General features: G+C 40.5%; 1 protein-coding gene across 6 annotated transcripts; it reads left to right on the top strand.

Annotated features, from left to right (window-relative positions):
• The first annotated feature begins 48,740 nt into the window (after positions 1 to 48,740).
• Positions 48,741 to 128,100, top strand: PPP4R1 (protein phosphatase 4 regulatory subunit 1). Of its 6 annotated transcripts, none has more exons than XM_023647460.2 (21): positions 48,754 to 48,932; positions 49,088 to 49,132; positions 49,662 to 49,715; positions 83,177 to 83,261; positions 84,190 to 84,296; positions 91,489 to 91,631; positions 92,134 to 92,280; positions 95,606 to 95,713; positions 95,852 to 95,917; positions 96,573 to 96,731; positions 100,669 to 100,796; positions 107,386 to 107,909; positions 113,675 to 113,847; positions 115,157 to 115,252; positions 116,833 to 117,018; positions 118,698 to 118,859; positions 121,999 to 122,099; positions 124,826 to 124,946; positions 125,044 to 125,178; positions 125,891 to 126,032; positions 126,935 to 128,100. In XM_023647460.2, exons 1-21 carry the CDS (start codon positions 48,926 to 48,928, stop codon positions 127,096 to 127,098), a joined length of 2,853 nt encoding a protein of 950 aa, XP_023503228.1. In that variant the 5' UTR covers positions 48,754 to 48,925; the 3' UTR covers positions 127,099 to 128,100. The 6 variants fall into 6 exon arrangements, with proteins under 6 accessions (XP_023503230.1, XP_023503228.1, XP_023503229.1 ...); XM_023647459.2 differs by having other exon boundaries at positions 48,792 to 48,932; positions 83,126 to 83,261; XM_023647462.2 differs by lacking the exon at positions 49,662 to 49,715 and having other exon boundaries at positions 48,741 to 48,932.
• Positions 128,101 to 144,179: the final 16,079 nt, after the last annotated feature.

Here is a 144,179-nt window from a genome sequence, read left to right as displayed (position 1 = left end):
TCTGTGCCAATATTCCTCTAGTATTTTTATGTGGGATGCCACCACAGTATGGCTTGATGAGTGGTATGTAGGTGCACGCCAGAGATCTGAACCAGTGAACCTGGGCTTCCGAAGTGGAGTGTGCGAACTTAACCACTATGTCACCAGGAGTGTGTGAACTTAACCACTATGTCACCAGGCTAGGCCCCCTGTAATTTTCTTTTTTTGTGTTGTCCCTGTCTGGTTTGGTATCAGGGTCATGTTGGCTTTGTGGAATGAGTTAGGAAGCTTTCCCTCCTCTTCAATTTTTTGGAAGAGTTTGAGAAGGATAGGGATTAAGTCTTCTTTGAATGTTTGGTAGAATTCACCAGGGGAGCCATCTGGTCCTGGATTTTTATTTTTTGGGGAGGTTTTTGATTACTCTTTTGATCTCCTTACTGGTGATTGGTCAATTCAAATTCTCTGTTTCTTCTTGATTCAGTTTTGGAAGGTCGTATGATTCTAAGAATTTATCCATTTCTTCTAGGTTATCCAATTTGTTGCCGTATAGCCTTTCATTGTATTCTCTTATAATCTTTTGTATTTCTGACTAATGAACTTAGTTTTAGTGAAGGATCTGAAGCAATTGCCATCTTGACTGTGCCACTCCTCCTCCTTTCATTTGCAATGCTTCCATTATATTTTAAACGGAGGGTGTGTTCTTCCCAAATTCTGCAGCTGGAGGAAGTTTGCTGATGAACCACTATGAACCACGGCTTGGAAAGGATTTCCAATGCTATCAACAATTTCCTCCCCAGGCGTGGGCATTTCAAGTGTTTTTATCCAGCACCTCCCTCGCTGCTCCCCTTCAGCCCAGCCCAGCACGTTACCATGTTTATGAAAAAGTCTGATCCCAACACTGACCCTCATTTACTTTCCAAGAAACTGACTCATACATTAATGAGCTGGTAACTTTGCCCCCAAATACCAAATGGAACTTTATATTCAATACAGATGTCCATGTTTATTGCCAATTTGCCAAGAAAACGTTCACAATTACAGTTCTTAATAAACCAAATATTGTCAACGAGTCGGGAAAAAAAGAGTATTGAGTTAAGGTCAGAATTTCGTTGTCCAGTAAGCACACTTTTTGTGTGTACTGCCAAGTAACGATAATGTGCCTTTTAATGCATGGTCAGCATCCGTGTTTTGCAGGCGTGAGGCTTATGTCAAAAGACCCCAGTGTATTTTGTGCCAACCAAGAAGTTTTTATTCAAATCTGTCTGCAGAAACTTAGCCAATGGATATGTTTTCACTTGAGTGTTTTTTCCTCATAAGTGTTCATGAGAAACCTATTTATAACTTTTCCCAAACTAGAATTCTGAACAGGTCTGAATGGAATTCACATGTTCAAAGCTTAGGTTCTGTCTAAACAACTTCTGTAACCAAGTGAGGAGCCATAACATTCAGAGAGCTTGGTTTTCCACAAAGCCCTCTTGATGGACCGTGCACACCTGTGTAACCCACAGACCACATCCTTAGCCCTTCTGAGCTGGGGAAAGCGGAACGCGGGATGTTCAGTGCATTTGTACACGTCACGCAGGACTCAAGCAACTCAAGTTCTCCAGCATTAAAACCCACAAGGTACAGAGTTTGGAGGCATTAGGAGAGGGTAAGAAAGCCCCACTGGGGACTTCTATTCTCACTAATGCATCCCTTTGTGTCACACTAGATAGTCCAGTCTCCTGTCCCAAACTTTCCTTAATAGAAACTCATCGGGTAAGTACTTTTCTCCTGAGCACCACTCTTTCCTTCCCCAATGCCATTTGTCTTAATTCCCTTTCTTCTCCACAAATTCCTGCCTCCTCCATTTCTTTCTAGCACCGTATTCCCCCTTCCTCCCCAGACGTTAGCAGATCCCAAATCTTCTCTGACATCTTAGAAATTTTCCCAGTCCCCTCCTTGAGTTGTAAATCAAAGCTTTTCTCATCTCTCTCTTTATCTGCTGCCCAGTAGAGGGGCGGTACAAACACAGGAGCCTGAGATCAGATGCGGGGTAAGCGGGGAGGAAGAGGTTTAGGGTGATTCTCTACTTCCCAGACGTAGTTCGGCTTTTTGCTTTTCTTTGGTTGTTTCCAAGTACATATATATGTGTTTTTTTTTTGAGGGGATTAGTCCTGAGGTAACATCTGCTGCCAATCCTCCTCTTTTTGCTGAGGAAGATTGGCCCCGAGCTGACATCCGTGCCCATCTTCCTCTACTTTATATGTGGGACGCCTACCACAGCATGGCTTGCCAAGCGGTGCCATGTCTGCACCCGGGATCCCAACCGGTGAACCTGGGCTGCCGAAGCGGAACGTGCACACTTAATCGCTACGCCACTGGGCTGGCCCCCCAGGTATATATTTTTTAAATTACACATAGCTCACCCTGCAAGAGTTAATCACTTTATCATTGCTCTCTTAGGGTTTTCATATGGACTCAAAGCTCCATCCCAATCCCTGCTGGCATGTGTAAGTTTACTATGAAAATAAGAGTATTGGTTTCACTCTGACCTTAAATTACATGGCAAAGCCTCTTCCATCAGTTCTGCTTTAGCAGGAGCCACACCAAAGGACCCTTTCCTAATTCCTGAGTAATCCAACTGCATATTTTTTATGTCATCTATGTATTTCCACTAATAGAAATGTTTTCACTTCTTCCCACCTCATCGTTTGCTCCCCTCTCTAACTGCCGTTTAAGTGTGTGGAGGGAAGAAGTTGGGGCAGCTGACTCAGAGGCGCACAGATGCCTTTGGGTAGCCACTGTACGCAATCTGAGGAGTGGGTAAAAGCCACACTCATGGATGACCCAAGAGCCCTTAGTTGAGACACTATAACAACATCCCGGAAAAGTCTCAACATGATTTTGGCAATCCTGTTGCAGTGTAAAGTACCACACAGGGTATTTGGAAAGGCATGACTCAGGCCACCGTTACACCAGCGCCTTCAGCATTCTTCTCCAAGACCCAAAGAGAACTACCCTACTCACCCTTGGGTCATGCAATTACTTAATGACACATCTGAAATACTGTGTCTTACATATCCATTGTTGGAGAACCTTAGAGACCTGATCACCCTACGTATTTGCCTGAGGGGCAAGCTTGGCATGAGGGCCTGAAACCAGAGCCTGATTTCCCCAGGAGTCTGCCCAGGCCCTGGCAATATGTTGCCAAAAGGCAAGTCAGAGCAGCGAGGTGATTCAGCAGTTCCTCGCCCTGGGTGGAGGTCCATTTACGCTTCTGTAAAAGTCTACTCCACCAAAATATCGCCAGGGCCGTCAATAGCATCGTGTGGTGGAGACTGCTAGTAGTCAATCAGTCTTTCTTCCATATTAATAAAGTTTAGATTGAGCATATGGCTGCCCAGCTGGAGACTACATTTCCCAGATACCCATGAGGCCAGGTGTGGCCAAGTGGCTAAGTTATTAAGAGACTAAGCAACGAGCAACTTCCTCTTCGTTGCTTGAAAGGAAATTGCTTATCCTGAACTTCTGCTTTTTGTCCTTCTCTTAAGTTGGAAAACCAAAGTACTCAGCTTTGACCAGGCATTTGACCAGGTGATGTTGTGCAGAGGTCTTAGAACCGTTTATGCCATGAACCCCTTCAAGAGTCTGGTAACACCTGTGGATCCCTTCTCAGAAAAATGTTTTTAAGTACACAAAACAAAATACACCCCAAACCCCCACTAGAGTGGCTAAAGTTGAAAAGACTGGTAACCCCTAATATTTGTGAGAACGTAGAGCAGCAGAACATTTATGCGTTGCTTGCTAGTTCGAGTATAATCTCACTCAACCACTCGGAAAAATAGTCTGGCAGTGTCTGCTAAAGCCAAATCTGTGTTTACCCCATGCTCCAGCAACCCATCCACAGGTTTATACCCAAGAGAAATGAGTGCACAGGCACAGAAAAAATATATGCAAGAATGCTCTCAGTGGCTTTATTTATAACAGTCAAAACCAGGAAACAACTCATATGTTCATCAGCAGGAGAATAGACAAATCAATTGTTTCTATTCATAAAATGAAATACTACACCATAATAAAGGGAATGGATTGCTAGTACACGCAAAAATTTGGATGAATTTCACAGACATTATCTTGAGTGGACGAAGTAACACAGAATTGCGTGCACATTAACTAGGCATATTGTGGTGATCATTTTACAACATGTACAAATACGGAATCATTATGTTGTACACCTGAAACTAATGTAATATTATATGTCAATTATATCTCAATAAAAAAATATTCTGAGGTCAGGAGAAGAGATAAATAAGCAGGGCACAGTGGATTTTTAGGGCAGTGAAAATACTCTGTATGATATTATAATGATAGATACATGTCATTGTACATTTGTCCAAATCCATAGAAGGTACAACACCCAGTGTGAACTTTAACGTAAACTATGGACTTAAGATGATTATGATGTATCAATGTGGCCTCATCCTCAGTAAAAATTGTACCATTCTGGAAAGTGATGTTTATAAGGGGAGGCTAGGCATGTGTGGGAACATAGGGCATATGGGAAATCTGTACCTCCCTCTTAATTTTGTTGTAAACCTAAAACTGCTCTAAAAAAAATCTTAAAACAAAGTATACACACTATATTATTCCATTTATATAAATGTCAAGAACAGATAACACTAATTAATGGTAACAGAAATCCGAATAATAGTTACCTTTCAAAAGAGGCACCTCAAAAGAACTGGGAAGGACCACAAGGAAACTTTTGGGGTGAAGAAAAAGTTCTATATTTTGATACCATTAAAATGTATAATTTCAGCTAGACATATGCTTAAGATTTGTGTGTATTTTATTCACCTTACTGTGAATATATTCTAACTCAGTGAAAAAGTAGAATACATAAGTAAATAGAAAATAAAGTTCTCAAAATTATAAAGAAATTATATTGGAATACATTGTTAAAATATTGTAAATGTTTAAAAAACTAATTTGTGATATAGTAATCTATATGCTTCTCTAGTGATGCATTAAATAATAAGTAGCAGCAAGTCTAATAACTACCATAATTGCAAAGTAATGATGAATATAAATGATATTTCAAGGCAACTGAAATTGATATAAAGATCTATTATCTGTATTGGTGACAAATTCATAAGTACTGCTAATAGTACTAGGATGGTTGCCTACATTCATACTTGAAGGAAATGCTAAATATAAAATGGAGGCGTGATTTTTTTCCGTCCAAATTTATGGAGCCTCTGCACTCCGTCCATGGACTCTTTGAAGGTGTGAGAGCCCCAGGCTGACAAGCCCTGAGGGATGTGGAGCACCAGCATGGAGACGCCTGGGTCACAGAACGACCACGTGGAGCAGAGCCTCCCCACGGGGCCGTTAAGTGAGAGTGAAATAAACCTCTATTTTTGAAGAGCCGTCCTATTTTGAGGCTCTTTGTTATAGCAGCTTAGGCTTTATCCTAACTAATGCAGACCACTATTAGGTGAATTCATAAACTTATGACCCTCTTTCACCAAATCCAAGTGGGAAGCTACTTCTCAGACCTGAGTATTTGGAAACCAGCTGCCTCTTCTCCCTCTAGGGAAATTGTTTACGATTACCCTCTCCTATAAGATACATTTGCCAGGTGAGACTCCCAGTGTCCTGTGGCCTTCCTCCCCTTTTCATGCTTTCCCCCATCTCAATCCCCAGGCAGGGATGCAGATGGAAGACCATGTTAAAGAGCTCTGGCTTAAAATGACAGTACCACTTCTGTATGTCTAAAATTATTTCCAAATAAAAAGATAAAATGTACATAATGTTGAAAAGTTATAACCCCATATACTACCCTGTATGCCTGGATCAGGTGGCTCAGACATAGAGCCCCACTATGAGATGCTGTATGCAGATCCTGGGCTCTGGTCTCCACATGGCCATCCTCGGCAATGGTGATCATCACTGGCCAAAGGAGGACTGCCCTCTAAGAGCTCCGGGTGAAAACTCTAGATCTCTATATATATGGCGACCAAAACTCCTGCTCAGCTTCTCCCATCCACCAGTGTCCCTTCCAAAAAGCCTGATTGGTAAGCAAAAAGGACATTTTCTCCCTGAGAAGATTTAGAATTAAGTCTGGAAATGTTTAAGGAAAATCAAACCTGTAGAGTATTTATTAATAAATGTATTTTTGTGTTATGGAATTTGCTAATTTGAATTGTATATACTTGCCAAGTTTTTAATAACTGGGTTATTGCTACAGTCAGAGAAATTAGCATAGTGATTGAAATTTAAAATGTATAACTATTTGATTTGTGACTACTTAGTTGAAACCTCAGTATGTTTTTATAATATTACAGAATATAAGTTTAATTTTTCAAGTTTTATTAGCTATTTGAGAACTTGAGAATGTTGTTTCATTAAAGTTTGAGGTACTTAAAGAAATGAAGTATAATTATACAAAGAGTTTGAAATGTGTAAGGGAATTGAAGTTGTAAAAGCACCTCAGAAAGTGACGGCTCAAATGTTTCAAGTTAGTAAATAGAGTAAGACACATGTATTGAATGTAAATGTTTAAGAAAGAACTAGTTTTTTATGAGTTTTAATTAATTGCAATTCATTTTTAACATGAAAGTAAACCCCTGAAGGATCAGCAAAAACTCTTATCTAACCAAGACCAAACCAAGACACCATTCCTGGTGACTACCTGCCCAGAAACTCCTGTTTGTGAGCTTGCCACGTGGGGCTGGTTCCCAAAGTCTCCCGAGAAGCTAGTTTACAATACGGATTGCTTGGCCTCCACTCCAACTGAATCAGGAACTGGGGTGCAGTCTGGGGCCTGCAGAGTTCCTCTGCAGGCACCAGGGTGCACTGAAGTCTGTTTAACATTAATTTCATTCATCACCATGCTTTCAGTGAGGAACGTAAAATGTTTTACATACCTACCCAATTCATGCTGATATCTGACCGTGTGGTAATCACGCCTCCAGGCACGGGGGACGCACAGCCGTCTCCATGGTAACAGCTCCCTCCTCCGTCTCCATGGTGAGGTTTATAAGGACCCTCAAATTCACTTTCTTTTAAATTCTAAATTATTTTGCGGTTAATCAGACACAAATAAAGGCTTATGTTTTTAAAAATAACTCTGTAGTCCTATTTCAGGAATACTATAAAAAAGGAAAGGCAAAAAAGGAAATAGGAAGAAATGTAACAGTAATAAATCAGTCCCCCTCATGAAAGCTCATTTTAGGTGGCAATGAATTAGAACGTCAAGGTCAAACGATATAAAACTGAATTAAACATATTTTTAAATCTGACACCTATTTGTCAGAATCTATTTTGTATTATTTAATACACAAAACGATTCATTGTTTAACTAGACATCACTTCTATGCATTAAAAACGTATAAATCATCTCAATATCCTTTATGTAGGCAACATATTTCTCCTCATATAACACTCAGCTTACTCGGATGTCTGTCTGATCATGGAAGAGCCAACTGACAAGGTGCTGTTGAACCCACTGCCAGGCCCTGAGAGGGAGAAGGCCCCACAATTAAACACGTGATTTAAAAAGACAAATTGTAACGCAAATTATCCCTTCAGAAACGTCACAAGGTAAGTGTACCATTTTCCCCCTTTTGTTAAGATTTGGGTTAATTTACAACTGGAATTGTTAAATAAGGAAGCACCCTGCACACTCCAAGCTCAGGGCCCAAGACAGCCATAGACATATATGTATTGACTGGGAGGATCTACTCGCTAGAAAGACCGAAATGAACAGATTGTAAGTGGTCCATTGAGCTGTTACCATAGTTTCCAGGGGATGATGAAATAGCCGTGAGCAGCACGACTCACTTCACTCTCGAAATCTGATGGACGCTTACTGCCTCTGACCCGGTCTAAATCCGTCTGCGCTCAGGGTGCTTGTCCGAGTGCCTGCCTTCTTCCTGGGCTCTCCGTCAGGAGGGCCTTCTGCACACTCAAACGTGTCTAACCAGAGTACTTCCCAATTTGTTTCCCTCTATGGATTGTTTGACAGAACTTGGATGGATGAAAGTTTAATGCTGTGAATGCTCGATGGGAGAGTGGGCTCTGTGAAGTCAACGTCCACAGGATTATTCATCTTTCCATTCTCTCCAGTCCCTGCCGCACTGACTCTCAGAGCAGGTACACATTACGTTATTTGTTGACTGAGAATGAATGAGTGAATGACTTCAAGGGTATGAAGTACTTGGACAGTCTGTGTGTCATTGTTTCCTTGGGCCAGCAGGCTGGGACTACCAGTGCTGGGGTGCAGCTGGCCTCATGAGTCCCCCACCTCGGACGGGGATCTGGGGGAGGATATGCCCCTCCTTGGCCCCACTGCCACAACTGGGAGAACTCTTAGGAGGATGTACCGCCTCCCTGGGCTTCACGTGAGCACATGAAAGTAGCTTATTTTGAATACAGGATGAACCATGATCATCACTGTGTTACTTTTCTTCTGTTTATTTTACCATATCTTATCTCCCTTTTACTTTTGGAACAAAGGACTTTCCTTCTTCTGTTATCATGGAGCTCTAGTCTTCTAACATATAAGTGACATTGACCTTCTGGTTGAAAACAAGAATCCTTCCAAAAGAATTACAGATGTTACCAGTGGTGATTTGGGAAGAAAACAGAGCAGGTTCTGTGGGCCCCTCAAAGATCTGTTTCTGGTCCCGCTCTCTGATGCCACCTCTATGTCTTTTTAAAGTCACCTAGCACCCTGAGGCCTCACTTTCTTCATCTCTAAAATAAGCTGAAAAAAAATAGATGATCTCTAGGTTCCCTTCCAGCTTCAGAATTCTCTCTCCGCCTGTGCGTCTCCTGCACGCATCACAGTGCCAGTCGTGTTGGACACTGAGGTCATGTCCCTGGGACACATGCCCTCACGCGGCACAGCTGGTGCTGTAGGGCTGCACGGAGAACAAGTCCAGGGTTGTGCTGGGCCAACAGCAAAAAATGATAAGTGTATGTCATTTATTCTGTTATCCAAAAGGCAGCATCACAAGGATCGGGAGTTCACGTGAAATCACCAAGTGCCCTTCCTGGAAATCTAGAGCCCACGGAAAAGCTGAGGCGGAGACTGGTGGTGTTGGGAGCATGAGTTGTTCAATCACCAGTTTGTTTAGACAGATTTAACTGAACCATATCTTGGTCATCTGTATATTTTTTATTAAACCAACTATTTCATTCTTGGGGTAACTTTTTCTCTAAATCTCCTTAAAATGACATTCCATCTCTAATATAGTATGTGGTAGGCAACATAATGCTGCCTCCACCCCTCCAAAGATGTCCACATCCTCGTCCCTGGCAGCTGGGTATGTGTTAGGTTTCATGGCTGGGGGGAATTGAGGCTACAGACGGAATTAAGATGGCTAATCAGCTGGCCTTAAGGAGAGTATTCTCAGTTATCCAGATGGGGCCATTGTAATCACAAGAGTCCTCTAAAGTGGAAGAAGGAGGCAGAAGGGATCAGAATCAGAGAGATACTTGACGATGCTACACTGCTGGCTTTGAAGATAGAGGCAGGGCCCATGGGTCATGAGGCAGGTGGCCTCTAAAAGCTGGAAAAGGCCAGGGCACAGGTCTTCCCCTAGAGCCTCCAGATAACCAAGCCCTGCTGATGCCTGGATTCTAACTAAGACAGACCCATTGCAGACTTTTGACCTCCGGAGGAGAAGTGTATGTTGTCTTTAAGCTACTAGTTTTGTGGTAATTTGTACCAGCAGCAATAGGAAACCAGTAGACCGTATGTAATCTACTTCTTCCGAGAGTGACTAGAATGATTTCATTAAGATGGCTGAAACTGATAAAGTTAAAGCAAAAGAAATAGTAAATTAAAAATTCCAGATAAAACTACAGAGAAATGAAATGCACGTTATTCGTTTAAGTTGAAAAATGCAATTGTTCCATCTTTCACTGTCACAATGAGCTGCGAGCACCAGTCGATCACAGAGACAGGGCGAGGTGTCCAAACTGAGAGGAAGGTGGGAAAATAAGCACCACATAGGAAACTCGGTTGAACCTGGGAGATGCTCAAACACCAGGTTCCAAATTCAAAGGAGAACTCAGAAGGTTGGAAACACGTGCCTACTGGAGATCTCAGCAAGGCAGTTGGCCACGCAGGTGTCAGGACCCAGATCATACAGGAGTCCTGAAGCTCAGGGCAGGGCCAGAAGCTAGGAAGAAGATAATGACAGCAGACAGGGAAGCCTTTAAAATAAGGGATAGTCTATTTCAGCCAAGATGCCTCTTCCACACTCCCTGATGGATCAAGAGACATTCCGTGGGCACAGAGGTAGGACTGGGTGAGATGTGTTAGGAGAATGCTAGTGAGGTTAGCCTTGCTGCCGGGGAGTGCGGGGCCACAGCAAAGGACACATTTGGACATTTGCCCAATGATAGAATAAGTGATTTTATTTATCTGGTCATTTTTTAAACTTTTTACTGTGAAAAATTTCAGACCTATACGAAAGAAGAGAGACGGCCAATTTTATCTGTACCCTCAACTCTTGTCCCCTGGGAAGCAAGTCCCAGACATCATATCAGTTCATCTGTAACTATTCCAGTATTTGTCTCTAAGAGGTAAGGACTCTATCTGACCAGTTTTTAATAAAAATACCCACGCTAAATTGTTTCAGCTCTTCTGCCCAATCTGCTTCTCTGGTTGCTGCTTTCCCAGCCATCTGACTTACCTTCATCCTTTGGAAACGCTATAATTGGCCAGCACCTAGGAAGTCTGTGAGCCATCTTGGACAGCCAAAGTCACATCGACACTAATTCCCATGTGCTCGGGGTTTTACGATTTACAAAGGGCTTGCCCATGTGTACATCCATTGTGCCCAGAATGCTTTACACTCCGGCCAACACTGGCAACATTTCTTGCAGGTCCCTCTTCATGGCAGGTGTAGAGACAAATGACCTAGAGTTATAGACAGGAAAGTGGGTTTTTGCAAAGCTCTTTGAAGTGGGTAGCATCACAATTTCCAGATGACTCGTTCCTCCACATTGTTGCGTACCTGTGGCGAGTCGGGGATTGGGCTGGGTATTTTAGAATGCTGTTTCATTGAAATCGTCCTCTGAAGTTGGCACTGTTACAAATGATAGTGACAATTTTGCACTTTGTACAGATGAGAAACCTCAGGATCAAAAAGGTGGAGTCATTTTTCCGGGATCAACTTTGGAACATTCTGGAATGCCAGCCCAGGTCTGTCTGGCTCCTACGCCTGTGCCTCATCTCACTCCAGCCTTTCTTCCTCGCCTTCGCCCTTCCCTGCACCCCAGGGCAGCAAGAGGTGGCTCCTGGAACTCTAGTCTCTCACCCCCTAGTACGAAACACTGCACCATATTTTAGTGAAGAACAGAGAATAAACAGATTCCTGATCTCCAGGGATTTCAAATCTCCGAGTTTGATTTTCCAGAGAGTTAATGAAGCTTAAACTTCAGGGTCTCTCACTCGCTGAGTCTCTTGCAAGGCTCTGGAAGCACCCTACCAATATATTCACACAGACTTATGTTTTGGCAAAATTGACAAATTAAGTGATTTCTGAATTCTTTTTCTTAAATAGAGCCACCAAAGTTATGTAAGCTCCAGGCTCCACAACCTGGATCCACCCTTGCAAATCTCCCCCATCACAGAAGTCTTCACCATCCTTGGGTGTTGGCTTGAGACCTGAAGGAGCTACAGCCAGGGAGGAAAGCTGACGGGTGGAGGGTGGGGGGCAGCAGGGAGTTGTGTGCGTAGCTTGAAACATTTGAACAGCCTGAATTTTCCCATAGGAACCCTGACATAATATGTGTGCATGGTTGAAAGAGTATATTTATGATATTCCTCAGGTACATTGTGGGTGTATGAGCTCTTGTGAACAGATCAGGGAGACCAAAGACCAGATAGAATATTGTTTCTATGCAAAATATGTTCCAAATGCCAACGGTCAACTTGAAAAGAAATTGTCCGTGCACCACTGATGGAAGTGATTTTAATCTACTCCTCAAGTACAGACCTGCCCATTCTTCGAGGTTCCGTCTAAGTATCTACTTTATGAGTCTTCCTCGGTTGGCTCCAAGCTGAGTTATCCCTTCATGTTCTGAAATTCTAGCACATTTATCTTTACCCCTCTTATGGCACTTATCACTTTCTTCCTTGATTTGTAGTTATTCGTGTACATGATTTAACTTGTCTACTTTACTACAAGTCCAAGGGGAAGGCCCCTTTCTTATTTGTCTTGAAATCCTCTTAGCACCTAAATATAAGAGCCCCTAAATACTCATTGGTTGAATGAATAAATGAATTGGTGATTGAGTGAATGAAATTTGTCAGGGGTCCATCTCTTTTCTGAACTTCTAAATCATGTGTTTACATTTTTCCTTTAATAGTTAATTACATACATAGTCACTATGATGGCTCTTGTTTTGTTCCCTTTTTTCCCCCAAAGAAAGTTAAGCTTCTTGAAGAAGGAATCATGACCTCTACTTTTTGTATACTCCATAGTAATGGACATTGGGGCTTGCACAGAGTGGAAGCTTAGTAAATGTTGGTTGGCTGATGATAATCTTCAGGCATAAGTATTCTAGATTATGTAAGACCTCACAGTAAACAGGCCTCAGTGTATCAGTTATTCATTCACTCTCGGGAAAAATGAGCTACCAGAGATTTAATACTGATCAGCATAACTGACAGTATCCCCATTCTATTTAAATATCTTTACTACCGGGCCTGGAGTCAGGTTGCCCTGGAAACCCTTGAACTGCTGAGAATAAAAGAGTAACTCCTTTAACTTTCAAAATGAAATCAAAAGTGAAAAGATTAAATAAAATCTAACATCAAAAAACTAAAAAACAAAAGAGCGCTTATGTTGGTCTATGTCATTATCTTAGATTGGAAAATTTTCTTACAGGGAATCGCTGTTTTTCCTACAGGGAATGGGTACCCTAATTTTTATCCCCACGGGCGCGCTGGGGAGTTGGCAGAATTAATTTCTTTTTCATAACTCATTAACAATCTTAAACAACCCAGGGAGTTCTGGTCCTTGCCTGAGGACCGTCCCGCTACAGTTTGAACAAGGACAGGTGTGTTTCAGGGGTAGTTATAACGCCAAGATAAGGGCACCACAGGACTCATAACCACAGGGCTGAATCACTTTGTCTTTATGCCATTACCAGAACATTCGTTTGCTTTAAGTGGTCTGAAATGAAGTGGCACTTGTTAAAGAAGAGAAATTCCATAAATTTTTAAGAACGTGACAAGAGCTAGATAAACAACGCCCCAGTTCAGATCACATTATCCAGTGTTCCAAAGGTTACAGTTAGTGACCTATGAGAGGCTCTCTGTGCAGTCAAATCAGAACAGGAAACCCAGAATGGGGGCTGCAGAGCGTGTGAGCGCACAGCTTGGCCGTATCAGAGCAGGGCTGTGCGTGGACCCCATCACGACAGGCTCACACACTTGGGTCAGTACTACCATTTCGTTACCTCAGATACTAGATGAGGAAAGCCAGGCCCAGAAAACTTGAGCGGCTAACCCTAGGTCTTGTTTAGTGCTATAAATGTTAGAGAGGCGAAAAAGGGAGGATGGTGGAAGAGAGGATTAGCGTTCCACCTAAACTAGTCCATCCGAGGTCTCCTGCCTTTTCCATTACCCCAGTCATGCTCCTAGCCAAGGTTAAAGCCTTCATAATCAGGTGGATTTGGGTGAGAACCTTACTTCTAGCTCTTGCTAATTCTGCAACCTTGGGTAAGCTACCTGATCTGTCTAAGGTTCAATTTTGTATCATTGGAGATAGTACTTCCCCCCAGGATTGTCGTGAGCACAAATACAATGGCGAAGAGTCTGCGTTACGATAGACGCTCAGCAAGTGATATTCCTGTCCCTCCACATCCATATTCCAAAACAGGACTGCACATTCTACAGCAGCCAGCTTTGTGGGGTTTTTTTTCCCCCCGCATCTTTAGCCTGGAAAGAGCTTTGGTTCCAGGGTATCAAAAAGTGGTGGACAGCCCAGAATCACTTCTTTCTTTGCATTTGCACAAGTTGCTATTTGTAGGAGCCAGGAGAGGACTGAAAAAAAGCTGCAGTGACTTCCCCTTTACTCCCAGCAGCCCCTTCAGGTTCTCCGGCCCGCTTACGGCTCTTTGCCAGTTCTGAGTTGCTTCAAGTTTGACTTTCTGATAAGACACGGGGGAGCAACAACGTTGCTCCTTCATATTATTTGCCCTAGCCTTTGAGATTGCACAGGACAGCAATACATGACACAGCCTAATGGACTTTGGTACCGCTCCTAACAGACTGGAATTTCCTGGAGCACACTAGTGCCAAGCAATTATGTTCTCCTGGCTGGAATGGAGTAAATAAGACACAAGAGATATCCAGCAACTTAATTGTCCTTGGTGCCCAAGCTCAGTAGACTTTTGCAGTCTTCAGTTATTGATGCAATTGGAGCAGCAAAAAACTGATACAATTGTGCAAAGAACCGTTATCAACCAGGGTTTAAAAGAGACAAAGATGCATAAGCAAGTGCAATAGGTCAAAGGAAAAATTTAATACCTAGGACAAATCAAGAAAGATCACTGTGAATGCCAAATAGTATCAGACATTTTAAAGTGGCAAGAGTCAATACTCTTTTATGTATAGTATAAACGGCTTGTTTTTGGTGTCCCAAGTTACAGCACGTTGGTGCCAGGCTATCATCTGTGCTAGTGCCTAGGTTTCATTTTACAGAAATTGAGATGGTGGTATCTTGCCTAATTTTTTTTATCCGTCATTTGCGAGAATCGCATAAGAAGAACTTCCATTTTTGAACATTCTAAAAGATGGGCATCTTGAAATTACCTAGGTAACCACCAGCAAGTACGGTTCTCACATTCTTGGGCCTGAATTCTGGAAGCAGAGGTTGGGGGCTGGTCTGTGAGAAACAATGGTCATTTGTGAAAGAGAGCGCTGATTGCTCAGTGTTCTCGGGACAGGAGGCAAAACCATGTTGACCAATAATGTTTCAAACCCTATTTAGCGACATGAATTCTTAGGAAACACAGAGTAGGTTTTTAAGAGACTCCATATCCGTCAGAACAGAGCCACACCAAAAATTTAGTATAAAAGCAAATGTGAGAAGAGAACCCCAAAGGGCAAGAGATTTCCCCAAATGCCTGTGGCTTTGTGTAAGTTTGTCTCTATAACAAGGCAGCCTGTTGTTCCACCCTAAAATTGTTTTAAATTTTTAAAGAAAATCTTGTTGACTTACAATGGATACATAATTCTGTGAGCGGTTTATGAGACTACTAAAACACATCATCTCCTGAAACAGCCGAATATCAGTTTAGAGGAAAAACTATTGTACTTCTGCCTGACAGATAGTGCTTGTCACGCTGATTGTAGGCACTTTTGCTTTAAAGACATGCCCTTGAGCACGCAGTATGTCCTGGGTTCTTTATCTTGACAAAAGGGCAGCAACACATACATGATCTTAACACTACAACACAAGTGTACTTTCTTGGAAGAGTCTCACCTTAGAAGAGGGAGGGAGAGGGTTTCAGTCTCTTCCTAGAAAATGTTTTAATTGATTTAATCTGGTTTCAAATATAAACACAAGAAAACTCCTTGGCCTATAATAGCAGAATTTTGCCTGATTCATAAAAATTCCCATCTACATAATCATTTTATTTTTTAAATCTTCCATATACAAATTTAAAATCCCTTAGGATAAACAAAGGAAATTAATACTTGGAGAGTGTCTAAAATATGCCAGGCATTTTGCTGGGAACCTTAACCCATTGTTCCACGTAACTTTCACTGCAGCTCTCCCCGCCTGGGGTTGGAAGCTGCCCCAGAGACTGCGTTGTACTGCTTTTGGCTGTAGCAAAGATCAGGCACTCCTTTCTACTTGTCGATTTCCAATGTCTCTGTTACCGAAAAATAGAATGAGGGCATGGAAAGTCTTCTCTTGGAGAATATGACTTTCTCATTGTTAAACTATTTGTATCTTGAGTGATTTTACTACTGATATAATATTATAAAATTTTGTCCAAGAAAGGAAACCAAATAGGAGTTTTTCTAGTCAATATACAAGCTTTTGTGTATCATCTTGAGGTTATCACTTGCAGGATGGGTGTTGTGAGGTACATACATTCCTAAAAGACCTTAACATACAGTTGGGGAACATTAAACTATTCCTATAGGTTTTTGGCTTAATTATTTTTAAAATTACATTTCCCAGCGTAGTATTTGCTCAAATAATAATAGTCTATCAGAATCCAGCACTGCAGCTGTGAATGTATATATATATATGCCGTGGTCATGTGTTCTGTTAAATATATGGTTTTGACTTTGGAAGTCCATATATTTGACTTCCAAATACACAGAAGGACTGATGAAAGGAAAATCTAACAGGTTTGTGAAAATGATTACCAGATCCCTGAAGTCCTCTGCTCATTCTCTGTCCCTTAGATCATTTTTATATAAGCGTGTAAACATATGGGTGAGCACCCTAGCAACCACAAAGACCATGTCAGCACAAAGTCACCCAGCGGCATTCCTCAGCCGTCACGCCCCCAGCATCAGGAGCTCGGAACACCGCTCTTCCCTTTCATAAATGTGGAAATAATTAGGTTGTTCCTAATGTAAACCTAACTATATGTATGAGGGGGAAAGAGAGAAAAATACTAAAAATAAGCTCTATGGCTTTCATGGGATTTGATTCCTCTATAGTTATAAAGGCAGAATTGATTACGGATATTTCTGAATTGTCAAAATTGGAAAAAATCACCACTAAGGAAAAGAAACCTGAGACATCTACTAATTGATGAGTTGATTGATAGATTGAGTTGATCCCCGCAGAAGTCCTAAAATGACAGTTTTAACATATCATCCTTAGTGAGGTATTTACATTTTAATTGAGAATGCTGGAAAGTTAAAATTCCGTTAGGATTGGAAGGAATACACCCCAGATGGTGGCACTTCAGGCATTTTATGCCCTGAGATGACAATCAGGGAGATATTTTGGGAAAGGCACCCTGTACAGTTGCCCGCTAGTAAACCCTAGAGCTGGTTCCACTGAGAATTCTTACTAGAAACAGTTACGCTATTTGAATGTCTGGCATGTCATTCCACCCATAGGAAAGATTCCATGCAGAACATATTTGGACGAGAGCCTCACATTGTACTTCACAATCACTGCTTCAATAAACCTGGTCTCCAAATGTCCAGGCAAGAAGGAAGACGTTTCAGATTAAGCTGAAGTGGAATTTCTGTGCCTGTGGATGGATGCTAAATGTGATTATGGAATATATGCATGTGATATCCTGATCACACTTCACTCATGGCACTTGTGATACCTGCTCAGTTCCACCGTCAGGGATTCGTTCGTTAGTATTTCCTGAGTGCCCAACCTCTGCCGGGCACTGCCCTAGTTACCAAGGCCGCAGCGGAAAAGGGACAGAAAGACCCTGTTCTCATGGGTCTTACATTCTTATTCTTATGGAAAATAAAGAATTTTCTATATTCTGTTTGAGGGTAAATTTTAGATAGGAAGTTATAGGAAAGATACTAATTAAATTTAGGTGTATTTTCCTTTTCAAACCCCTAAATATTTCTTGCTGGTTGGAAAGCTATGACATTGAGTAACTCAGAATGACACCAATAGCAGGTTGCTTTTGTGAACTGCACAGAATTCTACAGAGCAAAACGCTAGATAGTTCATCAATCAATTATTTATAAACATTGTGATGGTTAATTTTATGTGTCAACTTGGCTAGGCCACAGTACCCAGATGTTTGGTCAAATATTATTCTAGATGTTGCTCTAAACGTATTTTTTATATGAGATTAACATTTTTTTTTAAAGATTGGCTCCTGAGCTAACAACTGTTGCCAATCTTTTTTTTTGTTCCTGCTTTTTCTCCCTAAATCCCCCCAGTATGTTGTCAGTTCTTCTAGTTGTGGCATGTGGGACGCCACCTCAGCATGGCCCAATGAGCGGTGCCATGTCCATGCCCAGGATCGGAACCAGTGAAACCTCAGGCTGCTGAAGTGGAGCGTACAAACTTAACCACTCGGCCACAGGGCTGGCCCCTGAGATTAACATTTAAATCAATAGACTGAGTAAAGCAGATTACCCTTCAAATGGGGTGGGCCTCATCCAATCAGTTGAAGGCCTGAACACAACAAAGACTGAGGTCCCCTGGAGAGGAGGGAATTCTGCCAGCACTCTGCCTTCAAACTCAAACTGCAGCATCATCTCTTCCCTGGGCATCCAGCCTGCCAGCCTTGCAGATTTTGGATTTGCCAGCCTCCACAATGGCCAATTCCTTAAAATAGATCTCTGTCTCTGCTTCTCTCTCTCCGTCTCCCTGTCCCTCTCTGTCTGTCTCTCTCTTTCTGTGTGTGTGTGTATTTATTTATTTATTATTTGTATGTAAATATGTGTACGTATGTAGTTATCCATCCTATTGGTTCTGTTTCTCTGGAGAACCTTGATGCATAAAAGCACCTACATCACTTTGAGAGATGATGGACCTTCTTGCAAGCCAGAGTTTATTTCAAGACTTTCAAAAGCCATGTGCATAAACAAGAAGAAGCAAAACTTGTGACCTTTGCTCATTTATGAAGCATTTTCACATACATAGTATTAAATTCTTATGCAATCTTGAATTTACTGTTATCATCAATTTACAAATGAGGAGTCAGAGGCTCAGAGAATTTAAATGACTTGTGTAGGTACAGCTAATCAATGAGAAAGCCAGAAAATTGTTTAAACATAAAATTGAAATCTATCATATTTTTTAAATTCATCGTGTTTTTAACCTTTTGTTCTGAAAAATTTCAAGCATCAGAAAAGTACAGAGAAGAATATAATGCGATCTACTCATTACCTCAATTTAACAATTAATATTCAACACATTTGCTTCATCTTTTTCTGGAAAATTTTCTGTTATAGACATGTCATTTCATCTTTAAATACTTAGAATGTGCCTCTGAGAAAAAAGGACATTTTCTTACATAACTATAGTAGTGCTGTCACACCAAAGCTAACTAGTAGTCACTCCCCTCTCATCAGCCGACACCAGCCTGTGTTCAACTGTGCCCAGTTGCACCAAATTACCTTTGACAGCTGGTTTATTCAAACCAATCTCCAATTGACCTTACACCTTACATTTGGTTGTTTAAAAAAACTAAAATTTTCTTTTAATCTAGAACAGTGCGCCTCTTCCCCTGCTTTTAATCTTGACATTGACTTATTGAAGTGGTCTGCTGGCCTGTTTAATCTCCCGCTTTCTAGAATTCTCTGTTTTTGTGAGATGCTGTTTAACTTGCTCCTCTATCCCCCGTATTTTCAGTCAACTGGAAGTTAGATGTCAAAACTTGATGACGTTCAGGTTAACCATGTTCTCGCTCTGCTCCATCACCCTGGAGTCTCTGCAGAGAAATCTTACCTGTAATAATTAGCCATTTAGCTTTGTCAGTGCCTTTTTGTTTTGGGAAGTTGAGAAGCCGGGAAATACATTGTTAACGAAGACTTTGGGCATGCTGTGGCAGGCTGTAGTGCTTATGATTCTCATCCAAAGGGCTCTCTGCCTCTTGCTGCATCATCTAAAAGGCCGAATAACCTACTGACTATTTGAAGACAACTCGTATCCTATCACTTTCTGTAATAAAGGAATAAGGCTCCACTTATGAGAATGAAAAAGAAAGTGCTACTAATCTGCCAGCAAAAGGAACTTTGGTCCTTTTTCCAAACCCTCATGGTGGTCTGCACGGCTGCAGGCTGGAGCTTTGGACTGGCCCCTTCAGTGACCAACAGCTGCTTGAGTTAAAGAAACATCTGTGGCTACTCTAGCACGGAGCGCCGGGAGGGTATGGCTCTGTGTTCTGGCTTGATTATAACTAGTCTCCAATCTGCTGAGTTAACTACTATTACAAAAGAATTTATGAAAAAGATGTGATTTCTGGGACTTAAGGATTTAGACTTTCACATCTTTCTCCTTAACTGTACCTCTACAGATATTTTCTTTTCTATGGAAATAAATTGTACTTTTACTTCTAAACTTGGAGTCAGCATGAGATGCAAGATTTCATTCCATGCTGAATTCAAGAGGCATTTTTTTGTTTCAAATATCAGGGTGGGGAGGCAGTGGTGGAATATGCCACAGGAGAGAAAATTATTAGGTACTTCTTGCAATCAATTGCAAATTCCTCTTGATAACGATTGCTTAAAAGCATTAGATTTGAGAGACTTGATTCCAAGATGGCGCCGTGAGTAGTCCTCTTTGTCTCTCGCCCTTCGAGTCTACAATTATTTGGACACTTATCGCTTGACAAAGGATATCCAGACAGCATCTCAGGACGTCTGAGACACCCACGCGACTATACATCGGAAGGCGGACGGACTTTCCTCCGGGAGGATGTGGAAATAGGTGAAAACTCTCCGACCCCGACGGGCAGCCTAGTACCCGCAAGCGGCTTTCTTCCAACGGACGCCCCCAGAGGATCCACACACATCTAGGGCAGGAGCGAGAACACAACAGAGGAGCGACGGTGGAAACAGGTGACCAGAACCCTACTTAAACCCCCTGCAATTACTCCTAAACGCAGAGGGAAACTTTGGAGTTGCACACCTGAGCCCGCGGGGAGAGTCTCTCCCCGCCATTGGCGGGGAGACCCAGCCTGGTGCTCGGGGCGCCCGGAGGGTCCCAGAGAGACGCCCGCCCCGGGGGACTAGGGATTGCCGGAGATCTCGGAGAGGACCGGGGCGGGGGAACTTTCAAAGGCGGGTCCGGCGACCCGGTGGGGAAGCGCCGGAGCTCCGCCAGGCAGCAGACAAAACTCTCTGTCTGCCGGTAGCAGAGGGGCCACGCTGAGCACTCAGGGCTCCCGGCAGAGGCCCGGAGAGAAGCCCAGAGGGCGGGGCGACCCCCAGCTGCCGTTGCCCGCCCCGGGGGACTAGGGATTGCCGGAGATCTCGGAGAGGACCGGGGCGGGGGAACTTTCAAAGGCGGGTCCGGCGACCCGGAGGGGAAGCGCCGGAGCTCCGCCAGGCAGCAGACAAAACTCTCTGTCTGCCGGTAGCAGAGGGGCCACGCTGAGCATTCAGAGCTCCCGGCAGAGGCCCGGAGAGAAGCCCAGAGGACGGGGCGACCCCCAGCTGCCGTTGCCCACCCGGTGAGGCTAGGGATTGCCGGAGATCTCGGAGAGGACTGGGGCTGGAGAGAGTTCCAGAGACCCAGCTTAGTAGCCTAGGGGGAAACCCTACAGGCTCACAGAAGCCTTAGGGAAAGCCTCTGCACAGCACCAGTAGAAGGCACCCAGCCGCCAGCCACAAGGCTGGAAGACCCCAGGGCAAAAGCAGCATAGCTAGGTGTACTAACCACAGACTGTAGAAGATGCCAATAGCTCTCCTGCGACCCATAGAGGACAAGTGAGATTTGGTGGGTGCCGACAGCAACGGAGCGACAAATATAAGTGATCCCACCCCTGGCCGCTGGAAAAGCCCATAACACCGTTGCAGACCCCAAGGAGAGAGCGCATCTAGGTGGGCAACAACAGTAGGCCCCTGCAGCCTGAAGCCCCCCGTGACGGCCCCCACGGCAGAGGAGGGAATCCAAAGGGCCACTGTGGCTACGAAGAGGGGCCCAGGCCCAGTTAGCAACTACGGACAGGGTTCCTGGTTGGTGAAGTATAAACAGCTGCTCCCCCCACCGCAGCAGCTGAAACAAGTGAAAGGAGCAACTAAACTCTATCTCCATGCGGAGGCACAAATCAACATCATCAAGCAATATGAAAAAATACATTAAATCTCCAGAACAGAAAGAAAGTAACAAATACACAGAAAACAATCCCAAAGAAAATGAGATATATAACCTAAATGATGATGACTTCAAAACAGCCATCATTAAAATACTCACTGAGTTAAGAGAGAATTCTGACCGACAACTCAACGAGTTCAGGAGCTATGTCACAAAAGAGTTTGATACGATAAAGAAGAACCAAACAGAAATATTGGAAATGAAGAACACAATAGAGGAGATTAAGAAAAATCTAGATGCTCTGAACAGTAGGGCCGATAATATGGAGGAAAGAATTAGCAATTTGGAAGATGGCAATATAGAATTGTTGCAGGCAGAGGAGGAGAGAGAAGCAAGACTTAAAAGAAATGAAGAAACTCTCCGAGAATTATCAGACACAATTAGGAGATGCAACGTAAGGATTATAGGTATACCAGAGGGAGAAGAGAAGGAGAAAGGGGCAGAAAACCTATTCAAAGAAATAATGGCTGAGAACTTCCCAAATCTGGTGAGGGAGATGGATCTTCAGGTGACAGAAGCCAATAGATCTCCAAACTTTATCAATGCAAGAAGACCAACTCCACGGCATATAGTAGTGAAGCTAGCAAAAGTCAACGACAAGGAGAAAATATTAAGGACAGCCAGGCAAAAGAAACTAACCTACAAAGGAACCCCCATCAGGCTATCAGCAGATTTCTCAGCAGAAACTTTACAGGCTAGAAGAGAGTGGAATGATACATTCAAAAATCTGAAGGACAAAAACCTACAGCCGAGAATTCTCTACCCAGCGAAAATATCCTTCAAATACGATGGAGAAATAAAAACTTTCCCAGATAAACAAAAATTAAGGGAGTTCATTGCCACAAAACCTCCTCTTCAGGAAATCCTCAGGAAAACCCTCATTCCTGAAAAATCCAAAAAAGGAAAGGGGCTACAAAACCAAGAGCAGAGGAGATAAGTAGAAGGACAACAACAGAGAGTAGCAGCTCTACATCAGAACAGATTAAACCATGGGACGAGAAACAAAGGAAACTGAAGAAAACCGGAAAACAAGACACAAAATGGTAGTGGTAGGCCCCCACGTCTCAATAATCACTCTAAATGTAAATGGATTGAACTCCCCAATCAAAAGACACAGAGTGGCAGGATGGATCAAAGAACAAGATCCAACAATATGCTGCCTCCAGGAAACACACCTCAGCCCCAAAGACAAACACAGACTCAGAGTGAAGGGATGGAGAACAATACTCCAAGCTAATAATGAACAAAAGAAAGCAGGTGTCGCTATACTAATATCAGACAAAGTAGATTTCAAAGCAAAACAGATAAAGAAAGACAAAGAGGGACAGTATATAATGATAAAAGGGACTCTCCACCAAGAAGACATAACACTTATAAATATATATGCACCCAACACAGGAGCACCAAAATTTGTAAAGCAACTCTTAATAGAACTAAAAGAAGACATCAACAACAATACAATAATAGTAGGGGACCTCAACACACCATTAACACCAATGGACAGAACATCCAGACAGAAAATCAACAAGGAAATAATAGAATTAAATGAAAAATTAGACCAGATGGACTTAATAGATATATATAGAACACTTCATCCAAAAACAGCAGGTTACACATTCTTCTCAAGTGCACATGGAACATTCTCAAGGATTGACCATATTTTGGGAACCAAAGCAAACATCAATAAATACAAGAGAGTTGAAATAATATCAAGCATCTTTTCTGATCATAACGCTATTAAACTAGAAATCAACTACAAGAAAAAAGCAGAGAAAGGTGCAAAAATGTGGAGACTAAACAACACGCTTCTCAACAAACAATGGATCATTGAAGAAATTAAAGAAGAAATCAAATATTATCTGGAGACAAATGAAAATGAGAACACGACATACCAAATCATTTGGGATGCAGCAAAAGCAGTCCTAAGAGGGAAATTCATCGCAATACAGGCTCACCTCACTAAACAAGAAAAAGCTCACGTAAGCAACCTCAAACGACACCTAACAGAACTCGAAAAAGAAGAACAAACAAGGCCCAGAGTCAGTAGAAGGAGGGAAATAATAAAAATAAGAGCAGAAATAAACGATATTGAAACAAAAAAGACAATAGAAAGGATCAATGAAACAAAGAGTTGGTTCTTCGAAAGAATTAACAAAATTGACAAACCCCTAGCCAGACTCACCAAGAAAAGAAGAGAGAAATCGCAAATTAATAAAATCAGGAATGACAGAGGAGAAATCACAACAGATACCAATGAAATACAAGAGATCATAAGAGAATACTATGAAAAACTATATGCCAACAAATTGAACAACCTGGAAGAAATGGACAAATTCCTAGACTCCTACAATCTCCCCAAACTGAATCAGGAAGAAATGGAGAATCTGAATAGACCAATCACAAGTAAGGAAATAGAAACGGTAATCAAAAACCTCCCCAAAAATAAGAGTCCAGGACCAGACGGCTTCTCTGGAGAATTCTACCAAACATTCAAAGAAGACTTAATACCTATTCTCCTCAAACTGTTCCAGAAAATTGAGAAAGATGGAGAACTCCCTAACACATTCTATGAAGCCAACATCACTCTGATCCCCAAACCTGACAAGGACAACACAAAGAAGGAGAACTACAGGCCGATATCACTGATGAACATAGATGCAAAAATCCTCAACAAAATTTTGGCTAACCGATTACAGCAATACATCAAAAAGATTATACACCATGATCAAGTGGGATTTATACCAGGGACACAGGGATGGTTCAACATCCGCAAGTCAATCAACGTGATACACTACATCAACAAAATGAAAACCAAAAACCACATGATCATCTCAATAGATGCAGAGAAAGCATTCGACAAGATCCAACACCCATTTATGATAAAAACCCTCAGTAAAATGGGTATAGAAGGAAAGTACCTCAACATAATAAAGGCCATATATGATAGACCCACAGCCAACATCATACTCAATGGACAAAAGCTGAAAGCCATCCCTCTGAGGACAGGAACAAGACAAGGGTGCCCACTTTCACCACTCCTATTCAACATAGTTCTGGAGGTGCTGGCCAGAGCAATTCGGCAGGAAAAAGAAATAAAAGGAATCCAAATAGGTAACGAAGAAGTAAAACTCTCGTTGTTTGCAGACGACATGATCTTATACATAGAAAACCCCAAAGAATCCACAGAAAAACTATTAGAAATAATCAACAACTACAGCAAAGTAGCAGGGTATAAAATTAACGTGCATAAATCAGTAGCATTTCTATACACTAACAATAAACTAACAGAAAAAGAACTCAAGAACTCTATCCCATTCACAATCGCAACGAAAAGAATAAAATACCTTGGGATAAACTTAACCAAGGAAGTGAAGGATCTATACAATGAAAACTACAAGACTTTCTTGAAAGAAATAGGCGATGACATAAAGAGATGGAAAAACATTCCTTGCACATGGATTGGAAGAATAAACATAGTTAAAATGTCCATACTACCTAAAGCAATATACAGGTTCAATGCTATCCCAATCAGAATCCCAAGAACATTCTTCACAGAAATTGAACAAACAATCCTAAAATTCATATGGGGCAACAAAAGACCGCGAATTGCTAAAGCAATCCTGAGCAAGAAAAACAAAGCCGGCGGAATCACAATCCCCGATTTCAAAACATACTACAAAGCTACAGTGATCAAAACAGCATGGTACTGGTACAAAAACAGGTCCACAGATCAATGGAACAGAATTGAAAGCCCAGAGATAAAACCACACATCTATGGACAGCTAATCTTCGACAAAGGAGCAGAGGGCCTACAATGGAGAAAAGAAAGTCTCTTCAACAAATGGTGCTGGGAAAACTGGACAGCCACATGCAAAAGATTGAAAATTGACCATTCTTTTTCACCACACACCAAAATAAACTCAAAATGGATCAAAGACCTAAAGATTAGGCCTGAGACAATAAGTCTTTTGGAAGAGAATATAGGCAGTACACTCTTTGACATCAGTTTCAAAAGAATCTTTTCGGACACTGTAACTCCTCATTTGAGGGAAACAATAGAAAGAATAAACAAATGGGACTTCATCAGACTAAAGAGCTTCTTCAAGGCAAGGGAAAACAGGATTGAAACAAAAAAACAGCTCACTAATTGGGAAAAAATATTTACAAGCCACTTATCCGACAAAGGGTTAATCTCCATAATATACAAAGAACTCACACTGCTTAACAACAAAAAAACAAACAACCCGATCAAAAAATGGGCAGAGGACATGAACAGACATTTCTCAAAAGAAGATATGAATATGGCCAATAGACACATGAAAAGATGTTCATCATCGCTAATCATCAGGGAAATGCAAATCAAAACTACACTAAGATATCACCTTACCCCCGTTAGATTGGCAAAAACATCCAAAACCAAGAACGACAAATGTTGGAGAGGGTGTGGAGAAAGAGGAACCCTCATACACTGTTGGTGGGAATGCAAACTGGTACAGCCACTATGGAAAACAGTATGGAGATTTCTCAAAAAGTTAAAAATAGAAATACCCTATGACCCAGCCATCCCATTACTGGGTATCTATCCTAAGAACCTGATATCAGATATCTCAAGAGTCCGTTGCACCCCTATGTTCATCGCAGCATTATTTACAATAGCCAAGACGTGGAACCAGCCTACATGCCCAGAAACTGATGATTGGATAAAGAAGATGTGGTATATATACACAATGGAATACTACTCAGCCATAAAAAAAGACGAAATTGGCCCATTCACAACAATGTGGATGGACCTCGAGGGCATTATGTTAAGCGAAATAAGTCAGTCAGAGAAAGACGAACTCTATATGACTCCACTCATAGGTGGAAATTAGCATATTGATAAGGAGATCTGATCGGTGGTTACCAGGGAAAAGGGGGGGTGGGGGGAGGGTACGGAGGGGGAAGTGGTGTACCCACAACATGACTAACAAAAATGTACAACTGAAATCTCACAAGGTTGTAATCTATCATAACATTAAAAAAAAAAAAAAAAAAGCATTAGATTTGAGGGTGTTTGGTTCAATTCAATAAAGTTGAGCTCCTACTGAGTGCAAGGTCTTTTGTTAGGGGCTTTGTGAAGACTGCAAAGAGGGCTTTAATTTTGTAGTAATGCCAAGCTGATTCATTGCAAAAAGCAAGGGTGAAGATGAAATAAGCTAACGTGTGTAGGAGCCCAGCACTGCATGCAGCGTGCTCCAGGTGTGGGAAGTTCTGCAAAATGGCGTCACGTGTTTGCTGCCTTAGCGCTGAGGAAGCAGTTTCCAGGCCCTGTCACAACTTTGCGTTTCCTCCGGCTCTCAAAACACCTGATGTTTCGAAGGTCACACTAATGGAGGCTGCAATCACTGGACCCCGCATAGCATAAGCTAAGAGCCCCAGCAGTGGGTCTCGTGGGGTGGCTCATCATCAGTAGAAGAGAGAGAAGAGGACCCTAGATCCACAAAGTCCCTGGAGTTCCCGGCACGTGGTCCCAACGACAGGGAGGTGAGTTAGCCTGGTCCCTAGTTTACAAAAGAAACATTTTAAGACCCTTTTGTAAGCTCTGCGCCTGGCAGATAATGAGCCCATAGTAATTGTTTTCTAAATTAATGAATAAGTGAGTTAAGGTCACACAGAGATAAGGTTAGGTCCCAACTACTCTTTTAACCCCACACATCACATGCTCTGTGTTTGTTATATGTGGGCAGATCAGTAGGTTGCGTCTTTTATTTAAACAGCAAACAGACCAGTCCCATTCCTGAGCTGTAGGACTCCAAGGACAGGCTTTTTTTGGGGGTGTGAGGGCCGGGGGAGAAGATTAGCCCTGAGCTAACTGCTGCCAATCCTCCTCTTTTTTTGCTGAGGAAGACTGGCCCTGAGCTAACATCCGTGCCCATCTTCCTCTACATTATATGTGGGACACCTACCACAGCATGGCGTGCCAAGTGGTGCCACGTCCGCACCCGTGATCGGAACTGGCGAACCCCGGGCCACCAAAGCAGAACGTGCACACTTAACCACTGCGCCACTAGGTTGGCCCCTCAAGGACAGGCTTTTAATCAAAGACAAGACAAGCACCTTGGCACTTCCCAGGGACTTTTCTCCCCACTGACTTAAGAACAGACCCCACAAGTGATTTGATTCCGTTCAGATAGTGTGTGTCACACACTTGAACCTTACCAGAAAAGATCAGTATTGTTGTTCTTTAAGTTTGTAAAAACAGAGATTTCTTTATCCTCCCCTGCAAGGAAGGAGAGAGGATCAGAAAAGCCATATCCTACATGTCACCTCGGCATTCCCAAAGCTACAGATGCTTTTTAGACTTGTAATTCAGTGTCTCTTAATTGCTGTCTTCTTTATCTACTTTGCATTCTGAATGTAATGCCGTAAAAGCTGCTACTTAGGGAAGGAGAAGGGAGTGGCCACGTTGCCCTGATCAGACCCGCAGCCTCTCTCCAGCCTTGACTTGTGGGCTGCTTAGCATGGTCTTAAGAGATTCTGAACAGGGACCTCTTGGTTTATTGCTCCTTTTTCTTTCAATCCAAAGGCGTCTTCTGTAGAAACAATCGTATATTTTTATACATGAAATTCTGAAAATCTCCCTCAAAGTGCCACCCCTTCTATTTTGTAAACTTTTTTTAAATTGAGCTCATAATAGTTTACAGCATTGTGAAGTTTTAGTTGTACATTATTATTTGTCAGTTACCATATAAGTGTGCCCCTTCACCCTTTGCGCCCAGCCCCCAACCCCCTTCTCCTAGTAGCCACTGAAATATCCTTTGTGTGTTTGTTTGTCTTCCACCTATGAGTGGAATCATATGGTGTTTATCTTTCTCTGTCTGACTTATTCCACTTAACATCGTACCCTCAAGGTCCATCCATGTTGTTGCCAATGGAAGATTTTGTCTTTTTTATGGCTGAGTAGTATTCCGTTGTAGGTATATACACCACATCTTCTTTATCCAGTCATCAGTCAGTGGGCAGTTGGGTTGCTTCCACATCTTAGCTATTGTGAATAATGCTGCAATGAACATGGGGGTGCATAAGTCTCTTTGAATTGTTGATTTCAAGTTCTTTGGCTAAATACCCAGTAGTGGGATAGCTGGGTCATATGGTGTTTCTGTTTTTAATTTTTTGAGAAATCTCCGTACTGTTTTCCGTAGTGGCTAAACCCATTTGCATTCCCACCAGCAGTGCATGAGGGCTCCCTTTTCTCCACAACCTCTCCAACATTTGCTATTTTTTGTTTTGGTGATTATACCCGTTCTAACGGGTATAAGGTGATGTCTCAGTGTAATTTTGATTTGCGTTTCCCTGATGATTAGTGATGTTGAACATCTTTTCATGTGCTTATTGGCCATCTGTATATCTTCTTTGGAAAAATGTCTGTTCGTATCCCCTGCTCATTTTTTTGATAGGTTGTTTATTTTTGTGTTGTTGAGTCGTGTCACTTCTTTATATAGAATGGAGATTAACCTCTTGTTGGATATATGATTTGCAGCTATTTTTTCCCAGTTGGTGGGTTGTCTTTTTTTTGTTTTGATCCTGGTTTCCTTTGCCTTGTAGAAGCTCTTTATTCTGATGAAGTCCCACATGTTTATTTTTTCTTTTGTTTCACTTGTCCGAGTAGACATTATATTCGAAAAGATCCTTTTAAGAGTGTACTGCCTATATTTTCTTCTAGAAGTTTTATGGTTTCAGGTCTTACCTTCAAGTCTTTGATCCATTTTGAGTTTATTTTTATTTATTTACTTTTCTTATTTTTTATTGCGGTAACATTTGTTTATAACATTATGTAAATTTCAGGTGTACATCGTTATATATTTCCATTCTTGTGTCAATTACATCATGTTCACCACCCAAAGACTAATTACCATCCATTACCACACACATGTGCCTAACCATCCCTCTTGCCTGGCTCCCTCTGCACTTCCCTTCTGGTAACCACTAATCCAATCTCTGTGGCTATGTGTTTGTTTGTTGTTTTTATCTTCTACTTATGAGTGAGATCATATGGTATTTGACTTTCTCCGTCTGACTTATTTCACTTAGCATAATACCCTCAAGGTCCATCCGTGTTGTCACAAATGGCCAGATTTCTTGGTTTCTTGTGGCTGAGTGGTATTCCATTTTGTATCTATACCACATCTTCTTTATCCATTCCTCCCTTTATGGGCACCTAGGTTGCTTCCAAGTCTTGGCTATTGTGAATAATGCTGCAGTGAACATAGGGGTATATGTATATTTATGCATTCATGTTATCATGTTCTTTGGATAAATACCCAGCAGTGGAATAGCTGGATTGTATGGCCATTCTAGTCTTAATTTTTTTGAGGAATCTCCATACTGTTTTCCACAGTGGCTGCACTGGTTTGCACTCCCACCAGCAGTGTATGAGAGTTCCCTTCTCACCACATCCTCTCCAACACTTGTTTCCTGTCTTGTTAATTATAGCCATTCTGATGGGCGTGAGGTGATATCTCATTGTAGTTTTGATTTGCGTTTCCCTGATAGTTAATGATGTTGAACATCCTTTCATGTGCCTGTTGGCCATCTGTGTATATCCTTTGGAGAAATATCTATTCAGATCTTTTGCCCATTTTTCAATTGGGCTGTTAGTTTTGTTGTTGTTGAGATGTATGAGTTCTTTGTATGCTTTGGATGTTAAGCCCTTATCAGAAACATGGTTTGCAAATATCTTCTCCCAATTGTTAGGTTGTCTTTTCATTTTGTTGATGGTTTCCTTTGCTGTGTGGAAGCTTTTTAGTTTGATGCAGTCCCATTGTTTATTTTTTCTATTGTTTCCTTTGACAGGTCAGACATGGTACTTGAAAATATGCTGCTAAGACCGATGTTGAAGAGCGTACTGCCTGTTTTCTCCTAGAAGTTTAATGGTTCCAGGTCCTACATTCAAGTCTTTAATCCTTTTTGAGTTTATTTCTGGATATGGTGAAAGATAGTGGTCTACTTTCATTCTTTTGCATGTGGCTGTCCAGTTTTCCCAACACCGTTTATTGAAGAGACTTTGCTTTCTCCATCGTATGTTCTTAGCACCTCTGTCGAAGATTAGCTGTCTGTGTGGACAGTCTGTGTGGATTAGATGTGTGGTTTTATTTCTGGGCTTTCAATTCTGTTCCATTTATCTGTGTGCCTATTTTTGTACCAGTACCATGCTGTTTTGATCACTATGGCTTTGTAATACATTTTGAAGTCAGGGAGTGTGATGCCTCCAGCTTTGTTGTTTTTTCTCAGGATTGCTTTAGCAATTCAGGGTCTTTTGTTGCCCCGTATAAATTCTAAGATTCTCTGTTCTATTTCTGTGAAGAATGTCATTGGGATTCTGATTGGGATTGCGTTGAAGCTGTAGATTGCTTGTGTAGTATGGACGTTTTAACTCTGTTTGTTCTTTCAATCCATGTGCATAGAATACCTTTCCTTTCTTTACGTCATTATTGATTTCTTTCTATGTCTTATAGCGTTCATTGTATAGGTCTTTCACCTCCTCGGTTAAATTCATTACTAGATATTTTATTCTTTCTGTTATGATTGTAAATGGGATTGTATAAACTTTTTCACTGCAGTGTAATATGTGTTCTATTTAGGAAGAGAAAATATGAAAATTTGAAAAGAAGCAACTGTTATTAATGCAAATCTGTGAGGTTGGTACATGCTTCTACCACGAGCTTTGTGTATGTCAACTGTCCTCAGAGTGTGGCCTCTACGCCAGCAGGATCAGCATAGGCCAAGTGCACATTCTCAGACCCCACCCCAGAACTGCTGAATCGGAAGCTTTGGAGTGGGGCCCAGCTACCTGTGCTTTGAAAAGCCCTCCAGGAGATTCTGAAGCAAGCTACAGTTCGAGAACCGCCAATAGAAGATGATGCAACTCGCTCAGCAGGCAGCTAAACTCCCTAACTCAGAGGGTTGATTGAATTCATAGTAAACTAAAGCATGTCAGTTATATAATTTTCTCATTATGATACTTGTTGAAATACATTATGTCCTTAAATAAATATCATCTCTTTAGTCAACAAATACAATTTAAATAAGTCTGCTACAGAAATAGTTCACACGTTCTTGTGCTTATCTTCTGGACAAGGGCAGACAGGATAGAATAGTTAGTGGCAGAGTGGCCAGCAGATGCAGGGCTGGACACGGAAACGCAAGGCCATGAGCGGTGACGATTCGGGCCTGTTCACTAAGTGGCCAGACCTGCAGACAATCGCCAGGTGTGCTGTTTCAATAAACGTTTCACAATAGGCTGAGATGCTGAGCAGTGGTCGTAAATGAATCGAAATGTGTTTCTAGGGAATCTGTTCGTCCAGCTAAACCAGGTTTCCCTAGAGGCAAGTTTATAGCCAGGCAAAGAACTTCGACCTCAGCGAATTCCACTGTTTCTTTAAGTTAGCTTACACAGAAATGTTTATGTAAATGAAAAGTGGAAAAAATCATGCTAAAACAATATATGTACAAATGGATCCGTGTACATTAAACACAGATTGAAAGTAAGTTAGAAATGATGACGATTATTTCAATTTCAAAATTATGAGGTTCTTTTTTTCTTCAACGTTGCCTGTGTACCTACTTTAAAATAAATTATCTACTTTATAACTTCTGACGAGTCAGAAGGACTGGCTGCCAACTGCCACCAACCACTCACACGGCCTAATCTCTGTTTCTCCCGTTCAAAGCTTCAGGCCATCATTGGCAAATTGAAGCTCGTGCCAGCCCTTTGATTTCACAGGACTTTTGTTTTTAAAGATTGAGCCTGAGCTAACATCTGTTGCCAATCTTCCTCTTTTTTTCTTCTCCCCAAAGCCCCCCAGTACATAGATGTATATTCTAGTTGTAGCTCCTTCTAGTTCTGCTATGTGGGACGCCACCTCAGCATGGCCTGATGAGCAGTGCTAGGTCTGTGCCCAGGATCTGAACCAGTGAAAGCTTGGGCTGCTGAAGTGGAGCGCTTGAACTTAACCACTCGGCCACGGGGCCTGCACCCCTCACAAGACTGTTTTGATTAACTACTGAGATAACTTACAAAGGGACTTTATAAACCATAAAATGAAAAAAAAGATTATTTTATTGGGTATCTGGCAGTTCTGGACCCAGGCAGTCATAGTTATCAAATGTCCTTTGTAGGTGGTGCCCAGTGGTAGCTAATGAGGACACAGGACAGCAACCAAACCGTGGTCTTACTGACCAGGTTGCAAGCCCGTGTCCTGGGTGGTGCTGTGAAGCCAGTACTGGGGAGGCGGCAGGAACAGAAGCAAACGAATATGAAACCAACCTTTATTGAGCGCTTACCTTGTGTCGGGTGCTACATAACTCTTTGCATAAACCAAGTTGTCTGATTATCACAGCAGCCCTGATATCAGTATCATTCCCACCGTGCAGATGAGGGAAATAAAGCCCATGAATGAGTCTTTAAATAAGTGGGAGGTGTGACGGAAAATGGCATCTGTATCCTTCCCGGCTGCCCAGTTCTGCTTTAGGTCAGCCGAGTGTGCCCAGACAGCACACTGCACATCTGACAAGACGAGATGTGCACCTGGCGACTGTCATGGGGGCCTGGAGGCCTTTTTTGTTCTCGTCCTCCTTGCTCATCTGAACTTGGCTTGGAGTCCTCAGTCACCCCCGTCGCCCCTGTTCAAAACGTCAGGTGACTGTGACTCCAAAAAACTGCCTAACTTTTTGATACAGCTACAGCTCTCTTGACATCGAAGCTTGTAATTTGGGGAAACCCAGAAGGTTGGTATCTTGAGAGTCGTCTTTGTTGGGAGAGGCAGAGAGAGGCAACACTGTCCTTATGCCACCAGGCAACGCCCTCCTGGAGAAGTTACCAATTCCAGCTGTGCTTTAGGCCCTGGATAGTACGGCCAACAAGACCTTAGGCTAGTTACATGTGGTTTCTCAGCTTCAGCTTCCTCGTCTGTAAGACGGGGGCTACCACAGGCCGTGCCTCACTGACTGCTCCTTGCTGTACAGTTGTTTTGAATTTCAGGAGAACCTCATGAGAAGGCTGCCGGTTGAAGCACACGGAAGGCACTCAGTAAATGGCTTTCTGAAGGGATGAATGACACTTACACAGTAGGCCTGCTTCTCGGACATTTGCCTCCACCTGAGGCCAAGACTTCCTGAGAATAAATTGAGATAAAGATGAGGGTTTATTTGTCCGTCAGCATCTGGTGCTATTTGACAGGAAGAATGATGCTAAACCCTGCATAAGGATGAGTGGCGTCCTGGGCATGCTGGTCTGGATTGGTGTTTGGTGTTTCAGAGGCTGAGTCCAGAGGCCTGCAGAGACCCAAGATACAGCATCCTTGAGAGGTGCCTTACAAAGTCATGGAGACCAGCCAAAGCATCATCCATCCAGAGGTAAGTCAGGAAGGAAGACTCTAGGTACAAGCTGAGGGACAAAGACCAGGGAGGCCAGATGGCAGAAAAGCTTCAAGCAGAGCATGGGAGCCTGGGCCTTTTCCATGCCCTGCTTTCACGTGGTGGGATCCTAAAGCCTCCAGCCTATTACTGCTCCCTAAACGAGCTAAATGCACGTAACACTTATGTGCTAACGGATGTTAGGTGCTCTACATGCTTCTTTTCTTTTGGTGTGGAAGATTGTCCCTGAGCTAACATCTGTGCCAATCTTCCTCTATTTTGTATGTGGGTTGCCACCACAGCATGGCTTGACAAGCAGTGTGTAGGTCCACACCCAGGATCTGAACCTGCAAACTCTGGGCTGCTGAAGTGGAGTATTTGAACTTAACTACTATGCCACCAGGCCCCTCTACATGCTTTTTCAGTTGGATCAACTATCAGCAGCTCTATCCATCACTAAGATGGACTGCATCTGAATATAGGACTAGAGCTAATAAAAAAGACTTTTCCAACATGCCCTAACCATGTTGATGAGACCCCTTTCACCCATAATACCCTAGCTGTGTTCCAAGGATTGATCGCAGCATCTTCCATGTTTCTAGGGGAAGAAAAAGTCATACAGTGAAGTAGGACACAGACATACACCCTAGACGTGATGAGACTTGTTACCATCTCCCATCTAGTTCCCCATTTAACTCCTTCTTAGCCTTGATTCAGTCAAGGCCCTTTTGGCCTTGGTATTTGTATGTGGCCCAGTTTTTCACCTTGGGGTCCCCCTTGAAGGCTCTGGTGTAGACCCCCCAAGACCTCCCAGTCTTGGATCACCTAAAGTAGTGTATTTGTCCCAGCTTGAATCCGAACCCTGGGCCTAGTCCACTGGCTAGTGCTGGGCCATAGGGAGCATTAAGATCTCTCAAAGAAACTCCTCGTTCCACTGTATCCTACTGGTGCATGAGGAAAATGCTTTGCCTCAGTCTATGTTCCTTTCTCCTTTTACTTCCTTAGAAGTACCCCATCCTCACCCTGCCCACTGTAGTCAAATAAACATATAGACTACATATACATTTTAAAAATATAAAATAATTTTTTTATTGTGGCAAAATATACATAACATAAAATTTACAATTTTTATATATACAGCTCAGTGACATGAAGTACATTGTTGTGCAACCATCACCACCATCCATCTCCAGAACTTTTTCATCTTCCCAAACTGAAACTCTGTACCAATTAAACACTAACTCCCCATTCCTGCATCCCCCCCAGCCCCTGGCACCCACCATTCTACTTTCTGTCTCTATGAATTTGACTACTCCAGGAACCGCTTAGAAGTGGAATCACACAGTATTTGTCCTTTTGTGACTGGTTTATTTCACTTAGCATAATGTCCTCAACCTTCAACCATGCTGTAGCATGTGCCAGAATTTCTTTCCTTTTTAACGCCAAATAGTATTTCATGTATGTATAGACCACATTTTGTTTATCCATTCATCCATCAGTGGACACTTGGGTTGATTCTACCTTTTTGCTACTGTAAATAATGCTGCTATGAATGTGGTTGTGTAAATATCTGTTTGAGTCCCTGCTTTCAGTTTTTTTGGGTATATATCCAGAAGTGGAATTGCTGGATTATATTGTAATTCTAGGTTTAATTTTTTTGAGGAACCACCATACTGTTTTCCACAGCAACTGTACCATTTTTTTTTCTCACCAGCAATGCACAAGTGTTCCAATTTCTCCACATCCTTGCACATGCTTGTTATTTTCTTTCTTTTTTAAATAATGGCCATCCTAATGGGCATAAAGTGGTATCTCACTGTGGTTTTGATTTGCATTTCCCTAATTATTACTGATATTGAGCATCTTTTCATGTACTTATTGGCCATCTGTATGTCTTCTTTGGAGAAATGTCTATTCAAGTCCTTTGCCCATTAAGTATAAAAGACAATTTTTACTGTCATTCAAGGGAATTCATTTGTTATAGTTCTATAATTTATACAAAATGTATTTTCATCTTACTACAGCTTAGTGTCCCTTATCAACCCACATTGATTTGGGAGATGTTGAGGAAAAATATGAAGAAACTGTAGATAAGTCATGTGACATGCATGTAAATAGGCATATACATACCATATTTATTCATTATGTACATATGAGCTGTGCACTAAATACATATAATGGCCAAACACCAAATGACCAAATCTTAAAAACAATGTTCAGCCAAAGCTTGGAAAGCTCCAAATTCATTCAAAGCTAAAGCAGAAGCTGAATATCACCATCACAGATTAAGCCTCTGGAGTACAGAAATAAATGTCGTGTTATCAAAAATTTAGTTAAGATTATAAGTTTACCCCTAAATATTTTATTTAGTAACCAATATTTTAAAGTTTGACATTACAGTATAGAAACAAAATTTGTTGAGATTGTTATCTGTGAAATCACTTTTATAGTCACTCTACCACACATTCACAAGACTAAATTGTCACTAGCACATTGAACGATGGCACTAATCTTTTGTGCATAACAGAATATAATTCAGGAAAATGGTTTTCAGTACCATATTTTCTCGAAGGAATAGTGCACCTAGGAAAATCTCAAAAATACCTTATATTTTCAATTAACAAAAAGTGATTATTTTTTATTTTATTTTATTTTAATGTTTATGTTTAATGTTTAATGCTTTTTATTTTAATGTTTACTTTCTATGGGCTCAAATCCACATGGAATTGTTTTCTTGTAAGTGTTCTTGTAGCATCTATTTTTGAGTTTATTAGAAGGAACAAAATGTATTTGGGATGCCTAGTTTTCCCCTAATATTTCTTTTTTCCTACTGTTTATACACTTTAATATATCTATTTGGATTAAAGATGGTTCATTATGGATTTATTGTATGTTGTTTGGATTTTTTCCTCATGAAATTGAGATGGCAAAATTGACATTATGATTTTAATGTCACTGTCATGAGATGTAAAGAATTTTCAAACACGACTTTTTCTTTTTAAAGATTCTTATCCTAAAGTGAATGTGTAAAGACTTAAAACCAAATGCAATTCTTACAGATCATTTTGTTTAGTGATGGAATTGCGAGTACAACAAACAATTCTGAAAAGATTGGAATCATGATATAATCACTATTCTATTATCTTATGTTAATAGTTAAATTTTTATGAAAGTTTATTAGCCCCAAAAGCATATACTGTTCTTTCTAAAATTAACTATCTAAAACACTCCTTTGAAAATAACAAGCCATCCCTGATGGCCCAGCGGTTAAAGTTTGGCATGCCTGCTTTGGTGGCCCTGGCCTGGTTCCCTGGGGTGGAACCACACCACTCGTCTGTCAGTAGCCATGCTGTGGTGGCAGCTCACGTAGAAGAATCAGAACTTACAACTATACACAATTATGTACTGAGGGCTTTAAGGGAGGGAAAAAAGGAAGAAAAAAAAGGAGGAAGACTGGCAGTAGGTGTTAGCTTAGCGGGGAATCTTCTCCTGTGAACAAATAAATAAACAAATAAACGGCTTTCACAATATTCATTAATGTTGCAGCATTTATTCTGGCAATTATAAATTTACATAGAACTTTAATTGACAGAATTTCATTGTAGGAAGCACATAACGAGATTTTTCTCCAAGTTGTATTTAGAATGCTTAATTATATTTGAAAGACTACCTTCAGATAATAATGACAAATCCATGCCACAGCTATTCCTATTATTGACATCGTCACACTGTTGGATGCAATGGGAGCCTGTGCACACACACTGTCACTGAGCAACACAGTCTCAGGATGCTAGAAATGACGTTGAAGTGAGAGCATCAGGCTTCTGGAGGCTAAAAAGCAGATTTGGGCTGAGCACTAAGGCTGAAGTCAAATGTCATTACATCCCTAATATATGTATTATTTATTTCTAAAATGGCAGAAAGCTAGAAATGAGAGCTCTGTGAGCGTGGTGAGCCCAGTCCACCCAAATGCCATTAAATTGGGGGACTGCCATTTCCATTGACTGGAGAACAGTGACAGCTAAAAATAGAAAGCAATTGGAGGCAAAGTTAATTGGAATTCAGCTAGATCTACTAAGATGACTCCTTACATCAGTAATTTTGCGTGCTCAGAACAGATGATAATTCAATGAGTTCTCTGTTGAGTTTACTTATTGAGTCCTTAGGATGTGCCAGCTACTGTCTCAGCACTTTACTTGTATCAACTCCTTCAATCTTTCACAGCAGTGAGAAAGGCACTTTTATTTTATTATTTCCACTTCACAAATATAGGAACCCAATCCGAAAGAGGTGAAGCAATTGCTCAAAATCCACAGACACGGAGTGGCAAAGCCAGGATCCAGAGCGCAGGCCCTGCAGACTCGACCACACTGCCTGGGCGTGTGTGAGTCTTGGAGATGGAGGGGTTGTCTCATGACGGGCATCAAGGATTTCCTTTTTTCTCAGGTTTCAGGCTTGGAGACTTTCGCCAGTGCTTGCCACCCTGGTGGCCTGGAGGTGCAGGGAGAGATGAGAACCCTAAACTTGCAGCCAAGGGAAGGAGGATTGAAGACTCAAAGAGGAGGGAAGGAACGAAGGGTAAGAGAGAAATGGTAGAAGGGCGCATGCTGATTCCTCACATTTGCCTAGGGAGATGCTAGGTTTACCTTGCTCATAGGAGAACACTTTGTTTCAAAACATAAAATAATTTATTATTAAATAAAGTAAGTCAGGTAAAATTTTCCTTTCCTCTTCCTCCCTTTTCTTGTTCTTCTTCCTCCTCCCCCTCCCTCCTCATTTCTCCCTAAAGATAATATAGAGAAAAATTCAGAGTATTGGAAATTTTTAAGTGCTAGTGCTGGGTTAGATTTTGTCGCCCGGGTTTTTCCAGAAAAGGCAAATTCCTTTTTTTCTCTTAATTTTTCTTAATTGTGGAAAAAAAGTCACAGTATTAAATTTACCATCTTAACCTTTTTTATTTTTGTTTTTCAGGAAAGTTAGGCCTGAGCTAACTGCTGCCAATCCTCCTCTTTTTGCTGAGGAAGACTGGCCCTGAGCTAACATCCGTGCCCATCTTCCTCCACTTTATATGTGGGACGCCTACCACAGCATGGCTTGACAAGCGGTGCCATGTCCGCACCTGGGATCCGAACCAGTGAACCCCAGGCCGCTGAAGCAGAACGTGCACACTTAACCGCTGCACCACCAGGCCGGCCCCATCTTAACCATTTTTAAGTGTACAGCTCTATAGTGTTAAGTATATTCACACTGTTTACATGCTTAATAAACTTTTATAAAGTAAAAGTAAAACATACATACAGAAAAAAAATGCCCAAATCATAAGATACAGCATGAAAAATTATCACAGAGGGTTCACATGTTCGCAGCCTCCACTCAGGTTAAGAAGTAGAATGGTACCAACACCCAGAAGCCCTGCTGGAGTCCTCATCTGAGCACCATCCACCATCCCCAGAGGGAACCTCTACACTGACTTCTAACACCAAAGATTCCTTCTGCCTGTTTTTAAATTTTGTACAGGTGGAATCACACAGAATGTATTCTTCAGTGTCTGGCTTCTTCCAGTTAATGTCATGTCTATGAGAGTCATTCATTGAATAGTGTATCTCAGTAGTTCATTCATTTTCTTTGCTACATTGTTTTCCATAATATGAATATACTAGAATTCTATTTTTCCATTCTAAATGTTGATGGACACTTGGATTTTTTCTAGCTTGGGTTTTTTACAAATAATGTCAATATTTATGTGACTTTTGGAGTTGGATTGCGGGCTCATGCGTTCTGCTGTGTTTGGCTTTGGTAAATACTGCCGCTTATTTTCTAAAGTAGTTGTACCAATTTACATTCCCAAGAGCATTGTATGAAAGTTGTGTTGCTTTATGCGGTAGGCAGAATAATGCCTCCCCCCCAAAGACATTCATATCCTAATTCCCAGAACCTATGAATATGTTACTTTACACAGCAAAAGGGACTTTGCAGCTATGATTAAATTAAGGATCTTGACATAAAGAGATAGTCCTGGATTACAGAAGTGGGCCTATGGGGCCGGCCGGGTGGCCCAATGGTTAAGTTCGCACGCTCTGCTTTTATGGCCCAGGGTCTCACCAGTTCGAATTCTGGGTGTGGACATGGCACCACTCATCAAGCCATGCTGAGGCGGCATCCCACATGCCACAACTAGAAGGACCCACAACTAAAAATACACAACTATGTACTGGGGGGCTTTGGGAGAAAAAGGAAAAATAAAATCTTTAAAAAAAAAAAAAAAAAAAGCAGTGGGCCCAGTGTCATCACATGAGTCCTTAAATGTAGAAGAGAGAGAAAGAAGGGAGTTAGAGGGAGATGTGACTGTGGAGGGATGGTCATAGAGATGCAACATGGCTACTGTGAAGATGAAGGAAGAAGGACAAGAGTAGAGGAACATGGCAATCGCTAGAAGCTAGAAAAGGCAAGGAAACGCATTCTCTTCTCCCCAGAAAGGAACACAGCCCTGCTGAAACCTTGATATTAGCCCCTTGAGACCTGTGATGAACTTCAGACCCACAGAACTGTAAGATAATAAATTTGAGTTGCTTTAAGCCACTAATTTGTAATAATTGTTACAGCATCAATAGAAAATAATAGACTCTACATCCTCCACAACACTTGGTATTGTCTTTTAAATGTTTTGCTATTCCAGTGGGTGTGTTATGGTACCTCACCATGGTTTTAATTTATATTTCCCTGATGAGAAATGAGATTGAGCACCTTTTCATGTGTTTATTAGCCATGTGGATATGCTTTTTTATGAACTGTGTTCATTTATATTGCCCATTTTTATATGGTTTGTCCTTCTCTTATTGATTTGTAGGTCTTTGCATATTTTGAATAGAAACCCTTTTCAGTTATGTGTGTTGCAATTCTCTTCCACTTTATGGCTTGTGTTTTGGCTCTCTCAATAGTGTGTTTGAATAGCAGAACTTCTGATACAGTCCACTTTATCTTTTTCCCTCATATGTGGTGTTAGTGTGTCTGTAGTGAAAGCATTTCCTACCCCAAGGCCAAGATATTTTCCTGTTATCTTTTGAAGCTTTATTGTTTTATATTTTACATTTGTATTTCAACCCCTCTGGAGTTGATTTTTGTATATAGAGTGAGGTAGGGATCCAGTTTCATTTTTTTCCACATATGGCATTCCAGCTGACCCAGCTTGGGCTTTCTCTCGCAGCTCAACAGTCCTACTTTTGTCTTTCTCTTCCTGTCATATGTCTCCACTGCTCTCGTAAATCAGGCATCTGTATATGTGTGGGTCTGTTTCTGAACTCTTCATTTTATCAGTCTATTTGTTTATATTCACTCCAACACTACACTGTCTTAGTTATTGTAGCTTTGATATAAGTCTGGATATCCAATGGAGTAAGTTCCTCTCATTTTGTTGTTGTCTTTAAAATTATTGGCTATTCTTACCTTGGCCCTTTGCATTTCCACACAGACATTTAGAACATTTAGAATCAGATTGTTGATATCCACACATGCTAAAAAACTGCTCAGATTTTCGTTGGGAATTAATTGAATGTATAAATCAATTTAGAAGACAAGTGACATCATGACATTGAATTTTCTAATCCATGCTCTTCATGTAGCCTTACATTTTACTTAAGAATTTAACAAATTAATTTATCTCAATAATTTTTCTACTTTTCTATAAAGGCTCTGCACACCTTTCATTACATTCATTCCTAGGATTTGAATTTAAAGGCTATTGTAAATAGCATTACATTTTATTATTTATTTATTGAAAGATTGGCACCTGAGCTAACATCTGTTGCCAATCTTTTTCTTCTTCTTCTTCTTCTTCTCCCCAAAGCCCCCCAGTACATAGTTGTATATTCTAGTTGTAGGTCCTTCTGGCTCTGCTGTGTGGGACGCCGCCTCAGCATGGCCTGACAAGTGGTGCTTTGTCTGTGCCCAGGATCCCAACTGGTGAAACCCCTGCCCACCAAAGCAGAGCGTGTGAGCTTAACCACTTGGCCATGGGGCTGGCCCCGGCATTAAATTTTAAAATTCTACGTATAATTATTGAGTGCTGATCTACTGATGTAGAATTGACCTTGTATCCAGTGATTTTGCTAAATTTACCTCTTAATTTTAATAGTTTATTTGTAGATTCTTGTATTTTCCACATATACAATCACATCATATGTGAATGAGAGCTTTGGAAGAGGCACATTTTATGTAGGAGGATGTGGAAAAATTGGAATGCTCATACATTACCAGTTGGAATATAAAATGGTGTGGCTGTTTCGCGCAAAAGTTGGCAATTCCTCAAAATATTAAAGATAGAGTTACCATATGGTCCAGCAATTCCACTCCTAGGTACATACCCCAGAGAATTGAAAGCATACATCTACACAAAAATTTGTATATGAATGTTTACAGCAACACTATTCATAATAACTAAAAATTTGAAACACCCCAAAAGTCCAACTGATGAGTGGGTAAATAAAATGTTGCGTAAATATACAATGAAGTACTTTTTATCAATTAACAGGAATGAAATACATGCTACAACATAGATGAAACTTGAAAACATTATGCTAAGTGAAAGAAGCCAGACAAAAAAGACCACATGTTGTATGAATCAATTTATATTTAATGTCCAGAACAGGCAAATCCATACAGAGAGAAAATAGATTAGTGGTTTCCTCGGGCTAGGGGTGTGTGTGGGCATGTTTCTTTGGAGGGTGATGAAAATTTTCTCAAATTAGATGTGGTGATGGCGGCACAACTCTGAATATTCTAAAAACCAGTGATTTATATCTCAGTAAAGATGTTTAAAAATTTTTATGTAGGACTTTGAAAGTTTAAAGAAGGAGTTAAAGACACACTAATGTTCTTTGGCATAATCTCTGAATTGGGGGATTTGGGGCAATTTTAATTTTTCTGTATACTTTTTTGGGTTTTTACAAAAACATGTATTTTTATAATAGGAAAAATCAAAAAGAATCAGTGTTACCAAGATGTAGAATCTCCTCCCCCTACCAACAGCAGCAACAACAACAAAACACAGAAAAAACAAGAACATGGTTTGAGGGAGAAATGAGTTGGCACCTGAGATCAAGATTATCTTATCTTGGGGCTGGCCCCGTGGCCGAGTGGCTAAGGTCACGTGCTCCGCTGCCGGTGGCCCAGTGTTTTGTTGGTTCGAATCCTGGGTGCGGACATGGCACTGCTCATCAAACCACGCTGAGGCAGCGTCCCACATGCCACAACTAGAAGGACCCACAACGAGGAATATACAACTATGTACCGGGGGGCTTTGGGGAGAAAAAGGAAAAAAATAAAATCTTTAAAAAATAAAAATAAAAAAAATAAATAAAAGAAAAAGATTGTCTTAACTCTGGATGACTTGGCTTAAAACAGAGGAGTTAAATGATGGTAAACAGTTGCTAAGGAAGTGGAGGGCATTGGTGGGAAGAAAATACTAAGGCACGTGCTTGGGATTTTCACAGAATTCACACGAGCAAAATATTACACAAGAAAAACAATTTTTGCATCCATGGCCAGAATAAACTGAAAGCTATTAAACTCAAAGCTAGTTAGAAAGTAGCTAATATGGTTTTGAAGTGGTTAATACCTTGATCAGGATGTTAAGTGAGAAAAAAGTGAAAAGGTGACTCAAAATGTTTCAATGGGAAAATCAGCAGGAAATAGAGAGAGAAGCCTAATTAGAATTAAAGATGATACCAAGATTGTACATATAAAAGGACAGAGGCTTTCTTGATGCCAGATAAATTGACCATGGGACAATTTTGTTGGAAAAGCCATGAATGTGATGATATACAAAGGCTATTACCATTATTTAGAATCAGGATTCCAACGTTTAAATTCCAACTCCACTATTTCTTGCTGTCTTTTTGTCAAAATACTTAACCTCTTCGAGCTTTGGGTTCCTTTATTTTTAAAATGGAAATATCAATACTTACTTCACAGCATTGTTTTAAGGTTTGAATCAGAAAGTACACAAAAACATTTAGCATAATGCCTGGGACATATATCCGAAAAATGTTTCAAAAGATACCATACTACCATTGGGGGAAACTGGGTGAAGAGTACACTGGACCTCCCTGTACATGTTTTGCAACTTCCTGTACAATTTTTCCAACTTCCTGTGAATCTGTAATTATTTAAAAAAAGTTAAAAAATGTATTAGCTATCTAGCGTATGAATTATATTGTGTCATTGTGCTAATATTTTTCTTCCTAAATGAAGGAATCGAGGACCAGGAATACAAGCAATTTTGTTATGAGTTACACAGAGGTGAAATTAGACTGAAAGCAATTACTCTTGAATCATAGAACCATAGGCCAGTGGCAGTGTGAAAGGACCTTGGAATCAAGACACAGTCTAATGGTTTAATCACTAGGTTATCTGGGTTTGAATATGTGATTTGCTTATGGCTTTTTCCTGGTTCAACTTGACTCATCCATTCAGATTCAGAATAATAAACGTTTCCTCAGTACAAACTCTGCCAGACGTTGGGGTAGGCTATTCCACCTTGCTTTAAATGTGATTGTAACTAATGCTTTCTGCTTTTTAAGAGAAAGGCATAAAGAAAATTAACATTGCCATTTTAATCCATTTAACGCTCACTATGTTCACATTGTAGTTTTTCTAATGAAGTTAAAATGCACAGAACAAATTGTATAGGATGTGGTGGAATAACTTGGCTGGAATAAGTACAAAATTTCTCAGTGGAGAATCCTTTTGGCTCCACTAATCTGGAGCACTGTGAAAAGCACTGGTGGATAAGAAACAGAGGGTTTATTTTCCTTTATGCCCGGTGTACAGTGGTGGTTCTCACACCATGCACTGTTCCGTTCTGAACAAGCCTATGCTAAGAAACTTGCAGCCGCGGCCAGCTGTGGAACAGAGCTCATGTTCTGTTGCACCCTATGGGCAGCCTTCAACTCTTTTCAGTGGAGAAAAACCAGCCTGAATAGGGATAACTCTGGAAGGGGCTCAGTTTGTAGCTATTTTTCCCTCCATTCTTTCATTCATTCTCTGTTTTCTTTTTTTCCTAGGATGGTGTGAGTAAATGTATCCTTAGCTGATGTGAATAAAAAGAGATCCAGTGTCTTTGAAAAACAAAACTAAACTAGAAAGACCTAGGAAAGTCTAAGATTTCACATTCTGGAATGTCATCTTGACATGGAGCTTTAAAAGGGGCTAGAAGAAGTATAGAAAGGAGAGAAGAAAAATTTTAACAAATATTTACCTTTATACAACTTACCAAAATATGTATAGCAGCCTTTAGGTAAGAAATTGGCAAGTAATTAAAAAAAATAAAAGAGTAAAATATTTCTTTTTTCTTTTAATGATTGGCACCTGAGCTAACAACTGTTGCCAATCTTTTTTTTTCCCTGCTTTTTCTCCCCAAATCCTCCCAGTATACAGTTGTATATATATATTTTTTAGTTGTGGGTCCTTCTAGTTGTGGCATGTGGCACACCACCTCAACATGGCCTGATGAGCAGTGCCATGTCCGGCCAGGATCCGAACCGGCAAAACCCCAGGCCGGCGAAGCCAAGCGCACGAACTCAACCACTTGGCCACGGGGCCGGCCCCATATTTGTTCTTTTTACTTGAGAATGGCAGTCTGTGAGGGACATCTCATCAACCTGGCTCAAAAAAACACAGAGGTGAGTGAAAACAAAAGTTAAAAATTTGTTTAAAAAGCATTTTTATCATATTTCTACATTTTCAGATTGATTCATTTTTCATTATTCAAAACACTAACTAACAGATCTGCCTTTTATATACTTTCAGCTTCAGGAATGATCATTCTGAAGAAAAAAGTAAATGGTTCAATTACTCATACAAAACTTAATAAATGTGATAGCATCAGGCAATGCCAGGTCAGTTTTTTGTTTATTAGCAATATTTTCCCCTTGATATTTATCACGTACATTTGTGTTTGAAGAGCCAAATCCATCAGTTTCCACAGCTCCTTGGCTACTAATAAAAATTTTCACTATCATTTGGAAGACAACTTACTCTGAAAAATTCAGGTCTTAGTAGCCACATAATTGGATAATACTTTTTTTTTTTGAGGAAGATTAGCCCTGAGCTAACATCTGCTGCCAATCGTCCTTTTTTTCGATGAGGAAGACTGGTCCTGAGCTAACATCCGTGCCCACCTTCCTCTACTTTACATGTGGGACGCCTACCACAGCATGTCTTGTCAAGCAGTGCCATGTCTGCACCCGGGATCTGAACGGCCGAATCCTGGGCCACTGAAGCAGAATGTGCACTTAACTGCTGCGCCACTGGGCCAGCCCTGGATAATACTTTTTAAAAGACTGACTTATAACACTCTATTTTACAGATTTCAGTGGCAGAGCAGGTTGAGAATTCAGACTTTGTGTTGTGTTCTGACCACTAGACAATACACAGCTTCTAGCATCCAGAGGGTACATCATAAGTGAAACCAGGGTAAGGATACATAGGATAATGATTGCTATTCTTTGTTGAAATATCATTTTTTATAAGGAGGGAACAGAGTTCATTTTATAGAGTCAATACTGGTTTAAAAACCATTTACCATATCTTTGAGAAAGGAGAGAGAGAAAATCAAATGTCAAAAAACAGGTACTCGAGCTGAACCATGAATAAAGCAAGATATCCTCACTGAAATGTCTAAACACCGTACTGCCTAGAGGGACCTGCTGTAACGTGTAATGCAGGTAAGATAACCAAAGGCACAGCTCTTGAACTATACGGACAAAACTACACAGACCCTCCTCCTTTGCTGCCTTCCCAGAGAAGAGGGAGATAAAACCCACTGAGGCCTAGCTACCAAAGGCAGAGTGAGCCATTCCACATCCCAGGCTAGCATTTGGTACATAAGCTCTACTTTATCACGAGCACTGAGAATTCTAAGTCTGACTTACTGGGTAAATCAACCAGATAGCTTTCTTTGTCTTTCTATGTCCAGTGGCTGAGGCATGGTTGGCACGCTGTAGCTTTTGCGTTGTTGCAAGATCATCATTTAGTGTCAAGAGGCAAATCCTCTTCACTCTTCCTTCCTCCCACAATTGCTGAAGGGTAGGCATCAACAAGACGAGTATCTCAGACAAGCAAAACTGTGGGGAGTGAGTCAGTTGGGACTGGTTTCTGTTCACAGTTTGCGAATTTCTGATTCCGTGTATGTCTAGAGCTAGCGTCAGCTGAATTCACCTAAGGGCATTCTGCTAAGGGAAGGAGGGAAATACCACATGACAGTTTGACCCATAGTTTTAGTTATTCAATATTTGAGAAAATTAGACACCCCCCGGCGTTATAGATTCCATTCCAATTATTATTACTCTAAGAAATGTAATATGTACACATCATACAATACGCGTTCCATCTCATGATATCTGAGAGGGCAGTTTTTGGAACGGCTATGTAGAACCTATATTATTACACAAAATTATGAATTTTAGAGGATCCAGTTTCTTAGACTATTCTTCAAAGGCATTACACGCCAGTATAGTGTCCTTGGTTATGACTACAACCAGAAAGGACAAGCTAATTACCAATTTCGAATTCCCTCTCCCAGCCAAGAGACCAGACCGCCAGGGCGGCACGCCCCGACGAGCCCTGGTGTGTTCTCCACCTCAGCAGATCACCCCTGCGGAGGCCTCGGGTGCGGCTGGAGGTGAAGGGGAGTCACCCAGACAGGACGGCGTGAGCCGGGGTCGGAACACCGGGCCGGGGCCCCGCTCTGCACTTGGAAGCTGGTGCTGATCACCTACCACCTGTAAAAAATGGGAATAAGAAAGCGATACAGAGGTCAGTTGAGCACCTCAAATGCTACCAAGATTATTTAAACACCAAAAACTAATCACAGACACCCTTCGTCAAGTACCTCCTAGAGATCAAGTACTGTGCAGGGTTCCTTCATTCCCCACTAACCTCAACAATCCTGAAAGGCAGGTACCGTCCTTCACCTGACGAACGGGTCCCCCGCCCAGGTGCACGGCAGCATCGAGACCGCGGCCAGGCCGGCCCACGCCCGCGCGGGAGCGCTCGGCGTCCGCTCAGCTCGGCACTGGCAGGCCTTGGAGGCAACGACCCGAGCCTGAGGCCGGAACGGGCCGCGTGTGAAAGCGGGCCGAACGCAGGGCTGCGGCTCGACGACCGCGCCGCCGCCCGGGCTTTGTCACCAGCCGCTTCGCGAGGGCCCGGCGCGCGGGGAGGCGGCGCTTCCTCCCCGGAGGGTGGGCCCCCGGGCCGCCGCCGCCTCGGACCGCCGCCGCCGTACGTGCAGCCTGGGGAGGGGGCGCGGGGCGAGGCCGGTGACCCAATAAAGCGGCGGGCCGCGAGCCCCGCCCGCCCGGCGCCGGGCACACGCCGAGGGGCCCGGCGGGCTGCAGCCAGCGCGCCCCCGTCCGCGGCGCTCGGCGTGAGGGCCCTCCGGCCGAGGCTGTGAGCGCGCGCCGCCGGGCCGGGCCGGGCCGGGAGCGCGGGAGCGAGGCTGAGGAGCAGGCGCCCGCCGCCCCCGAGCCGCGCGGAGCGGCCGGCGAGGCGGGGCGAGGCCGGGGCCCGCGGCGCCCGCCCGCCCCCGGCGTCCGGGAGCGGCTCCCGCGCGGCCAGGCCTGGGCCCTCGGCCCGCCCCGCGCGCGCCCCCGCGGCCCGGCCTCCTCCCCGCCGCCCCTCCCGCGCGCGTCCACCGGCTCCCCGGCTCGCGCCGCTCCATGTAGCCCCGGATCCCCGGCGGCCGCGGAGGAGGGGGCGACCACAAGATGGCGGGTACGTGCCCCTGCTCTCCGGCGGCGGCCGCCGCCCCGAGGGGCGGCCCGGCCGAGGCCAGCGCGGGGTCCCGGCGCGGGGAGGGAGGGCGGGCGGCGGGGCGGGGCGCGGCTCCGGGGCGCTGACCCGGCCTTTCTTCTCTCCCCTCGGCGCAGACCTCTCGCTGCTCCAGGAGGATCTGCAGGAGGACGCGGACGGATGTGAGTGCTCCCGCCGCGCCGTCGCCGTCACCGGCGGCCCCGGGAGCGACCGGGGAGGAGGGCGGGCGGCGGCGGCCTGAGGCCCAGCCGGGGGCCGGGCTGGCGAGGCGTGGCCGGGGGCCGGCCGGGGGCGATTTTGAGGGGAAATCGCGCTTCCTGGAGGGAACGGCGTGGCCAGGTCCCGCTGCGGGAGAGGCGCCCTGCGTAATGCCGGGCTCGGGCTCTGCCCCTCGCCCGCCGCCCGCATCCCGCGGCATCTCTGTGGGCTCGGGAGCTGCCCGGCGCCCTTGTGAGGAAGGAACTGGTGGGCAGAAATTTGAAATGGGGATTTGGGGTGTGTTTTTCCCTTCGAGCGCCTTCCGCGGACCGCCCGCCCTCCCCCGAGGAAGGAAGAGGCCCTGAGGAGGGCAGGTGTGCTTCTGAGGGTTGCTCCCCGGCGGCCGGCTGCGGGGCCCGGTCCCTGCGAGCCCGCGGGCCGGCCGCCCCGTTTCTGGCCGTGTGGACGTGACTGCCTGTGATTTCACTGTAGCTCTTAGCAGCCTCTACCTGTCCCCAGTCCAGCTGATTTGTGGATTACAGGAAGGTAAGAAGGTGTGGCTTTGGCGGGAGTTAACTAGATTTAGAGAGCGTAATTCTTGAATGCAGATGTTCATAAACCACCCAGACTTCCGTAGATATTAAGATTTCAGCTTTTCTTGGAGATATTGACATTTTAAAAGTTGATTTTTTTGTTTTAAAAAAACCAAACTTTGACATTGTTTCCAGAATATTTTCAGAAAGGAATTGTTCTTTTCGTATGTGCTTTTCTGAGCATCAGAGGATAATTTGGAAATGGTCTGAGTTGAAATGATACCCATGGTAGACTTTGTGGTGTGTTTAGGAGAAGGCCTGCCTGATGCTGAGGTTCGCTGTGGCCAGTGCCTGTGTAAGTAATTCAGAGATGGCTACAGTTTGAAATCGCTCTTTTGAAAACTGTGTCCTTAATCCTTAGCATTGTCTGATGTGGTTTCCCTTGCCCAAATTAAGCTTAATTTTTAAATTTCTGGGTGTTTTGAGTGAAGTAAGGAGAATTGTATTATTTAGAAGGATTCTCTAAAAAGGGTAGTAATTTTTAAAGTGAATGAACCATATACAAATTTATCTTTTTTAAATCCTGATTTTTTTTTTTTAAAGTAAAAAGCTCTCATTTGGGGATCAGTACTCGTGGTGAAGGATAAGTTTTACATTTCGTTTGATGTTTTACTTTAGGCCACTTACTTGCCTACTAGTAAGTTTAAAAAGTTGGTTAAGGCACCTATTGATTTCTTGAAAAGTTAGGCTTGGAGAGGTGGCTCTGATGGTTATCTTGAGACGGGGCTTCTCGTTCTTGTATTTAGGGTCAAGTCTCTGGGAAAAGAAGATACATTCATTCAGCAGGTGTTTAGGAATGTCCAGAACAAGATCTTCTGCATTTTTCTTTATTTCACTTTATTTATCTTATTTCACTTTATTTGTTTGTACTCTTAGGGATGAGCCATAATGTCAGTTCCGTCGTTGACCTTTAAGGAGCTTAGTCTAGAGGGGAGGGCATACCTGCGAAGAGCTCAACAGTGATTCCTTCAGGAGCCTAAAGACTTCTGCTCAGTACTCATGGTATAGCTGTGGGAAGACTGGTCACAGTCTGTGCCCTCTAGTGGTTTACAAGCAGTTTTAGTGTAAGTGTAATAATGATGGTATCAGAGGCAGTATAGCACAGTAATTAATAGACAAGACTCTAGAGCCAGACTGCTTTATTCCAGTCTTGGCATTGTCACTTTGGACAGACTCCTGCAACTCACTTAACCGTTTTGTGGCTAAGTTTTGTCATTTGTAAATAGGCGTGATAAGTATTACCTACCTTGTAGAATTTAGAGCCTTGCATGAATTAAGGCATATAAAGCACTTAGGACCTGGTAAAAGGTGACTGTTATGTGTTGGTTATTGTTGTTAAGAGTAAAGAGTAAGGGAAGGTTAAAGAACAGAGAAGGAAATACTGATGTTGAACATTACCCTACAGAATTAATTCAGTTACAGATGCTGCTAATGCTTGTAATTTTTTAAAGGTTCTTTTAGTTCCCACTGTGTTTTAATTTGGAATAAAGTTTTAGACATTTGAAGGCACAAATAGTTTATTTGCATATTTATAATTTGGTTGAAGATTTTATTAGAATAATTGCTTATTGTTCTCAGTTGTTAAAGTTTTTACAGGCGATATCTTTACCCAGAATATTCAGGAACAAGGAATCTTTGAACATATGGCCAGTCAAAGGACCACTTGTAGTCTCCTGTGAAGGGAGAAAGAATTGAGAGGAAAATGGCCATAGTGCCTAGGTCGAGGGCAAGATGGTTGGTAAGGGAGTGAAAAAGCTTGTCACATCCTGGAGAAGCTGGAGAAGGTAGAGGACCAGAGATGTTAGAGAGATGGAGTTTGGGCTGCTCTTACAACTAGACCACATCTTCTGAGCCCAGTTTTCTGCCTCAGGCAGCACTGGTGTGGAGACGAGCCTCTGGAGTAGTAGTGCACCAGGTCCTGCCACTTCAGCCAAGCTGGGTCTCAGGTGGCCCTTAGATTGGAAGGAACTATTTTCTGGTGAAACCCTAGAAGCTTGGTTGCTTTCCTAAATGGAGAGCCTAGACTGAGACAGAGAGTAAATACTATTGTGCAGGTAATTTGTAGCTGTGGAGACTAGGAGAGGACCTGATGGGGTCTAGATCTTGCAAGGGGGACACTGCCAGACCTTAATAAGCTGTCAGGTCTTTTGATTTGTTTTGTTTTCAGCCCCAAAGTCTCTGTGTAGTGAGTAGAATAGTGGGTAGAATCGGCAAAAGGGTTGGAGAAAAAGAAACAAAATCCTATATGTGAAAAATGGTGCCTATCAAAAGGTCAGAAAGGTAAGTAAATAAAGTCATTACTATTAGGTATTGTTAAAATTAAGTTTAAGAAAATAATGCAGTGAAAAACTATAAGTTTATTTTAGTTTAAAAGTGATACTTTCAATACTGTGTCATGAACATACTTTGAATTTCAAAGTGAAAGCAAGGCAGTGAGTCACTTAGAATTAGATATCTCAGCAGAGTGACTTCAGAGTTAGGTAAACCCTTTCTGTTCCTTGAATAGTGGGAGGCAATGCAGAATTACAGACAGACTTTCAGAGAAAGATATATTAAATTTCTATTGTCCGTGTCCCAAAGATACAATTTTGATTGACATCTAAGTTGCTAGATTTTTAAAATACAGTAAGAGTTGATGAGTTAATGCTTTTAAAAATAATTTAACTGAAGGAGTTTGATTAAAATTTAAGTTTTTATCAAAGTAATTCATTGAAGAATATTATTTCAGAAGAATGATTACGTAACAGTTAATAGTTTACAGTAGCTTTCATACACAGATTATTCTTCATAACAGTCCTGTGATGTGTAGGCTGTGGTAATCTGATATCAATAAGGCAACTGATGCACAAAGGGACTAAATTATTTTCTCAGGAAACAGAACTCCTAGGTAGCAGCCAGAATTTTGAGCAAGGCCCTGTGATTCTAAATACTGTATTTTAAACATTGTCTTTTCTTAAATTGCCCAGTTTACAACATGGAGCAGCCCAAGGTTGTTGAATAGGCAGTTAGTTTGAACCCATGCTTAAAGTAGTCTTGAAGATTAATCTAACATGCTGCATATGGTGTAATTTAACCCAGAGAGAGAGAGAATTAGAACGAAGCTTGGGTGTGATCCGGCTGCTTGAGTCTGTATGGGAACTTTTCCTTTGGCTGTAACTGGCATGGCTTGGAAGAGCTTTTGGAGCTTTGTTATGGAATGTGCCATACCCCAGAATTTTTCATATTTGTTGAAGTTTTGGAATCCTTTTACTCTATATTGTTTTTCAGGTTTGAGAGCAGTATTGAAATAGAGTGAATTAACAATGGATCCAGAACTAATTGGGTGTAACTGCCTTGACTAGAGACTCAGGGCCCTCCAACTACTCTTGAAAACTAGTTTTGATAAGCTTCTTAAAGTCCTTGCCACCTGGGGAGGTGAGAAGTAAAAAAATGGGGGCTGTGTCCAGTGGCAGCCAGGCAATCAGTCAGAAACCCTAGCTAGGGGCCGGCCTGGTGGCGCAGTGGTTAAGTTCGCACATTCTGCTTCTCGGCGGCCCGGGGTTCGCCGGTTTGGATCTCAGGTGCAGACATGGCACCGCTTGGCAAGCCATGCTGTGGTAGGTGTCCCACGTATAAAGCAGAGAAAGATGGGCATGGATGTTAGTTCAGGGCCAGTCTTCCTCAGCAAAAAGTGGAGGACTGGCAGTAGTTAGCTCAGGGCTAATCTTCCTCAAAAAAAAAAAAGAAAAAGAAAAAGAAAACAAACCCTAGCTAGGGGCCAGCCCTGTGGCCAAGTGATTAAGTTTGCACGCTCTGCTTTGGCGGCCCAGGGTTTCATCGGTTCAGATCCTGGGCGTAGACATGGCACGGCTCATCAGGCCATGCTGAGGTGGTGTCCCACATGCCACAACTAGAAGGACCCACAACTAAAATATGCAACTATGTACCCAGGGGATTTGGGGAGAAAAAGAAAAACAAGAAAAGATTGGCAACAGTTGTTAGCCGAGGTGCCAATCTTTAAAAAAAAGAAAGAAAGAAAGAAAGAAACCCTAGCAAGGTGCCCTTGGAAGTCATGACATTTAGAAGTGTTGTTAAATAGGGATTTGGAAAAGAATGAGTCATGAGACTTGGTAGCGTGTTTTGATTGCTACCCACAAGAATGGACAGGAGAAATCTTTGTTTAGAGATAATATAATTTATATCCTAGAAAAGAGTGCTTAAAAGTGGTTTTCATGGTATCCGCATGTGTACGGAATGAGTCAATGATGCTTTGGGTAACAATTCCCTGTACAGAATTTTTTTAAAAAAGACAGACAAAGGGAGAAAACCCTTTGTAAATATGCATATCAGCTGCCTGGGCTTGTAGGTGCACGGCCAAAAAAAACCCCACCTAAATGCTGCATAGGTTTTTGTTTATTCTTCCTTCCTGTGAAAGATAAATAGCCCTTGCTAGGTAAAGTGTGCTAGTCTCCCAACTTGTTCAATCACTAGTTTATTATTTCTGGTCCTTTTGCCTCAGTTCTTCCTCTCATCACAACACAATTTATGTTTGTTTATTAATCTATTCTTGCTTGACTCCTACGTTTGCCTTGTATTTTGGATTTTTCTCTCCTGATGGCAAAGAATTTTTGCCATCGGCTGCATGATAGTGTGGGCAGTCTCTCAACTTATTAGGGCAGTCTCTCAACAGTTAGGGTGTTGTTTTGTTTTTAACTTGCATCTGATAATAATCCTAATTTAATGTTTTGGGAAGAAGAGTGGGTGGCACACCCATGGAATTTTGGCTGAGGAGGTTAAAGGGCTGATGTTCTAATTTCTTGGAGGATAGTTTTGCACAGACCTTTCAGCTGGCAGATCACTTGTTTCCCCCTCTCCCCATCTGTCCCCCTGACTCTCCTAACTTTTGAGTCAAGTCTTCTTAGCTAGCTCCTTATCTCTCTAGACTTAGGAGCAGACTTTTGTGGCCTAGTTGGTATCAGTTTGATATTTGAGCATTTATCATGCTATAATTCTGAAATATATCTAGTATAGTTCTGTCTAGAAGAAAGAGCACTGGGCTTTGTAGACCTGTAGACCTGCATTTAAATTCTGGCCCTTGGGGCCGGCTCTGTGGCTGAGTGGTTAAAGTTCCAGGACCTCTGCTTTGGCAGCCTGGGTTTGCAGGTTCAGATCCTGGGTACAGACCTACTCCACTCATCAGCCATGCTTTGGAGGCATCCCACATACAAAGTAGAGGAAGATTGGCAATGAATGTTGTTAGCTCAGGGCAAATCTTCCTCACACACACACACACACAAAATTCTGGCTCTTGCCATTTATTCACTGTATAATTTTGAGCAAGGTAACTTTTCTCAGTTGTTTTCTATCTTTAAAATGTTGGTGGCCTTTGGGTTGTTTCTGGTTTTTGACTTATAAATAAAGCTGCTGTGAGCATTCACGTACAAGTCTTTGTGTGGACACAAACATTCTTTCCCTTGGGTATATACCTAAGAGTAGAATGGCTGTTTAACTTTTTAAGAAACTGCCAAACTGTTTTCCAAAGAGGTTGTGCTGTTTTACACTCCCACCAGCAGAAAGAGTTCCAGATGCTCCTCACCCTTGTCAACACTCAGTGTTGGCAGTCTTTATTTTAGCCATTCTATTAAGTGTGTAGTGGTTTTTCTTTGTAGTTTGAATCTGCATGTCTTTAATGACTGATAATGCTCATCTTTTCATGTGTTTATGTACCATCTATATATCTTCTTTGGTGAAGTGTCTGTTCAAATCTTTTGCCTATTTTTTTTTATTGGTTTGTTAGTTTTCTTAATAAGTTTTGAGAGTTCTTTATATATTTCAGATAAATGTCATTTCTCAGATATGTGATTTGCAAATACTGTTTTCTAGCCTGTGACTTGTCTTTTCCTTGTCTTAACAATGTATTTAAAGAGCAAGAGTTGTGAAATTTGTTGTTCAACTTCTTATTTTTTCACAGATGCCCTTTATCAGGTTGAGGAAGTTCCCTGAGTTTACCGAGAGCTTTTTTGAAATTAGGAGTGGATCTTGGATTTTGCCAAATGCTTTTTCTCCATCTGTGTTTTTTTCTTCTTTAGTTTTTTAATATGGTGAACAACACTGATTTTTTTCAAGTAAATACTGTTAATTTTTTTAATGGGAGATTTCACACATAGACAAACACAAACATAGACAAAGCAAATGAGACATTGCACACCCACCGCTTAGCTTTAGCTTTCATTTATCCCCCTCTGAAGTCTGAACATTTTTGGGGGGAGGGAGAAGGCAGCCAGAGTGCTTTAAAGCCGTCCCAGTTGTGTTTAACCATATTTAACTATAAATATTTCACAAGGCTTATACTTGAAGAGTGGTATTTTAATCTCTGAACAGGACATCTAGGGTAATGGTAAGGTATGGTAATTTATGAAAATTTAAATTCTTTAGACATTTGCCTTGCTGGTTCTACTGTAATAAAACATGTCCGTATAGTCACTAAATTCACTTTCATCCTAATCACATTGATCACCACGTCAAGAGAAGCAACATCTTATTTTTATGACATGAAGCACTTTTCACCCTCTCTGGTCAGCCTCAGTGATAACAAAAGAATATTGGTAAACAAAAGTTGAATTTTATTTTTTACATTGGTTTGCTATATCATCTAGAAGATCACATAAACTGTTAAAATCTGAGTTGTGCTATACCTCCAGTGAGCCAGTGATCCCAGAATTACAGAAATCAAGAGCTAGAGGACAGACTATATATTCATCCTTTTCATTTTAAGCATGAGAAAGTTTAGGCCCAAGGTCCCATAAATAAAGGTGGCAGGGGTGGCGGAGGCGAGAATACAATTCAGACTTTGTGGGTTTTAATATTCTTTTCCTAGATATCATCTACGTAGCTCTTTAACTCACTACAAAAGGGAGATGGGAGAAATTTCTGGATTTTGTTTATTTTTTAAATTACCATTTATTGTCAAACTGTGTGTTGGGCATTGTGCTATAATCTTACTTATAGTATTCTGCTATGAGGTATGTAGTCCCACAAATTTACAAAAGTGGTACCTGATGAGACTTATCTAATGGTTAAGTAATTTACTCAGTCACCTAACTTAAAGATGTTAGGTTAAATTTAGACCTGTCGGACATAGTCTTTATTTATTACTTTATTATTTTATTATTGCACTCTGACTGCCTTCTGATTTTGGCTTCCCTTATCACTTACGTAGTTTATTTAACCTCCTAAAGGTTCTGGAGGACATAAATAGCATTCCCTTAGTATTTGGAGGGTAAAATAATTTCCGTCCTGGGTAGCTCCTGTCTGTCATGGGAATGTCAGAAGCAAAATATACCCTTTTTCTTTGTGTTTTAAACCACTCATGTATGAGGGAGCCAGTCACTGGAGTAAAAGTGGATACGAACGTCAGTGTGATCTGATGTGTCTGATCCTGTCACTAGTTAATTACCTAAAGTGGTCATTCCAAAATCTTACCGCAAGTCAGATTTGATGTAAATCATTTTTACATTTAAATCTATCAAGTAGTTTTTGGTAGAAATAACTTCAAGACTTCAGATAACTCGAAGACGTCATTTATTGAGGGTTGGTGGTAATTTGGACCTGGATTAGCTCAAATTTTGTTTGGATTACCTGTGGAAAAAAGAGTTACTAACCAAAGTAATTGGGTTAATAAGACTGTAAGGAAGATGTTTACTCACTGAAAGGAACAGACAACACATCTATAATGTATGAAATATCCACACTGGCAAGTGCTTTGATATGCTGCATACCTCTGACTGTCAAGTGATGTTTAGAAAGGATGATCTCGGTAACTAATTTGAAAATAGATAAATACATCGCTGCTGCTTTTATTTACACGTATACTTTAGGGAACTGTTTTTTGAAATAGTCACAGAGTGAACTTTAGCAAATTATTCTTGCTTAAATTCAATTGTGAGATTAAACATGCTGAAGGACATTTATACACCTACAAGTAAAGATCATTTCTAAGGATTTAGTAAACTTTTTAAAATTTTAATTAAAATTTTTATTGAGATAGTTAATCCACATTCACTGGTAAGAAATAATACAGAGATCCTGTGTACCTTTACCAGTTTCCCTCAATAGTAACATCTTCCATACTATAGTATACTGTAACTACTAGGATATTGGCAGTGGCACGATCTGCTGATCTTTTTTTTTTCTTTTTTGTGAGGAGGACAACCAGAGTTTTATTTGGAAACTTTGAAATGGCAATAGGTATTCCTTTGGGACAAATACCAAAAACGTTACCTGCAAAAGTTATAAAATCCTTTTCACTTTTTTTTATTTTCATAATAGTTTATGACATTGTGAAATTTCAGTTGTACATTATTATTTGTCAGTCACCATATGTATGTGCCCCATTACCCCTAATGCCCAACCCCTAAATCCCTTCTCCTCTGGTAACCACTAATCTGTTCTCTTTGTCCGTGTGTTTGTTTATCTTACACAGATGAGTGAAGTCATGGTGTTTGTCTTTCTCTGTTGGACTTATTTCGCTTAATGTCATACCCTCAGGGTCCATCCATGTTGTTGCAAATGGGGCAATTTTGTCTTTTGTAATGGCTGAGTAGTAGTCCATTGTATGTGTGTGTGTGTATATATATATATATATATATATATATATACATACACACACACACACCACATCTTTTTTATCTAATCTTCAGTCAGTGGGCACTTGGGTTGCTTCCATGTCTTAGCTATTGTGAATAAAACTGCAATCAACATAGGGGTGCATGAGTTTCTTTGAATTGTTGACTTCAAGTCCTTTGGATAAATACCCAGTACTGGGATAGCTGGGATAGCTAGAAAAAAAAATTTCTACTTTTGATGTTTTGAGAAATCTCCATAATGTTTTCCAAAGTGGCTGCACCACTTTGCATTCCCACCAGCAGTGTATGAGGGTTCCCTTTTCTCCACATCCCCTCCAACATTTGTTATTTTTTGTCTTGGTGATTGTAGTCATTCAAACGGGTGTAAGATGATATCTCAGTGGAGTTTTGACTTGCATTTCCTTGATGATTAGTGATGTTGAACATCTTTTCATATGCCTGTTTGCCATCCGTATATCTTGTTTGGAAAACTGTTCAAATCCTCTTCCCATTTTTTGATCGGTTGTTTGTTTGTTAGTGAGTTGTATGAGTTCTTTATATTTTGGAGGTTAACTCCTTGTTAGATAGATGATTTGCAACTATTTTCTCCCAGTTGGTGGATTGCCTTTTTGTTTTGCTCCTCGTTTCCTTTGCCTGGCAGAAGCTCTTTAGTCTGATGAAGTCCCATTTGTTTATTCTTTTCTTTTGATTCTTTTGCCCAAGTAGATATGGTATTTGAAAAGATCCTTCTGAGGCTGATGTCAGAGTGTATTGCCTATATTTTCTTTTAGGAGTTTTATGGTTTCACGTCTTACCTTCAAGTCCTTAATCCATTTTTAGTTAATTTTTGTGTATGATGAAAGATAATCATACTTTCATTCTTTGCATGTGGCTGTCCAGTTTTCCCCACACCATTTATTGAAGAGACTTTGCTTTCTCCATTGTATGTTCTTAGCAACTTTGTTGAAGATTAGCTGTCCATAGATGTGTGGTTTTATTTCTGGGCTTTCACTTCTGTTCCATTGATCTGTGTGTCTGTTTTCGTACCAGTACAATGTTGTTTTGATTACTGTAGCTTTGTAGTATATTTTGAAGTCAGGGATTGCTTTGTTCTTTTTTCTCAGGATTGGTTTAGCGATTCAGGGTCTTTGTTGCCCCACATGAATTATGGGATCCTTTGTTCTAATTCTGTGAAGAATGTCATTGGGATTCTGAGTGGCATTGCATTGAATTTGGAGATTGTTTTAGGTGGTATGGACATTTTAACTATGTTTATTCTTTCAATCGATGTGTATGGAATCTTTCCATTTCTTTATGTCATCATCAGTTTCTTTCAGTAATGTCTTATGTTTTTCATTGTATAGAACTTTCACTTTCTTGGCTAAATTTATTCCTAGATATTTTATTCTTTTTGTTGTGATGGTAAATGGGATTGTATTCTTCAGTTATCTTTCTGTTAGTTCATTATTAGGGTATAGAAATGCTACTGATTTTTCTAAGTTGATTTTGTATCCTGCAACTTTGTTGTAGTTGTTGATTATTTCTAATAATTTCCCAGTGGCTTCTTTAGGATTTTCTGTATGTAAAATCATGTTGTCTGCAAACAGCAAGAGTTTCACTTCTTTGTTGCCAATTTGGATACCTTGTATTTCTTTTTCTTGCGTAATTGCTTTGGACAAAACCTCTAGTACTATGTTGAATAAGAGCGGTAAGAGTAGGTGCTCTTGTCTTGTTCCTGTTCTCAGAGGGATGGCTTTCAGTTTTTCCCCATTGAGTATGATGTTGGCTGTGAGTTTGTCATATAGGGCCTTTATTATGTTGAGGTACTTTCCTTGTATACCCATTTTATTGAGAGTTTTTATCATAAGTGGATGTTGGCTCTTGTCAAATGCTTTCTCACTGTTTATTGAGATGATCATGTGGTTTTTAGTCCTCATTTGGTTAATGTGGTGTATCACATTGATTTGTAGATGTTGAACCATTCTGTGTCCCTGGTATAAATCCCACTTCATTGTGTGTGTATGATCCTTTTGATATATTGCTGTATTCAGTTTGCCAGTATTTTGTTGAGGATTTTTGCATGTATGTTCTGCAGCGATATTGGCCTGTAATTTTCCTTCTTTGTGTTGTTTTTGTTTTTGGGATCAGGGTGATGTTGGCCTCATAAAATGTGTTAGGAAATGTTCCATCTTTTTCAATTTTTTTGGAATAGTTTGAGAAGGATAGATGCTAAATCTTCTTTATTTGTTTGGTAGAATTCTCCAGAGAAGCCATCTGGTCCTGGACTTTTATTTTTTGGGAGGTTTTCAATTATTGTTTCAATCTCTTTATTTGTCATTGGCCTATTCAGATTCTCTATTTCTCCTTGGATTCATTTTTTGGAGGTTGTGTGAGTCTAAAAATTTATTCGTTTCTTCTAGATTGTCCAATTTGTTTGGAGTATATTTTTTCATAGTATTCTCTTATCATTCTTTGTATTTCTGTGGTATCTGTTGTAATTTTTCCTGTTTTGTTTCTAATTTTATTTATTTGAGCCGTCTCTCTTTTTTTTCTTAGTGAGTCTGGCTAAGGGCTTGTCAATTTTGTTTATCTTTTCGGAGTACTAGCTCTTAGTTTTATTGATCTTTTCTACTTTTTTTAAATTTCAATTTCATGTTTCTGCTCTAGTTTTTATTATTTTCCTCCTTCTTCTGACTTTTGGCTTTGTTCTTCTTTTTCTGTTTCTGTTAGGTGTGGTTTAAGATTGCTTATTTGAAGTTTTTCTTATTTGTTAAGGTGGGCCTGTATTGCTATGAATTTTCCTCTTAGGACCACTTTTGCTGCATCTCATATGAGTTGGTATGGTGTATTTTCATTTTCATCTGTCTCCATATATTTTTTTATTTCTCCTTTAACTTCTTCAGTGGTTCATTGGTTGTTCAGTAGTGTGTTGTTTAGTCTCCACATATTTATCACTTTCCCATCATATTTCTTGTTGATTTTGAGTTTCATAGCATTATGGTTGGAAAAAATGCTTGCTATGATTTCAGTCTTCTTAAATTTGTTGAGGTTTGCCTTTTTTCCAGCATAGGGTCTATTTTTGAGAACGTTCCATGTGCACTTGAGGAGAATATCTTCTGCTGTTTTTGGATGGAGTGTTGTATATATATCTGTTAAGTTCATCTGGTCTAGTTTTTTAATTAATTCCACTATTTCCTTGTTGATTTTCTGTCTGGGTGATCTATCCGTTGATGTAAGTGGGCTGTTAAGGTCCCCTACTATTATTGTGTTGATGTTAATATATCTTTTAGGTCTGTTAATAGTTGCTTTATGTACTTTGGTGCTCCTGTGTTAGGTGCATATATAAGTGTTATGTCCTCTTGCTGTAGTTTCCCTTTTATCATTATATGTTGCTCCTCTTTGTCACTCATTGCCTTTTTCATCTTGAAGTCTTCTTTGTCAGATATAAGAATCACAACACCTGCTTTCTTTTGTTTGCCATTAGCCTGTAGTATCATCTTTCACTGCCTCACTCTAAGCCTGTGTTTGTCTTTAGAGCTGAGATGTGTTTCCTGGAGGTAGGATATTGTTGGGTCTTGCTTTTTAATCCATCCAGCCACTCTGTGTCTTTTGATTGGAGAATTTAATCCATTTACATTTAGAGTGATTATTGATATATGAACACTTAATGCTGCCATTTTATTACTTGTTTTCCGGTTGTTCTGTATTTCCGTTGTTTCTTGTCCTGTGTATTTCAGACTGCCAGTCAAGTTTGGTGGTTCTCTATGATGGTTTTCTCTTTACTTATCATTTGTGTCCCTGTTCTGATTTTATTAGTGGTTACTGTGATACTTGTATAAAAGATCTTGTAGATGAGATAGTCCATTTTCTGATACTCTCTTATTTTCTTAGTCTAAGCAGGTTCCATTCCTTTCCTCTTCTCCAACTAAGTTATTGTTGTCACAACCTATTCCATTTTGTGTTGTGAGTTTGCGTTAAAATGAAGTGGTTATATTTGTTTTATATGTTATATTTATCTTGTATATTATATTTGATTATATATGTTTGTTATCCTTAATGTTTCAATTAAGTGTTTGCTAACCTGTTCTGATAGAGAGTTGCATTTTTCTGATTTTGTCTGCATGTTTATCTCCTTGTTTAAGATTTTGTTAACCATTTCCTATTTTTTCAGTATGAGGGCCTTCTTGATCATTTCTTTTCTTGTAGGGGGGGTCTTGTGGTGATGAACTCCTTCAACTTTTGTTTATCTGGGAAAGTTTTTATTTCTCTTTCATATCTGAAGGATATTTTCACTGGATAGAGTATTCTTGGCTGAACCTTTCTGTCTTTCAGAACTTTGAATTTATCATTCCAGTCTCTCCTAGCCTGTAAGGTTTCTTCTGAGAAATCCGCTGAAAGCCTGATAGGGATTCTTTTGTAGGTTATTTTCTTCTGTCTTGCTGCCCTTAATATTGTTTCTTTGTGATTGACTTTTGCCAGTTTTAATTATGTATGCCTTGGAGAAGGTCTTTTTACATTGATGTTATTAGGAGTTCTCTTACCTTCTTTGACTTGTAATGCTGGCCTATTCCCCAGGTTTGGGATGTTCTCAGCTATTGTTTCTTTGAACAAGCTCTCTGCTTCTTTCTCCTTTCCTTGTCTCTCTGAAATACCTATAATCCTTATATTGCATTTCCTAATTGAGTCAGATGTTTCTTGGAGAATTTCTTCATTTCTTTTTAGTCTTAGTTATCTCTCTTCCTCTGCCTGAAGCATTTGTGTATTTCTGTCCTCTAAATGGATAATTCTGTTCTCCATAATATCAGCTGTTATTTAAGGACTCCAGAGTTTTCCGTATCTCATTCATTGTGTTTTTCATCTCTGACTTTTCTGATTGGTTTGTGTTTATTATTTCAATCTCTTTTGTGAAGAATTTCCCCTGTCAATTAATTATATTCCTTATTTCATTGCACTGTCTATGTGAGTTTTCTTGTAACTCATTTAGTTTTTTATGATAGCTATTTTGTCTTCTCTGTCATTTAGATTGTAAATTTCTTTGCCTTCAGGATTGATTTCTGTGTGCCTGTCATTTTCCTCCTGGTCTGGAGTATTAATATACCTCCTCATACTATTTGATGGGGTGGATTTGTGCCTTTGCATAGTGGTAGTATCTGCTTGCAGATTCCACCTGCTGCCACTTGGGGCTTGGGCAGGAGCTCTGTATTCTGAGCCCACCACAATCTCTGGCAGCTGTGCCTTGTCCCTTGGAAGCTCCACTGACAGGGCCTGTCTGTATTTGCCCACTCACTGCCACTGCTTTACCAGGATATGCACATGAGCTCTGGTGGGGATCCCCTACTCAGGCCATTAGGCTGAGCTGGTGCTCCAGTTGGGGTGGGGAGGGGCGCTTTCTTTCTTGTGTGTATTCCTGAGCGCTCTGGCTCTGCGCTTACTGTCTGACTGGTTTGGTGAGGACGTCCCCATGATTGCTTAGCTGCCTTGGTGTGGGGTGTTCCCACAGGCTGAGAGGTAACTACAAGAGCACAAGCATTCTTGCAGAGGGCTGCCTTATTTCTCTTCTCTCAAGTTCCTGCCTCTAGGTCACTGCTGAACAGGAGGGAGGGGTGATCCCCTTACCTCCTTCCACTGCCTCCTGAGGGGGCGTCCAGCACCCCCATCTTCAGACGTATGGCGGTGTGGCTCTCTCAGACATCTGTTGTGTTTTGTGAATGTCCTTTCTTGGTACATGAATGTCCTTTTCATTGTATCCTAGCAGGGAGAGACTAAGAGATGAGCTCACTCTGCCATGATGCTGATGTCACTCCTTTAGTAAACTTTTAGTTTTGTAGCCCCTTTCCTTTTTTGGATTTTTCAGGAATGAGGGTTTTCCTGAGGATTTCCTGAAGAGGAGGTTTTGTGGCAATGAACTCCCTTAATTTTTGTTTATCTGGGAAAGTTTTTATTTCTCCATCGTATTTGAAGGATATTTTCGCTGGGTAGAGAATTCTCGGCTGTAGGTTTTTGTCCTTCAGATTTTTGAATATATCATTCCACTCTCTTCTAGCCTGTAAAGTTTCTGCTGAGAAATCTGCTGATAGCCTGATGGGGGTTCCTTTGTAGGTTAGTTTCTTTTGCCTGGCTGTCCTTAATATTTTCTCCTTGTCGTTGACTTTTGCTAGCTTCACTACTATATGCCGTGGAGTTGGTCTTCTTGCATTGATAAAGTTTGGAGATCTATTGGCTTCTGTCACCTGAAGATCCATCTCCCTCACCAGATTTGGGAAGTTCTCAGCCATTATTTCTTTGAATAGGTTTTCTGCCCCTTTCTCCTTCTCTTCTCCCTCTGGTATACCTATAATCCTTACGTTGCATCTCCTAATTGTGTCTGATAATTCTCGGAGAGTTTCTTCATTTCTTTTAAGTCTTGCTTCTCTCTCCTCCTCTGCCTGCAACAATTCTATATTGCCATCTTCCAAATTGCTAATTCTTTCCTCCATATTATCGGCCCTACTGTTCAGAGCATCTAGATTTTTCTTAATCTCCTCTATTGTGTTCTTCATTTCCAGTATTTCTGTTTGGTTCTTCTTTATCGTATCAAACTCTTTTGTGACATAGCTCCTGAACTCGTTGAGTTGTCGGTCAGAATTCTCTCTTAACTCAGTGAGTATTTTAATGATGGCTGTTTTGAAGTCATCATCATTTAGGTTATATATCTCATTTTCTTTGGGATTGTTTTCTGTGTATTTGTTACTTTCTTTCTGTTCTGGAGATTTAATGTATTTTTTCATATTGCTTGATGATGTTGATTTGTGCCTCCGCATGGAGATAGAGTTTAGTTGCTCCTTTCACTTGTTTCAGCTGCTGCAGTGGGGGGAGCAGCTGTTTATACTTCACCAACCAGGAACCCTGTCCGTAGTTGCTAACTGGGCCTGGGCCCCTCTTCGTAGCCACAGTGGCCCTTTGGATTCCCTCCTCTGCCGTGGGGGCCGTCACGGGGGGCTTCAGGCTGCAGGTGCCTACTGTTGTTGCCCACCTAGATGCGCTCTCTCCTTGGGGTCTGCAACGGTGTTATGGGCTTTTCCAGCGGCCAGGGGTGGGATCACTTTTATTTGTCGCTTGGTTGCTGTCGGCACCCACCAAATCTCACTTGTCCTCTATGGGTCGCAGGAGAGCTATTGGCATCTTCTACAGTCTGTGGTTAGTACACCTAGCTATGCTGCTTTTGCCCTGGGGTCTTCCAGCCTTGTGGCTGGCGGCTGGGTGCCTTCTACTGGTGCTGTGCAGAGGCTTTCCCTAAGGCTTCTGTGAGCCTGTAGGGTTTCCCCCTAGGCTACTAAGCTGGGTCTCTGGAACTCTCTCCAGCCCCAGTCCTCTCCGAGATCTCCGGCAATCCCTAGCCTCACCGGGTGGGCAACGGCAGCTAGGGGTCGCCCTGCCCTCTGGGCTTCTCTCCGGGCCTCTGCCGGGAGCTCTGAATGCTCAGCGTGGCCCCTCTGCTACCGGCAGACAGAGAGTTTTGTCTGCTGCCTGGCGGAGCTCCGGCGCTTCCCCTCCGGGTCGCCGGACCCGCCTTTGAAAGTTCCCCCGCCCCGGTCCTCTCCGAGATCTCCGGCAATCCCTAGTCCCACGGGGCGGGCAATGGCAGCTGGGGGACGCCCCGCCCTCTGGGCTTCTGTCTGAGCCTCTGCCGGGAGCCCTGAATGCTGGGCGTGGCCCCTCTGCTAATGGCAGACAGAGAGTTTTGTCTGCTGCCTGGCGGAGCTCCGGCGCTTCCCCTCCGGGTCGCCGGACCCGCCTTTGAAAGTTCCCCCGCCCCGGTCCTCTCCGAGATCTCCGGCAATCCCTAGTCCCACGGGGCTGGCAACGGCAGCTGGGGGGCGCCCCGCCCTCTGGGCTTCTGTCCGAGCCTCTGCCGGGAGCCCTGAGTGCTCAGCGTGGCCCCTCTGCTACCGGCAGACAAAGAGTTTTGTCTGCTGCCTGGGGGAGCTCCGGCACTTCCTCTCCGGGTCACCGATCCGGCCTTTGAAAGTTCCCCCGCCCCGGTCCTCTCCGAGATCTCCGGCAATCCCTAGTCCCACGGGGCGGGCAACGGCAGCTGGGGGTCGCCCCGCCCTCTGGGCTTCTGTCCGGGCCTCTGCCGGGAGCCCTGAGTGCTCAGCGTGGCCCCTCTGCTACCGGCAGACAGAGAGTTTTGTCTGCTGCCTGGCGGAGCTCCGGCGCTTCCCCACCGGGTCGCCGGACCCGCCTTTGAAAGTTCCCCCGCCCCGGTCCTCTCCGAGATCTCCGGCAATCCCTAGTCCCACGGGGCGGGCAACGGCAGCTGGGAGACCTCCGTGCCCTCCGTGTCTCTCTCTGGGACCCTCCGGGCGCCCCGAGCACCAGGCCGGGTCTCCCCGCCAATGGCGGGGAGAGACTCTCCCCGCGGGCTCAGGTGTGCAACTCCAAAGTTTCCCTCTGCGTTTAGGAGCAATTGCGGGGGGTTTAAGTAGGGTTCTGGTCACCTGTTTCCACCGTCGCTCCTCTGTTGTGTTCTCGCTCCTGCCCTAGATGTGTGTGGATCCTCTGGGGGCGTCCGTTGGAAGAAAGCCGCTTGCGGGTACTAGGCTGCCCGTCGGGGTCGGAGAGTTTTCACCTATTTCCACATCCTCCCGGAGGAAAGTCCGTCCGCCTTCCGATGTATAGTCGCGTGGGTGTCTCAGACGTCCTGAGATGCTGTCTGGATATCCTTTGTCAAGCGATAAGTGTCCAAATAATTGTAGACTCGAAGGGCGAGAGACAAAGAGGACTACTCATGGCGCCATCTTGGAATCCTTCCTTTAGTAAACTTTTAATATTTATGTTTGAAGGAAAGATTTATGTTAAACATTACATTGTCACAATTACAAGTTGGAACTTGACAGACCTGTTGCTTAAGGCTATATTTATAAGGACAAAGTTACATAGTCCTTCAAATTTGTTATTTATCTTTTTCTATTAATTTTTTTCCCAAAGCAGTGACTTTATTGCATTTTCACTACATCACCAGACCAGGGGTTGTAAGGTTTCTGTAAAGGGCCAGATAGCAAACATTTTAGTTTTGTGGGCCACGTGGTCTCTGTTGCAGCTACTCAGATCTGCCATTGTAAGGTGAATGCAGCTATAGACAGTGCATAAATGAATGAGCTTAGCTGTCTTCCAATAAAACGTTACAAAAACAGTGAGCCAGTCTAACCTGCTGACCATAGTTTGCTGACGCTGCGCTATACTGTAAGTCCAAGGTCTGTAACAGTCTTATTCTTTACCCTTGGCAGACTGCCCAGTACGCAGTAGGCCTTCAGTATATACTTGGAGATATGAATTTTGATTTTCTGGCCAAGCTAAATAAGGCCATAAACCTAACTTGCAGTCAAGTAATGAAATAATTTATTTTTAAATTAAACTTGTTACTTTGAAAATTTTCAGACCTACACAGAACTTGCACAGGTATTATGGTCAATTCCTAAAACTCTTCACTTGTGTTCAACTCTTGTTAACCTTTTGCCAATTTGCTCTGTTTTTCTCTATACACCTATATACACACACATGTAAAATGTAGTGTATATATATTTTTTTTCCTGAGGGAGATTCACCCTGAGCTAACATTTGCTGCCAATCTTCCTCTTTTTGTTTGTGAGCCACTGTCATGGCATGGCCACTGACAGACAGGTGGTGTAGGTCTGAGCCCTGGAACTGAACCCTGGTTGCTGAAGTGAAGCACACCAAACTTAACCACTAGGCCACTGGGGCTGGCCTGTTATTCTTCATCTTAACTTCTTCATTGTACCTTTTGAGAATAAATTGTAGAAATCATGACCTTTCAGCTTGTACCTTCCAAGAGCAAGGCCATTCTCTCACAATCAACAATCAAATTCAGAAAATGTAACACTGATAATTCAAATGTGTAATATGTAGTCCATTTTCAAATTTCTCCAATTATCCAATAATGTCTTTTATAGCACCTGTCTTGCCAGTCCGGGCTCCTGCTTTGCATTCAGTTGTCATATCTCTTTAATTTGGAACAATTTCTCACCCTTTATCTTTCTTGATATTTATTTTTGAAGAGTCAATTTGGTTTTCTCTGGTTCCTCATGATTTGATTCAGATTACAATTTTTTCTTGAGGTTTTATAACATTTAATATAAACATATAGTGTTTGTAACTATGTAGATTTCAGGTGTACATCACTATATTTCGATTTCTGTATAGACTGCATTGTGTTCACCACCAAAAGTTTAGTGACCGTCCATGCTTTTTTTTTTTGACAGGAATACTATTGTAAGTAAGACTGGGATATTCTCAGTGCTTCATGTCAAAAGTCATCTGATGTCCGTCGTCCATTATTGGTGGGATAATTTTAACTACTTGGTTAAGGTGATGTCTGCCAGATTTCTCCACCTAAGGATTCTGTTTTGTCCTTTTGTAATTAGTAAGGAGAAAATAGTTTGATGCTGAAATCCCAATCCCAAACAAACTTTTACCCTGTCGACGTAAATAATCCATAACCAAGATATAAATCAAAATTGGGGTGAGTTTATTATGAGCCAAAGTGTGAGGATTATAACCCGGGAAGGCCTTAGAAGGCACTCCAGAGAAACATGGGTTTCAGTACAGTCTTATATCTTTTTAGAACAAAGAAGATACATTAAACACACCCAGGATACATTTTTAAAGAGGTATTCAGTTGCAAATTAGCAGGTCAAGTGACCATGATGCCAGGAAAGGGACTAATCTGGGTGTTACCAATAGGACGTAGGAGGGGAAGTATGCATTCTTTAGCTCAAGAGAGATTCCTTACTTTAATGGATAAGCAGATGTACAATGTATGTTTGATAGGCCATAAGTCAGGTTTTGTAGTTCAAGCCGAATCAGTTTTGAACTGGAATAGTTACCCCATATACCTCAATATCTTATAATCTCTTATCAACCCTTTAGTGTTAGAACGTGTTGATGGTCCTTACCTGGATCTACTACATTTACTAGCTGGTATTCTGCTTTACAGAAGAGCTTGTCCTTCCTCCCTTTTTATTTGTTGTCTTATTTGTTAAAATATCACTTTGAAGCCCCAAATCTTAAGATAACTCTTATAAAAATAATTAAATCTCTATAATATATCTTATCTTTCATTTTCTAAGATGTAGAGACTTGGAAAACAAAAGAAAATTTGGCAAGTTTATTATGCCCTAAGCAATATCAAGAGAAAAATTGAAGGTGGGGAGCAGACTATTAGCTTTTTTCTGTTTTAGGGATGTTATTAGAGGCTATGTGGGGAAAAGGAGGATGCTTCGATCAAGCTTGGTTTAAGTCGGGTTGTATTAATTAATCAGTTCTCTTTGGTATAGTGCTTCTCAAATGTATTAATATGCTGATGGTACTGTGGCTGTCTTAGGCAAGGGTAAAGTATGGTTAAAGGACCTTCCCTTGTCCCCCAAGTACTCTCTGGACTGTCTTTTCATTAATAAATATTAATGAATGTGCATTCTTCAGAAGCATTAGATTCTGTTTTTTAGGTAATAAAAAGATTAGCAAGACAATCTTTGTCTTCAGGGAATTTATCTGTGTTTGGGGGAAGTAGAAGAAAATGGGGGAAAAAGAAGTCAAACATTGTAATTGCTGGTGGAGTAAAAGCAAGGACACCCAGAGACTGTGGGGAATTCAAAGGAGGAAGAGATCTTAATTAGAAAGAAAAGGAAATGCTTCCAGGATGGTATTTGTAAATAGGTTAATGTAAACTGAGATGAGGATAAAGAGGGCAGAAATGGGACAGATAGAATCCTATAAGACAAGAAAGTAGTGGGGCATGGGGCAGGAAATGGACCCCAGCATGGGCTGTGTGCAGGGAAAGAAAAGAGGTGGGGGCCAGATCATGGCGGCCCTTGAATTACAGCATGAGACAGTTGTACCTTCATTCAGATGCCTGGGAGGTTTTGGGGTGGGGAGGGAATGGAGGAAGGGAGAAAGGGCAGGGAGTATATTGAACAGAGTAGTGCTTTAGGAAGATTGAAGTGGTTCTGATATGTAAACTGGAGTAGAATGAGGAGAGCCTGAAAGTAGGTGGATTGAGGCGGTTGTAATAGTCTAGGGCAGTGGTCTTCAAACTTAATTACTCCTAAAATAATTATGAAAACTCCTTATTTCTCATACATTTTAAAGTTTAAAGTTATTTTTAAAATATAACTGTCATCACTTTTAAAAACAGAATGCAAATATCATAGCACTTTGATAGCCACTATCATCCATTTTCAAAAATTCAAAAAATAATTTCTTTAAAGAGGGAATTTTACATTGTTCTTTTTTTCTTGATCTCTTTCCATTTCCTACACAGAATTTTGCTCTAATATATATATATATATATATATATATTTTTTTTTTTTTCTGGTGAGGAAGAGTGTCCCTGAGCTAACACCTGTGCCAGTCTTCCTCTATTTTGTATGTGGGACACTGCCACAGCATGGCTTGATAAGCAGTGTGTAGGTCCGCACGCCAGATCTGAACCCGCGAACCTTGGGCCACTGAAGTGGAGTGTACGAACTTAACCACTATGCCACCAGGCCAGACTCCCAATATCTTTATGCTTGAAAGTTTGATTGATTTACCCTATCACAATTTTTTTGTGCCAAAAATATGTATATAAAGAAAAGTTGAAAATTTTAATTTCCTGTGGCCATAAAACTTTAAAAATCTTTTTTCCATTATTATTATTAATACTCAATTGATCAACCAGAATATAGTACAAATTATGATAAACTTTTTAACAAAATTTTATTGTACATGCATCTCTTAATGCAACAGATGTGGCTTTTAAAAAATAACTTATGTATTCATGGGTTAATATAATTTACTACTAGAATGAGACAGTATTTAGCATCAATTTCTACTTTTTGAGAACTGTAAGCACTGAGATTTTTTTTGACATAAATAGGTTGATGGAAAGAGTTTTGTTAGCAGTGCCACTAATTTCCTTGAACCTCTTCCAGCTTATGTACCAAAGATTATTTTTAATGAGCTGTCAGTCTTTCAGTGTTTTTGAAAAGCAAAGGATTGAAAAATAGCTGACTTGTAAAAGTATTTATTATAGTCTTTAGAGAGTTGATTTCTTTAACACTTTCATCAGTATCTCCGAGGGGTCCTTCTTTAGTTTTTCCTTCCTTGGGGCGTTGCAGCAGGTAGCCTGAGAGAGTTCAGAGAGATGGGAGGCAGGAGATTGTGGAAGGGAAAGGGATAGCTCTAACTCTCTGGGCACATGTTGGTGATAGGGTGCTCCTGGAACTTGGGGTCTGGGCTATCCCTTCACGTAAATAAGTATCCTGACTTATACCAGGAAGATCTTACTGTACCTCATGGAGTTTGAATGCCCCAATTTTCTCTAAGCAAAAGATAGCCTCTGAATTAGGACATTGGGAACTGAGAAGTGGAAATACAGAATACTTTATAAAAGTAGAATTTATAGTTCTTAGCAACTGATTAGATACGGGGGCAAGAAAGGTACAGTTAAAAAAATAACTGAAGACCTCGTGTTTGAGAACTCTGGGTGAGGAAGATAATAGTGGTGATTGGAAAGTCGTGAGGAAGGTCTCATTTCTGTAAGATTGGTTTGGACAGTTTATTATTCGGAACGAATGTGACGTTGAGGTGGAGAGTCTATGAAGTACCTGCGAATATGGATCTGGGGACCAGGGCAGGCGAATTTTGGAGGTCACCTACATTCCAAGTGATAGTTGAAGTTATGAATTATTAAGGGGAGGATAGTATGTGTATGTGAGGACAAAAATAGAGGAAAACTACCTACATAAAAGGGTCAGAAAGAAGTAAGGAGGAATAGTCCAGAAAGGTCAAAAAATACTCAGGATTGTATACTTCCAGAGAACTCAAGAAAAGAGTATTTAAGAGATGGGTGTTGGGATAGGAGGAGTCAGCCTTGTTGAATGCTGTAGAGAAGTAAGACAACAGGTCTAAGAAGGGCCCTCAAATTTTGGCAAATTATTGCTCTTCTTTGAAAAGAGTCCTAGAGTGAAAGAGAAGTAGGACAGATAATATTTGTCTTGAAGAGGAGGTGAAGGAGGCAAAGGGAACTATACCTCTAAGAAGTTGGATGAAAAAGTCATTTTACGGAATAGCAAGCTTAAGTTCTAGATTCAGTGTGTCAGGAAAACCTCATGTGGTCAGAATTGCCCTTAATTACCTTTATATTGCTCATATATGGCCATATTTACAAGTCTAACAGCCATATTTTCCCTTGGCCATTGTAACATTCTTTCTGTAGTTGAGTCATAAATGAGGTGGTTGATGTTTAAAGGCCCTGCTGGAAAAATGTCTTTAGACCGTAGGAATGGGGTGCTGCGTTTTGAGAAGCACACGAGAATGGCGGATGTGCTCTTATATCTCCTTCTGGTGCTCGTGAGCATATGTGTGGTCAGGGAGAGAATGCTGGTCAGGTGCACTACCTGAACTGTTCTCTCCCTTGCTTTTGTTCCCGTGGTCGCTGGCACTTTTTATTCCTGACTTGGCACTATAGAGTACATCAAATGCATGTAGTGATAGTAAGGTAGGAATGAAGTTGATTTTTTTTTTGAGGGTAGTTTTGGGGACTTACAATACAATAGAGAATTGGAACATCTTCTGAGAGAATTTTAAGATTTAAGACTAGGGTGGTGGTTCCCCCTTATCCATTGTTTCACTTTCCACAGGTTCAGTTACCCGCGGTCAACTGGGTCCAAAAATATTAAAGGGAAAATTCCAAAAATAAACAATTCATAAGTTTTAAATTGGGTGCCATTCTGAGTAGCATAATGAAACCTTGCACCGTCCAGCTCCCTCCCACCTAGGACATGAACCATCCCTTTGCCCAGCATATCCATGCTGTGTATGCTACGTGCCTGTTAGTCAGTTAGTAGTCATCAGGTTATCAGATGACTGTCGTGGTATCACAGTGTTTGTGTTCAGGTACTGCTTAGTTTACTTAATAATGGCCCCAAAGCGCAAGAGTAGTGTTGCTGGCAATTTGGATATGCCAAAGTTATTGTTGTTAGTCTCTTACTGTGTCTAATTTACAAATTAAACTTCATCATAGGTATGTATGTATACGAAAAAACAGTATATATAGGGTTGGGTACTATCCGAGGTTTCAGGCATCCTCGGGGTCTTGGAACGTATTCCTGCAGATAAGGGGGGACTACAAATACAAAATTTGTATTGAGTGAGCATGCAATTAGCACGAATTGGTAGCGTATCTGAGCATTGTTAAGGAGGAATAGTAAAGAGGCCTACTTACGGTATTGATGCAGGTAGAACTAGAATTGTCTCCATTGAATTAGAATGTGTTGTATTCTTGAGGGGCCTAGGGCTTCTATGGGCTCCTTCCCTCCTCTGCTCTTTGATGGCTAAGAGTGTAGGATAATTGGAAGAGGAGTGAAATGAGGCCTGGGGTTCTCCTAGAATGCTGTGTAAAGAGAAAGAGGTCTCTCATCTTGGAAAAGACATCATGATCTTTGCTTCCTTCTTAATTTTTAAAATATAAATGATGGTTTTAATTAATACTTGATCATTTCAATCAAATTTTATTAAAGCATGGTTGAATAAGTATATATACTGCCTGGAATTGTCTATTCCTCAAAGGAAATAATTGTTGAATTTAACTAAGTTGTTGCTTAGAATATCTCAAATGCCATTTCTAATTACAGGGTGGTAATGTGATTTCTCTAGCCAGGAAAGAGGATTTTGCAAAATGTAGTAATGTTACTCTTTAAAATTAAGAAGGCTAAATTGATTGTTTGGTCCCATTCCCCTACTCCTCCTGCCTTTCTTCTCTATGAACCCTGTGTCCGACCTGTAGTAAATTACTTACAGTTTTCTCAACATGACATGGTTTTCCTTGACTCCCTGTCTTTGGGTTTCTCTGCTTAGAGTAACCTCTTCCTGCCCTCTGTCCTGCTTGGCAAATTCCAGTGTATCTGCCATGACTTGGCTTGACTTTAAAGCCTTCTCTTATTCACCAGGGCAGACTTAGAAGTATAATAGGTAACAACGTATAATAGTTAACAGCATATTTTGTATGTATATGCTTGTATATCATGTATCTTTTCTTAGTGGAATATATATGTCTATGTATATGCACACGCATGTACATATATGTGTACATATATAGTTACATGCATATACTTTCTATATCTGTGTTCCTTGCTGATTGTCTGGCACTTCCAGTATATGTGCTGTTCTATTACTGGTTGAATGAAATGAATGAAAATTCACATTTAAAAACACATGGAAACCTCATTGAGATTCTCTCTATCTCGAAAAAAACCAAAATGCGGAATGGGAAGGAACATTTACTTATTTACCTAACACCATGTTAGATATTTTATAGACATTATCTTTGTATGTGTGTCTTAAAACTCTCAACAACAAACAAGTATTTGGTGGGTGAGGAAACAGACCCAAATTAGTTAGGTACTTGTGTAAGTTCACATAGATAGTTTATAAGTAGCAGAGTAGGAGATTTGAACCCAGATCCTTCTTACTTTAAAGAGCCCCTGCCGTTTTCACACCACTTTTGCTGTGACTACATAGTGATTAAATTAATCATCTTTAAAATTCCAAAGTGGGTCCAACTTTTAAACTTTTACATTTTAGATAAACATTCTTTTCCTTAATTTAAACAGCTGAAAATTGGGATGTTGCTTTCTGCTACTTTGGATTTTTGCTGCTGCTGGTCAAGGGACCTGAGAGCAGATAGGTAGAGAATCCTTCTCAAGCTGGAGGGATGATTTTGTCTCTTCTACTGTGTGATCTCCTAGCTTTATACAAAGGCAAGTGTTCACTTTTATAAGTAACAAAGATAAATGTTATTCTTTTGTTTCTCTTGTCATCTTTTTCTTGATGTTCTCTTTATTTGCATTGTAATGTTTGATTCTTCTCATGATTTGGAACTAGAAGAATATATATATATTTTTTTAGATTTTTTAAATTTTTCCTTCTTCTCTCCGAAGCCCCCAGTACATAGTTGTATATTTTAGTTGTAGGTCCTTCTAGTTGTGGCATGTGGGACATCACCTCAGCATGGCTTGATGAGTGGTGCTAGGTCTGCGCCCAGGCTCCGAACCGGTGAAACCCTGGGCCGCCGAAGTATAGCGTGCAAACTTAACCAGTTGGCCACGGGGCTGGCCCCTCGAAGAAAATATTGAGTCTAATATTTAGGACTTTTGAGATAGAATGGACTAAGCCTCAAGTATAAGGCTTTAGTTTCTATTCCTATTAGGAATTATATTCTATTGGAATTTACTAGAAACCACAAGTTTTCATTAAATGATGTGTCAATTGCTTCTTCCTGGAAGCTTTTATTTTATAATTAAATATTAGGTTTTGAAAAATGAAGATTGCCTACTTAAGTATTTATTGGAATTCTGTCTCTTATGTTAACAAGCCATCTTCCTGTTTCCTTTTCATCCTGGTTCCCCTTCAGTTCTCAGTAAATTTACAAGGGAAGAGAGACTATTGGAATTTGGGGAGAACAGATAGAATTTGACAAGGCTTTTCAGAGTGATCATTGTTTTTCTATGCTTCTTGGTCATTTAAAAATTTCAGATAGCATTAAAAGATGGCATGATTTTTTTACTTCATCAATCTAGGAGACTAGATTTTTATTTACTTATTTTTTTATTTGAATTTCAGATAAACAATGAATTTTTTTATTGTGGTCATAATAACTTAGAACATTGTGAAATTTCAATTGTACATTATTATTTGTCACACACCATGTAAGTGTGCCCCTTCACCCCTTGTGCCCACCCTCCACCCCCCCTTCCCCTGGTAACCACTAATTTGTTCTCTTTGTCCGTAAGTTTGTTTATATTCCACATATAAGTGAAATCATATGGTGTTTGTCTTTCTCTTTCTGGCTTATTTCACTTAACATAATGACCTCAAGGTCCATCCATGCGGTTGCGAATGGGATGATTTCATCTTTTTTTATGGCTGAATAATATTCCATTGTATGTATACACCGCATCTTCTTTATCCAATCATCAGTTGATGGGCACTTGGGTTGCTTCTACATCTTGGCTATTGTGAATAATGCTACAGTGAATGTAGGGGTGCATAAGTCTCTTTGAATTGTTGATTTCAAGTTCTTTGGATAAATACCCAGTAGTGGGATAGCTGGGTCATACGGTATTTCTATTCTTAACTTTTTGAGAATCTCCATACTGTTTTCTACAATGGCTGCACCAGTTTGCATTCCCACCAGCAGCAGATGAGGATTCAGTTTTCTCTACAACCTCTCCAACATTTGTTGTTTTTTGTCTTGGTGATTACAGCCATTCTAATGGGCATAAGATGATATCTAAGTGTAGTTTTGATTTGCGTTTCCCTGATAATTAGTGATGTTGGGCATCTTTTCATGTGCCTATTGACCATCTGTATATCTTCTTTGGAAAAATATCTGTTCATATTCTCTGCCTGCTTTTTTTTTTTTTTAAGATTTTATTTTTCCTTTTTCTCCCAAAGCCCTCCCAGTACATAGTTGTATATTTTTAGTTGTGGGTCCTTCTAGTTGTGGCATGTGGGATGCCACCTCAGTGTGGCCTGATGAGTGGTGCCATGTCCGTGCCCAGGATTCAAACCGGTGAAACCCTGGGCCACTGCACTGGAGCATGCTAACTTAACCACTCGGCCATGGGCTGGCCCCCTCTATCCACTTTTTGATTGAATTTTTTGTTTTTTTGTAGTTCATGTGTGTGAGTTCTTTATATATTATGGAGATTAACCCTTTATCAGATATATGATTTGCAAATATTTTCTCCCAGTTGGTGGGTTGTTTTTTCATTTTGATCTTGGTTTCCTTTGCCTTCTAGAAGCTCTTTAGTCTGATGAAGTCCCACGTATTTTTTTTCTTTTGTTTCCCTTGTCTGAGTAGGCATGGTATTCGAAAAGATCCTTTTAAGTCTGACGTCAAAGAGTATACTGCCTATATTTTCTTGCAGAAGTTTTATGGTTTCAGGTCTTACTTTCAAGTCTTGGTGCATTTTGAGTCTATTTTTGTGCATGGGGAAAGGTAATGGTCTACTTTCATTCTTTTGCATGTGGCTGTCCAGTTTTCCCAGCACCATTTATTGAAGGGCTTTCCTTTGCCTATTGTATGTTCTTGGCTCCTCTGTTGAAGATTAGCTGTCCATAGATGTGTGGTTTTACTTCTGGGCTTTCAGTTCTGTTCTTTAGATCTGTGTGCCTGTTCTTGTACCAGTACCATGCTGTTTTCATTACTATAGCTTTGTAATATATTTTGAAGTCAGGGATTGTGGTGCCACCAGCTTTGTTCTTGTTTCTCCAGATTACTTTGGCTATACGGGATCTTTTGTTGCCCCATATAAATTTTAAGATTCTTTGTTCCGTTTCTGTGAAGAAGATCATAGGGATTCTGAGTGGAATTGCATTGAATCTATAGATTGCTTTAGGTTAGTATGGACATTTTAACTACGTTTATTCTTCCAATCGATGTTTATGGAAGATCTTTCCATTTCTTTCTGTCATCGATTTCTTTCAATAATGTCTTCTCGTTTTCTTTGTGTAGGTCTTTCACCTCTTTGATTAAATTTATTCCTGGATATGTAATTCTTTTTGTTGTGATTGTAAATGGGATTGTATTCTTGAGTTCTTGTTCTGTTAGTTCGTTATTAGAGTATAGAAATGCTACTGATTTTTCTAAGTTGACTTTGTAGTCTGCAACTTTGCTGTAGTTGTTAATTATTTCTAATAGTTTGCCAATGGATTCTTTAGGGTTTTTTTATATATAAGATCATGTCACCTGCACACAATGAGCGTTTCACTTCTTCAGTGTCTATTTGGATTCCTTTTATTTCTTTTTCTTGCCTAATTGTTGTGGCCAAAACCTCTAGTACTATGTTGAATAAGAGTGGTGAGAGTAGGCACCCTTGTCTTGTTCCTATTCTCAGAGGGGTGGCTTTCAGTCTTTCCCCACTGAGTATGATATTGGCTGTGGGTTTGTCATATATGACCTTTATCATGTTGAAATACTTTCCTTCTATACCCATTTTATTGAGAGTTTTTATCATGAGTGGATGTTGGATCTTGTCAAATGCTTTCTCTGCATCTATGGAGATTCTCATGAGGTTTTTGTTACTCATTTTGTTAATGTGGTGTATCACATTGATTGATTTGCAGATGTTGAACCATCCCTGTGTCCCTGGTATGAATCCCACTTGATCATGGTGTATGATCTTTTTAATGTATTGGTGTATTCAGTTTGCCAATATTTTGTTGAGGATTTTTGCATGTATGTTCATCAGCAATAGTGGCCTATAATTTTCCTTCTTTCTGTTGTCCTTGTCTGACTTTGATATCAGGGTGATGTTGGCCTCATAGAAGGTATTAGGAATATTTCTGTCTTCCGCAATATTTTGGAATAGTTTGAGAAGAAAAGGTAATAAATCTTCTTTGAATGTTTGGTAGAATTCTCCAGAGAAGCCATCTGGTCCTGGACTTTTGTTTTGGGGGAAGTTATTGATTACTGTTTCAATCTCTTTACTTATGATTGGTCTGTTCAGATTCTCTATTTCTTTTTGATTCAGTTTTGGGAGGTTATAAGAGTCTAAGAATTTATCTGTTTCTTCTAGTTTTTCCAATTTGTTGGCATATAGTTTTTCATAATATTCTCTTGTAATCTTCTAAATTTCTGTGGTATCTGTTGTAACTTCTCCCCTTTCATTCTAATTTTATTTATTCAAGACTTGTCTCTTTTTTTCTTAGTCTAGCTAAGGGTTTGTCAGTTTTGTTTATCTTCTCAAAAACCAGCTCTTTGTTTCATTGATCCTTTCTGTAGTCTTTTTGTTTCGATTTCATTGTTTGCTCTAATTTTTATTATTTCCCTCCTTCTGCTGAGTTTATGCTTTGTTTGTTCTTTTTCTAAGTCTGTTAAGTGTGGTTTAAGATTGTTTATTTGAGATTTTTCTTGTTTGTTAAGGTGGGCCTGTAATGCTATGAATTTCCCTCTTAGGACCGCTTTTGTTGCATCCCATATGAGTTGGTATGATGTGTTTTCATTCTCATTTGAGGAGACTAGATTTTTAAAGTGGTAGAGCACTAAAGGGCTGTTAGTGCTATAGTATCCAAGCATCCAGAAACTTAAGTTAATTTTCCAGAAAGAAAGAACTACAAAAGAAAGCACTCAGGTGAGGAGTTAAGAGTAGACTCTTTTATAATTATGAAATGTCTCTTTTCATCTTTGGTAATACTCCTTGTCTTTGTCTGTTTTGTCTGATAAAGATATAGACCCTCCAGCTTTCTTTCTTTCCTTTTTTTTTTTTTTTTAACTTAGCAATGCTTTTTTTATTGTTATTTTCTTTGCACCACACTTACTTTTTTTTTTCTTTTTTTTTTTTTTGGTGAGGAAGATTTGCCCTGAGCTAACATCTCTGCCAGTCTTCCTCTGCTTTCTATGTGGATCGCCTCCACAGCATGGCTGATGAGTGGAGTAGGTCTGCACCTGGGATCTGAACCGGGGTCACCGAAGTGGCGTACACGGAACTTTAACTGTTCAGCCACAGAGCAAGCCCCCCTCCAGCTTTCTTATGCTTACCATTTCATGTTTTATCTTTCTTTTTTTTTACTCCTTTTCTTTTCACCCTTTTGGTTGAAATTCTGACTTCAACAATATGTGTCTGGTAGACAGACTATAGCTGGGTGTTTTTTATTTTGGGTTTTTTTTTTTTTTCTTGCTGGGAAAGATTTGCCCTGAGCTAACATCTGTTGCCAATCTTCCTCTCTTTTTTTTTCCTCCCCCAAACCCCAGTACATAGTTGTATATTCTAGTTGTAAGTCCTTGTAGTTCTTAGTGTGAGCCGCCACCACAGCATGGTTACTGATAGACAGGTGGTGTGCTTCCACACCTGGGAACCGAACCTGGGCTGCCAAAGCAGAATTTGCAAAACTTTAACCACCAGGCCATCAAGGCTAGCTCTGGTGTTATTTTTTTAGTAGTCTGGGAACCTCTGTCTTTTAATTTAAACATTTAGTCCATTTTATGTAATGTAATTACTGATCTGATTTAGGTTTGCCTTTTTTATTTGTCTCTTTTTTGTCTATTGCTCCTTCCCTGACTTTCTTCCTGTGGGTTAACCGAATAGTTTTTAGTATTTCATTTTAATTCCTCTGTTGGCTTTTTAGCTATCCTTTGTTGCATGTTTTAGGATTGTAATTCACATCTTTAATTTATCATAATCTATTCAAAGTTAATGTACTACTTTGCATAAACTATAGGATCCTTGCAGCAATATAGCTACATTTATTCCCTCTGTGGTGTCTGTTTTATCTAAGGATGTTATTGACTGCACCATCACTTAGGGTATATGCTGTAGCATCTCTTCATTAGTGGTGATAGTTTTTTTATTATTATTTTTTTCCTTCTTGTTACCTGTGGCTGGTATTTGCAGGATGACTGGGTAAGACTTAAGTGTGCGGTCTGTAGCCATGGTAATTAAATCCCTGTGGCCTCCATAAAGATGAAATCCAGAGTCTTATTAGTCCAATCAAGAATGGGTGAGGAAATTTTGAATTTGGAGTGGGTGATTCAGGCCAGAATGATTCCACAGATATTGGCAGGATGCAGTAGTACTGGGAAATAGAAATGAACCTTTGTCACCAGTTCTTATGCCAGAGTCGAATACCTCCCTTTGTATACTAGTAATTGTCAACCATGATCGATAGAGTGATAACAAAAGCTGAAGCAAAATATGAGTTTGTTATCCTCTAGGAATGTTTCTCAAATATGGTTGTTCCACAATCTGTATTTGAATTAGTGGGGGTATTTATTAAAAATGAATTCTCCTGGGCCTCACTCCAAATCTACATAATCAGTATCTGGATATGACATCTGGGAACCTGCATTTTTAGAGGTAAGCGCTCCAAATCTTAAACACAGCACTGTTTGACAGTCGCTGCTCTAGGCTCCTCCTCCACTGCCTCTGGCTTTCTATGGACCAGAATCAATATTATTAATGTTTACCTTTAAGAGTAACAAGTGTGAGGCTGATGAAACAGTTTGGTCATAGTCATAGAATTCTAGAGCCTGCATAAAGAAGTACCTTTGAGGTCATGCTAGCTCAACAATCCTTTGTTACAAAGGAGAAAACTGAGGCCAAATGAGAGTGTCTGAATGGTTTTTACAACTCTTTGAGTCATAATAGATAAGGTACTTTGCTGTGAATTGTAGGTCAGAATAGCCTGTATAAAATTATTTTCACGTTAGGTGTTATTTTTGATCCAATTTGACAATCTCTGCCTTTTAATTGGGGTAGTTAGATCATTTGCTCTTAATGTGATTATTCATGTGGTTGAGTTTAAATCCTTCATGTTGCTACTTCCCATCTATTTGTCCTAGCTCTTCCTTCCTTTATCCTCTTTTTCTGCCTTGTTTTGGATTGAGTTTTTTTTTTTTTTTAAAGATTTTATTTTTTTCCTTTTTCTCCCCAAAGCCCCCTGGTACATAGTTGTATATTCTTCGTTGTGGGTCCTTCTACTTGTGGCATGTGGGACGCTGCCTCAGCGTGGTCCGATGAGCAGTGCCATGTCCGCGCCCAGGATTCGAACCAACGAAACACTGGGCCGCCTGCAGCGGAGCACGCGAACTTAACCACTCGGCCACGGGGCCAGCCCCTGGACTGAGTATTTTTTATGATTCCATTTTATGGTCCTTATTGGCTTACTAGGTGTATATCTTTGGTGGGTTTTTGATGTTTAATGTTTGCTATAGGGTTTATAATTAGTTTATGTCTTTAACTTATTACAGTCTACCTTCAAGTAATAGATATCTCTTCACATACTGTGTAAGAACTTTAGGACAGTATAATTTACCCTTTTCCTGTGTTTGTACTTCTGTAGTCGTACATTTCTCTTATATGTATGGTATGAATCCCACAGTCCATTTTTTCTCTCTTTATTTTAGAGTACATATTTTTGCTTTAAGCAGTCAATTATCTTTTAAAGAGATTTTTTTAAATAAGGAAAGGCTTTTATATTTACCCACATAATTACCATTTCTGATGCTCTTCATTCTTTTTGTAGATCCACATTTCCATCTGGTGTAATTTTCTTTTTGCTTGAAGGACTTCCTTTAATATTTCTTGTAGTGTACGTCTGCTGGTGATGATATCTCTCAGCTTTTGTGTGTCTGAAAAAGCCTTTGTTTCACCTTCATATTTGAAAGATAGAAGTTTCAAAGCCGTTGAAAGACGTCTGTATACTGGATGTAGAGCTGTCAGTTGACAGCGTTTCCTTTCAGTACTTTAAAGATTTTTGGTCGACTGTCGTCCAGCTTGTATTGTTTCTGATGAGAAGTCTGCTGTAATTCTTATCCTTGTTCCTCTGCATATAATGTGAATTTTTCTCTGACTGCATTGCAGTATTAACTGTGTCAGTGTTTGACATTTTATTTATTTACAAGTAGTTAGTGTTCTGATTGAATGTGTAAGTTCTTAGATCTCCGTGATCAGTCTTCTCTGCTCACTCTGTTTTGTGATCATCCCATAGTGAGTTTCTACAACCCCTATGTGTCTAGAGACAGAACATATCTGTAGTAAAAAGAGAGGAAGCATCCTTCAGTTATTCATGGTTTCTGAATTGATTCTAAGATTCTCTTGTGATTCTTTGTACCACTCCAGAAACATTGAGGGCAGTTTTACTTATGCTACTTCAGACAGGCAAGGGGTGCTTTTTAGTTTCAAAGCCTTATAAGGAGTATTTCTGATGTCTCTGATAGTTGGTGTGGATGACTACAGCTCAGAGTCTGATGTGATTATTATACCTTCAGCCCTGGACTTTGTCTCACAAGATGAAATGTTGACGCCACTGGGGAGATTGGACAAGTATGCTGCAAGTGAGAACGTATTTAACAGGTATGTGCTTATTTTCGTTAAAGTGGAAGTGGAAGGATGGCTTTTATTGCATTAATTTCAGTAGGGAAAATAAAATTATCCAGTTTCCAGTAGGTACACCTACTGTGTGCCATGGGATGTTCAGGGGATTGGGACGCAGCAGTGACCAAGAGCTAACACTCTTCCTGATGTTTCTCCAAGGATGGTCCCCAGACCACCTGTATCCGACTGGGAAATCGAAGTCTTTGCTTAAATTTTTTGAGTAGAGATGTATAAAACTCATTTAGGAAAAGATGTAAAGATAATGTTTTATATAATGAAGAATGAGTATATTTTCCTATTATGATAATTGAAGATAACTGTTTGAAATGACCTTAGAAATTTGTCAAATGAGTTAGATAAAAATGAAAAATATTTTGGTAAATATTCAGTCTCACCTTGTTAAAATAAAACCCATATTGGCATTTGTCACTTAGGAAATTAGGGACTTAATATGTGTTATAAAATGTATTAAGAAAAACGTTTTCTTTAAAACTATATGGATTCTGTCTTTTGACATTCTAAATACAGGCATACCTCAGAGATATTGTGGATTTGGTTCCAACCACTGCAATAAAGCGAGTATCACCCTAAAGCAAATCACATGGGTTTTTGGTTTCCCAGTGCATATAAAAGTTGTATTTATGCTGTATTGTGGTCTACTAAGTGTGCAATAGCACTATGTCTAAAAAAAAGAATGTACTCACCTTAATTAAGAAATACTTTGTTGCTAAAAAAAGCTAACCATCATCTGAGCCTTCAGTGAGTTGTAATCTTTTTGCTGGTGGAGGGTCTTTTAAAAAAATCTCAGTATCTGCAAAATGCAATAAAGTGAAGCACAATAAAACTGGATATGCCTCTATTAACTATGATGCCACTGAACACTATATAATTTTCTTTTTCTGTGTAGACAAATGGTGGCCCGGAGTTTGCTGGATACATTGAGGGAAGTCTGCGATGATGAAAGAGATTGTATTGCTGTCTTGGAAAGAATTAGCAGATTAGCTGACGATTCAGGTATATGTTTATGCAGAGAAAAGTTTCCTTTACCAAGTTTGTGTTTCTAAAAACTAATGAAAAACTTAGTGTGATATGAGATTTCTTTAAAAGATTTCCTAATTATCAAACCTATCAGTAACAAGAAAATAAAAACCTCTTACTAAGATCCACACATTTTATAGTAGGTCCATTTAGTTTAATTTTGGAAATTTCTCATCAGAAAAATCTAAGAACATTGTTTTCCATCATGTACATTGATATTTTAGGATTAATAAAAACTTAAAAAGTAATTTTGAATAAATTAAAAGGTAGTTGTAAAAGTGGGCTGTAAAGTTTTTTAAGCAAATATAAAATGCCTTTTTTTTTTTTTTTGCTGAGGAAGGTTAGCCCTGAGCTAACATCTGTGCCAATCTTCCTCCACTTTATATGTGGATTGCCACCACCATGGCTGATGAGTGGTATAGGTCCGTGCCTGGGATCTGAACCTGCAAAGCTGAGCATGCCAAACTTACCTACTACACCATGGGGCCATCTGGCGCCCCGAAAATACTTTCTTTTGTTTGCTTGCTCACTTGCCAAAAAAAGGTCAATCACCCATTGTGAAACTAAAGCTGTTTGTCTCCAAAGTAAAGAGAGGAGGGCCTGCTTAAGAAAGAGGTAAACTTGATTTGAGGCTTAGAATGCAATTATATTAAGTTTTGAAAAAATGTTTTGTTGGGGTAAAATATACAGAACATAAAATTTACCATTTTAACATAATACTGTTTTTTCTTTTCTCTCTCTCTTTTTTTTTTGGTGTGGAAGATTGACCCTGAGTTAAATCTGTTGCCAGTCTTCCTCTTTTTGCTTGAGGAAGGTTGTTGCTGAGCTAACATCTGTGCCAATCTTCCTCTATTTTTTGTATGTGGGACACTGCCACAGCATGGCTTGATGAGTGGTGTGTAGGTCCACGCCTGGGATCTGAACCCGAGAAGCCCAGGCCACTGAAGTGGAGCATGCACACTTAACCACTACATCACCAGGCTGGCCCCTCTAATGTTAAATTTTAAGCATATTGTTATATTTGATTTTAGAAACATTCAAAAATAAATTAAAATTTTTTTCTTAAACCTATTAACTCTCAATTAAAATGTGTTATTTTTCAATTTCCAACAAACTTTTTGGCGTGTCAACAAGTCTGATTTTTTAATTTTTAGATGAGCTCATCTTTTGTTAAGCAATTCATTTTATGGGAATATGTTTACTCTTTACATAAGCCTTAAATATTTTTTATTTTCTTGTAGAGTAGAAAAAACATTTGTAAGCTTATTAATAATCTGTCTCATTATGATGTTCTGTGTGCATAATTGCTCCGTGTATGTGCTTGTTCTAGAATGGTTTTAGGAGAGTCTCATCAGTTGTAATTTTTACTTATAATTTATTTTTTTATTTGGCAGAGATGCAACAATTTAACTTAAATTTTTGGCTCTGTTGCATCTCATTCCTTTCTTAGTAGAGACATAGATGTTCTTTAAAGAGGAATTTATTTTCTTTACCTGTTTACCAACTATAGTCCTGATTTTATTAAATATGTGTATATATATTCTTAAAATATGTTCTCAAGTTGTTGAGTTCGTGATAAGTATCTCGACATTTACGCTTTCTATTCATTCAGTAAATGTAGAACAGTGCCAGGTTCCAGATTGAAAGCTAGAGCCGTTACTGAGATGAGTAAGAATTCCTGTCATCAAATTAACAGTGTAATGAATGCAACCAATATATAAAGAAGAAATCACAGTGGCGAGGATTGGGGCTCTCTTCAGAAAGTTAGTGACATTTGAATTGGATTTGATAGAATGATAAGGTAAGAGAGGGAAAGAGCATACTCTGCAGAGAAAAGCACAGGTTTAGGGGCAGGAAGAGTTGAAGATAGTGGCCCATTTGGTCAACAGTGAGTTTCCTTACTGAGTCTCCAGTTTAGAAAAATGGGGCTGTTAAGATAGTTGAGGGGCTAGATTGTAAAGGTTTATACACTGCGATGCTAGAGTTTTTTTGTGGTTTAGAACAATAGCAGTATGGATTGACTTGATAATAAAAAAGATGGGTGACAGGAAGGCTGGTTGGGAGCCTCTACTAATTGTTAGGAGTTGTTTGAGAGAATTGCAGAGTGCTAGGGAGGGGTTTCAGGGCTGCTATGGTAGTTGAAGGGAAGGGAGGAAGAGGGAGTTGACCTAAGGTTTTTAACTTGGTAGGCTGGATCCGTTGTGATGTTCGAGTAAGATAAAGACTATTGAAAAATACACAACTCTAAAAGTTAAGGCATATCATCCATCCTCCCAAACAAATAAGGAGCTTAGAACTTTTAAATCTTTCTTCTGCCTTATCTTTATCAACTTTTACCTTGATTTTTTAATTTCCCTAAATTTATCTTTTATATTTTCTATGATTTTGTATAGTAAATGCTTGTTTAGATTTACTGCTAAATCTACTAAGCTTTTTCCCCTCATCAGTACATCTTTTATCTGATTCTTTTATGGTTCAGTTTCCTCTTTCTGAAAGGACGTGTATTGATGAGGGTCTGGCAGTGACATGCCCTTTTTCCTTTGTCTGAAAGGGACATTTCACCATTACTCTTAAGCTGAATGTGAAAATCTAGTTGATAGTTCCCATATTCCATTCTCGTCTTACTGTTGTGACTGTTGAGAAGTCTGCTAGTCTAAGTTAGTCTTTGTGGGACTCCCGTTTTTTCTTTCTGATTGCTGTTAAGGCTGTTTCTTCTTGACATTCTGTAGTTTTGCTGTCATGTGTTTAAGTATGGGTTTATTTTTATTTATTTTACTCAGGACTTTACCCTGCTTCTTCAATTTGAGGATTCTTGTCTTTCCGTCAGATACAGGAAATTTTCAACCTTTAACGTTTTGAATATTGCCTCTCTTCCATCTCAAACTCCCTTTCAAGTTTATTTTCTGTTTGAGTAGATATTTTGTACGTGGTTCAGAACATAGAACTCTTGTTAGATAAATGTGTTTTCCATGGCTCTTACCTGTTCGAACTCTCTAGGCCTTTGTCTCCCATTTACATTTTGGTAATTTCTCTCACAAAGCGTTTGCTACCCAATTCTGACCTGCTGTCTGACTGTTGACTGTTTCATTCTGTTCACTTCATTTTTCATTTTCAAGAGTCTTCAGTGCTTTGTTTTCAGATCCTCTTGTTTTTCTTTCCCTAGTATGTTTCTTTTCAGTATGTTTCCTTTTATTATATCTTTAAAACAGAATGTTTAAAATGATCATAACTTCTAAAGATTGTTTGTAGTAGCTGAAGTTCTTGATGTCATAATCCCGTGAGTCGTGTCTTAATATTTTTACTACTGAAGGATCATTTCTGTTTTTTTTTTTTTTTTTAAATTAATGTTATGATAGATTACAACCTTGTGAGATTTCAGTTGTACTGGTTTTTTTTAAGATTTTATTTTTCCTCTTTCTCCCCAAAGCCCCCTAGTACATAGTTGTGTATTTTTAGTTGTGGGTCCTTCTAGTTGTGGCATGTGGCATGCCGCCCAGCATGGCCTGATGAGCAGTGCCATGTCTGTACCCAGGATCCAAACCAGTGAAACCCTGGGCCACCAAAGCAGAGCACGTGAACTTAACCGCTCGGCCCTGAAGGATCATTTCTCGTCTTTTTTTTTTTTTATAGTTTTGGATTGTGAGCTCATCTTTAGTGGATCTTCATAGGTATTTGGTGTTCTGGTCAACCTTCGTTGTGGGAGTGGGAGTGACCCTCAAGTGACTTGTTGTTCTACTAGACTCAGGATTGTTAGCAACCAGGAGTAATTTCATGTAAATTTCTTGCATGTGTGTATGTTTGTGCTTATTTTAAGGGTGAGGGGAGGGAAGTGGGAGGCAGTTCTCAGAGTATTCCTGGATGTATAAATTTGGAATCCAAACCAGTTATAAGTATATTTCTAGGGTTTCAGAAATGACATACTTGAAGCAAATTTTTTTCCTTTTCTTTTAATATTGAATATAACACCGTATGAAAAGTACATGAACTATAAATGTTCAGCTCCATGAAGTATCACAAAATGAAGGCCCATGTAATTAGCATTCAGATCAAGAAATAGAACTAGCGTCCCAGAAACCGTCTCAGTGTACCTCCTGATTTCTGTCCTGTCCTTCTTCCCTGAAGGTAATCAGCATTTTGACAACTAAATGTGTAGTTTGCTTGTCTGAACTTTATATGGAGTCATACTGAATGTATTATTTTGTGTCTAGCTTCTTTATACTTCTAAACCTCATCATGTTGTTGCATGTAACTATATTTATAGATTTTTTTAATTATTTTTTTTGTGAGGAAGATTGGCCCTGAGCTATCATCTGTTGCCAATCTTCTTCTTTTTGCTTGAAGAAGATTGTCGCTGAGCTAACATCTGTGCCAGTCTTCCTCTATGTTATATATGGGATGCCGCCACAGCATGGCTTAATGAGCAGTGTGTAGGTCCACACCCATCCGGGATCCGAACCTGCAAACCCCAGGCTGCCGAAGCAGAGCGCACAAATTAACCACTGCACCGCTGGACCATTGCCTATTTATAGGTTTTTTAAATTGTTGTTTGGTGATTAGCATGTGAATATATTACAATGCTGTATGGATGGATACACTGCAACTTAGTTATCCAGTGTTCTGTTAGTGGACATATGGATTGCTTCTAGCTTTAGGCTGTTAACGCTGCTGTGAGCCAAGGAGTCACGTGGAGCACATATGCATACATTTTGGGGGTATATACCTAGAATTGGAGTTACGAGGTCATAGGGTATGCTTATATTCCTCTTGATATGCCATAGAGTTTTTCACAGTGGTGCGACACTTTGTGGTCCCACCAGCAGTGTATGAGAGTTCCTGTTGGTTCACATCTTCACCAACACTTATTTAAAGTTTTCATTTAAATTTATATCTCATTGTGGTTTTAATTTATATTTCCTCAATAACCAGTAAAGCTGAACAGCTGGTTACATGCTTATTGACTCTTTGGGCATCTTCCTTTTTGAAATATCTGTTCTAGTCTCTTCTCCTTGTTTAAAATTGACAATCTTTTTCTTACAGATTTGCAGGAATTCTTTGTTCTGAATGTGAGCCGTATGTCGTTTGTGTGTATTATAGGTGCCTTTTTCTCTCTGACTTGTCTTTCCACTCTCTTAGTGGTACCTGTTAAAGAAAAGAAGTTCTTTTCTTTTATGGGTAGTACTATTTGTGTACTACCCATATTTTCTTTACCTCAAAGTCATGAATGTGTTCTCCTGTGTTAAATGATTTAGAAGCTTTATCGTTTTTACCTTTGACACGTAGATCTACATTCTACCTGGGCTTTATTCTTATGTATGATAGGAAGTGGGCGACAAGTTTTATTTTGTTTTTCTTTTTTTTAATGTGGGTATCCAGTTAACACAGCATCTTTTATTGAAAAGACCATCTTTCCCTTTCACTTTTGAATAAATCTGTAGTCTGTATGTGCATAAGTCCTTTTCTGGACTTGGTTTTGTTCCATCGGTCTCTTTGCTTAAGCAGGGCCTTGAAGAAAGAAAAGTTACTGATTTCATTTTTAACTAAAACTGTAACTTATGTCCTTTTGCTTCAAAAATATAGGTATTAGGTCAATGTTAGCGAATTCAGGGTCAGTGAGGAAAAGTAGAGGCTTATGTGTCTACTTTTCTTTTAATTGTTTTTGTTTTTCAAAACAGAAGCATTCTATTTTATTTAAATACTGTTTAACTTCAAATGGCACAGCCGTGTAGTAGAAATTCCAAATATTGGTTTGTTGATAAGATTCTTAGCTTTGTAAAATGCTAGTATATTTTGTACTGATAATTTAATTTCTATTTGTTGAAATCTAATGTTCCTCTGGACATGTTCATGCATATTTACCTTAAGTAACTTTAATATAATCATTAATAGGTACCAAGTTCTGATTAGGTCTGATGTGATGGCTTGTGTTGATAATCCTCAGGTCTGTATGTGGTTTAGTCACTTGCATTTCTCCTATGAATTGTCTGTTCTTATCCGTGTTTTCTTTGATGTATTCATTTGAACAATGAGTTCTTTGTGTATTTAGTTATTAATACTTTGTTATATGTGTATTTTCTCCCAGGCTCTTGTGCCTTTTAACTGATTGTGGTATCTGTTATCTATAATGACGTCTTTTTTTTTTGGAGGAAGATTAGCCCTGAGCTAACTGCTGCCAATCCTCCTCTTTTCGCTGAGGAAGACTGGCCCTGACATCTATGCCCATCTTCCTCCGCTTTATATGTGGGACGCCTACCACACCATAGCTTGCCAAGCCGGTGCCGTGTCCACACCCGGGATCCAAACTGGTGAACCCTGGGCTGCCGAAGCGGAACGTGTGCACTTAACCGCTGTGCCCTCGGGCTGGCCCCAATAATAACGTCTTTATAAAGTGAAATTAACTCATCTTTTAGTTGGTTTTTGGGGTTTATTTGCCTTAAAGGAGCTTCCCACCTCAAGATTAAACATTTTTAAAGTGTTATCTTTTAGTGCTTTTGATCTTTAAGAAAAATGTTTAGAACTTTAATTCACCCAGAGATAATGTATGGTGTGTGGTGTATAAATCTTATCTTTTTTTCTCACATAAGTAGCTGATTTTCCTGCCATTCATTACTTATTGGATAGTTCATCCTTTTGAAACCCAGAGATTTGAAATGCCTTATTTGTCATATTTAAATTAACATATATACTTGGGTCTTTTCAGGCTTTTTGTTTGTTTAAATCTATTGGTCTCCTTTAATATTCACTTACCCTTTTTAGTCTTAGTTAAGTCTAACTATAAATCCTCCGTTCATTAACTAAATTTAGATTAGGAGCCAGTCCTTATAATTTGTCATAGATGGTTCTTCAATAGTAGAGTGTAAAGATAATACCATATTATAGTTGCTGTGAATTTCGGATATTTAACCCCTAGCACAGTGTAGCACAACATAGGTGATGAATAAATCTAATCATTATAGGAAATGATTGCATTGTGAAGATAGAAGTTTGGGACAGGGGAAGGTCCTTTCACTCGGGGGGGTGAAAGGGATCATAGAGTTAGAGAACATTTTTTAAGCCCCTTTTCTGTTGAGGGTGAAAGTAACTCCAAAGCTTTCCTAATAGTCTCAAGTGCAGGCGAAAATTTTGTTCCTATGGGAGAATGTGTTTGCTCACATTTCTATTATTTCGATAGAACCAACTGTGAGAGCAGAGCTGATGGAACAGGTGCCTCATATTGCATTGTTTTGTCAAGAAAACCGGCCTTCAATCCCATATGCTTTTTCCAAATATTTACTACCTATTGTGGTTAGATATCTCGCAGATCAGAATAATCAGGTAAGAGTGCCATTTACCTGTTCTTAAGAAAGTTTATGCAGTATGATGTATGTCAAGTGGCCTACCCTAGGGGGTCTCATTTGAATGTTTTTTTCCTCGTTGACTTCGTTATTCTGTTTTTCAAAATGACCATTTGTCTTAGACCCATATGTCTTGAGAATCTGGCAAATCTAGGAGGCCTCCTTAATGCCCTTATGGACAGTGCGTAGTAGCTGCATTCTCATTTGGTACCTTCATAGGTGACCCTCAAAAAATTTGTTACCTTGTGAGACTTCTTTTACAAGGATGGCTTTTCGGTTTCACTTCATTTATCATAACACAGACTGCCAAGTTCAGTTTTTGCAATAGTTGAAGAAAATAGCCACAGATTTTTATTTGGAAGGTTTTGCTAGTTATGAATCCATTTAACTTGGGATGAGAAGTCTTTACACTTGTGAAAATCAAGTAATAGAGTTTTGTTATATCGCGTATGTACTTTGTTGTGCTGTTAATTTTTTCCTAGGTAAGAAAAACAAGTCAGGCAGCTTTGCTGGCTCTGCTGGAGCAGGAGTTAATTGAGCGATTTGATGTGGAGACAAAAGTGTGCCCCGTCCTCATAGAACTAACTGCCCCAGATAGCAACGACGATGTGAAAACAGAAGCCGTTGCTGTAAGTAGAACATGATTTTTCAGTTTAGGTAAAAAATTAGTCACTATATTGACTAATAGGGGGTATTCATGAAATATTATGCTATATTACTTACTATAGGGTTTATACATCTTATCTATCAAAATAGGTGCAAATCATTAAATTTGAAATATAATTCTAGGATAGAAAGGGACATAAGCTTACAAAGGAAGAGGTGTATTTCTGTGGGTGCCATGTTGTGCTAAGCACCTGGGAATTAGATGGCTCTATCACTGACCTCTGAGAAAGCCAGATATGCAGCAAGAAAATAATAAGTAACTAAATTTATTATTATGTCAAAATGGAAAAATAAGACAGGAGAAACAACCAGTACAGTTGGAAAAAAAAAAACAGGTGTAAAAAAAACCCCTGTATTGAATGAAGAAACATTTGAACCTCTTTAATTGCTGTTGAACACTTTTCCAGCACTGTGTAGGCATGGTAGGAAAAATGCTAATAATACTTGGCTCCTGCCCTTGACAGTATGGTCTTTGGGGGAAGGATGTCAGGCAAGTCATTATACTGTGATATGATAGATGATAGAAATTATGATTATTAGAAGAATAAACAGATTAAGTCATTATGCACATAATTAAGTCAAGTGTAATATTAAGCTTTCTGGGTTTTTGACATGGTTAGCAAATATTTTGATTATTTGAGAGCCATCCGTAAATAGGGCATGAATTAGAATATAGTAGTATCTGTTGCAGTTCACATCTGTGCCTCCTGAGTTCAAAGAGTAAGAATTCTGATAATAAATTAGGACAGTGGTAAGTTCATCTGAAAATTTATTCAAATCTGTTTGGCTAGTGAAAGTTTACAACTTAAACCTAAAATAATATAATTGCATCTTTGTTGATATGAAAAAAATTACACCAGAATTTTATAGTGCTTCTGGATCATGAGTAGGATGAATTAGATCATCTCTGTAGTTCCTTTCCTTTGGAAATTCCTTGATGTAATTATTTTATTTTTGGATACTCAGGTACCAGTTAATAATAAATTTTTGTTGTTGTTAATGCTATCAAGTCGTTTCCGACTCCTGGTGACCCTGTGGACAGCAGAGCAGAACCCTGCCCAGTCTTTCTATGCCATCCTCTCACCTTCCGGTGCTGTATCAGACAGCGCTCGGCTGTTATTCATAAGGTTTTCATGGCCAGATTTTTCAGAAGTGGGTGGCCAGGTCCTTCTTCCCAGTCTGTCTAGTCTGGAAGCTCCGCTGAAACCTCTCCACTGTGGGTGACCCTGCTGGTATCTGAAATACTGGTCGAATAGCTTTCCAGCGTCACAGCAGCATGCAGCCAAGTATGACAACCAAAAGATAGGTGATAGGGTTCCCTGCCTGGGAAATGAACCCGGGCCGTGGCAGTTGAGAGTGCCAGATCCTAACCACTAGACTGCTAGGGCTGGCTGATAATAAATTTAGATTTTTTTCCCAGTAATATCATTTTTATTGAAGTGAAATTCACATAATATACAATTAACCATTTTGAAGTTATAGTTAAGTAGCATTTAGTACCTTCACAATGTTGTACAATCACCATCTCTGTCAAGTTCCACACAGATTTTTTTTAATTTCATAAGTTCCTCAATGCAGGAAGTAAATTTTGGCATAGTTATTTTTATTGAGTGGGGTTTAACTTGCTCTATTATAATTTTTGATGGGATTTAACAGTAATAAAACGTTATAATAAAAAGACTATATCCCACACTAGTATGAAAACCATGTTTCTCTTACAATTGATTGTATGTTTATTTTGTCATATTTTACATTTCCTGGCCCCCCACTTTTTCTATCTGTTGGGAATAATTCATTCTGATAAATTTAAGTATGGTGATACAGTATAGCTTTGGATTTTTACCTAGAGCTTGGAAAAGCTTAGAAGTAGTACGGAGTCAAAAAACAAAAACCAGGGGCTGGCCCCGTGGCCAAGTCGTTAAGTTTGCGCACTCCGCTTCGGCAGCCAAGGGTTTCACGGGTTTGAATCCTGGGCGCCGACATGGCACCGGTCGTCAGGCCACGCTGAGGCAGCATCCCACATGTCACAACTAGAAGGATCCACAACTAAAATATACAACTATATACTGGGGGGTTTGGCAAGAAGAAGGAAAAATTTTAAAAAAAAAGAAAACTTTAATCAAAACCAAACAAAAGGAAAACTGGCTTTGGGGTTTGGGAGATGCAGGTGTAGTCGCCAGTTCTGAGGGTCTGAGACTTTCACAGGGAATGTGTTGAAACTACAGATCAGGTTGGGAATGATGGTCAGCCTAGCAATCCCTGAGCGTGGTAGATCTCTCCATTGATTTATCTCGTCAGTGTTTTGTAGTGTTCAATAGACAGTTCATGTATGTATTTTGTTAGATTTCGTGTTCTTTAACACTATTGTGAATGATACTGTTTTGAAATGTTTCCAGTTGTTCATTGCTAATTTATAGAAATACATTGGATTTTTGTGTTCTGACATATGTCCTACTAACTTCCTAAACTCACTTACGTGTTCTAGTGGCTTCTTTATAGATTCCTTGGGATTTTCCTTGTAGACAATCATGTCATATGTGAATAGAGATTTTTTCTTTCCAATCTGTATGCCTTTTACTTCTTGTCATATTTGCACTGGCTGAGAGTACATGTAATAGATAAATGATGACAGACCATGGGATTTCTTTCTATACTAACTGTGGGAGGAATTTATTTAAATAACTTGGGCTGTTTTTCAAACACAGTTCATCCTCACTTTGCCTGGCAGTGTGTTAACTGAAACATGTGCGTGCCAGAATCATGCCCTTGCCTTCCATGTAACCTAAGCTCTGCAGAGGGAGGATGCCGTTCCCATAGGCACACGTTTCACTTAAAATGGCACTTAGCAAGGTAGGGACTGCCCCTGTATAGCTTTTCCTAGCAATACAGATATATTATTAAACCCAGATCTTTTGTTATGATAATCTTTTTCCCTTTGAACAGTGACCACTTATATTCTCATTGGGAAAATGTAGGAGTCTTTGCTTTTAAAGTTGTCAGGCAAAATGATTTAATAATATTGAAACTATAGACAAAAATGAAATTTTTAGGGTTTTCTCTGGGTTTACCATGCATTTAGTAATTATCAGTTGATTTTATTAGTACTTGTTAATCTCTCCTTTTCAATTCAGATAAAATGAATTTTTTCGTGATGTATGTAGTGTAATGATACTGTGTCATATTTTATGTTTCCTTAAATTAAATACTTTTAATAAGCTAGCAAACTTAACTGGAGAAGTCTTAGTTTGGAAGATATTTTCAGTGCATTTTTGTTCTTCTTTATTTTAGATAATGTGCAAAATGGCCCCCATGGTTGGAAAGGACATCACGGAGCGTCTTATCCTTCCCAGGTTCTGTGAGATGTGCTGTGACTGCAGAATGTTCCATGTTCGAAAGGTATTGTTTAGTCTTTTTTTTTTTTTTAAGAACACGTGGTTCTAGTGGTTACTGTATTGATATGTGAAATTTAAAAGATTATTTTTAAGGAATTCTATATGTAATATTTTGAAATGTCAGTGATGCTTTTGTTGTCAGGTCTGTGCTGCGAATTTTGGAGATATTTGCAGTGTAGTTGGCCAGCAAGCTACTGAGGAAATGTTGGTAAGTTTTGCAGAAATAAAGCAGTAAGCAGTGGATTATAAAGTGGTACACAGAGTTTGAAATGCACACATTTACCCCAAAATTTTATTAACACAATCCCATGAATGTAAACCAGAAAGATAGTATGGTGTGGAGTTTGAGTTTCAATTCTGATAATCTGGGCACTTGAATTGTTTTGATAATGACCGTTTGTTATAAGTGCAGATATGTGTAAGAACCGTTGATCTATTTTTACCTCTCCCGTTTCTTTTAGACAAATCAGTTCTTGTTTATTCAAATGAATCTTTCATGTTATTGCAACCCTCAAATATTTTAGTGACATTAAATCTACTGCATGTTATTTTTAATTACTAGTTAGTACATGGAATATATATGCTTAATGTACAAATTAACATACTTGAAGAGTTTCTGTAGATACAAGCTCTTGGATAACATTTAAGCTATATTTGTTGGGAGTGTTTTTCCTTTTCTATAGTCAATAGTGTTATGAATTAAGTGTGATTTATTTAAAATTACTGAGTCTTAATACTAAAGTCTTCTAAATTTTGTTAAGAAAATCTAGTGGTTTAAAACACTGTGAAAGCAGAAAATGAAGTAAAAGTAACTACTGAAACCTGCTTTGTCTGCCTAACAAAACACTGTCTCCCTTGCATAGCTGCCCAGGTTTTTCCAGCTTTGTTCTGATAACGTGTGGGGAGTCCGGAAGGCTTGTGCTGAATGCTTCATGGCGGTTTCATGTGCAACGTGTCAAGAAATCCGACGGACTAAATTATCAGCACTATTTATTAATTTGATCAGTGATCCTTCACGTTGGGTAGGGTTTTAATTACTATTTTTGTAAAATAGTACATTGTATGGCAAACATTTGATTTCATAGTTTAAGAAATAATCTATAATTTAAGGTACGTTATTAATACTTTTAGGAGTAGACAATAGACTACTATATTAACTTTTTTTTACTGGACAAAATTTTTGTTCAAATATAAATCACGTTCATTCTCTTGCTGTGATTTTCAGATGTTCAGTCCCAGGGATAAGTCTCACACGGTCATAGTATAATAATTCTCGGTGTGTTGCTGGATTTAGTTTGCTAGTATTTTGTTAAGGATTTTTATGTCTATATTATAAAAGATAACGGTGGGTAGTTTTCTCTAATGGCTTTTTTCTTTTTTGCTTGATTTTGTTATCAGGGTAATAATGGCCTTGTCAAATGAGTTGGGAAGTGTTCCCTCCTCTTGTATGTTTTGGGAGAATTGGTGAAGAGTTGGTGTTAAGTCTCTTTTAAATCTTTAGTGGAACTCAGCAGTGAGGCCATCTGGTCCTGGACTTCTCTTTGTGGGTAGGGTTTTTTTAATTACTAATTTAATCTCTTCTTAGGGGTCTCTTCAGATTGTCTGTTTCTTCTTGAGTCAGTTTTGGTAGTTTGTGTCTTTCCAGGAATCCTCCTGTTTTATCTAAGTTATCTAATTTATTGGTGTATGATTATCCATAGTATTTCTTTATAATCTTTTTATTTCTGTAAGGTCAGTAGTAATGTCCCTTCTTTCTGATTCTCGTAATTTGAGTCTTGTCTCTTTCTTTCTTGGCCAGGCTGCTAAAGATTTGTCAGTTTTGTTGGTCTTTTTAAGGCTTTTGGTTTCACTGATTTTCTCTGTTTCTATTCTCTGTTTCATTAATTTCCATTCTAATCTTTATTAAATCCTTCCTTCTGCTTGCTTTTTGGTTTAGTTTGCTCTTCTTTTTTCAGTGTCTTGAGGTAGAAGGTTAGGTTATTAATTTGAGATCTTTCTTCTTTGAATTAACATATAGGGTAACTGGCTCTCAACCTAAAGAGCTTCCTTTTGTATTTCTTATAATGTGAGTCTGGTAGTAACAGATTCTCAGGTTTTGTTTATCTGGGAATATCTTTATCTTGCCTGCATTTTTGAAAGATAGCTTTCCTAGGTATAGGATTCTTGGTTAGCAGGTTTTTTCTTTGAGCATTTTGAATTGTTATCCCCACTGCCTTCTGGCCTCCTTTGTTTCTTCTCTCAGGTGTTTGTGGGGGCTCCCTTGTAAGTGATGTATCGCTTTCTCTGCTGCTTTCAAGATTTTCTCCTTGCTTTTGACTTTCAGCATTTTTACTATGATGTGTTTGTAGATTTCTTTTAGTTTATCCTACTTGTTGAGCTTCCTGGATGTGTGGGTTATTGATTTTTAATAAATTTGTGAAATTTTGAGCCATCATTTCTTCAAATATTTTGTCTTCTCTTTTCTCTCTCTCTTCTCTCCTTGTGGTAGTCTCATTACACGTATGTTGGTGTCTCACATTTTTCTAAGGCTCTGTTCATTTTTCCTTATTTTCGTTTTTCTCTCTATTCTTTGGCTTGCATAATCTGTATTGATATACGTTGAGTTGACTAATTCTTTTCTCTGCCAGTTCAGATCTACTGTTGAGTTCATGTCGTCAGTTTTTTATTTTAGTTACAGTGCTTTTCAGCTCCAGAATTTCCTTTTGGTTCTCTTTATAATTTCTGTCTCTTTTTTAATATTCTTTATTTGATATGACATTGTCCTCTTTACGTCTTTAATCACGCTTTCCTTTAGTTCCATGAACAATGTATAATGGCTACTTTGAAGTTTTTTCTGTCGTGTCCAACATCTTATTGTTCTCACACAGAGTTTGTTACCTAATTTTTTTTAACTGTGTGGATCATACTTTTCTGTTCCTTTGCATGCCTCGTAATGTTTTGTTAAAGACTGGACATTTTGGATACTATATTGTAGCAAATTTGGGTACTGGTACTCCTCTCTGGGGCTTACTGTTAATTGCTTGTTTGTTTAGTGACTAGTTGGAATACTTTAGTGGACTCTTACTTCCTCCTTCCAAGAGGTTCAGCTTTGAGTATGCCCACAGCCACCCTTGGGATGACAGCATTTTGGCAGGAATGGGAGGGCCAGCAGCCTGAGCTTCTGTTGGCTTGTCTTTCCTGGCCTCACAAGCTGGGGCCAAGGCTGTTGGGGCCCCAGTATTCTGAGCCATGTCCAAGGTAGAGCCACCATTCCTCTAATGGGCACTGGGCAGAAGAAGGGAGCCACCCCTCGCCACTGCATTTGCCCAGGACCCGGCCTCAGCAACAGGTAGGTGGGCACAGCATGAGAAGGCCCTCTGGCTGGGAGCTGGGGGAAAGGAGCCTAGTGTTCTTGGCTGCGATGGTCTGGAGTGGAGGCTGTGCCTCCCTGGGCTGGTCTTAGTTCAAATACCACAGACTCTCAGCTTTTTTTTACTCAAGTTTTGTAGATTTTCTTGAATAGATTGTCCTTCATTTGTTGTTTGCCCTTAGGACTGATTCTAGAGGTGTTGAATGGTGGGGTTTTTTTTCCCACTTTCACCCATTTCCTCAGTGACACTGGGGAGTGTGTCAGTGGAGTTCCTTACAATGTCATTCCAGAAGTTGAGCTCAGGACCTTACCACATTCGTTTTCAAAACAAAGTCTACGTATAGAGAAAGACAGTTAAGCCTTGGTACTATTTTAATGTTTTTATAGTTATCTTATATAAGATTGTTAGAAAAGACTCTGTAGCTTATTTCAAGTTTTCATTTTTAAACTTTCAGTACTTTGTCATTGTTTGGGCTCCATAACATTCAATATTTCCTGTTAATTTGGGAACATGTTTATATTAAAATGAAGAGCTCCTTAAATCTCAGTCATTTGAGGTATATATAAATCCTATGTCTATTTGAGACAAGCTCAGAGTTTTCACACTAATCAGAGTAGACTAAATTCATGCATATAGTTTTGAAAGTTACCTTTTATACTTTTAAGGAAGTAATGTTTATTGACTATAAAGGGGAAAAAATCTGTAAGTTCACACATACACACTGTTCTTTTTTGCTATCGTGCATATAATTCTAGCCCTTTTTTGAAACAATTGAATCATTTTGTATATGCCTCTCCAAGTAGATGAATACCAATAATAGGCATCCTTACATGTATTTGCCTTTGTAAAATTTACACATATCATGTAATCCTCATTTTAAAACTTGGGAAAAGGTTATTGCTATGCCTAAAAGGCCTAATCTGAGAGAAATTGGTTTGTAGCTTTTCCCATCGCAGTTGCTTTGTCAGATTCTACATCCTCTCGTAAAACCTCTCCTTTCCAAATTGTTTTTTAAATCTTGGTTACAAAAATAATACAAGAAGATGATGCAAGGTAAAATTCTATAACCTCCTTTTCAACTCTCCTACTTGAGATATTCATTGATAACAGTAGTATATGCTTCCAGGTTTTTGTGAAGTGTATTTTAAGTCAGTATTATATTTCTGATGACTGTGTGCATAGTTCTGGTACAGCTGTCTTGCTTCTTGTAGTGAGCAAATTACAGTCTTTCCTACCTGAAAACGTAGATTTATCACATTTTGTTGACTTTATTTCTTTATTTTTTCTGTTTGGCAATCTTGGTTTTTTTCACTTTTTTTGTTCTTGATAACACAACAGGACTTTCTTTAGTTTTGTTCCATGCACGTGTTTTATAGGATCTCATATTCATATTCTCATGGTTTAAATATTCAAGCCAGGATTTAAAAAATCGAAAGAAAAAAAAATTGTTTATAAAGAATTTTGAATCTTAGCTGAAGAATGATTTATAGTTCTGAATCTGGGTTTCTTTTAGAAAAACTGTTATTATCGTAACCATCCTTCAGTGTGTGGAAAGTAGCTTAATAACCCCTTATTTTTATGTTTTGTTACTGTCCTTTTTCCTTCCCAGGTTCGCCAAGCGGCCTTCCAGTCTCTGGGGCCTTTCATATCTACTTTCGCTAACCCATCTAGCTCAGGCCAGTATTTTAAAGAAGAAAGCAAAAGTTCAGAAGATACGTCAGTAGAAGACAAAAATAGGTATAATTTTTTAAAACTTTGCATTCCAGTTTTACTGCTTGTGAACATTTTTTTCATTTCCGCTATTTTATAATTGTCCTTTTGGAGAGTTTACTATTTCTCTTAATTATAAAAATTGGTAAATATTTTTATGGAGTTTTATTTTAAATATATTTGTTAAACACCTCTTTGGTTAGTTATATATTAAATGAGAAGATGAAGATGTATGTAACACACTTGGCTTGATGCTGGGCACGTAGAAAACTATAAATGGTAGATTGGATAATAATTTTTGGGTAAGTTTAATAAGTTACATAACTCATAAATAATCTGTTGACATTTAGAATGTAAGATAATGGTTATGCAGTTTGAAGGGTTTGTTTTTAAGGAGTGAAACCTAATTTAGGAATATGTTTTAGTACATAGTCAACTTCTTACTATTATTATTCCTTTCAGTCAGTCGATTTAATTGTGGATCTTGGATTCTGTCTGCAGAATGATAATTGTAATCTCTTAGGTACGGGGAAAGTATTTTAATGGTTAGCACCAAACTACTGTACTTTTTAACTAGAATACCAATTTTAAGTGTATTAATCTAATAGGGCAACCAAATTTTAAAATAAAGCTTAAAGAAGACAACTCTGATTTTTGTTCTAAAATTTTTTGCATTAAAAAGTTTTGTTTTAGTTTTTAAAATTTATTATATACATAGGGAAAAAATTATTCTAACCTAATGTAGTGCGTGGGAAATACGCACGAACTTTTACAGGCGTGCACTTGAAATAATATAGTAGCTGTTCTTGAAACAGTCCCTGTTGTAATGCTTGAGTTACCGTAGTGTCTTGCCCCTCCCTTGTCATGATGCTAATGGACGTTTTCTTCTGTAGGTCTTGATACTGTGGTATTTGCTTTCTTGGTGTTTTGATTTGGCAGTTCTTCCTTTCTTCTCTGCTGCCTTGTTTTACCTTTTTGCCTGTTCTCCTACTGTCCTGCTGAATAGCCAAACAAACCTGAGGTACTGTTTTTTGTAAAGGAAGAAAAATCACTCTAAGCCTGTCTTCCTAGCAAGCAAAGTCTGTCAGTTCTTTTGAAAACAGCTGCTGCAAGGAGTTTGACAAAAATGATGAAGGGGGGAAGTGTTCTCTATTTTTCGTTTTTAAAGTCCACATACCTTTTCATTATCTAATTGTACAAAGACTATTATGTAACTTTTATTTATTTTTAAATCTGCAGAGTCTAGTGAGTGAAGAGACAAATTTACAGAGAATTGTATAGGACAAGGGTCAGCAAATTTTCTGTCAAAGGCCAAATAATAAATGCTTTGGGTCTCTGTCACAGCTGCTCAGCTCTGCCTTTGCAGTGAGAAAGCAGCCATAGACAGTATGTCATTGGGTGGGCCTGGCTGTGTGCCCATAAAACTTGATTGACAAAAAGAGTTTGTGTGGCTATCATGGCTGGTAGTTTTGCTGGCTGCCGGTATAGATCATTATTGGAAGAGCTATTTAAACGTAATTATCTTTTAGCTACAAACCTTAATTCCTCTTCCATTGTCATGAGGTATTTCTTAATGTCAAATCAATAGTATTTGTAGCATTGGATTTTCACTATATTATTAGACTTTATTGAATTATGTTAATGGTGTAGGAGAGGGAAGAGAGAGTTCCTACCTAAGGAAGGAGTTGTGTTAAATATTGTAAAAGCTTTTGTATAGTTTCCTTCCTAGCTTCAAAAAGAGTAGTCCTGTATATCATTAATGTCAGAGCCATTAGTTTGTTTACCCTCTCTTAAATACTGCAATGGCTTTTGTTTTAAACTCTTAAAACTGTTGTTTTGTTATTTAAGATTGATTGAGTATGCAAAAATTAATTGAGCACCTACTATGAACCAGCTATTGTAGACAGAAATGTAGAATTTGGTTCCTGCTCTCAAGGTCCTCTTAGTTTCCTAGAATTCAGATTTCTTGAAGAAATATCTTACAAAGTAAGCAAGTTTTGGGCAATATATTTCCACTACTGTTTATTTATTATATAGTGTTTCATCTGATCCTGGAAACATTTAATAGCCCTTAATACTCTTTGAAGCTTTTATTGATTATAAACCTCTGACTTTATATACCAGATTTATCTTTCGGTCACCCTTGATCAAGCTATTAATGCTTCTTTGAAGGTGTTAATGAAAGCTACTTCCCGAAGCAGAGTTAAACACTCAAATTTGTATTTTTAAATTACGTAAAATAAGCATTCTATTTTCTATTTAGTGAAACCAATGATTATGTTATTCTCTGAGTGCTCTGTGTTCTTTTGGTTCTCCCTGCTGTCCGTTTGGGAAGCCGTCCTGTTGCGTCCATACTCACATTAACAAAGTGAATGTCAGCGTGTTTCCTCTCTCTAGACTCACCAGCTCCATGAACCTTTTCCTGAGTTTTTCAGGAAGTTCAGAGCTTTTGTGTCTCAGCCATCAAGAGCACTGGAAAGAGAGCACTAATTGTAATCATCATCTTAATTGTATGTTTGCATATATCATCCTGTAGACTACAAGTCCCTCGAGCGTAGCCATCGAGTTCTTTATCTTTGTGTATATTAACCCCTTCACTGGGCCTGGCATGTGGTTGGCACATCATAAATCTTGAATGAATTATTGTAAGAAAAGAATGGATTTAATCTCAAAAGCCTTAAGTAACTAAACCATTTATGCTGGTTTTTGTCAGTTTAACTTAATGCCAACTATGTGAAAGTAAATTGGTTGATATTGGTAAGCATTTGGAAGCGTTTCATTGGTGTTAACCCTTCACTTAGTTAATTCACAGTATTTTAAAGATGTGTCTTGGAGCGTTCTTTGCTTTCATCTCAGGGTACAGTGCTGCTTTAACCAGACGCTCCACCTGTCATTTTCTCCTTGAAATACAGGTACTTATTTTCCTAGGCCTGTGGTGTTTAGTCAAGAACTCTGAAGATATTACCTGTAAAGTTATGTAGACACTAAAGGAAACTTAAGGTTCTTTTGGAGAGAAATTTCTGGCCTACTCTCTGGTGTTCTTGTTTCCTGCAATCTCTTAGGAGATAGGATAATTCTCTCGTTATGCAGAATCTTAAGTCTCCTCAATTTTCAAAACAGTCTTTGCTTGTATAATAGCATTTGAAAGTCTGCCAGTTAAGAATATCAGAATTTTGGCATTTAGCAGCTTGATCTTGCATTGACTATTATCCAGCTCCAGAAAAAATCAGTATTTAGAGGATTTATATTTTTGACAGTTTAAAGCAACTGTTATTCATCCATGTAGTAATGCTTCCCAGAATCTAATACTAGGAAAAAATTTTTGTCTCTTTAAAACCGTACTAGGAGCTTTAAGTTTGGACAGACTAGTAATTTTACATTAGACAGACAGAATGGCTTTGCCGGTCATTCTTTTTTTTTCCTGCTAAGAATGTTAAAATTTAATGTTAATACTATGGTGAGAGAGATCAAAGAACTCCAGACCCTTGGCATAGTTTTACCTACTGAATGGCTTTTTAACTGGGTTCTTTTTGTGTATTTTAAATGGAAGTTTCTTAAATTCATCAGATAATAGATGAAGTCTTACAAGTTTTACACATTTGCTCCCCATCCCACCAGAGAATATCTTGTTACTGTAATTTTTAAAATTTCGTTTTCACGATATCAGAAAAACTGCAAAAATAGCACAAAGGATCCAGATACCCTTCATCCAGATTCTCCAAATGTTAAAGTTTTCCCATACTTGCTTTATTCTTCTTCTTTCTCAATTCTTTTAGAATAAATTTTAGATAGGATTTTTTTTTACTTTTCTTAAATATTTCATTGTGTATCTCCTCAAAACACAGACATTAATACAGAACTGCTGTCCAATTATCAAAATTAAGAAATTAACATAGATGTAATATTTTCATCTAATCTAGAGACTTCATTCAAATCTCACCAGTTATCCCACTAATGTTCTTTAAAAGAAAACAAAAAAAACTTTGAATAAGGACAAACATGATTGGAAAATATTATATAATTCATGCACATATAGAAGACATTCATTTTGTGTAATAGGACTAGCTTCAAGAACTATTTTGGAGAGGGAAATGATCTTATCGGTCATCTAGGCCAATCCCCCATTTTTATGAATAAGGAGTAATTGTGGAATCTTGAGTCCTTAAAAGGCTCAGAGTTTGATATTAATGTAATGCCAGCATTGGGATAAGAATCTAAGAGCTTGCAGTCCAGTTCTGTCATAGTCGTAACAATTTTACTGCATGTGCATTCTATGTATTTTGTAGTTATAAGGTGGAAGATAAACACCAGAATTTAGAATGCTATCACTGTGTGGTATGTTTTCAGATGACTTATTAAATATTTTTATCTGTATTTTAAATTTTTTTAAAAATATGTTTCTGAAACAGTATGAACATTACTATGAGTTGAAGCCTAATCAGAGGGAAGGTGGTAATTTCATGAGAACACGTATCGTGGCTTTTGAACTGGGGTGTTACATAGGCGTTAACGTCCCCTTCTGTTTGCACAGTCCTAGGAAGCCTCCTCTTTAATATCTTTTATTGGGTATATCTAAAGGCACATAATGTTTCAAAGGAGCACCTTAGTTTTTCCCCTGCACTCAGCTTACAAACTTACATATATATCTATCCTTATTTCCCTTTCATCTTTCTTAGAAAGAGGTCTCTCTTCACTCATTTACTCTGTCTGCCTGTGTTGTTCAGCCCATATCCTTTCTTCTCAGAAAGACATTGCTTTATCAGTTATTTCTTCAGTCTCCTATGTCAATTCCTTCATCTCTTCTAACCTCTTTCTCTAAGCCTAAAAATATGCTCATCTTTACCATCCTTTTATACAAGAAAAATGCCTTGACTTCTTTCTACACAACTGTTGTGTTTTCCTTCATTCGTATTTCTTGCCTCGTACACATCTAAGCCCTGCGCATGTCCTTCTGAGTTCATGACCTCCAAATCTGTCTCCAGTGTCTGCCCAGTTCCCATGCACATCACCACCTAGAATTTGAAATAGATACCTAACTCAGCCTGCCCGAACTGAAACTCGTTAGCTTTCTCATTAAACTGTTCTTGCATTTTTCGCTTTTAGTTGGTACTACCAGCATCTATTCAGTTGCTCTTACTGGAAATCTTCCTAGATGCCTCCCTTTGTCATCTCCAGCATGCCATAGTAAACAGATCCTATTGGTTTTGTCATCATTTGAATGTGTTCGCTTTTTCTGTGGCACCCAGAACACTGCATTCATTCAGAAAGTCATCACTGTCTCTCACCTGTTCTTCTGTAATTCCTGCCTCCTGTCTTACCTCCAACCCATTTTCCATACTACTTCCAGAATGGTCTTTCAAAAAAATTTCATCTAGAAATGTAATTCGCTTAATTCCTACATTATTTCCTGTAGTCCATAGGATAAATTGTAGAGGTATTTAGTATGGAGTACAGTGGTTCCTGCGAAGTTTTTCATTCTTGTTGTCCATCCTTTCCTTCTCTTAGCCACGATAAACTCATTGCTATTTTCTGAATGTTACACTTCTGTCACTTTTACCTTTGCATGTGCTATTTTCTTCTTTGAATACGTTTTGTTCCCTTAGTGTCATGAACATTTGTTAGTTCTTCTAAACACAACTCATGTCATTTCCTCTAAAACCTTTTCATTTCAACTCCCGTCTCTGCTGTGCTTGTTCGTTGTGCATCCATCTGAACTTACCGCTCTGGGGATTGTTTGCTGATATGTTCATTTCTCCTATTTGCCCCTAATTGTAATGTCCCGAGCAAGAGCTACATCTCATCACATCTGAATCTGCAATATCGGTATCATTTCCTGGCTCCTAGTAGGTGCTCAGTACATGTTTGTTAAATTTAATTGAGTCAAATGAAATAGAGGAGATGGACGTCCCACCTCCTGTGGTGCTTCAGTGTAGCTAGCGGGTGGCGGCCGCCCATGGGCTTGATGGAGGGACTCGCACCATCTGTCCTTGTCAATTAAGTCATGACTCCATTTTGGGAAAACCTTTGGAAGTAGAGCTGGAAAGTATGGAAGAAATAAAAATAACTTTTTATTTACATTGAAGTGGATTTTAATGTGTTTTGTGAGGTAGTAGATAAGGATCTTTTCTAATGCTGTGTGAAGGTTTAGTTTTTCTATTTTTTTATGTAAACAAATAGGTTTTAATTCTCAACTTTTCAATGTCATTGGAGCAGAGTGGCAATACCGTAATCTTAAAATTCAGATAATTTTTATAATGTGTCTGTCTTAAAATGTGTTGTAGAAATTTATCTTTCTACTATTTTTCTTTAGTTTTTTTATTATTGAAATTCACATTGCATTGTAGAATCCCAGGGTTCTTAAATGTTCTCTTAGCCAACTAATATGTAATGCTTTAAGATCCAGACTTACACTCAACAGATGTTTACATTTCTGAACACAACTACTGATGGAAAAAGAAGCATTATCAGTAATAGATATAAACTACTCAATTGTACAGATAATCTAATTTTTAATATTTTAACTTATCTAAATGCTTTGTGTAGTATCTTTCATTGATTTTTTTTCAGTAATTATTTTTATACTTTCATTTTTTTCCCCCAAATGAAACAATAAAAGGATCAGAGATCAAGAAGTTCCAGAGGATATACTAATCAGGCCAGAGGATGTTACTGCAGATCCCAGTACTAGTAATTCCAGTGTCAAACTGGAAAGCACGATGGAAGATGATGCTGAAACATCCAGCAAATCTCCAGGTGAAATAAGTGTTTCAGTGGACAGCTCTTTACTTTGTACTTTGTCCTCAGAGTCTCATCAGGAAGCCGCTAGTAATGAGAATGATAAAAAACCTGGTAACCACAAATCTACATTACGGCCAGAAGTTGGCACCAGTTCACAAGATTCAGCTCTCTTAGATCAGGAATTGTACAACTCCTTCCATTTCTGGAGGACTCCTCTTCCTGAGATAGATCTAGACGTAGAGCTTGAACAGGGCTCTGAGGATAAATTCAGCCCAGAAACAGCAGAAGCAGCACCTGAAGTCCCCACCCCGGGTTCTCCAAGTATCACCATGGCCACCAGAAAGGAGCTTGAAGAAATGATAGAAAACCTAGAGCCACATATTGATGATCCAGATGTTAAAGGTATGGGAGAGTCAGTCAAGTTCTTTATTCTAAAGCTGATATAAAATGTTATTTTTCCAGAAAAATTGCCTTTAAAAGATTTTTTTGACCATTATGTTGTTATGTATTCTTATGTTGATGAATATGATAAATCTGATTTTTAGGAAGTTTTGTTGATAAGCTAATCACTGTGTTCGTAACTGTAGCATATACAGATTTGTTGATTCACAAATCACTCTGAAATTGTCGCAGTCATTCAAACAAAGGTTGTACGTTTACAGTTGTAAATCTTGAGCCTTAACTCTTTTGTTCTGGGTCTCATTAGGTTTTTTATAAAATAGCAGCGGGTGCAGTGTTCTTTTTTGAGGAAAGACTATATTAACAGTAAACAAAGTTATCTATTTTCTTGTCGAATATGATGTTTTAAGAGCCGTGGACGCTCACAACTTTGTTTCTCAGTTTTGACTTTTTTCCATTGGGTTACACATGTATCACCTAGACTAGTTCATTGTGAACAACAGCTTTCGAGGTGGTTCTTTCTTGAATAAGCAGTTGCCTCCTGCTAAGTGGAAGGTGTGTTCTGAGTCAGTCGGGGCGGGAATGAGATGTCCTGGAGCAGTTCTTGCGCTTGCTGGGCTTGGAGCTGCTTTCAGGTCCGTGGGGCTGGAACCTGATGCAGTGTTCTTTCTGCTCCTCTGAAGACCGCGGCCTTCCCGATGACTCTGCACAGCCATTCAGTGAAAGCTGCAGTGTTATTTAAAAGAAAGAACAGTTCTGAAAAATCCCACAACTACAAGTCTTCAGATCTTATATCACTTTGTGGATTTTTTTTCCTGGTTCCAAAAACTAAAGTTTCTGAACTGTCAGTTTTCTCAGTGTTAGGAAGTATAAACATTTTTAAAGCAGATAAAGTGATATCTTCAGTATTCTTCTGAAACATACAAAACCTTACTGTGTCTAAACTTTGCAAATTGCATCAGTTGTGGTAAAGTAAGCGGTTATCGTTATTTGGCTTTAATTTATTGTGATTTTTAAAGATTTCCTATCATAATTTTACACTTGGAGAAAAGTAAATGATTTGACTAAAGGTAAATTCATGTCCTTGGTTGTTGAAAGTTATTTTAATATAACTGGCAGATGGTCAATTTTATTTTTTTAACCTTGTTTCTAGGTTTATTGGGATTTAATTTATATCAGTAAATTCAGCCTTTTGAATGGACAGTTCTGTGAACTTTGGCAGACACGTACAGTTGTGTGTGACCACCGCAGTGAAGATACAGAACAGTTCCATCACCCCAGAACATTCCCTTGTGCCCCTTTCTAGTCAGTCCTTCCTTCCAACCACTGATCTGTTTTCTGTCCCTGTGATTTTGCCTTTTCCATAATGCCACATAAATAGAATCAAGCAATATATAGCATAATGTATTTGATATTTACGCTGTTGTTGTTGCATGTATCAGTAGTCCATTCCTTTTTATTATATTCTGAAATAAGGGCAAGAACAGAGGACTGAATATTTTCAATAGAATATCCTATTCTTGGGGCCAGCCCAGTGGCACAGCGGTTACGTTTGTGCACTCTGCTTCAGTAGCCCTGGGTTCACCAATTGGATCCTGGGCGTGGACCTCCACACTGCTTGTCAAGCCATGCTGAGGCAGGCGTCCTACATATAAAATAACAGGAAGATGAACTCAGATGTTAGCTCAGGGCCAGTCTTCTTCAGCAAAAAGAGGATTGGCAACAGGTGTTAGCTCAGGGCTAATCTTCCTAAAAAAAAAAAAATCCTATTCTTTATCTCTCGTGGCAGATTATTTTTTGTGAAAACCTTGCAGCTTTACTTTCTTTACTCATTCGTCAGTTGTGGCTCCTGTCAGTGATTTTTACCCTCCATGAACCACTATTCTGCATTTTATGGCACCTTGATGATGTAGCAAGTACTGAGCTTTTTGTTTTGTTTGACAGTCTGCCTCCATCCCTCCCACTCTCTTCCACCCCCAGATGAGGAGAATTGAGACAGAGAATTACACCTGAGAGTGTGTGCAGCTTAGGACAGTCAACTCTTCAGAAATGTTTGTCTTTACAGCTTTCAGCTTTTTGTTTAAATAAATTTTATTATCATTTATCAACTTAAGCTATATTCAGTTGATCAAACTTCAAGAACTCATATTTTGGGGTTATTATACTCCATTTTCATGAAAAAAAGCTTGTTAACTGGACTTTAAGCCTGTTCTGGGAGCTCTCGCTGTGTTACAGTCCCTGCTAGTTCTCTGACACATAGTAAGCACACAACAAATAGGAACTGAAATATTGACTATGCTACTTTAAATTCTTTTTTTAAAAATAAGCTAAAGGTAATATGGATAGTTTGCTTTTTTTTTTTTTTTTTTGAGGAAGATTAGCCCTGAACTAACGTCCACCACCAATGCTCCTCTTTTTTTGCTGAGGAAGATTGGCCCTGAGCTCACATCCGTGCCCATCTTCCTCTACTTTATATGTGGGATGCCTGCCACAGCATGGCTTGTCTGCACCCGGGATCCAAACCGGCGAACCCTGGGCTGCCGAAGTGGAAAGTGCAAACTTAACTGCTACGCCACCAGGCCGGCCCCCATAGTTTGCTTTTTAAAAAGACCTACACGTACATATAAGTTTCAGGATATGAAGATGGCTAATACTGTTTGACTTAAAATTGTATTGTAAATTTACAGGCTGCAGTTGAGAGATTTCAATACAAGTACTCTATTTTGATTTAATCAGTTCTTAAATGTGCCATGATGTAAATTTGTCCTGTTATTTTTTCTGTTCATGATGATGATCCTTCCATAACATGTCTGTTGACCAAGGCTTTCATTCAGCATTACTTATGCAGGGCCTACTATGTGCCAGATCCTCTCCTAGGCGCTAGGTGTAGAGCAGCAGTGACCCCGGCAGAAATCGCAGCCTCAGAGAGCCCAGGAGGTGAGGCAGTGCTAAACTGCCTGTGCGTCACGCATGCTGCTGGACAGCATCGCTGGGCCGTGTTGGCATTTGCTGCTTAGGCTGCAGAATTCTCAAGCATTTGATTTTATTGAAATCTGAGGGTATGTTAATTTCAGTAATGCTGCCTTAGTTTTCTGTAGTGCTGGAAGGTGATTTGAGTTTTTAAAGGTTGTAGCTTAAGTTTGGATGCCTTTTCTAATTCTGCCATTGCAGGCAGTCATTTCCTTCGAACTGTCAGAAAATATCTACCTTTTTGAAAGGCAGAACTTGAATCCAAAATTGGAAACTAAATTCTGACTGGGGACTAAACTCATTATGTTGCATGTGTACATTTTCTCTTGACAGTTGGGCGGTGAGCTGTGGGGAGGCCCCGCCCAGAGGACCCCCTTAGGGTGTACCCTCTGCAGCACGAGCCAGCTTCCCAAGCCTCCGCTCACCTGGGCTTGCCCATGTTGCCGTTCAGTGCCGTGGGAAACAATAGTAAGACTTGTTTTTTCTCTTTTAAGGCAGGCTTTGCTTCACACTCCTGTAATTTAACTCTTACCTTCCTCGAAGCTTTGATAGGGGGTTTTTTTGTGTGCAGATTTTTGGTCAAAAGTTTTAAGTGTTTCCAGGGACTAGAATGAGATATTCCTGTCAGAAAAAGAAAGCCCTTTCTTGGTTATAAGAACAGAAATAGATCCTACATGGAAGGCCAGAAAGGGAAGTAGTAAAAATGAAGGTGTATAAGATCCCCTTTTCCAAAATACTTACCTAGGGAATTTGAGGTTTTCCCGTCTTCCTCTAGAGCAGTTTCAGAGTCCCTGGCATTTGGAATTGCCAGGCTGCTTCAGGAGTGGACCTGAGCAGTGGCTCAGTAGAGTTCTTGATGCCAGCTTGATTTACCGTAGGTAGGTTCATAGACTACAAAAAGAAAAACTGCCCAAGCTCACAAAACAAAGATTCCTTTCCAATTTAGGCTCAATAGAAGAATTAGACCCTTTTAGCAGTCATGATTAAAAAATCATATTGTTCACTGATTGAAATCAACAGATTGTTAGGAATTTGCGACTAACCACCAGTTTAGTTTGTGGAAGAGTTAGAGATTATAAAGGTTTAGCTCAGCTGTACCAGCTTGTTCAGGGAAGGTGTAAAATTCAGTTTCCAGGTGGTCCCTGTTTCTGAGCATGAGTCACTAGGGACTGTGTTTCTCACATCCATGGTTCATTGAGCTCTGGTGCTGGGATTTCAGTCCACACTGTAAGTAAAATGCGGGTCTGGTGAAGACCTGTGTGTTCAGCGTTCTTAAATTCAGCATGGTGGTATATCCTGCTGAAGTTTCCGTATTAGCCAAGCACTAGATTCTACCTCATTCTCTGGCTGGAGAATGTAAGCATCAGCTTTCCTCGGCATTCAGCACTAGGCTCACTCTTCTTGATCTTTATATCAATTTTTGAAAAAGGTAACTTCACAATGAACTCATTTAAACTTTTATGAAGGTACAAACCTAAAAATAAAAATTAATGTAGACAAAGAGAAGTATGTAATCTATTTAAAGGCATTTTCTGTGAAAGGCTCTGATTTGTTAGTTATTTTCCAGGGAACAGAATTGAGATGCGTCAGCGATCACTCACACACACACACACACCCCCGTACGTTTTGTGGGAGACAAAACATTTTAACCTTTATGTATTGTGCAATCTCCTTTAGTACTATTTTGATTTCGTTTTGGAAAATTAAAAGATTCCAAAAGGGGGAGTGAAAGTGATTAAAAGGATTAGTACAAATTGCAGCTGAAATCCTCAAAAGAATGAAGATACTTTTCATGATTAAGACCTTCAGTTTACTTACTTAATTTAGCAAATAATGACCTCATAGAATAAAGCCTCATCCTGTATGTTTTTGTATCTCTAGTGCCAGGTAACTAATGAACTTAGGCTAGAATTTTATAAATGCTGCCGCTTAGTAATAGCTTATCTTAATAAAACAGTTACTCTGATTGCTTTTTTTATAATCTTTAACTGGAGTAGGCACACACTTTCTAATCTTTGTATTAAATAAATTTGAAGTTAAAATTTATGAGTTTTTTATTTTCAACATCCAGTTGGATTGTTAAGTAATGCTAAGCAATATTTTTTGCTAAATTTCTCATTTATTTGGGGGAAGGAAGAATCCTAGTTTTGAATCACTTCAATAATGAAGGAGTAACTCAAATCATAGACAATGCTATTTGCCTGAGTTAAGAACCACGCCTTGGTAAGTTATCATTTTGGCTTGCTGCAAGCAACACACTGCTTATTTGGGATCTTTATGTTTGAGACATTTCACTAATTTCATTTTCAAAAAGAATTAGAGAAGAATAAAATAAACTAGAGTAAGATATGAGATGTTTAAATGTAACTGCAACAAAAATCTTTGTAATTACCGTTGTTTTATGTTGGCAGGGTTTGTGTGACTGCTCTTCTGCTAAAATAGATTAGTAAGTAAGCCTTGTTAGTTCGATTCATGCACTACCAAAACATAGTTAACTTATACTGAAATTGACTCCTTTTAATAAACTGGAAGCACCTTCAAAACTAGATAGCATTTCTCTTTTCATACTAACGCAGAATAATGTACAGTAGTAGACAAACATTTTTAATCTCGTGAAAGCATATTAGTTTTCTACTTTTTCTCCTGGAGAACTAATGATTCACCACAGTAGAGTTTTTTTCCAGCTTTTTGATGGCAGTGTCAAAAAAGTATACATTTCATTGATAATGTATAATGCAAAGGGAAGAAAACTTGTCAGCTTGTTGTAATTCTGCCACTCATTTGCCGTTTCCCCACAGCTCAAGTGGACGTGCTGTCTGCTGCACTGCGTGCTTCCAGTCTGGATGCTCCTGAAGAGGCCAGCAGTACAGAACAGAGAAGTGATGCGCAGGATGCACTGGGCGTCAGTGAACTAGCAAACTGCAGAAGGAGTCCCGATGCCTCTGTGCCTTTCGCCAGCAGTGCTGTGGAGGTAAGGGCTCCATGGAGTGTGTATCAAGTGAGAGCAGTTTGAATCAGAGGTCTTTTTGTTGGGGAATAGTTGTAGCTAATCATTGTCTAGTTAGTACCTTCTGTTTCTTGCTCATTTTCTCAGCTCTCCCTTTGCATCTAAAATAAAAGTAATTGTCACCACATCCTATCTGTGTGACATTAAGTGTCATGTTCAGTGCTTGGAAAAGTAAATCCCGTTCCTGTCTACATGACCAGTTGAGGAGCCGCAACGTTAATGTAGCTTACTGCAGTGAAATAGTCTTACTGGAAACAAAGCCCTTTATCAAGAATAATTAACTCTTCCCTTTTCTTTTTGGAGAGGTGCTTTGTTTCTGATGGGACCATTTCACTGCAGCAAGCAACACAGTGTTCTGAGCAGAAGATCGGGACTTGAGGCCATGTTGCGGAGGGCCAGTGGCATATCTGGACTCTGGAGTGTGAGGGTGGGTACTGTCACCAGCATTGTCTTCGCTGTGTACTTGGAGCTGTTCTGTATGATCCTCCCCTCATTTCCCACGACATCCCGCCAAGGCAGCATTGTTTGGTATCAGTATTTCTTCTCCCTCGTTTATATAAACAGGGAGAAGGAATACACCACTGACTGCCAGAATCAAATGGTTGCAGATCACAGTGGCTTAAATGATAAGCTCAGGAAAGAGTGGCTGTGTACACACGGGGATGGCAAGAGGGTTCTTAGAACGGTAGTGGATTTCTGTTTTGCTTTTTAGAGGTGACATCTGGTATAGTTGGAAATCTTGTAGAATGCACTGGCATCAGGATGAAAGTGGCCGCTTGTCATCACTGGAGATTTGAGCACTATGATACCATTGCATTTTAGAAAGTGTTTTGTTTTGGGGTTTTTTGGGGGCTGTTAAAAAATATATTTGTAAAATTAGAAATAGCCAAGAGTAGAAACATAGAAGAAAAACTGTATGTAACATCTTGTGGCCTTTAAAACAGTTGACTGAAAGCACCTTCTAGATACTGTTTTATAAATAAGGTAATTTTAGATATCTGAACTGTTTCAAAATTACTTCTAAATTTACTCTTTAGTAAGTTTCACTCTGGAATTCATTTTCACACGTTTAGCAACCTAATCGGCAAGTTTGATTTAAGGCAACAGAAGTTCTTATGAGGTTAGGTAGGTTTATAAACTTTTAAAAGTGTGAAGAATTTATCTGAATTTGTATCTTTTGGTAGTCTTGAAAGGTAAGTCATTTGATAAGATAGTTAAATGAAGGAAACCTGCAGACAGGACAATTCTTTAAGTAAATGTTTTTTCCTGACAGAATATGGACTCCACCCTTCGCTATATCCACAATGATTCGGACTTGAGCACCAATAGCAGTTTTAGTCCTGATGAGGAGAGGAGATCTAAAGTACAGGTAAGTGACAAAAAGTGCTTTATTTTGTGTAGATGTTGCTAATTCTGCTTTGAAACCCATTTCTCACTGAATTTGGTCCTTCTTATAATGAAGTTTTTTAGAAATTAAGACTCAGTGTATCATACTTGTGATAAGAAAATTCAAATAATAGGGTAGTGAAATATAAGCAGAAACGTTCCTCTTCTCACACCTTGGTCAGAGTCCCCTCGGATCATCGTGCCTTCTGTATTTCTTCATGAATTTTTTGGTGGGTGCCTATGTACCCCACTTTGTCTTTGGAAGACAAATAGGATCATCCCATCATACAGATATTTCACCATGCCTAAGTTGCCACGAAGTATGATACAGCTTGATTTCAGATGAAAACATGAAAAAATAGCTCAGAACCATTATGAAGTGCATCAAGACAAGTTGAACTGCAGTTTCAGAGATTTTTAATGTGGGAAAATATGCTTTTGGAATCACTGGAATATGATCGTTTGTACCTTGCCTCTCTGTTTTTTCTATTTTTTAAAGAATTGTTCTCTTGGAGGTCTCTCCCTGAGTGCGTGAGGCCTCCCTGCCCCTCAGCAGCACAGCAGCCGCCGGCGCCGTGTGCTGTCTGCTCTGAGGAGGCGCCGCCCTTCCCCAGCGCTGTGCACATCCGGGTTTAGCTTCGCTGTGATATTACACGTGGTGCTCCGTTCATCATCATTCTGTGCGGTGTTTGCTTCTGGGACCATATGTTTTTGTAAGAAGGTTTGCTAGGTCAGATGGCACGTGTTCTTTACATTTGATCTGCTTATTACAAATGGAACCAGTATTCATGATGTCATAAAACATGCTGTTATCACTTACGTGTAGGCAGCTTTGCAAGTCGAGACATAAAGATTGTCTTATTCTGTGAATGAGTTTATTTCAATTTTAGTTTATTTTTTTAATAGCTAATAAGTTTACATAGTTCACAATTCAAAAGGTCCAAAGGCATTCAGTGATGTTTTTTCTGTTTTTCTCCTCCACCATCCACTTTTCTTCCCCCAAAGCAATCAGTTTTACCTTTCTTGTGTGTCTCCTTCCCAAGCTATATTATACATACATTCTTTTTTCCCTCACGTTTATACAAATGGTTGGAGATACATGCGCTTTAAATTTTTATAATAATTGCTAAATTTCCATCTAAAGGTGGGTGTTGTTTTCTAAAAATACGTGTTGATAATAGTGCACGGGTGTGCCTGTTTCCCATGTTCTCCGGGTTCCATCAAACTCTAAACTCTGTGGTCTTTGCCAACAGGAAAAGCTGCTGTTCTTTTCTTTAGTGTATCTTTTACATTTAGTAATCAGTTCTAATCCTCTGTTTAGCTGTTGTCTCTTTTAGCATCTGAGTCGTCATTTTTCTCCTAGAGTTGCTTATTTATTTATATATATTTTTCCCTTAGCATATTTTTCTTGGCTCTTTTCAGTTACTAGATACCTGAAAAATAGAGATTGGTTTTTCTCCCCTGTTTGAGATGCTATCTTAAATCCATATATTTAAAAATAAGTTTACCTAATTTATGTCTAAACTGCTCCTAATGCGTCACTGTCATGCCTCTCTTCCTCAGGATGTTGTTCCTCAGGCTCTCTTAGATCAGTATTTGTCTATGACGGATCCCTCTCGTGCACAGACGGTCGACACAGAAATTGCTAAGCACTGCGCATACAGCCTTCCGGGAGTGGCCCTGACGCTCGGCAGGCGGAACTGGCACTGCCTGAGAGAGACCTACGAGACACTGGCGTCAGACATGCAGGTGAGCGAGGCCGCTGAGGAATTAACCGACGTGCATAGGGAAGGCACAGTGTTTCACCTTTCAGAACCTAGTAGAATTTCTGTTCATATTCTAGCAAGTACTTGGTATTACAGGAAATTATGTGCAGAAGAGTTTAAAAGTAATAACAAAGCTTTCTTTTGGCATGGTTCGAGGTCCACAGTTTTGTGGCTTGTTTTTTATCTAAAGTATTAGAAATTATCATCACATTTGACATGCCTAAAGTTCCTAACTTCAAATGTGTTATTGTCTAGAGTTTATGTATGGATTAATTCTTGAGAATATAAGGTTTCGTTTCCCCCCTAGAAACAGTGTTATCGGCGCCTCTTGGGCTTTTTCAAACCTTAATGGTCCTGTGGCCGGACTGGCGCTGCCGGGCTTGGGGCCCTGAGTGCCCTGCGCCCACCCCCAGCCCTTGGAAGAACACAGATGTGAAGTGTTGACTGTACGTCATTTTGCCTGCATATCTGAGACTTTGGGAGGGTTCTTTTCCTAGGCTTTGTTGACTTAACTTCCCCTGCTGTTATGGTCTGGTTTCTGTATACTGGAATTTTTCCACTCTTCCACAAAGCCTATTCCTGCAGCAAAATTAATCTCCCAGTTATTAAGAAAGCAGTCTGGTTAGATTAATTTATGTGGAGATATGAATGATTTTCCCTTAAATGTCTTAGTAATTACTGCGCTTTTCAAAGAATCAGTGCCATTGACTCAGCAAGTTAGAAGTTGAAATTAATCTTAAGAGAGCATAATTGATGGACCTATGAGGTTAGGTAACCAGTGTTCACGCACTTCTTCAGCAGTGGAACTGGGCAGGGACCACAAAAGCCCAGTTTCCTTATAGTCCTTCTCTATTATTGGTGGATTTGCCGTCTTACTCCTCAGAGCTCTCAGGGCTCCTCGTGACGAGGGAGGCTCCGAATGGCAGGGCTCCCTGCCTTCCCCGTGCCCTCCCCTCCAGCGGAACGGCTCTGCCTTCATCTGTTTGATAGAACAAACGTGGGTATAAAATTTTATTTCGAGAACGGGTTCTGATGTTTGCGGGCAAGAATAAAACCTTTGCTCACAACACTTCTTAGCAGGCAAAGCTCTAAGCTTACGAGTAACAAAGTAAAGATTTTTAAATTAAGGCAAAATGAAGAAAAAGATGTTTTTGATGTAAAGTTTGCCTGTAAACACAAGCCATTTCTGTTTAGGAGTTCTTTTTCAGGGCTCTCTGCAAAAGATTTTCCTATTTTTCATTTCTTTAATTGCCAATTCCTTAAAAGCAAATTTTGTTGTTTTTTAGTCCAGGATAGGCTGTACAGGAAGCGGAAGGGGAACAGTGACGTGAGGATGTCACTAGGCTGCCTTGATTGATGTGGGGCATCGGTAAACCAGGCAGCCAGTGTTCAGAGAGCTACGGAAGCTACGTAGTGCTTTCCAAGCATTATTTTCCTCCTAAATGAAAAGGAGATGATACAGACTGTGCAGGGATTTACGTTTCTTCCTCCAGGTTTTATTACGTAGGAGGCATCTTTAAATCTGCTTACTGTTACTTTTATTCTGATTTAATGTTTTGAGATGAATACCATTCAGATATAAATCGCCTCCATGCGTTGTAGAAGTCAGAGCCCTGAGCGCTGTGTGCGCAGCTCCCTCACTGAGTCTGTTCGTCTCTGCAGTGGAAGGTGCGGAGGACCTTGGCCTTCTCCATTCACGAGCTGGCGGTCATTCTTGGAGACCAGCTGACGGCTGCAGATCTGGTTCCGATTTTTAATGGATTTTTAAAAGACCTCGATGAAGTCAGGATAGGTGTCCTTAAACACTTGCATGATTTTCTGAAGGTAACTTTTTAATTCTTTTACATAAAAACACACTTAAATTCCCTGTAGATCTAAAATTTTGATTTTCTGCTACCACCAAGATGGATTTCTGTATGTTCTATGTAAGAAAATGTAGTCATGAATTGCTGGTGAGATATGACTTTAAATAGAAAAAAAGAAATAGTGTTATTCTGATCAGTTTTGCTGGTGTCATTGTAATTTTTTTTCGTCTTTTTGGGTTTGTTTCTTTTTTTCTTTCTTTTTTGGTGATGAAGATTGGCTCTGAGCAAACATCAGTTGCCGACCTTCCTCTTTTTGCTTAAGGAAGATTGTCCCTGAGCTAACATCTGTGCCAGTCTTCCTCTATTTTGTATGTGGGATGCCACTACAGCTTGGCTTGATGAGCAGTGTGTAAGTCTGTTCCCGGGATCCAAACCCGCAAACCTGGACCGCCAAAGTGGAATGTGCAAACTTAACCACTATGCCACCAGGCCAGCCCCTGTAATTTTTACTTTAGAAATAATTACACTAATTTTCATTTTTAAATGATACAAGATCATGGTTACAAACATCTCTACCTTTTTTCCAAAATTATCAAATTAAATATATGTAAAAACTTTGCGTGAACATGGAATGTGGAGGCTTTATGTGGTGGTCCGGGGGCTGAGCATTGACCTTCCATCCTTGCTCCTTCGCTGTGGGATCTCTGATCTCTAAGGTGAACAGCCGTGACTCTGCAGCTTGTTCAGTCCTGGAACACTATTGTTTTTAGACTTTGGCCTTGAAATTGGCTGCTAAGGTTTCAGGTACAGACGTACTGTAATCTTTTTAAAAAACATTGATACCATATTGTATTTTATACAGATCGCATTGAAATGTCTCTAAATTGTCCCAGTAACGTCTTTTATAGCTTCTTCCCCCTCGGTTCAGAGTCCAATCAGGAGTTGCAAATTGAATTTAAATATTATGTCTCTTTAGTCTTCTTAAATTGAGAACAGTTTCCCTGACTTTTTGTCTTTAATGTCGTTGGCATTTTTGAAGAGGCCAAGCCAGTTGTTTCGCAGAACACCCTCAGTTTGAAATTGTCTGCGTGTTGTTGCACAGCTAGACACAGGTTGAACAGGTTTTCTTTGCGGGAACAGTACCATCTACGTAGTTGTTGTTCTGAGTGCATCACACCAGGGGTCACTGATGCTGCCTTCTCATCACCAGTGGTGCTGCGTCTGGTCGCTTGGTTGTGGTAGTTTTGGCTCACTTTCTCCATTGTAAACGACCTTTCACCTTTGTAATTAATAACCACTTGGTGGGGTGATGCTTTCAAACTCCTTGAGCATCTTTCCTGCACGAGTCTTTCACCCAAGGCTTTTGCATCTGTGCATCTATACTGGGTTCTTGCCTGAATCAGTTGTTTCTGTGTTCATTGTCAAATACTGATTTTCTGTTTTACGGTTCCTCCTTATATTTATTAGTTGGCATTCTTTTTTGGGGGGGGGGGGTGGAGGGAGGAATATTAGCCCTGAGCTAACTGCTGCCAATCCTCCTCTTTTTGCTGAGGAAGACGGGCCCTGAGCTAACATCCATGCCCATCTTCCTCCACCTTATATGTGGGACGCCTACCACAGCATGGCTTTTGCCAAGCGGTGCCGTGTCCGCACCCGGGATCTGAACTGGCTAACCCCCAGCTGCTGAGAAGCGGAATGCGCGCACTTAACCACTGCGCCACCGGGCCGGCCCTACTAGCTGGCATTCTTATGTAAAGATACCCTTTCCCTTCTTTCCCTCCCCCTTTTTGGAAGTTTTTTTAGTATCAGTGTGTACTCTAGAATTATTTTTTTATTCAGTGTAATGTAATCCATTTCTGTTTTTTTGTTTTAAACATCAAATTTGGCTAATGGGAGCCGTTACGGCTGCCTCCTGTGTCATTTTGATTTGTCCCCTCATGTTAAAGCACGTCCTTACCTTCAGGCCCACCTTCTCCTTTCTCAGCCCCAGCCTGGAATCAGCTATTTCTCGAGGAGCCCTGGTCTTTTTTAGTGATGAGTGGTGTTTAGAAGCCAAGATCCAGGCACTAGATGTGCACATTTCTCCTGGGGGTCATTTTTTTAGGCCTTTTTAGGGAAGACAGGAGCTGGGGAGGGGGATTTTTTTAAAGATTTTCTTCTTCCCTTTTTCTCCCCAAAGCCCCCTGGTACACAGTTGTATGTTGTTAGTTGTGGGTCCTTCTAGTTGTGGCATGTGGGATGCCACCTCAGCATGGCCTGGTGAGTGGTGCCATGTCCGCGCCCAGGATCCGAACCAGCAAAACCCTGGGCCACCGAAGCGGAGCGTGTCATCTCAACCACTTGGCCGAGGAGCCAGGATTTTTGTTTTTTGAGTTTTTTAAAATTATTTAATCCATATTGATATCCCTACTTCTAATCCAATAGCAATTCCTCTCTTTTCTTCACCTCATATTTTTTCTCACGGTAAAAACTCTATTCTTAACAACATTAATATGTTTAGTTATTTGCTCAGTTCTACAACATACATGAAATAGTTTCAGAATTACTTCACCAATAATAATTCCAACATCAAGTCAAGTAAGTAATGTTCAAGATTTCCTTCAGCACTTTCTGTCTGTAGAGCACACCCCCTGAAGGTGTGTGATTACAGTACTAAGTTAAAACTGAGGCTTTGTTTTCTGTATGATTCTTACCTATTCACACAGTTAATGTTTATTTGCTTCTGTTGATATCAAATGTTAGGATTTTCCCCCTTGTTGACTATAAACCTGCTTTTAAATATTTATAGAGCAATTATTGGGATAAATTTTTTTTTTTTTCACTCAACAAATTATTTATTGAGCATAATGACTGTGTTCAAGGAGTTCCTGGTAACAAGATGAGCAGAGTGGGTGGGTGCTATAGTAAGGCTGTGCCCGGGGCACTGGAGAGGGCGGCAGAGGGCCCTCACTGGCTCGAGAAGTAAATATGTCAGAAGAGGATAATGACTCTTGAAGGTAAATGGGATCATCAGGGGGAAATGAACTTAATACCAATTCTTAAAATGGTTATCCTTCGGAAGAGCTAACCATATTATGTATAGTCGTTTCTAAGCAGTCTAGTAAAAGAAGTAATGTCTATACCTTGTTCTAGTGAATATTTTTATTTTGTTACTTCAGCTCCTTCATATTGACAAAAGAAGAGAATATCTTTATCAACTTCAGGAGTTTTTGGTGACGGATAATAGTAGAAATTGGCGCTTTCGAGCTGAGCTGGCTGAGTAAGTTCTCACCGTGTGTTAGACCGTGTGGAGGGGTATGTATGCATTCATCAGTCCCGGGGCTGCGTCTGTTCAGTACTTTGTGTGGATCTGAGTTTCTCTCTAGTATCCTGTTCGTTTAACATTTCTTGTCATGCAGGTCTTGCCGGCAGTGAATTTTTTGTTTTGTTTGGTTTTTTTTTTGGTCTGTTTCACCTTCGGGTTTTTTTTTAATCGTGGTTAAATACATATAACCAAATTTGCCATAGGTGACATTTAGCCCATTCACAGTGTTGGGCAGCCGTTGGCATTAGCTACTTCTAGAGCATTTCATCATCCCAAAGGAAGCCCCATGCCCTTGGGCAGTCACTCCTCGTCCCTCTCTGTCCCTGGCAACCACTGATCTCCTTCCTGTCCCTGTGGATTGCCTGTTGTAGACATTTTGTATAAATGGAATTATGTAACGTGTCACCTTTTGTGTCTGGCTCCTTCACTTAGCATGTTTTCAAGATTCGTTCATGTTGTACCATGTATCAGAACATTATTACTTTGTATAATTAATACTCCACCATGACTCTACCACTTTCTAAAATCCATTTATCCATCGATGGACATTTGGGTTGTTTCTGCCTTTTGGCTGATGTGAATAGTGCTGCTGTGAACATTCACATCCAAGTTTTGTTTGAACACAGATTTTCAGTTCTTTTGAGGTGGTTTGTTGGGCCGTCTGGTAGTCCTGTGCTTAGCTTGTTGAGGATCTGCCGATCCGTTCCCACAGCACCTGCACCATTCCACCTTCCTCCCAGCAGTGTATAAGGGTTCCAGCTTCTCTGCATCTTCCCCAATACTTTCCATTTTCCCTTTTTTCACTTATAGCCATTGTTATAGTGGGTGTGAAGTAGCATCTCATTGTGGTCTTGATTAGCATTTCCTTGATGACTGTGATGTTGGCACCTTTGCATGTGCTTGAGGACCGTTTATGTATGTTCTCTAGGGAACTGTCTACTCAAGTCCATTGCCCATTTTTTAATTGGGTTGTTTGTCTTATGGGGTTGTTGAATTGTAAGAATTCCTTATATATTCTGGATTCTAGACCAAACCTGCATTTTTAAAAGGTATCTTTGCTGCGTATAGAATTTGGGGCTGACAGTGTTTCTTGTAGTATGTTAAAGATGTCACTCCATTGAGTTCCAGCTTCCTGGCTTCTGACTAGAAGTGGACATGCTGCTTCTGCCGCTCGCGTGGAGGGCTGAGTCCGTCTAGTCAGGAGCGAGCTGGCTTGGGTCACTGCGGTTACGTTGTGTGCACTGTGAGCGTTAATTCGTCCAGCTGCGGGCTGCTCTTGCCTTTTGCTGACGGTGGGAGCTAGGGTGCTCGTGGGCCTTTCGTGCGTCAGTATTCCACCCTCAGCTTTCAGCTGCTCCTGTACCCTGCAAAGCAGGTGGCTCTCGTCCTTCTCCCCTAGCTGTAGCCTACCCTCTCCCTGAGAGAGGGGAGACTCTCTGGAATTCTGAGTGTGCGTCTGTCTTTGGGAGGCCCTATGTGCCTGGGCTTTCTCGGAATCCCCGCCGCCTCCCTGTGGCATCTAGTCTCTGCCTTGTATGGTCAGTGTGGGCACAGGTTTCCTGCCTCTCCCCAGCAGAGCAGACTTCTGCTTGGTATCCGTGTAGGGTCTCAGCTCAAGAAGGTTTGCTGCTCCCCTCCCACCCCGGGATAGCTTCTTCTCTGTCCCCAGTTGCAGTCTGTCCTTGTCTGTGTCCATGGGTGGACAGGCTCTGCTGCCCTGCACCAGCAGTTTACGGCTTTTGCTTTGTATGCGAGAAGGGCCCAGGGGAATGCGTGGGGTTTCACATGTGTCCCCCAACATGTGGCAGTCACTTACTGCCTGCCAAGGGGCCTTTCTCCACTTTGCTTTTCTGGTCCCAGGCTTTCTCGTGTGCACCCAGGGGAGGCCGGTGAGAAAGTTTACAGTGTCAGAAAATAGAGTTGATAAGTGTGCCTCTCTCCTTGAGGATTTATGTTTGTGTATATATGCAGGTGCATTTGTTGTTGCTACATTATTATATTCATGTGTATAGTTCACTTCCTGCTGATTACAGGTGTGAATAATGTTAACCATAAAATCTGAAAAGCAAAGGTCTCATTCATATCCAAGGTATTTCTTCAGGGGCATTGTTGCTTGTACTCAGGTGAGCCTGGTGGATCTGTTAGTCTTCCTATCTCATCAGGTGTCGTCGGAACAGTTGCTGGAGGACCTCTTAACCTCTTAGTTATCCCTGGTAAATGGAGCATTCCCTTAGAAGCTGCTCATAGCCTTGACAAATACACTCCAGGCTGCCTAAAACTGCTAGAACTTTCTTATTTAGATAACCAATTTGTAGATGGAATTTTCTCAGCACTTTCAGAACAGTTACTGTGGAAAAAATGTGTTCCGTGTTCCAGCTGAACATACTAGGAAATACTTTGCTCTGTCTCAGTCCCTGTGGACACCATTCCACAGCATTTGTTTTCCTTACATTCTGAGGGGAAGAGAGACTTGAACTTGTATAATGTTTAAGTGCATTTCCAGATACACAGAGACTGGAGGTAATTCTTTGCATGAGAGACCAGGTCAATCAGTAGTCTGTGCGTGTTCATCTCACAGATGGTATTCGGTATTACACATCATTCAGGTGATTAACTTGTTTTCATTTCTATTTATTTTAAAATTTTAATTATATTTTTATTTTTATAATTCATTTTTGTAGACAGCTGATTTTACTTCTAGAATTATATAGTCCGAGAGATGTTTATGACTATTTACGCCCCATTGCCCTGAATCTGTGTGCAGATAAAGTTTCTTCTGTTCGTTGGATTTCCTACAAGTTGGTATGTGTTAAAGCTGTTACCATTTTAGATCAGCACATTTTTTAATAAGATCATAGAGTAGAAGCCGTGTCTCACTTCTCCATGCTCCCTCTGCCAGGTCAGTGAGATGGTGAAGAAGCTGCACATGGCGACCCCGCCGACGTTTGGCGTGGATCTCATCAACGAGCTCGTGGAAAGCTTCGGTAGATGTCCCAAGTGGTCTGGTCGGCAGGCCTTCGTCTTTGTCTGCCAGGTGGGCGAGGACTTACCCATTTGTGACACGTGTTTTTATCTAGAACTGTTTCTTTCACTCCTTGCCTCTCTCAACACCGTCTTTCTTATCTTAAGGAACAGAACTTGCCATCTGGCTCTTTGTAGGATCAGCTGTTCCCTCAGAGCTGGGTGTCAGTCTGCCTAGTTCATTCTCTCTCCCTCAGTCCACCTAGCTCTTAAAAAGCTGGCACCCGGGGCCGGCTTGATGGCGTAGTGGTTAAGTTTGTGCACTCCACTCCGGCAGCCCCAGTTCACTGGTTCAGATTCCGGGTGCAGACCTGCACACCACTCATCAAGCTGTGCTCTGCTCTGGCTGCGTCCCACGTGTGAAATAGAGGAAGATTGGCACGAGTGTTAGCTCAGGGCCAATTTTCCTCACACAAAAAATAAAAACAGCTAACACCTTGCAGCCATCCACTAGAGGTTGCTCGAGGCCTGGCCTGTAGCATAAGTGTGAAAATGAACATGACTGTGAAGGCCCAGGTCTCTGCGGAGCAGTTTAGAAACTGTGCGTCTCTGTGGGGCTTAATGTCGCTTTTGTGTTGAGTCCCCATTGCCTGGAATATTGGTTTAAAAAGCAGTAACTGAAATCTATGGCGCTTAAGTTGTTACTAAAACATTTCTTGAGCTAGTGTTATGGCGTGGTACCCAGGCGACATGGGCAAGTCTGAAGCAGTCGTTTCTTTTCCCAGACTGTCATTGAAGACGAGTGCCTCCCCATGGACCAGTTTGCTGTGCATCTGATGCCACATTTGCTGACCTTAGCAAATGACAGGGTTCCAAACGTTAGAGTGCTCCTTGCAAAGACGTTAAGACAAACCCTGCTAGAAAAAGGTGGGTGGTGCCTCTCTGGGGAGATGCGTCTTTGGTGTGGGGGAGCTTCCTATTCCTGGAGTGCGCACATGGAGAGGACACAGAAAATTAAAGGACAAGGACAGGGACTTTCAGTTATCGCCCTGCTCTTCTAGTTGAATTTGTTTTTGTAATTCACAAGTTAGTAGTCTGACAAATTGGATATTCTCTTATGATTATGGAAAGGTATGGCCTTTGGCACACCCTGCTTGACATCTGTACTGCTGTTTGGGGCTGTACTGCTGTTTGGGTGGCATGAGTGTCTCCTCCCCCTTTTCATAAAGTGTCAGGCAGCAGACAAATGCCCCATACTATTTGCTTTGCTGCAAATTACAAGCTCCTCAAGATTCAGCTGGTTTTATTTATTGTAATCCCCCCAAAATTCCTAGTAAATATTATTTGAATGCATAAACTGATGGATGAAGCACAGAAAGGAGTTTGTAATAGACTTCAAAAAATAGGAGATAAATGCTGCTTCTCTTTTCTCCTTTGGAATTCACTTAAGTTTTTTTAATAGCAATTATGATGGAGTGGCTAGAGAAGACTGGTTTTCAGTGTGTGTATGGTTGGTATTTGGAAGTATTTTTCCCCTTACTGAGCTAATTAATAGCTATAACAGGTATAAATTTTAATGTATTTATTAGGTTCCCTGCTGTTGAATACCGTGAGATTTAGTCTGCTACATTCAGGGTAAATCTTACAATTCTCTTAGATTTGGGAATTTTTTTTCATACAATACAAATCAGTTATATTCAACATAGCTGGTGTTTATACTCGTAAGGAAATCATGTTTTATAATGACTGAGAACTCTGTATGCTTGTACTTGACACAACTCTGAACTCTTGGACTGATTTTGTTTGTACTTGACACTTGTCACTTCCAGACTGTTTCTTAACCTCTGCCAGCTGCCATCAGGAAGCCGTGGAGCAGGCCATCATGGCTCTTCAGATGGATCGCGACAGCGACGTCAAGTACTTTGCAAGCATCCACCCTGCCAGCACCAAAATCTCTGAAGATGCCATGAGCACAGCTTCCTCGACCTACTAGAGAGTTGAGCCTTGGTGTCTGTCCGGCTTCCTCGGTGGCCGAGGTTGCACAGCGCCCCCGCATGTGTGGTCTTGGGCCAGCCTTTGGGAGGGGGAGAGGCCGTCCTCTCTCGCAGACTTAATTGCAGGTGCAAGCTGCCTCCCCTGATACCAGGGGTTTTATGAGTCAAGAGAAAGTACAGTAAACACTATTATCTTATCTTGACTTTAAGGGAAAATAATTTCTCAGAGGATTATAATTGTCACCGAAGCCTTAAATCCTTCCGTCTTCCTGACTGAATGAAACTTGAATTGGCAGAGCATTTTTCTTATGGAAGGGATGAGATTCCCAGAGACCTGCATTGCTTTCTGCTGGTTTTATTTAACGACTGATAGATGGAATTATAGCCAGAAGGCGGCTGTGAGCCAGGATATGAAAGAGACCTTCAGTGTTACCCTCACTGTTTCCGTGCAGGCAAGGACCTGTTGGGTTCTGCGGCCAGCTGCCCGGTTCGGCCCTAAGTGTGAATAGTTTTCGATGTGTGTAAATGGGAAAGGAGAATTTTTTTGGATTTCTCCTAAGGGCTTGATGCTAACACTAAAGTAGAATCTGATTTTAACTCTTAAATGCAGCATATTGCTGTACACATTTACAGAACGTTTGCTGAGTATCTGCGTCCTGATTTGTTCTCATGCTGGTCATGACCTGAAGGAATTTCTTAGCACGTATCCTGTATGTCAGGTGTTTTTAACTTGATCATGCTCGGCTCGGAGGTGCAGCTTTTTCTTCACATATTGTACGTGTCTGACCACTCTTGGGAGTGTTGCAGTCTTTCATCATGCTGTTTAAAACTGTTGTGGCACAAGTTCTCTTGTCCAAATAAAATTTATTAATAAGATCTATATAGAGAGATATATACACTTTTGATTGTTTTCTAGATGTCTGCGAATAAATGCAATTTGTGACCTGTATTAATGATTTAGTATAAAATGGGAAAACTAGATTAAAATATTTGTCTTTTAACTGGTTTAGTAATTTCTTCCCAATCTGCATGTGGCCCCTGCGCAGTCCCTGCTCTTGGCTGACGGGAGGGACGTCCTGGCTCCAGGCTCCTCGAGCATCCTCCTGCAGCTGCCAGAGAGCGAGCAGGGGCCAGCGCCTGTCCGGAGCTCTTTGTTCACAGGAGAGCGGCTCAGCTCGGTCGCCTCTGTGAAATGGGAACAAGTACAGGCTGCCTTGTCTCACAGGGTGGTTTTGCAGTCAGATGTGAAAGTGCTTTCGCGAAGGGCTGTGCATCAAAGGTGATTGTGCTTAGAGCCAGGTTGAAAGGCCTCGGCCTCGGTGCTTGGTGCCTCTGTGCATTCCGGTTGTCTACTCAGCTAGCGGGGACTCCTAGTTGCAGTACGCGGAGTAGCCCTGCTTGAACCTTGGCGTGTGGATTTGGGAATATATAGGCTGCTTCCAGTACAAACTATTACAAGTCAGCCATTGGTGTCTTGTTCTTGCATCATAACCCAGATATTTGTGCACTGGGAACATAAGCGTGAACAGATTCCACTGGGACAGGTGAATCAGTAAGACCGTGGATAAGGTGTAAGGCGGGCAGTAAGGTAAGGGCGGGGCCAGGGAGAATAGAAAGGTGATGGTCTGGTGGCTGGTGGGGGGGACTCTGTGAAGGAGCGTCAGAGCAGAGATTGAAGGAGGTTGTCTCTTGATTTAATTTAGCCTAATTTTTGAGGTGCATATTCTCTGCTATAAAGTTATTATGATACACTTTGCCCCCCAAAATTTCAGTTCCATAATTACATTAGAATTATACACTAATAGCTGCATTTTTTGTTTAAAGCCATGGCAATGATAACAGTACTTTTTGGGATAAAGAACTCGAATTTAGGGTATGCTAGAGCACCTGTAAACTTAACAATGCACTGGCCAGTTCTCTAGCCCTCCTGCTGCTGCCTGCATCCTCCTGAGGAACATCTCAGACCCCCTTGGGTGAGAAGTGCTCCAGGTCCTCCCTGAGAATTCAGCCACCTTGCCAGCAGTGCACACAAAGGCGCCTGCGTTGGCCAGCAGCTTTAATACGGTTCAACCAAGGCGGTCCCAGTTTGAATAATCTCCAGTGAAATGCAAAATAAGAAAAAGATGGGAGCGTTGCCTCTTAATTTCAGCTCTGTCTGGTAGTGACCTTGGCAGTCCTTGTGTGGCTCCCTGCAGAAGGCTGGGGAGGTGTGGCTGACCCTTTTTCCAGTGTGTGACAGAGCAGTGGCAGCCAAACCCTGAGGACGTGAGGGCTGTGGGGTCCTGTCTAAAGTGCAGCCTCTCCTTGCACAGGATCTTCAAAAGGAGGAAATTGGGCTTCCAAAGGCGGTATAAAACCAAGCAAACGTAGAAAATTGATGATTCAGCTGTTCTTTGAAATCCCCCAGGAGGCAAACACTGCAAACCACTTGGTCTTCAAAGTATTAGTTTCACAATAGAAAAGTGAAGAAAATGGTAATAATTATGTCCTCATAGGTTTTTAATATTGGGTAGCTAATCTCAGAAGATACTTTGTGATGTCTTAGGACTTTTGAATGACCACGGTGAAGAGGAAAACTACTTTTCAAACATGAGAGCTCTTGCTCCGTGGGGGTCCTTGGTCATTGCCAGGTGTTTCTCCCTGCTCCTGCCCGCCCTCCCACCTGGGCAAGCTTCCTCCCCAGCCTGCCTGCCTCCAAGTTGCCGACCTGCTCGATCCCTGCCTCCCTCCCCTGGGCTGGCAGGAATGTGTGAGCTTTCCTGAGTTTTCAGTGTCCCTCTGCATTTACCCAGCCCCCTCTTGGACTGTTTAGTGGAGTGGCTTGGGGGTCTCCGTTTTGCCAGTGGTCTTTGTCCGTAAGTCTTGCAGATATTTCTGTGGTGCCAGAACACTTTAGTTTTTCTGGAACCCTCTAACTCTGAGTTGGCAAGTGCTGAGTTCTTGGGAGAGCCCCGATGCTAACGCCCTCAGCGCTGGCCACACTACTGGTCTTCTCACGGAGCCCCTCCCCGGCTCTCAGTCCCTGGGTGGCGCTTGGGGCGGCTGCCTGTCATATTATACTTGCTAGGTCCAGGTCCCGCTTTAAATCGGGGTGATAGATTTCCTGGCATACTGGAAGCTGAATATGCTGAAGGCAGCGTGCCCTGAATCTCATGCCCACTCCAAGCTCAGCTCTCCAGGAGCTGTGGAATGCCGGAAACAGCAGGCGTGCAGCTCAGGGCCTCGGGGAGTGGGGAGGAGGGCCAGCAGGTTCTCCACTGACCCCCTGCAGGAAGCAGCGCTGCGGCCCCCGCTCCGGACACGCCGTGGTTTCCTTGTATGCTAAGGTTTCTCTGAAAGATTCCAGGAGGCAGAAACTGAGTGAAAGGAGGAAAAGAGGGAAACTCAGCAACTCAAACCAAGCCAATGGCCTCTTTAATGGTCCTCTGACTCAACCTGGGGAAAGAAGTTGAGTCTAAATACTCGGGAGTAAGCAAGACTTGGTGGACTTTGTGGTATTTTTGAATTCTTGCCTAAGGCTCTATAAACTCGTCAAGCTAGATGGAGAACTCGAGATCAGGGCCACCAGGAAGAATTGGCTGCTGGAGGAAGATGCCAGTGGGGGAAGGAGCCTGGCCGCACCCTGCACTAGAGCTGGCCGACGGGGAGGCGGGGGCCCAAGCAGAGGGGGCTGGCCCTTCCTGGTGTTTAAGTGACCTGCATGGGGCAGAGCCTGCTGAATTCACGTATCTCTTTCCCACCAGAAAACCAGATGGTGTTTCAGGTGAGGGTGGAAGGGGGCCCAGCCCTCCAGTCCTCCCACCAGAAACTCCAAAACAGGTAATTTTGTGATACTTTGAATGTTTTGACCTAATGGTGGTTTTGACCTTGAGAACATTTTGGCTGTAAACACAAAGATACCAACAGTGATGTATTTTTGTGGAAGACATTTTCTGCAGTGGATTCCATTAAGCCAATTTTATTCCTGCATCTGTTTTCTATACGGAATTAATAAACTAGTCTTAGTTTTCTTACAGAAATTATTTTCCTTAAGAATTCATTTCCTGGAAACTTGACAACAAGTTCCATTCAGAGACCAGCTTTTAGTCCATGCGACGTTTTACAGCGCTGTTGTACGTTTATTGCTGCCAATTCTTATTTTTTAAGTCAAATTTTGCTGATTTAAGTTTGGCAAGATTTGATAACTTGGAGTTTTAGTCCATAATTTTACCATATGAATCTTTAACCCTGATCAGCTGTATTTAGTTTTAATGATACCAATAGTTGTTAATTGGATACAAAACATCTATTAGGTAGTATTTTCAGATGTTTCATGAGAACATTGGAGGCAGCGCCTAGAGATTCCTGAGCTGAGCTGCCGTGTTGCCTAGTGGGTTCTTGCCGCTCCAGCCCTGGAGCTCTCACAGCCAAGAGCACCTCCAGACTCTGCTTTGTCTGATAGTCCAGTGTTAGCCTAGGACCCCAAGAAAGTTCAAGTTTGGGAATGAACATACTGGAAGAAGGGAAGTTGTTAGGAAACATTCCCTAGGCAGCTGCTGAGGGAAGAGCTGCTCACAGGGCCATGGAAACAGCCTCTCTGGGCTCACACCGCTGTTTCCCAGAGGCCACACCTGCTGCCATTTAACTGCCAAGGCCACCAGACTAGGGATTTGCTCCTCACAGCAGGCCACTGCCAGTGCACAAGAGGGTTCTTAATGGCTCAGGCAGAATCGGAACAATGTAGTGCAGAGCCTGTGTGTATACGCTGACTTGAATGGTCATTTTTCTGAGCTTTTTTCTTTTGGCTTTTAAAGATTTTATTTCTCCTTTTTCTCCCAAAGCTCCCCAGTACACAGTTGCGTATTTTTAGTTGTGGGTCCCTCTAGCTGTGGCATGTGGGATACCACCCCAGCATGGCCCAATGAATGGCGCCATGTCCACGCCCAGGATTCAAACCGGCGAAACCCTGGGCGCCCCCCCCCCCCCCCGCCCCCCAAGCAGAGAGTGGGAACCCAACCAAGGAGCCAGCCCATTGTTTTGGCTTTTAAATATCTATAGCCAACAGTTGGTAATTGAGAACAGAGCTTCTCAAACACTAAGGTGCATCTCACTCACCTGGGATCTTGTTACAATGCAGGATCTGCTCCAACAGGACTGGGTGGGTCCTGAGACCTAGCACTCGTAACAAGAATCAAGGTGACAATTTTGAATAACAAGGCCTTAGATGAATCTGTTGGTGTGGCATCTTACCTTTTCCAGGTTAACACTCTTTCTGTAATTTTGATAACTACAACAGCACAGTAATCAAAAATATTAAGCATTTAATATTTATATTTCATTTCCTCAGTTACAAATCAATGCTTTAAGATGAGTTCAGAGTAGACACCCGCATGATGACTGGCCATTGTGACAGGTGGTTATGACCCAGCGGCTGCGATGGCAGCACCAGCCACTGAGCTGGTGTGGGAGCCGAAAGCCTAGAAATATCCAGGGGCAGCTTTCCTACAGGTGACCTGGAGCAGTGAGGGCCAGCTAGGTACGGGGTCATGGGATCAGTGTGGCTGCCTCCCCCAGTTTGCCATCTTTTAGAGGAGAGCTGCCTCCTTTTGTGCCTCAATACCACACGGCTCAGAGGTGTTGGGATCAGACTATATGCAGTTGCTTAGCAAGTGTCTTACAATTTTACGTTCAAGGCAAAGTACCAAACCTGGTCAGTTCTAAAGCCGTCCTCCCCCTGCACGCACCCCCCAGTTACATCTACTTGATACTGTCAGCATTTCATGCATTTTGTCCTCCTTTTGGTTACATTGGGTCCTCTTCTGCTTCCATCAAGTAATTACAGCTCTGATTTGTACGGTACTGAAGCATCACTTTGACCTTTTGTAGTAGATATTACACTCAGGTAGGTTGGCCAGACTTAAAAAATAAAAATATGGAAAAGGAGAGAAAAGCCAGGAATGGGTATGTTATTGAGGTCACTCATTACTTTAGGCAAAAGAGCTCAAAAAAAAAAAAAAAAAAAAAAAAACCCCAAACATGATACTCAGTTAAATAAGGATTGCATGTGACATCCTTATACTCAAATATTAGTCACCATTGATCTGAAATTCAAATGTAGCAGGGTATCTGTGTTTTACATGGCAACCTCACAGAAAGGTCAACCTAAGTTGGCATATTGAAGCCCAGGGAGCCACACGGCACTGTTTCTCCTCTGGACTCCTCGCCCCTGGAAGAGTTGCCTGTAGGGCTGTGCCTGGGTGGCCCCACCTGCCAGGGCCGAGTTAACGTTTCATTCCAGAAAACTTACCATTCTTTGTCTACCTCTACCCCCTGCTTATGAAAGCCAACAGCAGCTGTCATTGGGACAATCTTTTTTTATTTTTATTTTTTTGAGGAAGATTAGCCCTGAGCTAACTACTGCCAATCCTCCTCTTTTTGCTGAGGAAGACGGGCCCTGAGCTAACATCCATGCCCATCTTCCTCTACTTTATACGTGGGATGCCTACCACAGCATGGCTTTTGCCAAGCGGTGCCCTGTCTGCACCCAGGATCCGAACTGGTGAACCCCGGGCCGCCGAGAAGCAGAATGTGTGCTCTTAACCACTGCGCCACCAGGCTGGCCCCAGAACAATCTTAATTGAAGTAAATGATATACTTTTTTATCCCCGTGTGAGAAACTCAATTTTTGGTGTGACCTTTTTCAGAAGGCTACAGACACTCTCAAAGAAATGGCTCTTGCTTTCTGTAATTGTAGCTGGAATATTTAGCAGTTTCTTGCTTTTTATTGGAGTCAAGGCACTCTGGTTCAGACAAGAGTCACACTTGTTATCCCCTCTCCGATGTCCTTCTATTTTGACTTCATCGGGACTTCTGAGCCCAGGGTGCCTGCACGCATGCCGTTCACTCTCTCTTGGTCTCAGGGATGTGTGGTGACAGTGTAGGCAGCAAAAACCAACTGTGGATTACACCACTGCTTTGAGCCTCAGTCTCCTGTTTATTGCTGAAAACAAAACAGACCCAAAATGGAATCACATGTGCTAAGCCCCACGTCACCAAACCGAGTCTTAACTTAATTACACTTTCAGCTCTCCGAGAAGTGGAATCGTAAACTGGTCACTCAGGAATCACCTGAGCAGCCCTAGTTAGGTAATCTTCCTGATAGATTCCTGCCATCCCCTAAAGGAAAATAACTTTACTATAACCAACTCACTTCTTTGCCTAGTATAACCTCCTTATTCCTGCTCCCTTCTGCCTATAGAAGTCTTTCATTTTGTACAGCTCCTTGGAACTCCTTTCTATCTGCTAGATTGGATGCTGGCCGAGTCAAATTTATTTTTGCTCAAATAAACTCTTAAAATTGTTACTATGCCTCAGTTTGTCTTTTAACAGTTCTGGTGTCAGAAGTGGGATCTTGAGGAGAACCCCAAGTGGCCACAAGAGCAATAAGCAACCAGGCATAAGTACTGTTGAGCCATTTGAGCTCGCTGCTTTCTCGCTGCCTCTGGAGGTCCTGGGTAAGTTTCTCAGATCCCAGCTCTGCAGCTTTTGCATTATGAGCTTTCAGACTTTATTTGAGCATTTCTTTTTCTGCTCTGCAGAAACCAGCCAGAGTTAGACTTGGTCCAACCTGGACACCAGACTGGGTCTGGGGTCAGACTGAGTCTGACTTAAGCAGGATTGGGTCCAGCATGAGGCCTCAAGTGAATAAAATTTTAAGACTGAAAAAACAGGTTAAACTGAAACCTGAGTTTTATAATTCAAGATAATCTTGAATTATAGTGGCCACAGTGGAGAACTTTTAACCTAGATAAGCTTATTCATTTACAAGGGACCCTAGAGAAAAAGGGGTCTCAGCCAAGCACTTATCATAAAGGGTGGAGGGAAAACTATTTTTCCTCCTCTAACGTTGGTGGCCAGGATGAGACCTGCTGGGACCCTCCACTCTCTCCACAGTCTGCGGACAGGATTGTGGGAAAACTGGGAGAAGCCAGCAATGGGAGAGAATTCTTACCAAAGTTTCGTCTCCTAGATCTCTGTCTGTTATGCTTGGTCGAGAAAGGAAGGTAAAATTTCATGTTGTCCCTTTCCAAATTCAGGTGGCAGAGGAAACACTTCTAAGAATTAGATCTTTGAATTGCAACTCGTGAATTTGCTTTCAAGTACCCATTGATTGTCAATGCTTTCTCTCCCAGGGGCAGCTATATTGCCTTCTTTGAGATTTTTCTTATTTCTTGAGATAAGCCTGTATTGCTGTAAATTTCCCTCTTAGTACCACTTTTGTTTCATCCCATAAAACTTAGTATATTGTGTTTTCATTTTCATTTGCCTTCTGGTATTTTCTGACATCACCTTTGATTTCTTCATTGATCCAATGGTTGTTCAGTAGCATGTTGTTTAGTCTCCACATGTTTGTGACTTTCCCAGCTTTTTTCTTGTAGTTGATTTCTAGTTTCATACTAATATGGTGGATATGAATTCAATCTTCTTAAATTTATTGAGGCTTGCTTTGTTTCCCAACATATGGTCTATCTTTGAGAATGTTCCATGTGCACTTGAGAAGAATGTATATTCTGCTGTTTTTGGATGGAGTGTTCTATGTATATCTGTTAAGTCCATCTGGTCTAGTGTTTCGTTTAAATCCACTGTTTCCTTATTGACTTTCTGTCTGAATGATCTGTCCATTGACATAAGTGGGGTGTTAAGGCTGTCAATTTCTCCCTTTAGTTCTGTTAATAGTTGCTTTATACCCTTTGGTGCTCTGTGTTAGGTGCTTATATAAGTGTTATGTCTTCTTGGGGGAATGTCCCTTTTATCATTATATAATGCTCATCTTTGTCTCTTGTTATCTGTTTTGTCTTTAAGTCTGTTTATCTAATGTACCTATGGCTATGCTCACTTTCTTTTGCTTGCCATTTGCTTGAAGTATCATCTTCCATTCTTTCACTCTGGGCCTATGTTTGTCTTTAGAGCTGAGATGTGTTTCTAAAAGGCAGCATATGGGGCTGGCTCCGTGGCCGAGTGGTTAAGTTCACCCACTCCGCTGTGGCGGCCCAGGGTTCAGATCCTGGGCACGGACATGGCACCGCTCGTCAGGCCACCTTGAGGTGGCGTCCCACAACAACCCACAACTAGAAGGACCTGCAGACCTGCAACTAAAATATACAACTGTGTAGTTTGGGGAGATAAAGCAGAAAAAAAAAAAAGAGAAAGATTGGCAACAGTTGTTAGCTCAGGTGCCAATCATTAAAAAAAAAAAAAAGGAAGACTGGCAACAGTTGTTAGCCCACGTGCCAATCTTTAAAAAAAAAAAAAAAAAAAGGCAGCATATTCTTGGGTCTCATTTTTTAATCCATCCAGCCACTCTGTGTCTTTTGATTGGTGAATTCAATCCATTTACATTTAGAATGATTATTGATATGTGAGGGCTTAATATTGCCATTTTATCTTTTGTTTTCCAGTTGTTCTATGTTTCCATTGTTTCTTTTTCCTTGTATTTCTGTCTGCCATTTCAGTTTGGTGGTTTTCTGTGTTGTTTTTCTCTATTTTCTCTTTATTTGTGATTTGTGATTCTGCTCTGATTTTTTTATTCTGTGGCTACCATGAGCTTTGTATAAAAGATCTCATACATGAGATAGTCCTTTTTCTGATAAGCCTCTTCTCTCCCTTAGCCTATGCAAGTTCCATCCCTTTCCGCTTCCCCTTCTATGCTTTGGCTGTCACAATGATTCTTTGTTGTGTTGTGACTTTGTGACCAAATTGTAGTGGTTATAGTTATGCTTGATGCTTTCTTTCCCTTTATCTTTTATAATTATGTGTTTACTATCCTATTCTGATATAGAGCTGCAATTTTCTGATTCTGTCTATCTCCTTGCTCAAGGTTTTGTAAACATTTGCTTTTTAGTTTCAGATAGGAGGGCTCCTTTCAACATTTCTTGTAAGGCAGGTTTAGTGGCAATGAACTCCTTCAGTGTTTTTTGTCTTGGAAGGCTTTTATTTCTCTGTCATAACTGAAGGACAATTTGTCTGGATAGAGTATTCTTGGTTGGTAGTTTTTGTCTTTCAGTATTTTGAATATATCATTCCACTCTCTCCTAGCCTGTAGGGTTTCTACTGTGAAATCCACTGAAAGCTTGATGGGGGTTCTTTTGTAGCTTATTTTCTTCTGTCTTGATGCCCTTAATATTGTTTCTTTGTCATTCACTTTTGAAAGTTTTAATATTATATGCCTTGGAGAAGGTCTTTTTGCATTGAGGTAATTAGGAATTCTACTAACTTCATGTACCTGCATGTCCAGTTCCTTCCCCAGGTGTGGGAAGTTCTCAGCTATTTTTTCTTTCAATAAGCTCTTTGTTCCTTTCTCCTTCTCTTTTCCTTCTTGGATACCTATAATCCTTATGTTACTTTTCCTAATTGAGCCAGATATTTCTTGAAGAATTTCTTCATTTTTAAAAAATCTTAGTTCTCTCTCCTCCACCTGAATCATTTCTAGATTTCTATCTTTGAGCTCACTAATTCTCCTCTCGTTATGGTCGGCTTGATTTTTAATGATTTCTACACTATTTTTCCTCTCATTAATTGTCTTTTCATCTCTAGAATTTCTGTGTGGTTTGTTTTTGGAGTTTCAATCTCTTTGGTGAAGTACTCCTGTTCGTTAATTTTATTCCTGAGCTCATTGAACTTTCTGAGTTTTCTTGTAACTTGTTGAGTTTCTTTACGACAGCTATTTTGAATTCTCTGTCAGTTAGATTGTAATCTTCTGTAATTTCAAGCTTGGTTTCTGGAGCGCTGTCATTCTTCTACTATTCTGCTATGTTACTGTAGTTTTTCATGGTGTTTGATGAATTGATCCTCTGCCGGCACAGGTGTGGTAGGAACCACCTTTCTTATTTGCGTAAAGCTTTGGTTACTTTGGTTCTGAGCTGATCTGGTTGTATTTGAGAGCCTGCACTTTCCACTCTCCACTGCCTCTGCCAGTGGCATTGCCAGTGCCCTCCTTGTGCTGCTTGTGCCTCTGGGTTTGCTAGTGCCTTGCTGCATGCAATGTCGCTTCAGCCTCAGGTGTTGCCCCCATGATCACCAGGCTGTGAGCACTTCTGCTTCCGGGGTCACCTGGGTCTTGTGTTCCTCCACTGGCTCCCCATGGGCTCTCCATGGGCTCAGATGCTGCTGCCTTGTGCACTGGCTGTTCTTCCTGGTTTGTCTGGGGGTGCGGATTGCACCACTGCCAAGGGTGCTAGGTTCATGGGTCTTGCCATCACTGCCGGGGCCCCAGGGACCTGGGGAATTGTATGCAGCCCCTGCTGCTGGTATAGCTGGTGTTGAAGGTGCTGCCATTGGGAGCTGGATCACCAGTTCTGCTGTAGTTCCTGAAGGTCCTGCCACTGCTGGTGGGAGCAGGGGCTAAGCAGGGAGAAGTTTTTGTTGTTGCTCGCTGTACAGCCTCTGGTCTGTGGTGCTAGCCAGAGTGTTTTGAAAATTCAGGTCAGGGTGCGCCACCCCAGCTGGGAAAATCTGAGTTTTGTATACTATCCCCACTGTTGGAAAGACCTGGCCACTGCCAGCACGGGTGGGGGAGGGGGAGCAAATGCTGGATCTGCTGAGAGATGGGCAAGGAACAAGCCAGCCAACTTTTTCTGCCTCTGCCACAGCTGCTACCAGATGAGCAGGCTGGGTCTGCTGGGAGATGGGCAGGGAACAAGACCCACCTGTTTTCTTGCAGGCATGCAGGCCAGTGTGAGGATCCATGCCCTAGGTTGCTGCTGCGAAGGGAGGGAGAGGAGGCTGCTCCCCTAGTTCCACTGCCTCCTGGAGCTCTAGTCCACCCATCTTCAGATGTATAGATGCATGGATCCCTTAGGCATCCTGTTGTGCTGTGTAAGGAATCTGTTGGTCAGTGGATGTCTGATTGGTTGTAACTTAGAGAAGAGAGACAAAGGGAACAACTCACTCTGCCATGATGCTGACATCTGTATTGCCTTCTTATTTGTCTCCTTTTGTGTCTTGAGGACTTAGCTTGGCAACTGTCAGGTTGGGGTACCAAAATATGGCCAGACTAAATGTGGGTTGCACTGCATTTGCTAGACATGGCTGGAGGGAAATGTGAGTTGCACTGCATTTGCTAGACATGGCTGGACGGAAATGTGGGCTGCGCTCTTCATTTGCAGCTAGGGTCCTACCAACTGTTGCCAGCTCTCAGGGAAATTTTCTAAATCTTTCCTTTTATTAGCTGTCTTTAGGAGTGGCTCTGAATCTTGAGAGGATAGTATCTTTTACACCCTCTTTGGGGATGCCTCTTGCATCCAGGGGTTGTTCAATACTGCCAGGAATATTAACAATTTGTCCAGGCTGAAACTTGACAAGATATATGAAAAGATTTTTTTTTAACTAACTCTATGATCAGAAGTTGACCAAATTGGAAACTAACATTCAGAGCTGACAGAAACTTTTTTTTAAAGGCGTTTTCTCCAAAGCTAAAATGAAACTATGTGCCCAGAAGGAAAGAAAAATATTCTTAAGTGTTTATGGAAGGATTTACTAAAATATCCCAAAGACACACAGCTCTAAATAGAGAACATAGAAATCTTTTGATTTCCATCTTAGTTGAAGATCTTCCTGATACAAAGAAGCAAATTGAAGATAATGTAGTTGGATGGGTAGGTCAGCCTCTTGATATCATTCAGGTTGCAAGCCAGATCTTTTTTTTTCAAAGATTGGCTCTGGTGCCAATCTTCCTTTTTTTTTCTTTTCTCTTCCTCTCCCCAAAGCCCCCCAGTACATAGTTGTATATTTTAGTTGTGGGTCCTTCTAGTTGTGGCATGTGGGACACCACCTCAGCATGGTTTGATGAGTGGTGCCATGTCCATGCCCAGGACCTGAACTGGTGAAACCCTTGGCTGCCAAAGCAGAGTGTGCAAACTTAACCACTTGGCCACAGGGCCGGCCCCAAGCCAAATCTTTGTGGAATTAAAAAATATACTTGTCTTGGGGCCAGCCCGGTGGCGCAGAGGTTAAGTTCGCACATTCCGCTTCTCGGTGGCCCAGGGTTTGCCAGTTCAGATCCCGGGTGCGGACGTGGCACTGCTTGGCATGCCATGCTGTGGTAGGCGTCCCACATATAAAGTAGAGGAGGATGGGTATGATGTTAGCTCAGGGCCAGGCTTCCTCAGCAAAAAAAAGAGGACTGGCAGTAGTTAGCTCAGGGCTAATCTTCATCAAAAAAAAAAAAAGAAAAAAAAATATATATATATACTTGTCTTACAAATTGAGTCTTCACAAGAATGGAAATGTGTCTCTAGAAACAATCCAAAGCTCACCTATCCTTTTTACCCAAAGGTGAAACCTCCCCTGTTCATCTCAAAAGGCTTGTAGGTATTGTAAAAGATCCAGACTTAGGGAACAATAGTCCTTTCTGGAGGAACTTGCATTCTTTCTCTGTGCCTTTTGAGATCTAAGTATTCTACCCGGTCTTCTCTATAAAAGGAAAGGCCATTGAAAACTCAGCCTATGAAAAATCTTTAAAATCTTTGCCACATATATTAGTGAAAAGTTTAAGCCATCTGAGTAGCTAACCTTAACTTATTCCATCTGCCAGAAACATAATTTAGATCCAACTGTTCTTTTATAAACTAGTGAGTTTTGCATTATACCTGTCTCAAGGCTAAAATTTTAAAACAAAAGCTACAAGATCTCTGTTTGCATCTGCCCGTATGTTTGTATGTGTCTATGTATGTAAGCTTTAAATGTGTGACTTTTCCTACCTCTAGATGGCAGTGCCAAAATTAATTTGTAAAGAGCTCTATTTAATTAGCTTAAAGACAAATAAGTGTTATATAAATCAAGTATACTCTCAGAAATATAGGAACTAACCCAAATGTTTTTCAAGTTTACATGATCTAGCATAATCTTCAATAAATAAAAGCTAGTTTAAGTTTGTTGGTTTAATTAAAACAGGCATGTCTTTAGAGTTATCAGCATTAAATATAATGCAAGCATACAACTTTTATTCTACTTAGGTTTACTAAAAATCAAATAAGCTCACATTACAGAATTTGTCAGCAAGAAAGATAACTTTTAGCTGTTTAACGTCTTGTGAAATTGTCATGACTAATCTAAGCATAACCTTAAGAACAAGTGAATTATGTAGCTGTAAATAAAAGTCTATAAATGAACTTTTCAACAATAATTATATGTCTACTTAAAAGAGTTTCCAAAATCTTTTTGGTAACTTGAAACCTTAAAGTTACACAGAGACAAATTAAATGATGGCTATTCATTGAATATATAGATCTTTTCCAAATAAGATAAAATACTGAAACATTGATTACTGAACACAGGTTTATCCACTTTTCGCTTCCTTTTACAGAGGAACTAAAGCTATTTGGGTGTATCAGTAAATAAATATATTTTGTGTCACACTGGAAAATTTCCTATGAAGAAGAATATGCTTCTAGAAATTATGAAATGCACAGTATGTATAAATTTGCCAATCCACAGAATGCTAGTGTAACAGTCCACAATTGCTTACTTCTTAGTTTTCACTGGAAATTAAGGATTCTAAAGGTTAAGAATTCTAATCAACATAAGTAATTAAAACTACTTAGAAATCATAAGGGTGAAAAGAAACAACTGTGTATGAAAAGTAGGTGAGGAAAGTAAAATGATTGTTCCAGAATGAGAAAGAGAAGAAAACATAGGACAAAATCTGAATGGATATAAAAAAGTTGTAAGCTTGTAGATAGAGAATCTTGTGAAAGGAATTTTATGTGTAGTCAAGCTGGCTAAGACTGGAATGGATTTAAGGTGTTTTTAAAAAATGAGTTTAACTTCAACGTACACTGGTGCAAAATTAGAATTTGGTTTTCTCTCTGTTAAACAACAAAGTTTTCTTAGATTATCGGTCTGCTCTTAAGAAATTGTCAAAGTTTTTTGTTTGTTTGTTTGTTTGTTTTTTTACCTTTTAAGTAATCTGCCTGGACAGCGAAGATTTTCTGTCTTACCAAAATCAGTTTCTGTGCTTCATGGCGTCTTTCTCAGGTCCTTGATTACTTAAGAAACCCCAGTCTTCTCAATATTCAGAAAACTGACTTTTGTTCACAACTATATAACCTTCTGTATTTGCCTTTAACACCTTCTATTTTCACTGGTTACATAGACAATTTAAGTATTATTTCATAATGATCTGTGATCATATTTAATCAAATGTTCAAACCTTTTGACATTTTCTCAAAATCAAATTCTTAAGCTTTTTTCTTTTTTTTTTTTGCCTCAAACTAACTTTGAGATTTCACAAAGGGCTCCTGGAAAATCTCAAAGGATTTGTCTCATGTTGTAAAAGAGAGATGCTAAATTAATTAAGTTTATTTGGCATGTTAAAATATATGGGAAGCATTGTCAAATAAGTGATGATAAACTTTTTTAGGTTATATATATATATGGGTATATGTTACTAACATATAGGTATTCCAGAAATTGAAGTTTCTAGAAATTTGTCAATACTTTCATTGTCCAATTATTATCCTAAATCATTGTACGCCACACGAATAACTACATTTCCTTATCAAATGAGCTCTCACCGGCTATTTGACTATGGGCGTTTTTAAGTCTTTTGTCATTTACAGATAGTTGTTTTACTCTGATTTTTTCCAAGTGAGATTTATGGAAAGGACCCTACCAAGTACCCTTGACATTGACACTGCTGCCAAATTACAAAGTGTGGAAACCTGCATGCATATTTTACAACTGAAGAAGACTCCACCTGACAAGTGCTGGTGACTTCCGAATCAAACTGGCTAGAAAAGGAGCTGACGCTGAGATAGAGTGCTTTCTCCCAAGATGTCAGATCACGATTATTTCTTTCCATTCCTCCTTCTAGTGATCCTTACGCCATGAACGTCTTTATGATCCTTTTCTTCCTCTTTTGCCTTGCTGTGGCCCAGCAAGACACTGCCATCTGAGGCCATCGCAAGGGAGTGGGCAATCCAACCTCTGAACAACTGTTCATTTATCGATGCTGGTGATCCTGCAGTTCTGCTCATCACCAACTTCTCCCTGATTGCCAATGCCTCAGTTTTTCTGGAACAAATTCAGCCCCATCTCTATCATGTCAGGCACACTAACCCCAGGTTCTATTTCCCTGTCTCTGGTTAACAACCCCAGACCCAGGAAACTTTGCATCCAAGTTCTGTACAAAGAAAGGGACACAAGGTAAGGGTAAATCTACGGACCCTTAAATCTTACTGGCCTCCTTGGCTGTCACCTAGTCCTGAGTCACAGACTCAAACCGGAATTACTAGGAGGCATTCGCCATTCAAAATTCACTTGGTTCAACAGACTCCTATTCTTCTGGCTAGGAGTAAGTGCAAATGAGGCCATGATAAGGGCCCTCTCCTTAACTCTTGAAGACATTGCAGAACCTGCTGCTAAAACAATAGCTGCCCAACAAAAAGTCCCTTGACTCTCTCGCCAAAGTTCTTGATAACAGCATATCCCTTGATTGCGTTTAGCGGAGCTGGGAGGCGGCCAATACCACTTGCTGCACTTGGATGAACACTTCTGGGGAAGTTGCGACTCAGCTAAATAAGAGCACTGAACAAGTCACTGGGCTTTTTTTTTTTTAAAGATTTTATTTTTTCCTTTTTCTCCCCAAAGTCCCCGGTACATAGTTTATATTATATTCTTAGTTGTGGGTCCCTCTAGTTGTGGCATGTGGGACGCTGTCTCAGCGTGGTTCGATGAGCAGTGCCATGTCCGCGCCCAGGATTCGAACCAACGAAACACTGAGCCGCCTGCAGCAGAGCGCGTGAACTTAACCACTCGGCCACGGGGCCAGCCCCGTCACTGGGCTTTAAACAGTGACTTCTCCAGCAGTGTGTTTCTTTGCTGGTTGGTTTGGGTCTTGAGGACTATGGCTCTGAAGTCCACTCCAGACACTGGGAAATAGCCTGTTCTAGTCCCAGTAGTCTTAGTGTGCTGTATTCTCGCAAAAGCTTTAAAGGCATGTTTGCAGCCACTACCCAACACACACATGATCTCCCTGAGAACAGAATGTCAAAAAGGAACAAAGACAAGGACTGACTTAGAAGAATGTCAGCCTGACATCATG

This window comes from Equus caballus, chromosome 8 (genome assembly GCF_041296265.1).
Source record: "Equus caballus isolate H_3958 breed thoroughbred chromosome 8, TB-T2T, whole genome shotgun sequence".
Taxonomy (NCBI): Eukaryota; Metazoa; Chordata; class Mammalia; order Perissodactyla; family Equidae; genus Equus; species Equus caballus.
Note: the sequence above shows the minus strand (reverse complement) of the source record. Positions and strands in the feature narration are given on the sequence as shown.

Excerpts from the sequence above, each read along its gene's own strand:
- PPP4R1 (XM_023647459.2), top strand. Across the intron at positions 91,632-92,133 it reads TCGCAGATCAGAATAATCAG|GTAAGAAAAACAAGTCAGGC; the intron begins GTAAGAGTGCCA and ends ATTTTTTCCTAG. Across the intron at positions 92,281-95,605 it reads TGAAAACAGAAGCCGTTGCT|ATAATGTGCAAAATGGCCCC; the intron begins GTAAGTAGAACA and ends TCTTTATTTTAG.